This window comes from Erinaceus europaeus, chromosome 6 (genome assembly GCF_950295315.1).
Source record: "Erinaceus europaeus chromosome 6, mEriEur2.1, whole genome shotgun sequence".
Taxonomy (NCBI): Eukaryota; Metazoa; Chordata; class Mammalia; order Eulipotyphla; family Erinaceidae; genus Erinaceus; species Erinaceus europaeus.
In genome coordinates, this window is record NC_080167.1 from 50,457,240 (window position 1) to 50,559,612 (window position 102,373).

Here is a 102,373-nt window from a genome sequence, read left to right on the forward strand (position 1 = left end):
TAGAACATTAGATAAACAAACACTTGATCACTATGAATGTTAATTTTCTTAATTTATAGATATACTACTCAGATTAATCCCATTTAGAAGATAATTCAGTTAAGAGGGGTCAGGAAGTCCCTAGACTTTTTTTGTTGTTTTTAATTAAACACTAATGTAGTAAATAGCTATTGGCATACCTATCTACAGAACTGGAATGGGAACAGTCAACCCAATTTAAAATTCAGGTCTATTTCCTATGGAAATAGCCTTATTTCCAGGACTAAATAAAAAAAAAAAAGCAGTTAAAAAAATACAACTAAATTACACATGCGTGCTCTTTCACCCTGTGAATATTAGCTGGCATCTAGCACTGAGACACAGGTTCAGCCTACCTGTAATTAGAATTCCATACCATCACATGCACTCTGCTCCCTTTATTTTATGAAAAAAGTTATTAAATTCTACATTAAACCAAGATGAATACAAAGTTTTAGTGGAGGCAGAGTGGTGGTCTCATGTGCAGAAACACTGTCCTTTGGCCTCAGAACTTTAGGAAAGGCACTTCTACTGGCTTCGCATTGGCATGCTGCAGTGCCAAGGCATAGGAATAAACTCTGGCATCCACCGTCAAGTGTTCTTCAGCCACCAGTGCTAGAGGAGCAAAGAAGATAAGCCAGATAGCAATGTTAGTAAAGGTACCTCCACTCAGTGTCCAGTCACCACCTATTAAACAATCACTATGTGCTGTTTTCTCTGCTAGATGCTGGGGACACAGTGAGGAACAAGGCATGTTCTGCAGTCAGTGCTCTCACTCTGGTGGAACAATGGAAGATCTAGAAAGCAGAATGACACCTCTAACATGAGACAAAAATTAAAAAATGACGATTAGAGACATGAAAAAAAAAGTAGACATTTATTGAGAATAAATTCATTATTTTATTTATTTATTGCCTCCAGGGTTACTTCTGGGGCTTGGTACCTGCCCTACAGATCCACTGCTCCTGGAAGCTATTTTTCCTTTTATTTGTTGCTCTTGTTGTTCATAGTTGTTATTGCTATCATTGGATAGGACAGGGGGAGAGAAAGACCTACAGACCTGCTTCACTACCTGTGAAGCAAACCCCCCTCCCCCACAAGTGGGGAGCCAGGGGCTTGAACCAGGATACCTATGCTGGTCCATGCGCTTCTTGCCATGTATGCTTAACCCGCTGAGCTACCGCCTGCCCCCCCCCCCCAATCTGTGATTTAACAGTGAAGCTCATTTATAGGTCGGAGGCCTGTTTGAACCTGAAATGATATAGTGATGATTGCACTTTCACTAGGGATTCACATCTTTCCCACATGCAGGGTAAACTGTATATGACATGCCCTTGCCCTGCAACAGATTCAAAGTTTATGGTACAGAACTGTTTGGAAAAAAAACAAAAACTGTTTGATCCAGTCAGCAGGAACAGATCCTTGACTAATCTAGAGGAAAGTAAAATCCCTGGCCGAAAGCTGTCCCTTAGTATGGAATATTTTGCCCAATATCACACTCTATGCGAAAAAAAGGGAAAGGAATGGTCAAGCAGATTTACAACTACTCTTAGGTGTCTGACTTTAATGGGTAAGGTAGGTCAGGAAAAGTAGAGAAAGCTGGGGAATAATCTTAAGAAAGCTTACCATGGTGGTCAGGCGGTAGCACAGCAGCTTAAGCACACATAGCTCAAAGATCGGCAGTAAGGATCCTCGTTCAAGCCCCCGTCTCCCCACCTGCAGGGGGTGTGGCTTCACAAGCAGCGAAGCAGGTCTATAGGGGTCTATATTTCTCTCCCCTCTCTGGATTTCTCTCTGTCCTATCCAACATCAATGGCAACAACAACGACAAGGGCTGTAACAACAACGGCAACAAAAAAATGGGAAAAAAATGCCTTCCAGGAGCAGTGGATTCCTGGTGCAGGCACTGAGCCCCAGTGATAACCCTGAAGGCAAAAAAAAAAAAAAAGGCTTACCATTAAGTCTGTGCAGCAGGTCATTCTTTGGTAAGGAAATTACTTCCACAAATTCTAAACAAACAAAGTAGAAGTGAAAACAATGCTACAGAACCAGAATCTACCAAAAGCAACACTAAACGTATCCCCTCACCACCACACTGATCCTGGCACAGTCAGCACCGGGAGCTGAGTAACATACCTCCATCTCCTAAAAACAAACAGAAGGAGAAGATTTTAGCATGGCTGGAAAGTATAGTCATGAGACTTGTGTAAGGCATAGCAAAAAGGCCATATGAACCTGGATTTCTACAATTTAATTATGCACAATCAAGAGAATCCCAGTAGCAAATAAGTATTTCTGGAGCTCAAATCAAATGCTTAATAGTGAAATTTAATACTTATTTTGTTAGATGTTTATATATTTCACTTGTGTTTTAAAAAAGCTTACCATTTAAAAAAGTATGATTTGACTGCACCCATGCCACCACCAGTCATCTCAAACATTCAACAGTAACTCCCCATCTATTTGAGCCCCTGCTTTCAACTCTGCAGGCTGAACATACTAAGTCTACATTTAACTCTCTGAGGAGCTGCCAACTGGTTCATCCATGGGTAAAGTGGGCATTTGCTAGTTTAAAAATTGAGTATTTCAACTGACTGCAATCCTGAGAGATTTAGCAACTGAAGAGACAGAGGAATAGAAGGCGTACTGTGTGAGATTTACTGTGGTGTCTGCATTAACTCCCCCTTGAAGGGGCAGAGAGGATACAGGCTAGGTTAAAGCTCCTGAATCCAAACTTACTGGGACACACAAAAGGACATTTAAATTTTTTTTTTTTTTAAATATGTATTCCTTTTGTTGTCCTTGTTGTTTTATTGTTGTAGTTATTGTTGATGTCATTGTTGGATAGGACAGAGAGAAATGGAGAGGAGGGAAGACAAAGAGATGGAGAGAAAGATAGACACCTGCAGACCTGCTTCACCGCTTGTGAAGTGACTCCCCTGCAGGTAGGGAGCCAGGGGCTCGAACCAGGATCCTTACGCTGGTCCTTGTGCTTTGCGCCACCTGTGCTTAACCCACTACGCTACCGCCCGACTCCCAAGTGGACATTTCTTAAAAACTTCTCTAAATATTCAACTCAAGAAAAAAACACTTATTTAAAAAGTTGCTGTCCCATTAAAATTACTTGTAATTTTTTCTTTAATTTTTAAATTATCTTTATTTATTTGATAGAGATAGCCAGAAACTGAGGGGAAGGGGGACATAGACAGGGAGGTAGAGAGGTAGACAGAGAGAGAGAGAGAGAGAGAGAGAGACCTGCAACACTGCTTCACCACTTTTGAAGCTTTCCTCTTGCAGTTGGGGACCGTAGGCTTGAACCTGGGTCCTTGAACATTATAATATGTACACTCAACCAGATGTGCCACCTCCCGGCCTCATTTGTGCTGATTTGACAATAGCAATGAAGACAGAAGTCAGAGTGATTCTCCATTTCAGGTTGCTCACTGTAGTTCACATTACTAAGTGGGAATTAATCCTATATGGAGAGCTGGAAAGACAGGTTCCCCAGGGAGGGTGTTTGCTTTGCCATGTGTACAGTCCAGGCTTGAATCCCAGCATCACCTCATAAGCTATGGCACCAGGGAAAGATTCAATGCAGTGGTGTTTCTCTCTGAATGAAAATGTGGCCTGGGATAGTGAAACCATGTGTGTATAGGCAGGTCCACAGTGGAAGGAAAAAAAGAAGATATGAAAACAGGGCATTTAATATTTTATATAAGGAAAACATAAAAATCAAGGAAATGTTAAAAAAAAAACTTAGAAAAATAGCCAAGAGTACTGATTAAGCATACTTGAAAAACTTATTATTCCTTCAAGTTAAAATTTCAAACTATCGGGGATCAGGCAGCAGCGCAGTAGGTTAAGCGCACGTGGCGCTAAGCACAAGGACCGGCATAAGGATCCCGGTTCGAACCCGTCTCCCCACCTGCAGGGGAGTCGCTTCACAGGAGGTGAAGCAGGTCTGCAGGTGTCTATCTTTCTCTCGCCCTCTGTCTTCCCCATCTCTCTCTGTCCTAGCCAACAACAATGACATCAATAACAACAATAAAAACAACCACAACAACGATATAAAAAAGAAAAATAACAAGGGGAAAAAATAGCCTCTAGTAGCAGTGGATTCATGGTGCAGGCACCGAGCCCCAGCAATAACCCTGGAGGCCAAAAAAATAATAATAATTCAAACTAGCAGCATGATGTGAAGATGGCCTGGCTGTGATGTCCGTCACTCCTCAGTGGTGAAGCAGTGTTGCAGGTTTCTTTCTCTCTCTGTTTGCCTCCAAGGTTATTGCTGGGGCTCAGTGCCAGCACTACAAATCCACTTTTCCTGGAGGCCATTGTTTCCCCCTTTTATTAGATAAGATAGAAAGAAATTGAGGGGAAGATAGAGAGGGGGAGAGAAAGATAGACACCTGCAGACCTGCTTCACCACTTGTAATCGACCACGCTGCAGGTGGGGAGCTGGGGGCTTGAACCAGATACTTGCACCTCGTATTATGTGTGCTTAACATGGTGCGCCATTGCCAGACCCCGTCTCTCTCCCTATCACCCCTTTCCCTTTTGATTTTTGGTTGTCATTATGCAATAAATAAAAAAAAGTTTCATGAAGTATTGGGTTCTTTTTTTAATGTTTATTTTTATTTTTAAAAAGATCTTGTGAACTGTTAAATTTCAGATTAGGTTTATCACAACACTTTGTCCTCAAATAGCCCTTGTTTTCATGATGAAATTTGACAATCATCTGGAAAACACATGCTGCATCACAAGTAGCTGCTTGCAGAAAGTATTGGATTCTTAAGCATAAGGTCCTGAGTTCACATATACCGTATACCACATATACCAGAATGATACTGTGGTTCTCTCTTTCCTTCTCTTTCATAAATACATTAAAATATTTTAATTATTTGATAGGACAGAGAGAAACTGAAAGGGGAAGGGGAAGTAAAGGAGAAAGAGCTACAGCACTGCTTCACCACCTGCAAAGCTTTCCCTTGCAGGTAGATGGGGATTAGGGCCTTGAACCCTGGCTCATGATCACAGTAACATGCACACTCAATTAGTTATGCTACTGCCTGTCCCCACAAATATATATATATATTTAAAGATATTTAACACACCTCAACACCATACACGTGATTTACACACTTACCTGGCTTTGGCTTAGGTCTTGCATTCTCAGCATCGTCTCCATTGATGGTCACGGTCACAATGTGTGTGGTGCAGTTTGACAGACCTGGATCCATACACACAGCTGCAAGAGAAGCAACAGGTCACCTTTTCAGCCACTGGATGGCCACCCATTTCATGACTTAAATGTTTCTCTCTGCAAGAGGACAGGGCTCATAACTCAGCATCTACAAAGAACACCTGTAGAGAACAATCTGTCCTCAAACCGGGTTCCTTCAGCTGGTCCTTGTGCTTCGTACCATGTGTGATTAGCCAGCTGCGCTACTGCCCGACTCCCAACATGCCATTTTTTAAGTTAAAAAACCTGTTTTGGTTTTTTTTTTTGAAGTATTTATTTATTCCCTTTTGTTGCCCTTGTTGTTTTATTATTGTAATTATTACTGATGTCGCTGTTGGAGGACAGACAGAAATGGAGAGAGGAGGGAAAGACAGAGGGGGAGAGAAAGAGAGACATCTGCAGACCTGCTTCACCGCTTGGCTTGTGATGCGACTCCCCTGCAGGTGGGGAGCTGGTGGCTCGACTGGGATCCTTAGGCTGGTCTTTGTGCTTCGCGCCACGTGCATCTAACCTGTTGCCTGACTCTCAAAAACCATTTTTAAAATGCAGTTGTTTTTTTTTTTTGGGGGGGGGGGCTGGGCGGTGACACACCGGGTTAAGCATACATAGTAAGAAATGCAAGGACCTGCTCAAGGATCCTTGTTCGAGCCCCAGCTCCCCACCTGCAATGAGTTTGCTTCAGAAGCAGTGAAACAGGTCTGCAGGTGTCAATCATTTTCTCCCCCTCTCTTAATTTCTCTGTCTTATCCAACAACAACAAATATGGAAAAAGATGGTCACCAGGAGCAGTAGATTCGTGATGTAGACACTGAGCTCCAGCGATAACCCAGGAGGCAAAAATTAATTAATTAACTAATTAAATTTTTTTTAAAAAAGCAGTATTGTAAGATTTGAGAGAGAAAGAACCAGAGCATCACTCTGGCACATTCAATAATAGGGATGGAACTCAGGACGATGTGCTTGAGAGCCAATACTTCATCAATTGTGCCATCTCAGTGACATATGGCTGAGGTGAGTGATGAAGCTTAGAAAGTGGGAAACAAGGGGCTGGGCGGTGGCGAAACAAGTTAAGCGCACATGGCATGAATCCCAAGGACCCATGTAAGGATCCCAGTTAAAGGTTCTGGCTCCCCACCTGCAGGAGGGTGGCCTCACAATTGGTGAAGCAGGTCTGCAAGTGTCTTTCTCTTCCCGTCTTCCTGTCCTCTCTCAATTTCTCTCTGTTCTATCCAACAACAATAATAAGGGCAACAAAAATGGGAAAAAAATGGCCTCCAGGAGCAGTGGATTCATGGTGCACCGAGCCCCAGGAATAACCTTGGAGGCAAAAAAAAAAAAGGGAAACTCTGAAAAGCAAAAGTTTAACTTAACTTTGCTCTAACTTCAGGTTCTTCTTGCTCAAATTTGAGCTCATGGGGAATAGAGAGTTGCCTAGATGAATCCTAACCTATGATTCAGTGGATCAGCTGAATGAAAAAAGTATTTTACATAAAATCAAATGAAAATAATTGTATTAATTCTGACTATACTGGCCTGGAGGCGTCTGACTTGCATGCATGAGGTTCTGAATTTGATCCCTGGCATTACATATGCCAGAGTACTACTCTGGCCCTCCCTCACCCCTCTAACAAATACATTCTTAAAAGATTAAAAAAACATTTTGACCATAAGAAAAGTGCCCAAAGAATTAACCTTAACTCCCAGAAGGCTGTGCTGCTTGCCTAATTTTCATGAGTTGTGAAGTGCACCCTTGGAAGCAGCACCTACCTTGAGAGCACTCGGCAACGTCACCTTTGTAGCCTGTCTCTTCCTCCAGCTCCCGGAGAGCGGCTTCTTCTGGACTTTCATTATCATCAATGAGACCTGCAAGTCCCGTCATTTATGAGGTATGAAAGGGAGAGGGAAAGCCACATATCCTGAACCACTCCACCTTCCTACTTGCTGCTGAACTAGGTCAGAGAATTGGAGGGGCTGTGCAAAATGACTAGACAGAGAATATAGAGCTTTTTTAGTTCACTGTGGTGAGCCACACACATGCACAATATTACTGCAGCAATTCATCCCATGTTCCTTTAGTTACTCACCTGCAGGGAATTCTAGGCAGTAGCCTCCCATAGGTGGTCGGAATTGTTTCACCAGAACGATACACTCATAGTGAAGAGTTCTTTGCAGCAGTGGAATGATTGACACACCTGCCGTGAGGAAGAAAAACCAGGAGGGATCCCCAGTGAGGGTAAAGAGCAACAGCGATCTGTCCAGGGCAATCTCCCTAAAACCCCTTGGTGTAAGAAATGCCACATCCCAAATTTACTTGCTGTATAGCATCTCCAGGGAGCTAGCTTCAATTACAAGATGGTAGTTAACTTTGGACGTTATTCTCATTTCCACATACAGCTAGTGTAGTTGTGCTTCCATGTTGTTTAATTTTTACCTTTACCTAAAGCTTGTTTTTGTTGCCACAATTTCTTTTTTTATTCTTTATTTTTTTATATTTATTTATTTTCCCTTTTGTTGCCTTTTTTTATTGTTGTAGTTTTATAGTTGTTGTTACTGATGTCATTGTTGTTAGATAGGACAGAGAGAAACAGAGGAGGGGAAGACAGGGGGAGAGAAAGATAGACACCTGCAGACCTGCTTCACCGCCTGTGAAGTGACTCCCCTGCAGGTGGGGAGACGGGGGCTCGAACCGGGATCCTTATGCCGGTGCTTATGCTTCGCGCCACGTGCGCTTACCCACCACACTACCGCCAGACTCCTGCCACAATTTCTTTAAAATAAAATCAAAACTAAAATAAATGTTTAAGGGGTCAAGGACAAAGTTTACATTAAGCACTACAGATCACTTCTCCTACTGTAGCAGCCAGGCTGAAGTTGTATGGTTCTATATATTCTTAGGTTTCCTTTAAGCAATGGGTCAAATGTGCTTCAGTATTTGTAGTACATGTTAGCTAGATCAATTTTATTGTCTCAAAATTAAAGACCTTTTAATTTATTCTTTTTAAAATATTTATTCTCTTTTGTTGCCCTTGTTTTATTGTTGTTGTAGTTATTATTTTTGTTGTTATTGATGATGTCGTTGTTTTTGGATAGGACAGAGAGAAATGGAGAGAGGAGGGGGAAAGAAAGATGTCTGCAGACCTGCTTCACCGCTTGTGAAGCAACTCCCCTGCAGGTGGGGAGCCGGGGGCTTGAACCAGGGGATCCTTATGCCGGTCCTGCATTATTTGTTCTTAAAACAAAAGCCCACTGGGCTTGGGAAAACTACTGCCCAGAAGGAACACTAAAGGTCTCCACTTTTCCATCAGGAAGAAGCAGCAGATATGGCAGCTCCTTCCAGTAAAATCTCACAGAACAAAACAAAAGGAAAAAACAAGAATGACCTATTCCCAGTGTTCCTTAGACCAGAAGTGCTTTTCAGGACTTTTTCTGGGATCTTTGCAGCCAAAACATTCATGCCTGGGAGGGAAAGTGAACTCAATGAACAGTCTTTTTCTAATTCTATTTCCTTATCAATGTATAAAGCAAAGGCTCAAAAAGCATTTTAGTTGTGCCAACTTATTTTTTCAGACTGAAGGCTCTTACGTCAGTATATAACCTAGATAGTCTGTGGTTTCAAATTATCCTGGATTGTGTTTGGCTGTTCATGTTATTACCTCTTCCTCTTAAAACCTCTCAGGAAGGGGAGCCAGAAGTTATTTATAAAACTTGGTTTTCATTTATTTATTCCTTTTTGTTGCCCTTGTTTTATTGTTGTTGTAGTTATTATTTTTGTTGTTATTGATGATGTCGTTGTTGTTGGATAGGACAGAGAGAAATGGAGGAGGGGAAGACAGAGAGGGGGATAGAAAGACAGACACCTGCAGACCTGCTTCACCGCCTGTGAAGCGACTCCCATGCAGGTGCGGAGTCGGGGGCTTGAACCGGGATCTTTCCACTGGTCCTTGCGCTAAAGCTTGGTTTATTTGCAAAAGGAGGACTCCACTAAGTGATAGAAATCTACTGAAGATTACTTATCTAAGTCTTGGTCACAGCAGGAAAGCCTTCCACCACCCCTCTTTCCACCTCCCCCAAAGTCTGGGGGCTTCCTGTATGAAGAGTCACCATGAGTTTGCACTCCTACCATCAGCCGACTGTCCTTTCCTGGTTGTTCGTTTCACAGTTTCCCAAGTTCTGTTTAAGCAGAGGATAGATAACACAATTGTTAGTGTCGAGAGGAGAAAGGTTCAGGTTTTCTGTGTTCACTCAGAAATTTCACCAAAACAAATCATGGAAGCAGTTAAGACCACAATAAACATCTATACAAACTCTGCTTTCCATGAGCTCCCGAAAATCACCAAAAACACCACTGCCAGCCTGACCCTAAGCCTGCGGGTGCTCTGTAATTAGAAGGCCTGTTGATCACTTGTGTGCAGCTTTCAAATTATGTTCTTCCAACTTGGATCACACCGACAAGTGAACAGCACAGCTGGTGACTATAGCTTTAAAGGCTCTATAGCAGAACAAATCAAATCAAATTCCAGGGGGAAATCCAAACTTAATTCTAAGAACCAAAGATTTGCATAATAGGGGCCTCAGATATTCTTTAAAGGTTCTCAATCTCTTTTTAAGTATTTTATTTATTTATTAATTAGAGGGGTAGGAGAAGAGAGAAAGAACCAGACATTACTCTGGCACATGTGCTGCCATGGCTGAACCTAATGCTTGAGAGTCCAACACTTTATCCACTGAGCCACCACCCAGACCACTATTTAGAAGGTTCTCAAATTCATGACCTGAAATGCACATGCAATTTAGCAAAATAAGGCTTTCCTGTTCCTTAGATGAATATTATTAATTCACAGTTTAGGGGGGGAAAGGACTTCTGCATTTGTTAGCTGAGAATTATTATCTTTGGGTAACTGCATTACTTTGTGTGAGAGCTTTCAGAAGGGAACATGGTCTCCAGAGTGAAGTGGGAGGAGGGGGACAGCAGACCCTCTGCTCTAACTTACAGTTTTGCTTCTGACTCTTCTGGAAGAGTCATGCTAAAAGGGGGCAGAACATGTGAAGAAATTCTCCCTCTTCATGCTCTTATACTTTAAAGAGAAAAAAAAAAGTATTAAGGGCTGGGAGTGAAGTAAATACTGCCCTATACCTTATGACAATTACCTAAAAAAGTTTTGAGACCTAATCTAGTTGGAAAGAAACTTTGCCTAAACTACAGACTTTTGAGTGGTGTACCCAGATCCTAAAGAGCAAATGTGTCACAATGGACTTATGAGAACCAGACTGACTGACTACTCACAGCTGCCCAACGTGCCTGTTATTAGCAAGAAGCCAATGACAAGCACCTCTGTTCAGCAAATACTGACTACAAGAGGTAAATCACCTTTGGCCAGAATTTTCTCTGCTGCTTCTCAAGGTTAGTCCTAAAGACTGAAGACAGTACTGGGAGAAGAAGCACTGAGTGTCCCTAGCTCCCATACAACAGAAAACAGCAGCAGCTTTATGGTGATTAAAGAGGAGGAAATAAGAAGTGGTGAGCTGTCAATTGTGAGCAATATTGCTGCATTTATAATAAGTCTCAAAGCACAAACAAGCCACGAGACTCCAGTTCTTCCAGAAGGATTGAGATTGGCATTCAATTGAGTCAGAAAAATCTCTGGGATTGGGGTAACAGTATAGTGGCAGTACATAGGACTTGCCTGTGGAGGGGTCCCAGGTTCAATCCCCAACTTTATCAATAGCCAGAGTTGACTAGTGCTCTGATCAAGGGAAAAAAAAAAATCTCAGTCTCAACTTGTCTATTAGTTAAAGCCATAGCTACAACCTCCTTGAGACTGTGCTCTCATTAAACTAGGGATTAAGAGTATGCCTTCTTTTAGCTTAGGATGTGGCACAATGGTAGAGCACAGGACTTATAAGCATGAGGTCCTGAGTTTGATCCCTGGCACTGTATATGCCAGAGTGATGCTCTGGTCTGTTCTCATTAATAAAATAAATAAATAAATAAAAGAGGAAAAAGTGAGCAAATTATTCCATTCGGAGGTTAACATTACTCCACAATAACGTTATATTAATATTTGGAGGTTAAACTATGCCATATTTTAAGCTCCTTTGTAGTAGGAAAGTCCATTTTTACTTTTTTTTTCCTCATAAGAAGGATGACAAAGGAGCTGGGTGGTGGTGTACCTGGTAGAGTGAACATGCTACAATGAATAAGGACTGGGGTTCAAGCCCCTGATGTCTACTTACAGGGAGAAAGATTTGGAGTAGTGAAGTAGTGCCGCAGGTATCTCTCTTTGTCTCTGTCTCCCTCTTCTGTCTCAATTTCTCCATCTCCACCAAATAGTTAAAAGAAAAAAAAAAAGGAGGAGGATAACAAAGGGTGGCTCCAGCTCTATCCTCAATGTCACTGAAGGGCACAGTGCCAGCACACTGGGGCTGAGAGGGTTTGAGGAGCCCCAGGTCCTCACGTGTGAAGCACGCACTCTACCACTGAGCCACAGCCTCCAGACCCATCCAGTACATTCCACACTTTTTTTTCTTTTTTACATTCCACTTCTAAAACTAGTTTTACATCTGCTTCCATGAAGAGGACAGTGGATCAAAAAGATTCTCTAGCTGCTGTTTTATCCTTCTATGGTGTTTTTTGGATCAAGTGGCAGATTAAATCTTATAAATCTATAACTTACAACCACTAGAAGTATAACAATTCATGCTTTAAAGCTTGACATTCTTTTTTCTTTTTTTTCTTTTTTTTTTTTTTTGCCTCCAAGGTTATCGCTTGGACTCCACTGGCTCCTGGAGGCTGTTTTTCCCGTTTTGTTGCCCTTGTTATTATTATTATTATTGTTATTACTGTCATTATTATTGGATAGGACAGAGAGAAATGGAGAGAGAAGGGGAAGACAGAGAACAGGAGAGAAAGATAGACACCCTCAGACCTGCTTCACTGCTTGTGAAGCGACTCCCCTGCTGGTGGGGAGCTGGGGGCTCGAACTGTGATTCTTATGCTGGTCCCATAGCACTTAGCCTGCTGCGCTACCACCTGGCCCCCAAGCTTGATATTCTTGTGTGAACTTTAGTGCTGGAACCCAGCCTCCATTGCATTAAAGGAAGCTTTGGTGCTATGGTTTCTTTCCTTCTCTCTGCCTTCTCTATATCTATCAACTTACTCATTTTTTCCCATATTGTGAGATGTCTTCATAATTTATTTTGTGGATGGCTATTCAGAGCTTACTAAATTAATACACTATAACAATTATTCTTATTTTTAAGGTATTTAGACTGCTTTCAATTTTTAAAAATTTTTGATTAATAATTTTCTTGTGTAAATCTGATTCCAAGTAAGCAGTAATTTTCTTAGCAGTCTCAGATATGAAATATTATACAAAGAACACAATATCTTTCTGCTGCTGGTATACATTATGAAGCGCATTACAGAACTTTTTAAAATGCACATTTGTAGGAGCAAAGTATACGCAGATATACCTCAGACATAGCAATAGTCTTGACTTATTTCAATTAGAGATTGAAATTTATGCAGGGAGAACAAGTGTTCAAATAGTATCCTGATTCATCATGTAACAAATTTTATTTGCCACATAATTTTATTCTATGACTACAAGTGACCTGAATATTCTAACAAAAGGAAAAATTAAATTATGTCATTTAATGTAAGCATTTTTAAAAATTTTTAATTTTAATTTCTCTTCTTTCTTTCTTTCTTTTTTTTTTTTTTTTTTTTACCAGAGCACTGCTCAGCTCTGGCTTATGGTGGTATGGGGGATTGAACCTGGAACTTGAGAGCCTCAGGCATGAAAGTCTCTCTGCATAACCATTATGCTATACCCCCACCCTACTGTAAGCATTTACAGTGAAGAAAAAAGTGAAAGTTCATGTCAAACACTATGGAAATCCAAGTACTGAATAACTTACAAGAGAAAAACTTTACCTAATTTTGCCAGCAGGATCTTTGTAACTTGTCTTTTCAAACTTCACCCATTTTCCTTCTGAAATTAACTAAAAGAAGATCAGACAGTAAAATAAGTTGGGAAGCTGTCAGATTGAGTTGCTTTTTTATCTAGGTTTATTTTTAAACCAAGTCTTCTCTATGTGGCTATCTATCTCAATTATGTGTCCTTCCCAATTATTTGTATGTAAGTTTCTAGTTCAATGTTTTTCTGAAAGGGGTCCTGCATCTTTCTTTCTGTAATTTTGGAGATATTACTGAGAAGTGAGAAGAAATAAAACTTCTAGGGCTAAGGGGCTAGACAGTGGTATGCCTAGTGGAGCACATACATTACCATGCAGAAGGACCAGGGGCTCTAGTCCCCATTCCACAGTGTAGGGGTGAAACTAGTGATGGACAGTACTGCAGGTGTCACTCTCTCTTCTCTCTCTTTTTGCCTCCAGAATTATCACTGGGGCTCAATGCCTGCACTATGAATCCAGTATTCTTGCAGTCATTTTTTGATTTTTTTTTTTTTAATAGGACAGAGAGAAATTGAGAGGAGAGGGTAGGATAGAGAGGGAGACACCTGCTTCACTGCTTGTGAGGTGACCCCCCTGCAGGTGGGGAGCTGGGGGCTCCTTGTGTGAGCCCTTGTGCTTCATACCATGTGCGCTTAACCAGGTACACCATGGCCTGGCCTCTGGTATCACTCTTTATCTCCCTATTCCCTCTCAATTCTCTCTGGTCTGTCAAATAAAAAAGAAGAAAAAAGGGGTGGGGGCATGGTGCCTGGAACAGTGGATTTGTAATACAGGCCCTGAACTCCAGAGATAACGTTTAGTGGCAAAACAAAAAAGACCAACTTCTGAGGGGGGTGGGGATGGTGGAGGAAGGGACCAAGCCAGGGAGGACTTGAGTAATTACAGGAGGACACCCGGGAGGGAGGAGTGCTGGGATACTCAAATGTTCTGATTTTTTTTTTTAAGATTATTTACTTATTTATTCATGAGGAAGATAGGAGGAGAGAGAGAAAGAGAACCAGGCATCATTCTGGTACATGTGTTGCAGTGGACTGAACTCAGGACCTCATGCTTGAGAGTCCAGTGCTTTATCCACTGTGCCACCTCCCGGGCCACATGTTCTGATTTTTTTTTTTTTTTAAATTTATTTGTTCCATTTTGTTGCCCTTGTTTTATTGTTGTAGTTATTATTTTTGTCATTGTTGTTGGATAGGACAGAGAAAAATGGAGAGTGGAGGGGAATACAGAGAGGGAGAGAGAAAGATACCTGCAAACCTGCTTCACCACCTGTGAAGCAACCCTCTTGCAGGTGGGGAGCTGGGGGCTCAAATCAGGATCCTTATGCCGGTCCTTGCGCTTTGTGTCACCTGCACTTAACCTGCTGCGCTACCGCCCGACTTCCATGTTTTGACTTCTTATCTGTGTGCTGGTCAAACAGGTTTGTGAAGACTTATCAATGGTTCCTTCCTATCAGAGACTGTGCAGAAAGCTGGCTGTGGGGAACTATGTCCAGTGGCTGGATTTCCTACAGCACTTGGGTACTGCCTGGCTTGAGAGGTGCCCTAGGGCAGTTGTGCCTGGACACTGAAGAGTTAAGGCTCCAGGGTTAACTACAGCATGACACTGGGCCAGGTGGGAAATTCTGCTGTGTGTAAAAAGCAGGAGCCCTTTTTTCACTACACCATCCTTTGCTTGTTGGCATCAGTAATCTATCTATCAGCAAAAGTGCTCATGGGCAACACAACAAAAGGTGCTTAAGTCAAAGTTCCAAACCCGAAGGAACTAAAATGAGTTGACTACAGTTGTTCCTGCATTAAATCAAATAGCATTCAGGTCACACATTAGTTCTGGAATTGTAACACAACTAATAATTTTGGTTTCAAATGTTCTTAAGCATATTTTGAGACCACAGAAGCCTAAAATGTGATACTAAGCCCTAAAATTCACATAATTTATTCTTTTAAAATTTTAATTAATTATTTATTTATTCCCTTTTTGTTGCCCCTGTTTTATTGTTGTAGTTATTATTGTTATTGATGTAATTATTGTTGGATAGGACAAATAGAAATGGAGAGAAGAGGGGAAGACAGACAGGGGGAGAGAAAGATAGACGCCAGCAGACCTGCTTCACTGCCTGTGAAGCGACTCCCCTACAGGTGGGGGGGGGGCTTGAACCGGGATCCTTACGCCAATCTGTACACTGTGTGCCACATGTGCTTAACCTGCTGCGCCACCGCCCGACTCCCACATGATTTATTCTTTTATCCATTCATTGCACCAGTGAACAGAAATGAGAATTTTTGTATCAAGTCAAAATGCACTATAAAAATTTTCTATTTCATTAATGTGTATAAATCAAGAATTCATGACTGCTCCCACATAAGAGCCAAAATGTCCCTAGTTCTAAAAAGGGAGCAGACACAGTGTTTAAACTAAGCTAGGTAATTTGAAACAGCAAAGTCTATGTATTTCTTTGAAAATCAACTTTATCTGCTGACAGAGATGTAAAAATAGTCCATGCCAGATCGGCAAGACAGCTCATTTGGACAGTGCACTTGCTTTGTCATAAGAATGGCTCAGGCACAACAAAGGCAACAACAACAACAAAATATTTTTAAAAATTATTAAAAAAATAAATTTATTAAAAAAAAAAAAAAGAATGGCTCAGGCTTGACCCCAGCTTCCATTGCACTGAAGAAAGCTTTGGTGTTGTGCTATCACTTTCTCTATCTCTGTCGTTCTGTTTCAAAGAGTTGGCCTGGAGTGCTGAAGGCCCAGTAACAAACCTCCCCGCCCCCTTCCCCATACTGAGAAAGAGCAAGAGAAAAGCCATCCATACCTCCTCAGAAATAATAGATTGTTTGGAATTCTGACAATTCTTTGGTTCTTGGTTTTCCATTTTCAAACTAGTCCTCAGGTGGGTGGTTTCTACTGTAAGAAGACAAGATTTGTTTATATCACACTTATTCTTCTGAATTAAACATGTGTCCCTATACTGGTCAAAATACTTAAATGATAAAACACTTATGGTGTAAGCTATTCTTCTCAGGTGAAGATCTGTCCCAGGTGGAAAAGTAAAGCAAAGGTCCAGGCAATACCCAGGGAAGAACTTAAATCAACCCTCACTAGAACTAGCTTGTATTACCCGTTCCTGCCCTGCCTTCCTAAGCACGTAGATACATTATTAGATTTTCAGTGTCCAAGCTGAAAGAGCTGAAAAATGCCCACTCCCCATGCCACCCCTCAGTTAGTGCCTAGACCAATCCTTTATGACTAAACTTTAAAAAAAATTTTTTAAAAATATTTTATTTATTTATTCCCTTTTGTTGCCCTTGTTTTACTGTTGTAGTTATTATTGTTGTTGTCATCGTTGTTGGATAGGACAGAGAGAAACGGAGAGAGGAGGGGAAGACAGAGAGGGGGAGAGAAAGATAGACACCTGCAGACCTGCTTCACCGCCTGTGAAGCAACTCCCCTGCAGGTGGGGAGCTGGGGTTCAAACCGGGATCCTTATGCCGGTCCTTGTGCTTTGCGCCACCTGCGCTTAACCCGCTGTGCTACAGCCCGACTCCCCATGCTTTTAAGAGCTGGATGCACTGGCTGATTCTATCTCACATTTATCTTAAAAGCAATTGTGATAGGGTAGGTGAGATGGCATAATGGTTATTCAAGATTCTCATGTCTGAGGCTCTCAGTCTCTAGATTCAATCCCCCGCACCTTTAGCCAGAGCTGAGCAGTGTTCTGGTTTTTAAAAAAACGTGATGGAGGGCTGGGGAGACAGCGTAATGGTTAGGCAAAAGCCTGAGGCTCTGAGGTCCTAGGTTCAGTCCCCAGCACTACCATAAGCCAGAACTGAGCAGTATTTTGGTCTTTTTCTCCCTCTTGGCATCTTTCCCTCTGTCTACTCTTTATCATTAAATAACAAGAAAAAAAGAGAAAGTTTTATTAAATTAAAAATGTGATCGATTTGACATTTTAAAAGAACTTAAAAAATAAAATCTTTACCACTGGCTCACAATGAGTTTCAGAAGCACAGCTTCAAGTTTTGATATGTGGAGACAGCTCACTGTGCCTATCACCAAAGTCTGAGTGGCAGCACATTGTCAAAATGCCCCCCAAGCCCTTCTGTATCCACCACATCTTTTTTTTTTCTTTCTTAAATATTTTTATTATTTTTGATAGAGACAGTCAGAAATCAAGAGGGAAGGGGGAGATAGAGAGGAAGAGAGACAGAGAGACATCTGCAGTACTGTTTCACCACTTGCAAAGCTCTCCTTCTACAGGTGGGGACCAGGGGTTTGAACCTTGATCCTTGTGCATTGTAACATGTGCATTCAGCCAGGTGTGCTACCACCTGGCCCCTCTCTTTCTACCAGAGCACTGCTCAGCTCTGGTTTATGGTGGTGCAGGGGATTGAACCTGGGAATTTGCAGCCTCAGGCATGAGAGTCTCTCTGCATAACCATTATACTATCTACCCCTGCCCTACACAGCTTTTTCAAAGTACGAGAGTTATTATTTTTTGTCTTCTTGCTGTTTATATTCCACATAAATGAAACCATCTAGTATTAACTTTCATCTTATGACTTATTTATTTTTTAAAAATATTTATTTATTTATTCCCTTTTGTTGCTCTTGTTTTATTGTTGTAGTTGTTGTTATTGATGTCATCGTTGTTAGATAGGACAGAGAGAAATGGAGAGAGGAGGGGAAGACAGAGAAGGGGAGAGAAAGATAGACACCTGCAGACCTGCATCACCGCTTGTGAAGTGACTCCCCTGCAGGTGGAGAGACAGGGGCTCAAACCAGGATCCTTACACTGGTCCTTGCGCTTCGCGCCACGTGTGCTTAACCCACTGTTCTACCGCCCGACTCCCTGACATTTTTTTATAATAATCAATTCAAGCCCCATCCATATTGGTGCAAAAGTCAAGATTATGTTCGTTATAAATAGCTAAGAAGGTAGCCCAGAAGGTGGTTAGTAATGGGACTCTACACATGAGGTCACAAGTTCAATCCCGGGTATTGCATATGCCATATGTGATACAGTGGTTTTCGCCTCCTTTCACATATATATTATTTTTAAAATAGCATTACTTCATCCAGTATCTATACTCAAATTTCTTTAATAAGTTATGGGTATTTAAGTTGATTCCAGGTCTTGGCTACTGCTGTCTTAATGAAGGCTGTGGTGATGGTTCCCCACAATAGAGCAACAACTTGCAGGTATGAGGCTCAGAAGCTTTGGTTCAATCTTTGGCTCCAACTTCTCCCAGAGCTGAGCCATGTTCTGCTGGTGCCCTTTGCCCCTCCTCCCTTTCACTCTCCCCACCACCCCCTCAACAAGTAAATTCTTCTCCTTATCTATTGATGGCTGGCATTACATTCAATTAACGTGTTAACATGTACCAAAGTCACAGGAAGAAGTAAGCAGTAGTATCAGATCTGTTGGGAAAAACAGACAACTGTGCCTCCTACAAGCTACAACTTCCTCTAGCTTGGTCTAGTCCTTCACTGTGGGATCCTGCATGTCTAAAAATCTCTTTCCTATCACCAGTATTGATTCATGATCCAGTTGTATGTAGAATAATGCCCAACCAGAAATATGGAGGCATTGATCAGTTAAGCCTCTTGTTATGCTGTGGAGAAAGCTGAAGTGAATGTAATCCTGCTCCTTTTTTTTTTTAAATGGGAACTGTGGTTTCTATAAGTTTATAGTGACTCATGTCTCCATGTTAATGTTATTGTGCTGGGTACTCAGGAAACCTGACACTGTACTTTTTTTTCTTTTCCAAAAGCTGAGGCCTTGCACAATTTTCAGGTTCTAGACTGCTTTTCCTCCCATTCAGACAGACAGAGAGCTACCACAGTACCAGACCTGCTGTCAGTGCTGTGGGATGAAATTCATTCCAAAACAATCTGAGACACCAGACTTTTCTTTAAACTGCTTCTTCACATCCAACAGCGCTCACAGTTATGTAGCTGCAAAATCTCCCTTCAATCATTGCAAAATGAGTGAATGAAACTCTGCTGGGTTTAATCAGGACAGTCATTCTATTTCTAAGACTCAGTTTAGCGCTGGTCTGCTGAGACTTGTCATTATGTGACTAAGTTAAATTCAGGATTTTCAAACTTATCTTGATGCAAAGTTAAAAGATTCACACTTCCAGATTTCAAAACTTGCTATAAAAGCCAGTGAGGGCCCCCATAGGACCTTGCCCTCAATTTGGATCAACAATGGTAGAGTATGTTCCACCCTCCGAAGGGAGGCTGGACAATATACTCTATGCTACACCTGAGGAAAATGGGTCCTGATATGGAGGCAGCCTGGAACGTTCCTTCTTATGACCACAGAATGTGGGCTCAGGTCTACAGGGATGCAGAGATCACATAGGCTCCTAAGCTGAATATGGGCCCCAGATCACATCAAATTGATGGGGTTTACAGTCAACAATATTTATACAACTTTCCCATATTTGGGAGCTACTCTTTCCTGATCCAGCTTTCTGGTCCTTCTACCAGCCATGACATCACCTCCCCAGACAGTAATTAGGACCCACATGCATATCAGATTTCAGGCTCAGGCAAAATAAATAAAAACAAACAAACAAACAAAAAAACCCACATAGGCCCTTTGGAATATAACTAAAATATGCCTACTAGCTATCTACAAAATGGAGGACTCCCAAGTCTTCATCTGCACTATTCCAGCCTTTAGGTCCATGATTGTTTAACAATTTGTTTGGCTTTGTATGTTAACTCTCTCTTCAACCACCAGGTTCCAGATGCTAGTATGATGCCAACTAGACTTCCCTGGACAGACAGCCCCACCAATGTGTCCTGGAGCTCCGCTTCCCCAGAGCCCTTCCCCACTAGGGAAAGTGAAAGACAGGCTGGAAGTATGGATCGACCTGTCAAATGCCCATGTTCAGCAGGGAAGCATTTACAGAAGCCAGACCTTCAACCTTCTGCATCCCACAAGGACCTTGGGTCCATACTCCCAGAGGGTTAAAGAATAGGAAAGCTATCAGGGAAGGGGATAGGATACAGAGTTCTGGTGGTGGGAATTGTGTGAAGTTGTACCCTCTTATCCTATGGTTTAGTCAATGTTTCCTTTTTATAAACAAAAAATTAAAAAAAAAAAAGCCACAGTGAACAAGATGTTGTGGGTGCTGGTACAAAGGCAGGCAGTTCAAAGACTAGAATTTAGAGTCCACAGTGAAATCCAGAAATTTGTGGACAACTAATTTTCAACAAGAATGCTGAGACAAGCCAGTGAGGGAGAGAATAATCATTTCAAGCAGCAGAAGCAGATATACACATGCATGAGACAGAACTTCTATTTAACAATGTATATAAAAGTCAACTCAAAGTGGATTCAAGAACTAAATGTAAGAACTAAGAGTATAAAATCTCTTTGAAGAAAAACTCAGCATCAATCTTCATGAGCTTGGATTTGGTAATGATCTTTAGAACACTTACAGCTCAAGGGAAAAAAAGATAATTTGGACTTGATCAAAATGAAAGCTTTCTTTTTATTTTTTTTAAAACGTTTTATTTATTTATTAATGAGAAAGATCAGAGAGAGAGAAAGAACCAGACATCACTCTGGTACATGTGCTGCCGGGGATCAAACTCAGGACCTCATGCTTGAGAGTCCAGTGCCCTATCCACTTCGCCACCTCCTGGACCACAAAATGAGAACTTTCATGCTCTGAAAGATACCATCAAGATCTAGTGAAAAGGCAACTCAACATAGGGGGAAGACTGCAAATCAGTAGACTTGTAGCTGAAATCCACTAAAAGACTCATATAATGCAATAATTAAAAGACAATCTAATTAGTCAGCAATCTAATTTAAGTAAAGGCAAAGGATCTGAATAGAAATTTCATGGGCACCGCGTGGTAGCGTACCCTGTTAAGAGTATATAGTACCAAGCTTAAGGACCCACAAGGATCCCAGTTTGAGCCCCTGGTTCCCACCTGGAGGGGGGTCACCTCAAAGTGGTGAAGCAAGTCTGCGGGTGTCTATCTACCCTGCCCCTCTATTTCTCTCTGCCCTATCCAATAAAAATAAATAAATAAAAAAGAAATTTCTCCAATGAAGACATACAAAGACATAAAAACCTGCTTGACCAGCAGGAAAGGCAAATCAAAGGTGCCATAAGACAGGAAGAGACTGGTAGTAAGAAGTGTTGGTGAGCATGTTGAGATGGACAGGAAAGCAGAATGGTACAGCTGCTTTGGACACAATCTAGTAGTTTGTTAAACCTAGTTTTCGTATTACCTAGTACTTTCAATAAAACCTGTGTTCACAGACTGGTAGACAAACGGTCACATTCTTCTTCAAAAATATCTCCAGTGTGGGGTAACCTAAGTCTGTAAACTGATGGACAGATAATAAAGTGGTATTCCATAGTAAGAAATGTTATTCATCCACAGAAAGGAATGAACTATTAAGTGGATGAAGGTAAAAAACAGTGTCCTAATGAAAAGCAACCAAGAACAACAGGCCAGAGTTGTATGACTCCATTTATCAACATATGAAATATCCAAGATGGGTAGAGTCATAGAGATAGAAAACAGATTAGTGATTCCTAAGAGCTGGGGAGAAAGTGTAACTAGGAAATGAGTGCTTGTGGATATGAGATTTTTTTTTTTTGATGAAAATGTTCTGGAGTTTAATACTGATGATGGAATTACAACCTAGTAAATATACTAAAATCCAATGAATTTTATAACTAAAAAGGTGAATGTTATGGTTTGTGAATTGCATTTCATCTAACAACCACCTTTGCACCTTCGTACCACAGGAGTTGACTATCTGGTGTAGAGAAAGGGAGGAAAAAGTGATAAAAAGTATAGAAAAAAAAAATCTATGTCAAGTGACTCTTAAGTGCCTTTTAATTGTTATGAAGGAGGAAAAACAAAAAAAGAGAAGAGACCAAAGTATCACCCAGGTCTGACATGTGGTGGTGTGGATCAAATCTGGGACCTCATGCATGGAAGTCCTGCACCCCACAACTAAGCCCTCTCCTGGGCCCAACTAAGTTTTGTGGAGAGATTCCTAAAGGTCAGGAGAGTGGAAAAGATGGCGGGGGCTCTATTTATAGTATACAAAGTTATAATGGAACAAGCAGTTATCCCTTTGAAAATCTCAGGATGATAATTTATTAAGCTTTAACTGGTAGTGACTTACCTTGTTAAAGGAAATCAAAGAGGTATGTTGGTGGGAATAAAATCCAACCAGTGACTGAACCAACATGTAGCTACTTGTCTACATGTGTGCTCTACTTAAATCTTTATCTTCCAGAGTACTATTTCTTTCTATTAATAATACCTGCATCAGAGAAGAAAAATTTGCTATGCGTAAAAATTCTAACAGTTGAGAAAATAACTTAGGGAAGCAAGCTGCCTAATTTCATGTACAAAAGAATCTGTCTAGAATGGCTTAAAGTACTGAGATTCAGTTAAATTGCTATTTATTTATTTATTTTCCCTTTTGTTGCCCTTGTTTTAGTTATTATTGTTGTTGATGTCATCATTGTTGGATAGGACAGAGAGAAATGGAGAAAGGAGAAGACAGAGAGGGAGAGAAAGATAGACACCTGCAGACCTGCTTCACCGCCTGTGAAGTGACTCCCCTGCAGGTGGGGAGCCGAGCTCGAACCGGGATCCTTCTGCCAGTCCTTGCGCTTTGCGCCACGTGAGCTTCACCCCCTGCACTACTGCTGGACTCTCAGATTGCTACATCTTTAAAAAAAATGAATAAGTTCGAGCCCCTGGCTCTCCACCTGCAGGGGGGTAGCTTCACAAGTGGTGAATCAGGTCTGCAGGTGTCTATTTTTCTCTCCTCCTGTCTTCCTCTCCTCTCTCCATTCCTTTGTGCTATCCAACCACCACAACAATAATAACCAGAACAGCAATAACAAAAACAAAACAAAACACAAACAACAAGGGCAACAAAAGGGAAACAAAGAGCCTCCAGGAGAAGTGGATTTGTGATGCAGGCACCAAGCCCCAGCAATAACCCTGGAGGCAAAAAAAAAAGAGTATCTCTAAATACCTTTCCTCAACAAGCCTACACTTCAAAACAAGAGCTGTGCACTCTTTTTTTTTATGGTGTGTGTGTGTGGGGGGGAAGAGTACAGGTCCTGGATAAGGATGACAGAGGACCTAGTGGGGGTTGTAGTTATATGGAAAACTGAGAAATGTTATGCATGTATAAAATACTGTATTTACTGTAGAGTGTAAAACATTAATTATCCAATAAAGAAATAAAAAACAAAAAAATTAATCCCCCAATAAAAAATCCAACTAAATGTCAAAAAAAAAAAAAAAAAAAAAAGCTGTGTCCTCTCAGAACTCTGTGGTGGGAACATATGGAATCATACCTCTATTATCTTACAGTTTTGTAAATAAATATTAGATCACTAGCAAAAAATTAAAAAAAGGAAAAATAAAAAGGAGTGAAAAATAAAAAAACAAACTGTGTCCTCTTAAAAGTGCAAGAACCACCAGGAGAAACTAAAGAGACAGATAATCACTAATCTCTATGAAAAGGGTTCTTAATCTGGATTCTCAGTCTAAACAAAACAGTAATATTTAACATAGCAGAACAAAGAGGTTCCCCCCTTACCCATGTGGGCATCTTTAGGGGCAAAGGGGCAAGTAGTTCCTTCAGAATTCTAGGCTACTTCAAGGTATTTAAATTATCAGCTATGTTTATACCTTATATTCCAAGGTTTATTTATACCATCACATCTTCCTTCACATTTTCACCTTCAACATTACTGGATCTTTACTGCTCCAGTCTGACTTTTCCAGAAAGAGAGATAGAGATGGCAGAACAAAGAAAAGACACCACAGTATTGGAGCTTCCTTTGGTATGGTGGGAAGTTGGGCCATGCACATACAGATTTTCAAAATTGTTTTTGACTCAAATGGTGTATTATTATTATTATTTATTTATTTATTCCCTTTTGTAGCCCATGTTGCTTTTTTATTGATGTAGTTATTATTGTTGTTGTTATTGACGTTGTTCATTGTTAGATAGAACAGAGAGAAATGGAGAAAGGAGGGGGAGAGAAAGAGAGACACCTGCAGACCTGCTTCACCGCCTGTGAAGCGACTCCCCTGCAGGTGGGGAGCCAGGGGCTCGAACCAGGATCCTTATGCCGGTCCTTCCTTGCACTTTGCGCCACGTGCGCTTAACCCGCTGTGCTACCACCCGACTCCCGGTGGATTATTTTTTAATGTATTTATTAAATTATTTAATTTTACTGAGAGACAGAGGCACAGAGTGAATGATCAGAGCACATTTGAAAGGAAACAGCTTCTGGGAAAGAGTTGATTTTAATGGAGGTTGGGACATCAACAGAGGGCTGAGGTGTTCCATTAAATTGGCCATGTGGAGAAAACCAGTAGGTAGTTGGAAATAACACTCTTGAAGGATTATTTGTTTGTTTTCTGAAAAGGTTTTTTTTTTTTATTATTTAATTTGGAATTGTTTAACACCCTGCCTTCACATAACTTGGCTTAAAAACTTCAGCAAATATGAGGGGAAAAAAAGCCTGTTTCCATTGCACTACTGAAGAAATTAGATGAATGTAAACACTGTTGTGGCTGAATGAATTAAAGACAAACATAGTGGCTGAAAAAAATAACAAAAGCTAATTTAGTTGTATTCACTTAAAAGACCTGAGTATCAGTTTGCCCTGTCAGTTCACCTAGTATCCATCAATTGTGCAACAATTTACTTAAAAATCAACTATTAGTGGTTCAGTAGGTGGAGCTGTGGATAAAGCACTAGACTCTCAAATAAAGTCCTGAGTTCAATCCTTGGCAGCACATGTGCCAGAATGATGTCTGGTTCTTTCTCTCCTATACTTTTCATGAATGAATAAATAAAATCTTTTAAAAAATCAACTACTAAAATCAATCAGGTTGGTTGGGGAGACAGCGTAATAGTTATGCAAAATGACTTTCACGCTTGAGGCAAAACAGTAACCAGGTTCCATCCCAGTATCACCACAAACCAGAGCTAACCAGTGATCTGTTAAAGATTTTTTTTAAAAAGTCACTGAACACATTTATAAAGTATGTAACTTGAATAAAAGAGACATCTGTGGGAGTTGAGTAGTAGGCAGCGGGTTAAGCACATGTGGCATAAAGTGCAAGGACCACCATAAGGATCCTGGTTAGAGCTGGCTCCCCACCTGCAGGGGAGTGGTTTCACAGGTGGTGACGCAGGTCTGCAGATGTCTCTCTCTCTCTCTCTCTCTGTCTTCTCCTCCTGTCTCCACTTCTCTCTGTCTTGTCTAACAATGACATCAGCAACAACAACAATAATAAAGAAAAGGGCAACAAAAGGGAAAATAAATAAATTAAAAAGAGACATCTGTACCAAATTCCTACCTGGTATCTAAAGTCACATTATTTATTTATTATTGGATAGAGACAGAGATAAATTGAGAGGGGGGAGGTAGAGAGACAGAGACACCTACGGCATGCTTCACTACTTGTAAGGCTTTTCCCCTGCAGGTGGGGACCAGGAGCTTAAACACGTGTCCTTGTGCAGAATAAAGTAAGTGCTTAACCAGGTGTGCCACCACCTGCACCCCTACATTAAAAATCAACTTAGCTATTTCTCCACAAGCAGTTGCAATTCTGTATTCAATCTGCAGCTACCTCAAGCTCCATACTCAAGTTTCTTGGGTTAACAATTGATTTGCCCCAGAATGACCAACTTCTATTTTCTCCTATACATCTATAATGTTTATCTTCAACAGAAAAAAACAAAACAACAATAAAAACAAAGAAAACTTACCTTAATTCACCCCAACAGTACTAGCTAACATTTCCCAGACACGACTCAATTTCAGGTCCAAAACAAATATTTGGGTGGCAAGTCCCTTTATCTGGCAGTATGTCTCTAAGATATGACAAAATGGCAAGTTTTGCCCAGTATACTTGGAATATTGCTTAGTTTCCACTTGAAACAGAGGTAATATATAATCCTTTATCTCATAAGTACTTAAGACCTCCCTCCCCAACATTGTTTTTATAATTAAAAAAATTTATTATCTTTATTTTATTTATCGGAGACAGCCAGAAATCTAGAGGGAAAGGGGTAATAGGGAGGGGGAGACAGAGAGACACCTGCAACACTGCTTCACCACTTGCAAAGCATTCCCCCCTGCAGGTGGGGACAGGAGGCTCAAACCCGGGTCCTTGAGCATTATAACAAGTGCACTCAACCAGATGCGCCATCTAGCCACCCCCTGCCCCCAACAGTCTCTATATTCTATCTATCTCAGCTCTGGAAAAGTATATTTAAAAGTCGTGCTCTCAACTCAACCAATTAGCAAGTTTTTTTTTTTTTGTTTTTAGGAAACCATGAAAGCATACATATTCCTGCAGGGGAGAAGGGGGCATGTTTTACCTCCAAATAGGCAGAAGCTCTTACAGTTATCCTGACGGGCACTTTTCTAAGGAGACCTACAGCTGGTGTGGGTCTAATCTCTTCCTAATTGAAAGCTGCTCTGATAGTCCAGGAGGGGCGTGAAGACGTGAGCGGGAATCATCACAAAGCTCCAAGCAAGTGATGCCTGGGACTAGCGGCAGGAAGCAGCTTGCCCAGGCTTTAACAGCTGTTTCCTAATAGTCATTTTCTTTCATTCTTTCAGAGACAAAGATGAACTTATCTTAATCGTCCGCTTTCAGTTCGCCCTATCACACGTCATTAGGAAAGGAGTCGGTAAGGCAGATAATGGGATGGGGCGTAAGGAAGAATAGCACAAGTTCTACTAGACCGCATCCAGCACCCCGGTTCCAGGCGGCCCGCGCGCGGGTGCAGGCGGGCTGGTGCGGAGCTGACGCTGCGAGGAGACACCTTCCCTCCAATTCTCCAAGAACCTGCCCCCGCCCCCCCAACACACACCAAAGAAAGAAAGAAAGGGAAGGGAAGAACGGAGTCCCTAGGGTCGCAGACAGGGCAGCCCCGGTCTCAGAGCTCGATCCCGCGATTTGGGGGGGGGGGACAACCAGAATCCTCAGCTCCCACCACTGCACCGCCAGGGCTCACTGGAGGTGGAGTCGCGGCAGGCTCCGGCCCCCGCTCAGCCCTCCTCCCAGCGCCGCTGGGGTGCGTGCCCGCCACTCCAGAGGCGCCCCTCCCGTCTCCTAGAGCTCGAGCGTGATTGACCCGCACCCAACTACCTGCTCTGGGCCGTGGGGGTGCAGGGCAGTGACTCCTTTGGGACGCGGGGGGGACGTAAGGAATGAGCACGAGCCGAGGCAGCAGTCTCTGGAGATGCCGATGCTACTGCGGGACGCACAGCAGCTCCACGCGCTGGCAGGAGACAGAGCGCGCGGCCCTTCTCGGCACCCGTACCTGTCTCTAGCGCGCCGCGCCTGCAGGCTCCGGGTTACCTTCCGGGTCAGCGCCCGGGGTGAGGGGAAAGCGGGGAGTGCACGTCTACAGGTGTCAGCACTTCCGGGTTTCCTCTGCTAGGACCTGTGTGTCTGTGTGTTAGTGCTCGCGTGTCTGTACGCGTGTAACGTGTGTGTGTATAAACTAAAAGTACACCTCGCGCTTCTGGGTGTCCATTCTTCTCCTGCTACTACTGCTTCGTTCTAAAGACCAGAAGTGTCCCGAAACTAAAGGGGCTCGGCGGGCACTTCCGGGAGCTGGAGTGCAGGGTTCCGGAAGCGTGCCGGAGGCTGAGCGAACGGCGGCGGCTGCAGGATGAAGAAGGAGCAGGTGCTGCACTGTCAGTTCTCCTCGTGGTATCCGCTCTTCCGCAGTCTCACTATCAAGAGGTGAGGCGGGAGGGGACGCTGGGGCCCTAGACTAAGGGGGCTGTGACACGGCGGCGAACCTCCACACCGAGGCGAAACGCAGGCCAGGGCGCGAGTGGAGGGGCGCCCAGCTGCGGAGATCGGGGTTCCGGAGGTGGCCGCGGCGGCGGGTGTGGGCAGTGTGCCATGAGAGGGGGAGGGAGGCCGAGTTTCGGGGGACTTGGAGGCGGGCTGAGAAGTGAGTGTCGCCTCCGCCGGCTCAAGACCGCTCCTCCTTCCTCCTAGAGTGGCCAGGCGGGCGGGCGCAGGGACCGGAACTGGGCACTGGGGAACCCGCCGTTTCCCTGAGCAGAGGCCGCCCTTGCAGCCGCAGCCCCCAAGCTGCTGGGGTGGTGTCTGCGGAAAGCGTCGGTGTGGAAGGGGGGGAGATGTCGTCCCAACTGGCGAAGGGCTGCTGGAAGAAGCCAAGTGGAAAAGGGGCAACAGCGCTGGCTTTTCAGCCCCCGCCTCTGCCAGGGAGTAGTTCTGCCTTTGCAAATAGACGGGGTCCAACTCTCGTGCGGCCGTGGGGACGGAGGCTTGGCAGCTGGGTGACTGTCGCCAGCTGCCCACACGCAACGCTGGTATCTGGAGGCAAGAGCGGGCTTTCACACACTAAAGAGGCAGACCAAAAAGGGAGGAAACAAAGCAACTTTTCTGTATCCTGCCCGATTCCCCGAGGCCTAGGTTGTCGCTTGTTCGTATGTCAGCTGTTCTTTGCCTTTTCTTCTTGACAAGGCCTGTACAGACGGGGAAACTTTTTTATTTTTAATATTTATTTTCCCTCTTGTTGCCCTTTTTTTTATTGTTGTAGTTATTATTGTCGTTGTTATTGATGTCGTGGTTGTTGGATAGGACAGAGATAAATGGAGAGAGGAGGGGAAGACAGAGAGGGGGAGAGAAAGGACAGACACCTACAGACCTGCTTCACCACTTGTGAAGCGACTCCCCTGCAGCTGGGGAGCTGGGGGCTTGAACCTGGATCCTTGCTGGTCTTTGGGCTTTGCACCACATGCGCTTAAGCCGCTGTTCTCCTGCCCGACTCCATGGGGAAACTTTAAAAAGCTCCTGAAGGGGGCTGGGCGGTCAGTGGGTTAAGCGCACATGGCATCAAGCACAAGGACAACAGTAATAGTAACAACAATGTTAAACAAGGGCAACAAAAGGAAAAAATGGCCTCCATGAGCAGTGGGTTTGTAGCCCCAGGGCCTGGAGGCAAAAAAAAATTCTCCTGACAAGTTGGAAGTTGCACATAAAGGGAATTTCCACTCTTTGTCTCTCTCTTTTTTTTTTTTTACCTTCAGGGTTACTGCTGGGGTTCGGTGCCACCACTATGAATCCACTGCTCTTGTGGCCATTTTTTTTCCGTTTTATTGGGAAGGACGGAGAGAAATTAAGAGGGAGAGAAATATAGACACTTGTAGATCTGCTTTACAGCTTGTGAAACTTAAAACTGTTCCACTACTTGTGGAGCTTCCCTCTTGTGGGTGGGGACTTGAGCCTGTGTTCACAGCCAGGCCCCTGACAGTGACTCTTCCAGATGTGGTTCCACTTCCCTCCGAGTGTGATAGCACTTTCGTTGCTCTATGGTTGTTTCTGTATGTATCTTTTCCCATCATATACTTTGAGTTTATGTTTTCTTTTAAGATTTATCGTATTTGTGGTCTGGGAGGTGGTGCAGAGGATAAAGCATCGGATTCTCAAGCATGAGTCCTCAGTTCAATCCCTGGCAGCACATGTACCAGAGTGATGTCTGGTTCTTTCTCTCTCCTCCTATGTTTCTCATTAATAAATAAATAAAATCTAAAACAAATATATATTTATTTCACATGAGGAAGAGAAGCCAGAGCACCCCTCTGGTCTATGTGGTGCCTCAGACATGCAGATCCCATGGTCAACCAGTTATTTCCCCAGCTTCAACTGAGTTCTTGATGGAGTCACCTTGGTGTCCTCCTTGACTTACAATGCAAAGTAAGGACTTTAGGACTCAGTGACTCATGAAAACTCTACAGCATCCGGTTGGCAGCCAGCTTATATCTGGGAGAGTTCTGATCCTGCCAAGATAGGAAGATGGTGGAAAGAACACACAACAGAGCCAAATTGTGAAGAGAGTCTTTGAATCCAGTCAAGAGGTGATGCAGCCTGGAAGGCAAAGTTGAGATTCATATCAATTTGAGAATTAGTACAACTCAAAAACAAAAGAACATGAATTCTAATGTCATCCATTTGGGGATTTCATGTTATTGTTGGCCATAGAGGGGTCTCTATTTGTTCTCAATGTGGACAGGGAAGTCAGTCTAGATGGAAGGGAGGAGGGGGTTTAACATCCCTGCTAACATTTTTTTAGTCTCGGGACTCTGAAAGATAAAAATTATATATATTTAAAGATGCCTTCTGGCCCATGGGGCACCATCATCTTTTTTTAATTATTATTTATTTGATTTATTTTATTTTTTAGAGAGATGCAGAGAGACACAGAGAGAGAAACACCAGAGCACTGCTCAACTCTGGCTTGTGATGTTGGGGATTGAACCTGGGACTTTGGAGCCTCAGGCATGAGAGTCTCTTTGCATAGCCATTATGCTATCTCCCCCACCCCAAAATTATATTCTTTTGGGAAAGTCATCTTGGGGGTTGGTTGGTGGCGCATCTAGTTGAGTGCACACATTACTATGCACAAGGACCTGGGTTTGAGCCCACTGTTCCCCACTTGTGAGGGGAGGGGGAATGACCATGACACTTCCCTGTGTGGTGAAGTAAGTGCAGATATTTTTCTCTCTCCCTCTCTATCTCCCCTCCCCTCTCATTTTTTTTCTGTCCTAGCCAATGAAAATAGAAAGAAAGAAAGGAAAGGAAAAAATGGCTGCCAGTCCCCATTGATAACCCTGGTGGCAATTAAAATAAACAAAACAAAAAAACTTAATAAGGGCAGAGGTAGATAGCATAATGGTTATGCATAGAGACTCTCTCATGCCTGAGGCTCTAGTGCCCTATGTTCAATTCTCCCTCACCACCATAAGCCAGAGATAAGCAGTGCTCTGGTTAAAACAAAACAAAACACTTCACACAAGAAAAGGTCATACAAGAAAAGATTTTCTTGGGATGACATTATTACCTTGGTGGGTTAAGCACCTTTAACTCCAGGGAAAACTAGGTTTGAATGTAAAAGCAATGAAAGAATCCAAACATAGGAGTTTCATTAGTTTATCTAAATGTATTTACTGTATTTAAGATGCTGTCATTTTGATTTCGGTTAGAATACATATAAAAGAGTGACCCTGTGGTCCAGTTTGTATTGTGTAATTGCTTTTGATTTATGATACATTAAAATGTAGAGGAAAAAAGTTGTCAGTATTGGAATGCTAGCAAGAATATTAGGTTTGTGATTTGTTGAGCATAAGAGTTAAATATTTCAGAAAATTTATATAGTTAGAAAATTCTGTATTTCTGGAGGAAATCAAATAGATTATGCATTTAAAAACATTAATGAAGGGTGGGGGTATAGCATAATGGTTATGCAAAGAGACTTTCATGCCTGAGGCTCTCAAGTCCCAGGTTTAATCTCCCACACCACTATAAGCTAGAGCTGATCAGTGCTCTGGTAAAAAAAAAAAAAAAAAAAAGCAAAAAACATTAATGAAGAGAGAAAGTGAGGGGGATTAGAGCATGGTTCTAGCATATGTGGTGCTGTTGATCAAACTTGGCCTCATGCCTGAGAGCCTATCTCTTTACCCTTTGTACTTCTTCTTGGACCCAGAGTAAAACTTTGAAACCAACTTTCTTTTTCTTTTCAAAGTTGCAAGTGGAATTGGTAAAAATTTTGTTAAGTTTATAAATAGAATAACAAAATTTGTTACTTAAACCTTAAAGTCTAAAGAACTAGATTTTTAAATAAGAAATTTAACATTGGCAAATCAAGTACTAGTTTTTAAAAATGGAGGTAGTCCACCAGTACTCCTTTTTGCACACAAAAACCCTTTGCCATGTGCCCAGCCCCCCAGAAAAACCCATAAAACCTTGCTCAATAAAGAAAGATGTATATTTTTAAGTCTGATAGTTGACTCTAAAAGCAAACTATATAATCTCTTACATTTCAAAATATATGTCTCAAGACAGAAATAATCACATTAGTTTTACATAGCTGTCAGTTTTTTGGTTTTTTTTTTTTTGATGATTTATTGTAGAGTAAAAACCAGATTATTTTATAGGTCTTAAAATTTTTTTTTTTAATTATCTTTATCTGTTGGATAGAGACAGTCAGAAATTGAGAGGGGAAAGGGAGTTAGGGAAAGATTAGAGAGATACCTGCAGCACTAGTTCACCACTTGCAAAGCTTCCCCCCTGAGGGTGAGGACCAGGGTTCAAACCTGGGTCCTTGTGCATTGTAACATGTGTGCTCAACCAGGTGTGCTACCACCTGGCCCCTCCTTTAAGTCTTTAAATGCCTTTTAGGTTCCTGTACTTGCCCTCTTTTCTTTATTATTATTTTTTATTTCTTTATTATTGGATAGATAGAGACAGAGAGAAATTGAGAGAAGAAGGGGAGATAGAGAGGAAGGGAGACAGAGACACCTGCAGCCCTGCTTCACCACTTGTGAAACTTTGCCCCTGCAGGTGGGGACCAGAGGCTTGAACCTGGGTCCTTGCACACTGTAATGTGAGTGCTTAACCAGTTGCACCACTGCCTGGCCCCTGTGACTTTTCACCTATGGGTTTGTGATCCCTTAATAATGATCTGAATCAGCAGTGTCAAAGCATGACCAGTTAAGTGACATCTCCTCGCTGGTGATCTGTTGAATGGAATACCCTCCAAACACCTAAACATATCATGGATCACTAACTTTAATGTGCTCACTGCCAACCAAAGGCTGCTTTTCAGATCTTAACTGAAACCTTCTGCCATAGAAGGTGCATAGATGCTGTTAACCTTCAGGAATATTTGCTACATTTGCTGTGTTGCTGCAGATGTTTGTGGGTCTCTTGTTTGTTAAATACTCAGAATTCCTTTGAGCTTGTTGCTATCCTGCTTTTTCAGTGTGACTCCTTGCATCAGGCTGGTTTTGATTTCTTTATCATAGAGACAGTTATATGAATCTCATTTCATATCACTGTAATTTCTAGCTTATTACCATCAAATTTGTATTACTAACACTCCACTTCAGAGATAAAGGGAACACACAATTTCAAAATTAGGCTTGGAAATTTTTCTACTTACAGTTGTTCTTTTAAAGCGATACCATTTCACTTATGTGCATTTTTTTTTTGTGTGTGTGTGTGTATGTTTTTTAGTGTCATTCTTCCACTTCCTCAGAATGTGAAGGATTATTTACTTGATGATGGAACTCTGGTGGTTTCAGGAAGGTAAGGTATATCGGAAAAAAGTTCTTTAAATTTTATTATAAAAAAAATGTTGGGATGTGGGGCTGAATGGTGGCACCTCTGGTTGAGTGCACACATTACAGTTCATAAGAACCCAGGTTCAGGTCCCTGGTCTCCTCCTACAGAGGGGAAGCTTCAGAAGTAGTGAAGCAGTGTGGCAAGTGCCTCTCTCTTCCCCCTCCATCTGCTCCTTCCCTCTCAACTTCTCTCTGTCTCTATTCAAAATAAGTAATAATAAAATAATTTTAAATTTTCTTATACAAATATTGTAATGATTAAGACTCAATAATCACCATGTAAAATAAATACTTTTGGTGGTCCGAGAGATGGCACGGTGTTGTGATCTCAAGTATGAGGTCCTGAGTTCAATCCCTGGTAGCACATGTACCAAAGTGATGTCTGGCTCTTTCTCCTATCTTTCTCATTAATAAATAGATAAATAAATAAATAAATACTTTTGCACCATTCTCTGACTTTTTTTTCTAACCTAATTTATGTTCATTTTTGCCCCCCACTGTCCTTGTCAGTGCTTAGTCAAATTAGCATACTTCCTTCTTTAATGATGACTGATTATTATGTATGTATTTGTTTAACAAGAGACAGAGACCAGAGCACTGCTCAGCTCTGGCATGTGGCAGTACCGGGGCTTGAACCTGGGGACCTCTGACACTTCAGGCATAAAGACTGATTGCCTGGTTAAGCAAACATGTTCTTCTTTGCCTTTATAATGTACAGATTATGCTGTTTCTTCTGGATTTAGGCTGGGGCAGAGGAATAATAGGACAGGTTGTAACCTTTTGAGATCCTTCAGTAGTACCCTGTGTATCCTTCTACCCCCCAATCCCCCATTGTTTAGCTATGGTCTGTGGTGGTGCTGGAGATTTAACCTGGGAACTTGAGTGCATCAGGCAAGACAGGCTTTTTGTGTAACTATTATACTGTCTTCCCAGCCCAGTCTTTCAGTTCTTCAGATTAAAAAAAATTATCTTCTGTTGCAAAAGAAAAGCATTTCTAGGCTTTATCATTCCTTAACTTTTTGTTTCCTACAAGCTCATTAACTTGCAACAATTGCTGGATGAGGAATGAGTAACACAGGGAGGCATGTCTCAGTCTTGGGTTATTTACAGACATAATTACATAATCTTCAAATAATGGGCTTCTGTAAAAGGGAAAAATAAAGAAAATGGCTTCTAACATTAGAAAACAGTAAGCATATTGTAGAAGAGTCCTTTGTTCCTTTGCCACTGACCAGATCCATACCCGAGCTCCCACCATATATGGGCACTATGTTACATTATGTTACACAGCTCTGGGAATTTCACTCTGCTTCACTATAGTGCACAAATCAGGTAATGTCCCTGCCCTTTTGGAGTTAACAGTTCAGCTTCATGGTTATGGAGGTTGGTATGACTTGGTGCTAGCTCTGCAGTCAGATGGTCTTGGTAAAATCTCATTCTCCATATCTCAGTTTCCTTATCTGTAAACAGGGTGGGTGGAGTCATAGAACTTCATAGGGTTGTTGCAAGGATAAGAAGAGTTAATGTGTAAAATAATTAACACACTGCTCTTAAAAATATTGACTGTTCTCATCATTAATCTCAGTTGAATGTTAAACACACAGTGTATAAGTGAAAATTGTGGTAAGTATTATAAACAGAATGAGTGGTTGTTGATATACTATATTACCAGGTGGCAAAGAGCTGAGGTTTATAGGGATTTAGGCAATGCCTTGAAGTTGTGGAGGGTGCAGGAAAGAATATTCCAGACTGGAAGAACAGCTTTAAAGAAGACTGAGGTGATCTGGGAGTGGTGGATAAAATGTTGAAGAAGAAGAAAGAAAAAAAGCTAGGGAGGCGGGGCTATGGAACAGCAGCAGCTGTGTTTCTCTCCTCCTTTCCTGGGTCAACTAGGAATACCAAAGGAAACCCCCTGGGACTGCAACAAGACAGGACTAGAACGACTTTAGGAACCCACCAAGTCATCAGTGAGTGCAAACACATGTGGTGCGTGAACAGAGATGATCCTAGGGAGAGATTAAGTGGCTGGTAACAGTCCAGCAGTTTTCCAGTTGAGACACCACCTCCAGTCTGTTTCACCAACAAAAAGATGGCTGAAGGAAGGAGAGGACTCCTCTAAGACTTACCAAATGCAACTGTGAGTCTCCATTGCTACTGCCCTCAGAATCTGGAGCAGCGGCAGGGAGGCCAGGAAACTCAGGAGAAGATCTATACCTAGCAGTGGGGCTGTGAGAGTCTCTTTGCATAACCACTGGATTATCTCTGCCCTACCCTGCTGTATCTCTTGGCCAAGAGTCAGTGATTAAGCTTAGAAGCCTACTTATAGTTTAAAAGCCTTCAGCCTCTCATAGCCTACAGGGAAGAAAAAGAACAAAAGAGGCTTTTAAGCCACTGAGCTCCAACTCAGGGATTAAAATACTATTGAAACAACTGTCAATTTCCACAACTGTGAACCCTTTAATTATCTTACTTAGACACAAGTCAATCCAGGCAGAGTGATCAATAATTTGAAAAGTACTGAGAGAGGGACCTCATAACATACTATATAGAATGGTTAAGCCAACAAGAAGAAATATTGGAGAAATGAACCAGGACAAGAGTCCTGCTAAAAGCCCCCCAAAGGTTGAAGCACAAAATAATGAGGTCAACATCCAAACAGTAGTTACGGAAATAATAACAGGAGTGAGTAAAGAGTTTGAAAGAATTGTCATCAGAAATGCAAAAACAACAAATGAGACTCTGGAAGAAAACTCTATCTCAAGGTTATTAGAGAGCTGAAAGCTGAAATACCTGAGCTAAGAACACAATTAGCTGAACAAGCTAAAACAGTTATCAGAACAGGGTAACAAAATAGATGAGCTCCAGAAAACAGTATAGGGGAGAGAGAATAGAATAAATGAGACTGAAGACAGAATTAGCAAGATCCAGGATGAATTAGATACAACTAAAAAAAAAGTAAGAGGTCTCAAAAAGAGATTAAGAGATACTGAAAACAACAACAGAGACATATGGGATGACTTCAAAAGAAACAATAATGCATTATTGGCTTACCAGAGGACGAAAGAGGGAGGGGAAGAAAGCATTCTTCAGGACATAATAGCTAAGACTTCTCAAGTGTAGACAACATCAAAGACATAAAGGCTCAAGAAGCCCAGAGGTTCCCAAACAGAATTAACTCAGACTTAAAGACACCAAGACACATCATATTTAGAATGGAAAGGAATAAGGATAAAGAAAAGATTCTGAAGGCTGCAAGAGAAAGACAGTCATCTAGAGGAAACCCCATAAGATTAGCAGCAGACTTCTCCACATAAACACTACAGGCCAAAAGAGAATGGCAAGATATCTATCGAGTGCTCAATGAGAAAGGCTTTCAACCAAGACTACAGTATCCTGCTAGACTGTCATTCAGACTAGTTGGAGGCATAAAAACCTTCTCAGAAAGCAACAGTTGAAAGAATCAACTATCACCAAGCCTACCCTGAAAGAAGTTCTGAAAGGTCTCCTATAAACAGTCAGACCACCATAAACTATATGCCACCAAGCTAGAGAACCTGGAAGGAATGGACAATTTCCTAGATACCTACGAACTTCCAAAATTAGTAAAGAGGAACTAGATAGCATGAACAGGCCCATCGCAGCTAATGAAATTGAAACAGTTATCAATAACCTTCCCAAGAATAAAAGTCCTGGACCAGGTGGTTTTATAAATGAATTCTACAAAATCTTCAAAGAAGAAGTAATACCTGGGTTCAAGAAAACCCTCATTTTCCACCTGTGAGGATGGGGGAGGATGCTCTTAATGAGTGTTGAAGCAGTGCTGCAGGTATTTCTTTCTCCGTTTCCCCCTTCCCTCTCAATTTCCTTGCCTCCATCAACAAAAGAAAAGGAAAAGAAATGTTTCTGGGGCAGTGGATTCATCATGCATGCACCAAACCCCAACAGTAATCTTGGTAGCAATAGGGAAAATGTTCTTTTTTAATGTAGTGTTGGGAAATGAAGCCAGGGTCTCATACCTGTGCTAACCACAAACTTCTCAGCCCAACTTTTTTACCCTTTATTTAGAGAGGAGACATAGCAGGCAGAGAGGAGACAACACAGTGCCATTCCATAATGGAATGCTGACCATCGTGTTCCTGTGTCATTCCAGGGCTTGAACCTTGAGCCTCACATACAGCAAAGTGTATGCTGTGCTGGGTGAGCTCTCCTAACCCCTAGGTATCATTATATATGAAATGTATTTGCAACAAGATAAATAGATTTTGGGTGTACAATTTGATGAGTTTTGATGAACAAATACACCTGTTTTTTTTTTTTTTTTTTTTACTTGCATTGGAAAATATCGAGCATTTCTATTCCCCAGAAAGGTTCCTTTCAAAAAGGTTCCTTTCAAAAAGTTCCTGAGCAAATCTCTTGCTTTCTCTCTCCCTACCCCACCTGAACTGGTCTTTTTTTCTCCCCCCATAAATTAGTTCTGTCAGTTCTGGAACTTAAGTGAAATCAGTATGTACTCTTTTGTGTCTGACTTCTTTAACTCAGCACAATGCCATTGACATTCATTTGTGTTGTTGCTCTTATGTTGAGAAGTAGTTTTCTTTAAACAAGTTTTTCTAAAACTCACTGTGAGTGGTCTGGGGGGTGGCACAGTGGATAAAAGCATTGGACTCTCAAGCATGAGGTCCTGAGTTCAATCCCCAGCAGCACTAGGGTGATGCCTAGTTCTTTCTCCTCCTGTGTTTCTCATTAATAAATAAATAAAATCTTTAAAAAAAATTTAAAAGCTCACTGTGCTTTGAGTGTGGGCTTGGATGTGTTTCCCTTTTAGCCTATTTATATTTTTTACTATACTAACCTTTTTTTTTTTTCCTCCTTGAGTTTACATGGTAGCAGTCAAGTGTATGCTTTAAACATCTCTGTAGGATACCTAGATGTATTTATGTGGACAATTTAGCTCTTATATTTGAATGTATTGCTGCATCAAGAGTTGTGAAGCAGTGGTTACAAATATTGAATATTCCTTTCACTGAGAGTAGGCCAGCAGTAAACTGCTATAGGCTATTTTTTAGATATGGACATGTGTCAATAAGGTTTTTTTTTTTTTTTTTTTTTTTAGCATAGAAGATGGGCATCTGTTATCTTTTTTTTTTTTTTTTTTTTATAAATTCGAAGTGGTACCTTGTCAGGTGAGCTCTCTCTCAACCTTTTTTATTCCTTTCCATCTGGTGATTTCCTCTAGTCTTGGGGGCTAGAGGAGGAGGAGTTGCTGGGGAAGGGGTCTTGCTACCCTTTTGTGGACTTTCCATGAATGCCCCTATAGCCAGCCGAGTATTTCTCTCCCATCATCTCTGCTCCTCCATGGGTCTTAATGCTGCCCACCTTTTTGTTGTTGTCATCATCACCAGAGCTTCCCACTCGGGGCCAACTTTTTCACATAGAGAAAGTAAGAGAAAGACACCACAGCATCATAACATTACCATGTGGCGTGCCAGGCTCTTGAACCTGTCCATGGTATGTGCATGACAAAGCAGGTGACCCCCCCATGTGAGTTATCTCACTGCCTTCAAAGATTAATTTTATTTCTGAGAGAGACATCAAAGCACATTTTTCTCTTATATATGTAGAGTTGGGTATTGAGTTTGGGGTCTTGTGCATGCAAAGAATGCATCTATTGACTGATCCATTTCCCTGTGCCTCTTGTCTCTCTGCACTTGTCTTCTTTTTGGCCATCTTTATGCTGCGATCTTTGTGGTCCTTTTAGTGAATCTCAAGAAGCGATATAGGGATAGATATAAACACTTTGGTCAACCAGAAGCCTCTGTTTCCTTTTCCTTGGAGTTTCTTAGTATAGATGCAGATGTCATTCTAATTATTATTTGTTCTCAGTGATATGAGTTCTTTCCAGTCAGTGGTTTCTAGTGGACTGTTGAGGGGGAAGGTCAGAGCCAAACCTCCAGCGCTCAATCAGCTGTGCTCACCCTAGGAATCAGGATGGGCTACCAGATGGCTCTTTTCAACATGTGCTCATTAGCCTGCTGCTGATGCTGCTTATTCTTCTCCTTTTCCTCTGCCTCCTCCTCTTCATCCCCTTCTCTTCCTCCTCCTCCTTCTTTTCTCATTATCTTTATTTATTGGATAGAAACAGCCAGAAGTCAAGAGGGAAAGGGTTGATAGGGAGAGAGACAGAGAGATACCTGCAACACTGCTTTACCACTTAGAAAGCTTTTCCCCGGGCGGGCAGTGGCTCAGCGGGTTAAGCGCAAGCACAAAGCGCAAGGACTGGCATAAGGATCCCGGTTTGAGCTCCTGGCTCCCCACCTGCAGGGGAGTCACTTCACAAGCAGTGAAGCAGGTCTGCAGGTGTCTGTCTTTCTCTCCCCCTCTCTGTCTTCCCCTCCTCTCTCCATTTCTCTCTGTCCTATCCAATAATGATGACATCAATAACAATAACAACAATAATGAAAAACAACAAGGGCAACAAATGGGAAAATAAATATATATAAAAAAAAAAAGAAAGCTTTTCCCCTACTGTTTCTTCAGAGTGTGTCTGAGTTGTTCTTTCATCCCATCCCACCTCACCCCACTGCGCCCCCTTCCATTTTCCTGGTGTGGCAGGAAGATCCAATGTAATATCCAGGTACCTTCCCACAGATTTCGAACAAAAGATTCCTAGCCACCCTGCAGGTGTTTTGTCAGCTGTATAGGGAAGCTCTCCTTAGTTCATCAGTCAGAGTGATAGATGGTTCTTAATGTTGACAGAGATTGGGGTTGATTTTTTTTCTTTTCATAATTTCTAGTCATTTCTGAGAAGATGGCAATAAAAAGCTCTTTGTCATCTCTTATTTCATATTGCACTTTGATTTTTTTTTTCAGCACTTGAGCTTCACTGCTTCAAGCAGACTTTTTCAAATAGAAAGAGACAGAGGGAAAGATATCACAGCACTGAAGCTGTGTCATTCACATGGCAAAGTAGGCATGCTCCCAGGTGAGCTATCTTGCCAACCCTTGTATTGCTTTTTTGTTTTGTTTTAGTTTCCACTTCAGAGTGAGCTTTTTGTAACTCGCCCTTCCAATTTCTGACTGTGTCTGTACTCAGCATACCTGAACTTATGACTCCATGATGCCAAAGACTTCTTGTTGCTTACATGCTGTTTTATGTTCTTCTAGGGAAGATCCACCAACACAAGCTCAGCCAGACAGTGATGATGAAGCAGAAGAAATACAGGTTGGCTCAAAATAAAATACTCTCTTCAGTAGACTTTTCTAACTTCAGTGGGCTGGTAGGGATATCCATACTGAGATCCTATCACATATTCAGTGATGAAAGACAGGACGGGAAGAATCTCAGTTTTGATAGTTCCTTCATGTTCCCTGCTGATGTATCAAGTTTAGCTGGAGCATTGATCTTTGGAAGCCCTGTACACTGTCTGAATATAATGTGTTGTTTCTATCCTCTTCTTCTTCATACAGTGGTCAGATGACGAGAATACAGCCACACTGACGGTAAGAGTAGTGCTGAGTGGGGCAACCCATGCTGTCACACAGAGCACCTCCAAGTTCAGGGCTTAGCACCCCAAACTCCTACTTCACTACTTCAGATATTGTCTTCTCTGTTACTGCTTCTGAGAAACTTCCTGAATTATAACACACACGGATATGGCTTGCTTTTTCTTTCCTTTTGATGAAAAGGAAATGTTCTCAGTGTATATTTGATTTTATGACTTGTTTCTGTTAGTCTCTGAAAGAAGGAATTAAGCTTAACACTGAACTCTGAGGTTCCTTAAGCTGTGGAACTTGTATTAAAGTGAGAAATCTATGTTCACTTACCCAAGTGTATGTAAGCAGTATAAAACTTGTAATTGAAGTGGAAATAGAGAAGTATATTATTTTATCCCAGAAAGAAAGTGGAGGGAGTCGGGTGGTAGTGCAACAGGTTAAGCACAGTGGTGTAAATCGCAAGGACTGGTGTAAGGATCCTGGTTTGAGCCCCCGGCTCCCCACCTGCAGGGGAGTTGTTTCACAGGCGGTGAAGCAGATCTGCAGGTGTCTGTCTTTCTCTCCCCTCTGTCTTCCCCATCTCTCTCCATTTCTCTCTGTCGTATCTAACAATGATATCAATAATAAGAACAATAATAACTACAACAACAATAAAAAAACAAAAACAAGGGCAACAAAAGGGAAAATAAATATAAAAAAATTAAAAAAAAAAGTGGAGATGCCTAAACTACTAGATCTGCTTAGGCATAGAAAGTATACTGCTACATGTGGAAAAGAAGTGCTTTTTTTTAAAGATTTATTTTTTTATTTTTTAAAAAGGGTTATGTTACTTGATAAGACAGAAATTGAGAGAGGAAAGAGAGATAGAGATAGAAACAGAGAGACCTGCAGCACTGCTTCCTCCCTGCCTCCCCCCAGCCCTCCTTCAACCAGGTACTTGGGTACATGTACACCAGTGCCTGGAAAAGGGTAGGTTTGTGTCAGGGAGGTCAGTCATTTTCTTTTTATGAAAACTCTTTACAGTTCAATGTTCATGTTACTTATCTACTGTCAGAGCTCTAGGCTGGGGTTCTCTTAAGTATAAAAAATGAACATGATTGGATTCTTACTGTCGGAGTTTATAAGGCAGAGAGGAAATATGATAAAAGATTGGGGGCAGAACTCAAAGTGCTATTAAAACAGAGGCAATAGTTACTACAGTAAGCGTCTTCGAGTGCCTACATCTAGGGTGGGCTGCTAAGTTCACCCAGCTTCTAAAAGAAGTAAAGTCCACTAATAGCAGCTCTATTATTATTATTATTGGATTGAGACAGCCAGAAATCAAGAGGGTAGGAGGAGATAGAAAGGAAGAGAGAAAGACACCTGCAGACCTGTGTCATTGCTTGCAAAAATCTTCCCCCCTGCAGGTGGGGGCTAAGGGCTAGATCTGGATCCTCGTGCACTATAACATGCGCTCAACCAGGTGGTCCACCACCCAGCCCCTCTTTTTTTTTTTTAAAGCTATTTTATTTTTATTTATTTTGCATAGAGACAGAAACTGATAGGGGGTGGGAAAGAGAGAGAAAGAGGGCTTTTCCCCTTTCAGCTAGGGTTGTGGGCTTGAACCTGGTTCCTTATGCATTGTAATTTGTGCTCTACCAGGTGTGCTGATATCCACCCCCCCTTTTTTTTTATTACAGAGGTATAAGTATAGATAAATTAAGTACACATATAAGTGTACATATTGCCCAAGTGTTCACTAAAGTCTAGAAGCAGTGACATGTCATCATGACAGCAGTGAGCTAAAGCTCTGATCTTGGTTCCTAAGTAGCATTCTCCACAAAAAGGAATTGAAGCTCCATAGAGAAATTCAAGACATGCTTGTGAAAGTAAAGAGGAACCTACAATAACTTGTTGCATCAGGATGTAAGGAAATGCTTAAGTTATGATAGGCATGTACCAAAAAGGAACCACAAGCCAGCTTGAATGGACCCCACTGGCAAAACATTTTAGCATCATAAACAGAGTAACGGAGGATAGCCATTGACTAAGAGTAGAATCCATGATCTAACTAGTATAAGTTAATACAATTGAATAAGTGAAGTAGCAGGGGATGTCGTTCTAAAAGTAACCAACTTTTTTTTTTTCCTTCCTTAGGGGAAGTAATAGGATTAGAAATGAGGGCTGGTTGATGGCACATCTGGTAGAGTATGCACATTACAGTGTGCAAGGACCTGGGCTTAAGCCCCCAGTCCCCACCTGCAAGGGGGAAACTTCACAAGAGGTGAAACAGTGCTGCAGGTGTCTCTCTAACCCCCCCCCCAATTTCTGTTTATCCAAAATAAATAAATATTAAAAAAAAAACACCTAGAAATCACTGGCAACCATCACAGTAATAATTAGTGGAATAGGTGTTAAAACTGGTAGGTATATCTGATGAGAAAGTGGGTACTTGACTATTCTTAGATACTTCCGAGTTGGCCTTGTCTTTGAGAGGACAGGCCTCATGGTGTGCTTTCTGAGCTGCTGCACCTAGGGCATACAGTACCTGCCAAAACTGTAGCCTAGAGCGAAGCAGGAGCAAGCTGCCAAGAGACTCAACATATGAGAAGTCATACAGACAGTTGTCCTGTACTCTTAGAAAATGTCAAGGTTGGGGCCAGGCAGTGGTGCACCTGGTTAAGTGCACATGGATCTGGGTTCAGGTCCCTGGCCCATACCTGCAAGGGGAAGCTTCACGAGTGGTGAAGCAGGGCTGTAGGTATCTCTCTGTCTCCTCTGTCTCTTCCCCTCTCAATTTCTCTCTGTCTCTATCCAGTAATAAATTTTAAAAAAGACCTTTTTATAAATAAAAAAAATGTCAAGGTCATGAATGATATAGACAAAAAGGAGATATTAGAGGTAAAGGAGATTAAAGAGACAGGACATGATTGAGGAGACATGCATATGTAGAACATGATTCCAGACTATCCCAGGACAGAGAAAAGGTTTTATTTTTCTATTAAAAAAAAAAGACATTGTGGTCCGGGAAGTGGCGCAGTGGTAAAGCTTTGGACTCCCAAGCATGAGGTACGGAGTTTGATCCCCGGCAGCACATGTGCCAGAGTGATGTCTGGTTCTTTCTCTCTCCTCCTATCTTTCTCATAAATGAATAAAAAAATCTTTAAAAAAAAAAAAAGACATTAGGAGAACTGGTAAACCTTAGTAAGATCTGTTGATGAGATAATGGTATCAGTGTTAGCTCCTTGATTTTGATTACTTTGCAAGACTAAAATAATTTCACTGCTTAGGAAATGTACACTAACGTATTTAGGAGTTGGGCAATAGTAGGTAGCATAATGGTTATGCAAAGAGATTCTCATGATTGAGGCTCCAAAGTACCAGATTCAGTCCCCCAGCACCACCATAAGCCAGAGGTAATCAGTGATCTGGTTTAAAAAAAAAAAGTATTTAGGGGTAAAGGACATTATGACTACAACTTAAAAAAAGTAGAGGAAGAATATTTGTTTCATACATGTGTATATAAATTATCAGTAAATTAAATCAGCACAGACATGGGAGGAAAGTTGAGAGGATGAATAAGAAAATGTGGTAAAATGGGTAAAAACTATATGGAAGATCTTGTTTTCTCTTTAATAAAAAGTTATTTTTTTTTTTGCCTCCAGGGTTATTGCTGGGGCTCAGTGCCTGCACTATGAATCCACTGCTCCTGGAGGCCATTTTTTCCCTTTTGTTGCCCTTGTTGTATATCGTTGTTGTTATTAACATTATTGTTGTCGTTGTTGTTGGATAGGACAGAGAAAAATGGAGAGAGGAGGGGAAGACAGAGAGGGAGAGAGAAAGATAAGACAGCTGCAGATCTGCTTTACCACCTGTGAAGCGACTCCCCTGCAGGTGGAGAGCCAGGGGCTCGAGAACCAGGATCCTTCTGCCAGTCCTTGAGCTTTGTGCCATGTGTGCTTAACCCACTGCATTACCTCCTGTCCCCCAAAAAGTTACTTCTAGTGAAGCCTGGGAGGTGGCACAGTGGATAAGGTGTTGGACTTTCAAGTCTGAGGTTATGGCTTTGGCTTTTGGCATTGCATGTATCAGAGTGATGCTTTGGTTCTTCTCTTCTCCTCTCATCTCTCCTCTGTCTTCCCTCTTCTCTCTGTCCCCTCCTCTTTCTCTCCTCATAAATAAATCTTAACAAATTTTTAAACTTTATTTTATTTGTTAGGACAGAGAAATTGAAAGGGAAGGGGATTGGGGGGAGAGAGAAATAGAAACCTGCAGCACTGCTTCACTACTTGTGAAGCTTTCCCCCTGTAGGTTGGGACTGGGAACTTGAACCCAGGTCCTTGTACCTGGGTCCTTGCATGTGGTAACACATACACTTAACCAGATGCACCACTACCTAGATTTGTAAAAGAATTTTGTAAAATGTTACTTTTGAAAGGTGATACTGGTGGTCCAGGAGGTGGCGCAGCGGTAAAGTTTTGGACTCTTAAGCATGAGGTCCAGTGTTCGATCCCCAGCAGCACATGTGCCAGAGTGATGTCTGGTTCTTTCTCTCTCCTATCTTTCTCATAAATAAATAAAATCTTTTTTTAAAAAGGTGGTAGGTACTGTTTTACTGGGTAGAAATGAAAGTTAGGTCAGAGAACATAAGAACTCCATCTTGCTTGCTTGTTTGTTTGCTTTGCTGTTGTAGCACGGCAAAGGAGAGGGGGCCCTGGAGAGAGTGGTAGCAGTTGAGAAAGAGAAAAAGACCAAGATACAAAAGGAGAGTGTAATCAGGGATGCAGGAGTCCACAACCTCCTGGTGAGGTGGTGGCCCAGTAGACTCATCAGCACATATTTATTGAGTATACAGTGAAGCACTAGTGACTGGCATCATGGTTGTGTGAAGGTTCAAATGTGTCTATTCCGAGAATATACTGTTTTACCCAGGGACACAGGAAGTAGATGTTTTTGTGACCATAGTTTAGGGGATGTTCAGGAACAACACAAAAACAAGAGTGGGTTGAATTCAGGTTCCCTGTTTGCTGTTTTCTTCATCCTAGTTCTTTGTACTCATGCCAAGCTTGACATTGATATTTCTCCAACATGTTGTTGCTTAGGCTTCACTGCTCCAGGCTGACATTTTCAGATAGATAGGTAGGTGGGTGGGTAGGTAGGTAGGTAGATAGATAGATAGATAGATAGATAGATAGATAGATAGATAGATACCACAGCACTAAAACTTCCTACAGTGAAGTAGTACTTCTATGAAATGCACCAGGGGCTTGAACCTGGGTCATGGGCATGGCAAAGCAGGTGCCATCGTGGGTAAATTATATACCAGCCCTTAGAAGAAAAAAACTATTTTCTTTTCCTTTTTTAAAATTCTTTCTTATATTTGATAGGACAGAGAGTTATTGAGAGGGGAGGGAAAGATAGACACCTGCAGCACTGCTTTATTTCTCATGAAGTACCCCCCTCCCCCCCCCGCACGCGCAGGTGAGGATGGTGGTGAGCAGTGGGGTGGGTTTGAACCCTAATCCTTGTGCCTGGGAACGTGTACTCAACTAGATACACCAACACCCAGGCTCCCCCCCACCTTGCAATTTTATTTTCCTTAGCGAAGAGCAGGAGCCTGAGGCAGGGTGAGGTGGTGAATGCCTGGTGTAAGCAAATGGTCTACTGCTATAAGCACAGAGACACTGAATTAGAAATGGCCAGATAAAAATAATAGAGATAAATCTCAAAACCAGAAAGGAAGTTTCAAAAGATCAAGTTGCCAAAAGGACACATATTAAATGACAGCAGTTGCTAAATGTGTGGACAGACACATGAGTGCAAAGTCATGATATGGAATTGTTCTCCTGTCATCTTGTAATTTTGTAAACCAACACTAAATCACTAATTAAAAAAAGTTTAGTTTATTTTTATTTTTTTAATATTTATTCATTCCCTTTTGTTGCCCTAATATTTATTTATTCCTTTTGTTGCCCTTGTTGTTTTATTGTTGTAGTCGTTGTTGAATAGGACAGAGAGAAACGGAGAGAAGGGGAAGACAGGGGGAGAGAAAGATAGATACCTGCAGACCTGCTTCACCACTTGTGAAGTGACCCCCTGCAGGTGGGTAGCCGGGGGCTTGAACCGGGTCCTTGTACTTTGCACCACGTGCGCTTAACTTGCTGCGCTGCCGCCCAACTCACAAAAAGTTTAAATACCTACTTTTTTCTTTTTCCTTTTTTGCAGTTGATCAAAATTTCTTTTTCTTCTATTTTTATTGCCACCGGGGTTATTGCTGGGTCTTGGTGCCTGCATTATAAATCCATGGCTCCTGTGTCCATTTTTTTTTTCTACTTTATTGTTATTTGACAGGTCACAGAGAAATTGAGAGAGAAGGGGAGATAGCAAGGGAGAAAAAGAAACACCTGCAGACCTGCTTCACTGCTCGTGAAATGTCCTCCCTGCAAATGGGGAGTGGGGGCTCGAACCTGGATCCTTGGGCATAGTGATCTATGTGTTTAACCAAGTGCACCACTGCTGGGCCCCCAGACCTAATTTTTTCTTTTATGGACCTTCCATTACTAGACTTTTCCAGAATCTATAATTGTCCAGTAGGGGGCAGCAAGTATCTAGGGTTATGTGATGAAAGGACTGCAGGCTCACCTCCAACCTTTTACTCATTCCCCTTTTGTCTAGTTTATGTCTTTTTTTTTTTTCTTAAATGAAGCTGGAGGGCAGTAGTAGTCACATTGTAGTTTCCTCACAGACAGTATGTTTACTTCCTGCTTGAAAAGGCACTTGGAATGTTTTGAACACTTGCTCCTATAAAATACATTTTTTTAAAGCCAACCAGAAAGGAAAGCACATTTTCACTTAACCAGGTTCCTATTTTTTGCATTCTGTTTATATTAAAACTTGTCTGGAAATAGCAGTGTTTAAATAGTTTGCCACATAATTTATTTCTCATTCTCACGAAGCCTTTTGGGGAAATGTCTTAAAGAGCTTTTTCCTGCAAATGGAAAGGCTTCTGACTCTTTTGCATGAGGTGTTATTTCTAAGAACTGGAGTGTATGTGCATGTGATTTTCTGTTGTCCTTTTTGCAGTTGATAATTTTTTTTTTTTTTAAGCGCTAAGAAAGTCATTGCTCCATTTCTCATAGTCTCAGCTGCCTAGCGACATCTGACTCTGCAGCTGTGTGGGTTTTGATTGTCATTTGAACTTGTTTTCTCCTCCTCTTTCTGGTAAATGTTTGATCACTGGTTGTATTCAGCTGACTTCAGAAATTCTGAGATACTTTATATTCCAATTTTGAACCACCCTAAGGGGTTTAAGATTTCAGTACTGTTTTCTCTGTGTATTATGTTGGTACTGGCTTGCCTAACTGACTTTTTTTCTTTCTCTTTTTAGGCACCAGAATTTCCTGAATTCAGCACAGAAGTCCAAGAAGCCATCAATTCCCTGGGGGGCAGTGTATTTCCTAAGCTTAACTGGAGTGCCCCAAGGGTAGGAACATAACATTCAATCTCATTGTTTGAATATACTTTGTTGTACTATTCATTTCACTTTAGAGCCCCACAGAAGCTCTAATTATGTTTCTCATGGTAGGAAAGGTAGCATGGAATTTGTTTATTTTTTCCTTTTTATTTTTTAATATTTATTTTATTTATTTATTCCCTTTTGTTGCCCTTGTTTTATTGTTGTAGTTATTATTGTTGTTGTCGTTGTTGGATAGGACAGAGAGAAATGGAGAGAGGAGGGGAAGACAGAGAGGAGGAGAGAGAGATAGACACCTGCAGACCTGCTTCACCGCCTGTGAAGCGACTCCCTTGCAGGTGGGGAGCCGGGGTTCGAACCGGGATCCTTATGCCGGTCCTTGTGCTTTGCACCACCTGTGCTACAGCCCGACTGCCGGAATTTATTTTTATTTTTATTTTTCTCCTATAATCATATTTTCCTTATTTTGTAATACCTTTTCCTATTTCTGGAACTGACTTTATATTTTGCCAAAAGACAATGTCAGACTCATGTGCTGCTGATTGCATTAAAAATTGAAGGCAGTCTTTCTCTGCTCTGTTCAACTATTCAACGTAACATGGAAATTTTTCTCTGCTGAAAAAATAATACAACTTAAAAATGCCCTAGAATCTAGAAATAGGGACATTTAAGAGTCAACTGACATGTCCTTAAACTGTATTTTATTATTTTAATGTTGAAACAGGATTTTTCTTAATTAAGGTCTGCAGAAAAAGTTCACTATTTTTGTATTCCATTAGAAAAAATAATGGGATATCGCACCAAAGTAAAAGACTCTGGGGTGGATGGGTGGGGAGAATACAGGTCCATGAAGGATGATAAATGACATAGTGGGGGTTGTATTGTTAAATGGGAAACTGGGGAATGTTATGCATGTACAAACTATTATATTTACTGTTGAATGTAAAACATTAACTCCCCAATAAAGAAATAAATTTAAAAAAAAAAGAGAAAAAAATGGGGACAAAGCTCATTTAAGAAATCAGAAACTTATTTGCATTTTTAGAAATACACATACTTACCTTTTTTATCCTGATTTTTATGTTTACTTATTAAAATTCATCACACAAGAACTTATCTAAATTTGCAAAAGATCTGAAAGCTTGCCACAAAAATCACCTGATTGTGATACTTGTTCTACTTCACCATTTCTCACTTGTCATAGACAGCTGCTTTCAAATACTTTAGGTCATTCTTTTGTTATTTTATTTTCATTTATTTTCCAGTGGTAGACCTTTATCACAGGCTTCTTACTAAAAGACAAAGTCAGGCAGGGATAAATAGCATAATGGTAATACAAAGAGACTCTCATGCTTGAGGCTTCAAAGTCCAGTTTCAAAGCCCCCACACCACCTTAAGCCAGAGCAGTGCAGTGCTCTGGTTAAAAAAAAAGGGGAGTCATTGGTAGCACAGAGGGTTAAACGCATGTGGCGCAAAGTGCAAGAAAGGGCAGAAGGATCCCAGTTCCAAGCCCCTGTCTCCCCACTTGCAGGGGAGTCGCTTCTCAGGTGGTGAAGCAGGTCTGAGATGTCTGTCTTTCTCTCTCCCTCTCTGTCTTCCCTTCCTCTCCATTTCTCTCCTATCTAACAGAAAGATGACATCAATAAAAATAATAAAAAAACAAAGGCAACAAAAGGGAAAATAAGTATTTAAAAGAACATTAAAAAAAAGTCAGCCCTCTTTCATCTTGGTTCCATCTGCATTCTGTTACATTATTGCCATAACATACTTTTAATTACATCAACTTTCAGTGCTTCCTGTTTAAAAGGTTATCCAAGTACTGGGTACATCTCTGATACCTATCATACTATGACTACTTATGTGTTCCTATTGAGCATTCTGTTTTCCATGGAGTAAGTCATTATCTTATTTGTTCAGATGCATTGTATTCTAATGGTGTCAGGATGGCCAAGTGGTCCAAGGCGCTGCGTTCAGATGCATTGTAATCTATGTATATGTTGCTATTTCAGTGGCCTACCTCTCTGTCCACTTTGTCATACTTTTCATTGGCAGAGATTGTGAAAAAGTCACTAAAACACACTTCTAGTTTTCATGAGTTGGAATCATTCCTTACTACTGAACTGGATTGAGGTTTTCTACTTAAGATAGGCAGACTTTGTTTGTTTTTGCCTCCAGGGTTATTGCTAGGGCTCAGTGCCTGCAGAGTGAATCCACTGCTCCTGGAGGCCATCCCCCCCCCCCCACCTTTTGTTGCCCTTGTTGTTGTAGCCTTGTTGTGGTCATTATTGTTGTTGATGTCGTTCGTTGTTGGATAGGACAGAGAAGTGGAGAGAGGAGGGGAAGGCAGAGGGGGAGAGAAAGATAGACACCTGCAGACCTGCATCACTGCTTGTGAAGCGACTCCCCTGCAGGTGGGGAGCTGGGAGTGCGAACTGGGATCCTTATGCCGGTCCTTGCACTTTGCGCCACGTGCTCTTACCGGTCTCCTGTGTTATTATTATTATTATTTTAAAATATTTGTGGTGGGTGGATGGTAGGTAGCATAATGGTTATGCAAATAAACACTCATGCCTGAGGCTCCAGAGTCTCAGGTTCAAGCCCCTGTACTACCATAAGCCAGAGCTGAACAATGCTCTGGTTAAAAAATAAGTAAATAAAAATATTAGTGGTTTTAAATTATTTATTTACTTTTTGCAACACTGGGACCTCGCACATGTAAGATTCCACTGCTCCTGTGCTGATTTCTTTCATTTCTTTAATATAGATAGAAACAGACAGGGAGAAACAGTAGAAGAGGCATTTTTCCACTGTCAGTGGGCCTTCCACTGGTGCCATGGTCCTCTTGTGTAGTGCTGAGGACTGAACCTGGGGCTTTGTACATAATGAAATGTGTGTCTCTATCAGCCAACTGTCTTCTGACCCTGATTCATTTATTCTTTATTGAGTACCTACTATTGGGTTGTCAGAAAAGTTATGACACATTTTTATGTTTTCCTATGCAAAAATGTGTCATGGCTTTTCTGATAATCCATTATATACCAGTGTAGACTATTGGGCCTTTTGGTAGTCATTAGTTTTTTCAAAATTATATTTCTGTCCTATGTCTTATTTATCCACAAGAAAAGTGTGTGTGTGTGTGTGTGTGTGTGTGTGTGTGTGTGTGTGTGTGTGTTTTATTCTATCATTTTAGGCATGTTCCACTCAACTTAGTCCCTTCTGTGCTTGCTACTCTTGCTTCCCCCTCTTTATTTTTTATCATATTCACCTTTAACATTGTGATGGTTTAGAATATCTCATCTCCTCTCTTCCAGATATGATACGTGTTGCATTTAATTGCCTCAAAAATTATTAATGATTTAAAAATTACAAGATAATAAAGGTATAATTCCACACTGTTCCTACCACCAGAGTTCCCTTTCCAGCAGAAACTGCAATAGCTTTCCCAAGGTGACAGATATGGGTTGACTTTATAACTATAACTATCTATTTATATATATTTTTAAGTTTATTTATTCATTTATTTTCTGCAGTGTTGCCTTCAATTCCTTTCTAAGTCACACCTATACCTATTACTACTTCAGAGTGTCCTTCCTTGTTCCTCTTTCCTCTCAGATAAGCAAAACAGTGCCTGGCTTATTCTGGTGATTTCCAGATTTGCTTCCTTTCAGTGATATAAAAGCAAAGATTTCTAGTGACAAACAATTTGAGTCTTGGTGGAATTGGAATCTGGAGCCCTGTAGTCATCTTCTGTCTTTTTTGGGGTGGGCATAGGGGTGGGAGGGCAATCTAGTCCAAGTTCTGCTTTCTGTTTTTTGCTCTTATTTTTCAACTTCTGTCTATGAATGGGATCATCCCATATTTATCCTTCTCTTTCTGGCTTATCTCATTTAACATGATTCCTTCAAACTTCATCCAAGATGAGGTGAAGATGACTGACTTCATTATTCTTAATAGCTGAGTAGTAATTTCATTATATATATACCACTATCTTAGGTACTCATCTCTTGTTGGATACCTAGGTTGCTTCCAGGTTTTGGCTATTACAAAATGTGCTGGATCTTTTTGGATGGGTGTTGTTGGTTCCTTTGGATATATCCCCAGGAGAGCAATTGCAGGGTCATAGGCTAGGTCCATTTCTGGCCTTCTGAGAGTTCTCCAGTTTGCTCTCCACAGGGGTTGGACCAATTGACATTCCCACCAGCAGTGCAGGAGGGTTCTTTTGCCCCCACAAACTCCAGCATTTGTTGTTACTATTGTTTCTGATGTATGACATTCTCACAAGAGGTGAAATGGTATCTCATTGTTGTCTTTATTTGCATTTCTCTGACAATCGATGCCTTGGAGCATCGATGCCTTTTTTTCATGATTTTTGACTTACTGGATCTCTTCTTTAGTAATAATCTGTTACATCCTCTCCTCAGTTTTGGATGGGTTCACTTTTAATTTGGTGAGCTCTTTATATATTTTGGTTATTAGCCTCTTGCCTGATGTATGGCATGTAAAATTCTCCCATTTTGTAAGAAATCTCTTTGTTTGGGTGGTGGTTTCTCTTTGCTATACAGAAGCTTTTTAATTTGACATAGTCCCATTGTTTTATTTTTGTTCCAGTCTTCCATTCTGTCTTTTACCCCTTTAGGGTGTGGACCAAAATTCTTTTAAAGGTGCAGAAGAAAGGAGTTCTGTCTTCTGTAATGACTGCCCCAACCTTTATACTCAAGGCATCTAGCTGTGACTCTCCAGAAACAGGAATAACTTCCCTTTTCATGAAAAGTACCTGGTCAGGTTATTTCTTTATACCTCAGTCTTTAAGTGTTAGCATTTCTGATGCTACTTTGTTCCCTTTTTTATCATCAGTAAAGAAAAATAGGGAAGCACTTGGGTTTGGGCTTGAGCTAAAAGGTAGAACCCCAACATCTCAGGATTAAATAGGGGAATATCCCTGTATGCATTGCTGCTGCTGTTCTGGTTATTTGGAAATCTAATATGACCTTTGATATATGGCAAAAATTTCTTTTTTCCCTTTAGGTCCTTGAGGTCATGTACATTACTAGTTTTGTATATAGACCATAATCTCACTGGTGGCAACTAAGATGGATATAATCCAAGTGACATGTGCTTTCTTACTTAGGATGCCTACTGGATAGCAATGAACAGCTCTCTGAAATGTAACACCCTCAGCGATATCTTCCTCCTGTTTAAGAGTTCTGACTTCATCACACGGGACTTTACTCAGCCGTAAGTGTGACTCTCGTTCTCATTAGTAGTTTCCATGTTTGTGAGAGCTTCCCTCCCTCCCTCCCTCCCTTCCTTCCTTCCTTCCTTCCTTCCTTCCTTCCTTCCTTCCTTCCTTCCTTCTTTCCTCCCTTTCTCCCTTTCTTCCTTTAATATTTTATCATCTTTATTTATTTATTGAATAGAGACAGCCAGAAATTGAGAGGAAGAGGGATGTAGAGAGGAAGAAAGACAGAGAAACATCTGCAGCACTGTTTCACCACTTGTGAAGCTTTCCCCCTGCAGGTGGGGACCAGGGGCTTGAACCTGAGTCCTTGTGCACTGTAATGTGTGCGCTTAACCAGGTGTACCACTTCCTGGCCCCCTTGTGAGAGTTTTTCTATAGGAACAGTTCCTAATTATGTTCTACAAAGCAAGGTTATTTCCATCTCCTCCCCCCCCAAAAAAAATATAAAAGCAAACTTTTCTTTCTCTTTAATAGTATACTATACAACAAGTAGCTGTAAACATAAAGACTCTTTATAGATCTGCATACTAACTATTTCGGTAATATCTTTATAAGTTAGAAGCTAATGTATACTTATACTAGAAAAACAGAACTAGGAACCATAGATAACTAAAAAAGAAAATGGAATAGCCTGTGATCTCTCCACAGTTGGTTTTTTATATACCCAGAATTCTATCTCTGTGTAGGAATAGTATAGATGTATCTGTCTCTAACAATATTTTTACTTTTTAAGACAGTGAAGTGGGGCTATTGCTTAGGAGACAATTTCTGTGAGTTTAGTTGTAAGTGATCCTCCTTATGCTTCTCCTGTTCTCCCATCAAGCTGCAATTTCTCTTCTAGATTTTTCATCCTTCTCCATCTTAAACAAGTCACTTGTCTCAAATATAGCCTGCCTTTACCCTGACCTTTAAGTAAAGTTTATTATAAGATCTAGAAACCAGCAGGGTTTCTGGTTTCTGAATGAAATGAACGCATTGTTCATGTGTGCCACTTTGTTTTCTTTATTGGAGAATTAATGTTTTACATTCAACAGTAAATACAATAGTTTGTACATGCATAACATTTCCCAGTTTTCAATACAACTTCCACTAGGTCCTCTGTCATCCTTTTTGGACCTGTACTCTTCCCCCCACCCACCCCAGTCTTTTACTTTGGTGCAGCATGCCAATTCCAGTTCAGGTTGTACTTGTATTTTCTCTTCTGATCTTGTTTTTCAATTTCTGCCTGAGAGTGAGATCATTCCATATTTATCCTTCTGTTTCTGACTTATTTCACTTAACATGAATTTTTCAAGGTCCATCCAAGATCGCCTGAAAATAGTGAAGTCACCATTTTTAATAGCTGAGTAGTATTCCATTGTGTATACATACCACAACTTGCGCAGACACTCATCTTGTTGAACACCTGATGTGTGCCATTTTTTCCCCATCTATCCAGTGTAGTTCCCTTACTTACCCACCCCATTTCAATCTTAGAGATTTTTAGTTTGCTTGCTTTTTATCAGAACACTGCTCAGTTCTGGCTTACGGTGGTCCTGGGCATTGAACCTGTGACTTTTGGTGTCTCAGGAATGGAAAGCTTTTTGCATACCCATTGCGCTACCTCTAGACCCTCCTCAAACTCTTTTTGAAGAGGAGACTGACATAACAAACACATTTATTATATGTCAGTTTTACATCAACTTGTTTGCATCTTGAGTTTTGCAGCTTGGAAATTACCACTAGGTTAAAGAAAATGAACTTTAACATTTGAGTGTGGTTCTGTTATAAATTTATTCTAAAAAGAACTTAACCAGGAGTTGGGCGGTAGCGCAGCAAGTTAAGCGCATGTGGCTCGAAGTGCAAGGACTGGCAGAAGGATCCCAGTTTGAGCCCCTGGCTCCCCACCTGCAGGGGGGTTGCTTCACAAGAAGTGAAGCAGGTCTGCAGGTGTCTTATCTTTCCCCCTCTGTCTCCCCTCCTCTCTCCAACAACAGCATCAACAACAATAATAATAACCACAACAAGGCTAAAACAATAAGGGTAACAAAAGAGGAAAAAATATAGCCTCCAGGAGCAGTGGATTCACGTTGCAGGCACTGAGCCCCAGCAATAACCCTGAGGCAAAAAAAAAAAAAAGACTTAACCTGTATTGGTACTTCTAATTCTTTTAAAGAAAAATAGCTTTAGTTTGTTTTTAAAATTAGCTATCAATCTTGTTTTTGTTTTTTTTTTAAACTTCTGACACCCTACTTTTTAAATAAAGAGGACTGGAAAATGTATTACATTAGAGATACTCTGTGTCTTAATTATTTAGCGTAGATTTTGTGTGTGTGCTTGCTTTATTTTTATTTATAAAATGGAAATATTGAAAAGACCATAGAATAAGAGTACCATTCCACACAATTCCCACCACCAGAACTCCGTACTCAATCCCCTCCCCTGATAGCTTTCCTTTTCTTTATCCCTTTGGGAGTATGGACCCAGGGTCATTTTGGGGTGCAGAAGGTAGGAGGTCTGGCTTCTGTAATTGCTTCCCCACTGAACATGAGCATTGGCAGGTCAGTCCATACTCCCAGCCTGTCTCTCTTCCTAGTGGGGCAGGAATCTGGGGAGGTAGGGCTCCAGGACATATTGGTGGGGCTGTCTGCCCAGGAAAGTCAGGTTGGCAACATGATAGCATCTGGAACCTGCTGGATGACTCTGAGGTTCAGGATCTGGTATGTGTGTTGTCCTTTCTGTAGCCTGATCCAGCCTATATGTGATCTGTGGCTTTCCCCCTTGGTTCTGATTTGACCTCTCCTGTATGCTTCCTCAGCCACTAGCCTGGAAATTCTGCCCTCACTCTATTTCCAGGATTTAAGCAGCTAGTTTGCAGAGAAAGTCAAGAGATGTCGTCAGGCCGCCATCTTGGCTCCTCCCCAGCACAGATTTTTATCTGCCCTAAGTAGTAGTTGCAGTGAAGTGTATGAGGATACCTTTTCTTTTCCAAAGATAATTATACATTTGTTTTAATTCTCTGTCGCTGATAGATTTTTAGATCATTTTTGCAGTTTAACTGTTTGCTGCTTCCTCTTAGCCCATCTTTTCCTCTCCCCCTTAAGAAACTTATTTGCAATTTTAATAAAAGGTAGATTCTAGTGGAAGTCACTTGTTCTGCATTTTGTATGTTTTGATGTTTGCTTGGGGGGGGAATTAAATCAGCAAGTAAATTTGATGCTTTGGATTACAAACCGTGGAATACATTCCATCTCCTAGTTTAAACAAATGGGAGTTGGCAGGAGCAAGCACCAAGCTTTCTGTCCAAAAGTGAAAGCTGGCCTGTGTGGGAAGGTGCCTGCTTTGCCATGTGTGCCACCCAGCTTTGAGCCAGGCCTCCATCACATTGGAGGAATTGCACATGGTAATGTGTGCTCTTAACCAGGTGTGCCACCACCTGGCCCGTTTCTCTTTTAGTGTGTCACCCTTCTCTAGAAATGCTTCTCAGTGGTCAATTGTATAACACTTAGTCTTGATACCACATAACAGGAATTCATTGAAGTCAACCTTTTGTAATAGAGGCCTTCTGAACCCCTTAAGTGATTAAGAATGTAAAATTGGACTGGTGAGCTTGCCCATGTGGGAAGGTGCCTGCTTTGTCATGTGTGCCACCTAGCTTTGAGTCAGGCCTCCGTCACATTGGAGAAAGGTTTGTTGCTATGATATCTTTACCTCTCTCACTTCCTCTCCCTCTCTTCTTCCTCTCTTTCTTCCTTGCTTTCTCTTTAGATTTATGTATTTATGAGAGAGAGAGATATTCAGAGAGAACCAGAACATCTATCTAGTTTATGAAATACTAGGGATTGAACTTGGGATCTCATGCTTGAGACTTTAATGCTTTATCTACTGTTCTACCTCCCTGGCCACTGTTTTCTTTCTTTTCTTTTCTTTTTCTTTTCTTTTCTTTCCTTTCCTTTTCTTTTCTTTTCTTTTCTTTTCTTTTCTTTTCTTTTCTTTTCTTTTCTTTTCTTTTCTGCCTCCAGGGTTTTTGCTAGTTATTGCTGGGGCTTGGTGCCAGCACTATGAATTCACTGCTCCTGGCCATTTTTTTCCATTTTACTGGATAGGACAGAGATAAATTGAGAGGGGAGGAGGACGAGGACGAGGAGGAGGAGGAGGAGAAGGAGAGAGAGAGAGAGAGAGAGAGACCTTCAGACCTGCTTCACTGCTTGTTGAAGCATCCACTGCAGGTGGAAAGCTGGTGGCTCGAACCTGTATCCTTGAGCTGATCCTTGTGCTTAGTAATATGAGCGCTTAACCCACTGCCTGGACCCCCTTTCTTCTCCTCCTCTCTCCTCTCTCCTCTGTCCTCTCTCCTCCCCTCCCCTCCCCTCCCCTCCCCTCCCCTCCCCTCCCCTCCCCTCCTCTCTCCTTTCCTCTCCTCTCTTTTCCCCTCCCTTCCCCTCCCTCCCTTCCTCTCTTTATTTTTCCTTATAAGATAGGAGTTAGAACAGAGAGAAATTGAGATGGGAGGGGAAGACAGATGGAGAGAGACACCTGCAGTACTTGCTTCCACTTACGAAGCTTCTTTCCTGTAGGTGGGACTGGGGACTTGAACATGGTAACTATACTCTTTTTTTTAAGTGTACATAAACACCATTCCCACCACCAAAAGACTGTGTCCCATCCCTTCCCCCCGCCCCCCCGTGAAGCTGAACATCCACCCTCACTTTCAACCCAGGGTTTTTACTTTGGTGCCCTACTCCAAATTTAGTCAAATCCTGCTTTTAGTTTTCCTTTCTGTTATTCTTTCTCAACTTCTATGTGTGAGTGGGATCATCCCATACTCGTCTTTGTCTTTCTGACTTAGCTCACTTAACATATTCCTTCTAGCTCCATCCAAGATGGGTCAGAGAAGGTGGGTTCATTGTTCTTAATAGCTGCGTAGTAGTCCATTGTGTATATATACTACAACTTTCTCAGCCACTCGTCCGTTGTTTGGCAACTGGGTTGCTTCCAGGTTTTAGTTATTACGAATTGTGCTGCTATGAACTTAGGTGTATACAGATTTTTCAGTGGAACAGCCAGAGGCAGTGGGAGCAGAGAAGCTTATAAATTTAGGACCTATAATAATTTTGGTTGTAACTTTAGGAACTGTCTTTGTAGTTGCCCAAATGCTGATTTCAAGCCAATACTATTTCACAAACAAGACAACATTTCCAATTGAAATTAAAATTTGCATGCTGTTAGGCAAGTTAGGTATTATTACTTTTTTTTCTTTGCTTATTATAACCTGATAATGATTTTATATCATATGCTGATTTTAGAGTTGAATTTTTTTCACTTGGTTATCTACTTCCATTTTATTTCTATTCATTTACAGCGTGTTCATGTCTTTTTTAATATCAATATATATATATTTATTTATAAAAAGGAAACATTGACAAAATCATAGGATAAGAGGGGTACAACTCCACACAATTCATTGACAAAATCATAGGATAAGAGGGGTACAACTCCACACAATTCCCACCATCAGAATTCTCTGTCCCATCTCCTCCCCTGATAGCTTTCTTATTCTTTATCCCTCTGGGAGTATGGACCCAGGGTCATTATGGGGTGCAGAAGGTGGAAGGTCTGGCTTCTATAATTGCTTCCCTGCTGAACATGGGCGTTGGCAGGTCAATCCATACTCCTAGCCTGTCTCTTTTCTTAGTGGGGTGGCGCTCTGGGGAAGCAAGGCTCCAGGACATATTGGTGGGGTTGTCTGTCCAGAGAAGTCTGATTGGCATCATGATAGCATCTGAAACCTGGTGACTGAAAAGAGAGTTAACATATATAGCCAAACAAGTTGTTGACTAATCATGAACCTAAACGCTAGAATAGTGCAGGGATTTGAAATTGTATGCTCTTTTTATGACTATATGTTCACAAAAAAAGAAGCCAAAGTAAGATTTAAAAACTCAGGATTCTTTGTAAATTGCTTTTCTTGGTCAGTAATCTCTCTCTCTCTCTTTTTTCTTTTTTTTTTTTTTGCTGTAATCTCTCTGACTTACTGTTTCTTTTAATAACTATGAAAGTATTATTTTTGGGAATGATAGGAATAGTTTAATTTTTTTCCCCATTGCAAATGCAAGGTTTTGTTTTGTTTTGTTTTGTTTTTCTTTTTTTTACTTAGTATTCTTGTCTCAGCTAGTGAAAGTAATGATACAATGTTTTAAAATTTTGTGTGACTGAAGATACTTGGTTTCTGTTAGGATTCTCATATTTTTTGTTAACATTGCTTTTACCAGTATTCTCAGTGTAGTAAATAGAACTGGTTTAAGTATTTCGATTATCTCTACTTCCTTAACCTGGAATTTAAAAAAATTCAACTATTATTGGTACTGTAATTATGTTATTTTGCTTTTTAGGCCTAACTTCATAGACATATACATATTTTATTTACTTATTTTACCAAAGTACTGCTCAGATCTGGTTTATGGGATTTAGAGGATTAAGCCTGGGACTTTGAAGTCTCAGGCATGAAAGTCTTTTTTTTTTTTAAGTCATCTTCCCCCACTTATTCTTGACTTCTTTAAATATAAATGAATATATATATTTTTTAATTTAATAATGATCGACAAGACTATAGGATAAGAGGGGTACTATTCCACACAGTTCCCACCACGAGTTCAGCATCCCATACCCTCCATTGGAAGCTTTCCTATTCTTTATCCCTTTGGGAGTATGGTCCCAGGATCATTATGAGGTGTAGAAAGTGGAAAGTCTGGCTTCTGTAATTGCTTCTCCACTGGACATGGGCATTGGCAGGTCCATCCATACTCCCAGGTTATTTCTATCTTTCCCTAGTGGGGCAGGGATCTGGATAGGTGGGGTTCCAAGACATGTTGGTGAGATTGTCTGCTAGAGAAGTCAGGTTGATGTAATGGTAGCATCTGCAGTTTGGTGACTGAACAGCATTAGGGTATAAAGCAGAATAAAATCAGGAACCTATCTGTAAGAATATAGTATATGAGAATTGGGGTCTTCATGTTGGAGGGATTTAGGAAATCTATTTTAGATATATTCCAAGGGGCTCATGACTTTATTAATTTTTTCCTGAGCCCAACAGCCAACATGCAGGTGGGCTAAAGGTATTGTCTGGGGAGATGGTGTCATAGTTGGAAAAAGGACTATAGTCGAAAGCTGGATCAGCAAAGAGAGTAGCTCCAAAATATATGAATTCTTAAGTATTCACATACAACATTCTTAACAGTATTTCTGAGGAGTTCCTGAAAATGTTATCACTTTAAAAAAAATATATATATATATATATATTTACTATTAATGGATAGGGGCAGCCAGAAATTGAGGGGGAAGGAGGAGATAGAGAGGGAGAGAGACACACACACACTTGCAGACCTGCTTCACCACTTTTGAAGCTTTCCCCCTGCAGGTGGGAACCAGGGGCTTGAACCTAGGTCTTTGTGCAATATAATCTGAGTGCTTAGCCAGGCACGCTACCACTTGGCCCTTCTTTTTGTTGATTTATATAGTACTTTTTGACAAGGTGACTCAACACTTTCCTTAGATACTTGGCCATCTGCCTAATGAACCTAATAAAAAAGCTTTGTGTGCTAATCTCACCACATATATTCTCACTACTACCTTCTGAAACTAATCAAATTTTAAAATAGCATTAAACTAGTCAATACTTAAATTGTAATGCCAAGAGATTAAAAAGTTCATATGTGCAATAAAATATACCTATTTTAGAGTAGTACCAAAAGAATTAACCCAGGGTTAAAATAATTATTTGTAAGAATACAGAAACGTTAAATATGTAATGAAGATCTTTGCTTTTGGGGGACCAGGTGGTGGCGCACTGGGTTAAGTGCACATGGATTATGGTTCAAGCCCCTAGCTCCTCGCCTTTGGTGGGGGTGGGCTCTCCTCACAAGTGGTGAAGCAGGTCTGCAGGTGTCAGTCTTTCTCTCTCTCTCTCTCTTCCCTACCCCTCTCAATTTCTCTTTCCTATCCAAAAAAATATATATATATTTGAAATTGAAAAAATGGCCACAGGAGCAGTGGATTCATAGTGCAGGCACTGAGCCACAGCAATAACACTGGAGGCAAAAAAAAAAAAAAAAGTGTATATATATATATATATATATATATATATATATCTTTGCTTTGTAATTGTTCTTTTTGTTTTTCAATAGTGTTTTTTAAATAGGTAGATATTTAAAACTACCATGCTTTAAGAAAATGTTAAGATAGATATACAGCAGAATATGGTAGTCACATAGTTAAAATCACACTTTAAAAATTTTAAATGCTAGTAGTTTAATTATTACATTAACCATTTATTTATTTATTTATTTATTTATTTACATTAACCTTTAAAGGAATGCCAACTAATTTAATTTATTCATTCACATTCTTTTTTTTTTCATTCACATTCTTTTGTCTCCATCTCCCTTAAATCTTTTAGACAGACGTTAAATTAAGAAAACATAAGCTATTGTTAGTATTATTGTGAGGATGATTAATCGGAAGTTAAAATCTTACCTTTCAAAGTAAACTTGAGGGGGCTGGCAGGAGACTCACCTGTGAGTCACACACATCACCATGCACAAGTACTTAGTAGCTCCAACCCCTGGTAAACACATATGAGTACCTACAGGGAAGTAGTGGAGCAGTGCTGCAGTATCTCTCTCTATATCTCTGTCAATTACACGCTATCAAAAAAAAATGGCTGCTGGGAGTGGTAGAGTCAAGCAGGCACTGAGCTTCCACAATAACTAACACCAGCAGAAAAAGAAAAAGAAAAAAAGAACCTCTATGGTGAGATTTTTTTTTTCCCCATATGAGAAATTCTTTATCACATTTTTTATATCTCTTATAATACTGTATGGATTTTTAACATGTTTTTCATTTAGAACTGAAAAAGAGTTGTATGTGATGTTTTCTGGGTAAAATAAATTTTTGTGATAATAAATGATAAAGTGTGTTGTTACTCAATAAAATGTTCAGATGTGCAGACTAAGTTTATAGATATTCTGTATTAAAATAGAAGGCAAGGACATCTTTTGAAATGATCAAGAACATATATGCTTCTCTGCATCCTTCTTACTTAGTATAGTCCCAGAGGTTTTGTGCAAAATGGCCCCTGTGTAGCCCCTATAAATCTGGTGACTCCTGTGGTGACTTAGAGATCGCAGGCAAGCACGAGTAGCTCTTCCCTATCTGCAGCCTGTGGTTTGAAGGCCCATGCTGATTTCCTCGATGCTCTGGTTTGGCGCTTCCTCCCCTTTCCTGCTTCTTCATTTCCCATGGAATCTTACAGGTGGCCAGTGGGACGGAGGGGGGGCCGGGTGGAGGGAGAGACATGACCCTCTTGGAATTACATACTCACATACTTCCACATCCCTTGGAATTTTAGAGCTGGGGTATGGGGTACTCCTCAGTCACTTTTTTTGAGGTAGGCTTGTTTGGTCTCTGGGTGGAGTCCACAGGTTGTTATCTTTTGGGATGCATTTTGAGAAAAGCAGTCCACCTCATTCTAACATACACTTAGCATTTTCAAACCTGTGTTCTAGAAGGTCTGACATATATGCTGTTCAAGGTGTGGGTTATGTGGTTAACTGAAAAACAAAACAAAAAAGTAAACGCAATTAAATGCAAGAAATGTGGGTACATAAACTGACACCATGTGGATTCAATTGTCTTTTTGTTCTTTAAAGATTCATTCACTGTACTGATGACTCCCCAGATCCTTGTATGGAGTATGAGGTAAGAAATAGCTTTTTTTTCCTTCTTAGATGAAGATGTGTTGAGAATTACTATTTATTTTTTATTTTTATTTGTCATTAATAGTTTGTTACATACTGTTCTTAAATGAACAAAAGTTTTTGGGTCAACTTCTCTTGGAATCTACAGCCATTGATTTTTTTGTTTTGTTTTGTTTGGAGCATATCAAATATGTTATTTCATGCTTGTAGAGTATATATATAAAGATTATATGTACTGTGGAAAATACATATTTTGTAATAAAACACATCTTTATTTTCAGCACCCAGTTTAATGTGGTCATATGGTTGTCACTGTTTGACCATTTAGGCCGGTGGGCTTTCTTTTTTACTTTTTTGTGTGTATGTTTTTTTCCCTTAAAGTTATTCTCTCAGGTAGGGGATATAGCATAATGGTTATGCAAAGAGACTTTCATGCCTGAGGCTCTCAAGTCCCAGGTTCAATCCCCCACACCACCATAAGCTAGAGCTGAGCAGTGCTCTAATTAAAAAAAAAAAGAAAAAGAAAAAAAATTCTCTCATTTGACTAATTACATGTGATAGTAAGAATGAGGAGCCAGTAGGTATCACCTAGCAGATTGCATATTTTACCATGCTCAAGAACACTGGTTTAAGCCCCAGCAACCCCATGGGAGTATCATTCAAAGGGGGAACTTCTTGAGCAGAGAGATAGTGTTGTGTAACTCTCCCTTTCTCTTTCATCCTCTGTCTGGGGAAAAAAAATTAAGAAAAGAGTAATAAGAGTCTGATAGGAGCATTAGGACCATGTAGTCTAAAACTCCCATGGCAAGAAGGAAAAGAGGAAGGGCGGGGGGAGAATAGTGAAAAACAACTTCATTAGAAGTAACAGCAAGAAGTTAAACCCTTGGGAGTCGGGGGTGGTAGCGCAGCGGGTTAAGCGCACGCACATGGCGCAAAGCACAAGAACCAGCATAAGGATCCCGGTTCGCCACCTGCAGGGAAGTTGCTTCACAAGCGGTAAAGCAGGTCTACAGGTGTCTTATCTTTCTCTCCCCTCTCTGTCTTCCCCTCCTCTCTCTATTTTTCTCTGGCCTATCCAACAACAATGACATCACTAATAACAGTAATAACTACAACAATAAAAAACCAAGGGCATCAAAAGGGAATAAATAAATATAAATAATGAAAGTAGTTAAATCCTCAACATACTATCTTCCTAATTTTGGAGGAATATGTGTATCATACAGGTGCACAAACCCCACTCTGAACTGGGCAGGGATGCAGCTAACTGCTTAAGTGTTAGGAAGAATCTGGACCATAGGTTTTTATTTATTTATTAACTAAGGTGATAGCTGGGGCTTGGTTCCTGCTTAATGAATCTACTATCCATCTTTGGTCATCCCCCCTTATTTATTTTTTCTTTCTCTTTTGTCTAATAGAGACAAATAGGGAGGGACACCTGTAGCTCTGAACACTTATGAATTGTCCTCCCCTTGCAGGTGCAGACCAGGGACTAGAACTCAGGTTCTAGATGGTAATATGTGTGCTCCACCAGGTGTATACCACTACCCAGCCTCCATAGGTTTCTTTTTAATGCTGATTGCAGGTTCCAACAACATCCCTGATATAATCTTACTTTTCACAATACCTGGCTTTCTTGCAGTTATTTTCAAATATAATACCTTTGAGATCTTTTTCTTCAAGATTTATGTATTTATTTATTAGTGAGAAAGAGAACCAGACTTTCACTCTGGTCTATATCATGTTGGCAATCAAACTCTGGCCCTTATGCTTTAAATTTCTGCACTCTTATCATTACACTACCTCCCATGCCACTAATAATTTCAGCTTAGTTTGTTGGAGAGAATAACTGTACTTACCCCACTGTTGGAAACATTTCATTCTTGGATCTAGAACACTAATTGGAATTAGTCCAGTGTTTTTAAGAAAGTGCCTTTATTGTCTGTTAGTAATCACATTTGCATCTATATATACTTTTAACATTTATTCACCAACTTAATGAGGTAGTTTTTAAATGGTTGAATGTATATACTGGCATATCTTCTATGACTGTGCTGTATTCAGAACAGTTAATTTGTTGTTTTAGTGCAGCAGTGGGGAGTGAAATGACTCTTGTTGACACATGATACCTCTCAGTATCTTCCCTGGATCTTTTTTTTTTTTTTAAAGTGCTCCACATATTTACTTTACCATGTGCAAAGACCCAGTTTCAAGCCTCTAGCCACAACATGGGAGGGCCATGCTAAGGAGAATCTTCATATTTTCATGAGCAGCAAGGCAGTGCCATGTTTTCTCTTTCTTCTCTTTGTCTCTCTCTTTTAGTCTATCTGAAGAAAAAAAGAAGAAAAGAACAAATAGCCTTTCCATAGGGGGGTGGAATTGAAATTGGGGCAGGCACAAAGCTTTAGTGAAGCCCTACTTGGCAAAAATGGTGACAACCCCACAGATTCTGAAATTCTGTATGTTTAAAAAGGGAGAGGAGAAATACCACAACACTACTTCACCATCCATGAAGTTCAGTTAATTTACTTAGTGGCTACTAGAGCTTTTAGTACTTGTTACTGAGATTATTATATACCATTTATGAAGGCTGACCTTTTGTAAGCTTCACAGCATCATATGAGCATTTTCATTATACAGTCCTTCATAATATCTTAGTAAGTTTTCTACTTATTATAGAATGGTGCTTAATGTAGATAACTTAGAAATTATTTATTTCTTGAAAATTTTAAAGTGGTGAAGAACATAAATTACAGGATAGTTTGTGACATAGTGTTAAGATTTGACTATCACTTTTGGACTTGTGTTTGCTAGTACTTTGAAAATGATAACTGATAAGTACGCATTTTGTCAAAGAAGTTTAACACAGTCCCCTTGGCTTATTAGATTACTAGGTTCAGTATATCAGAAATGTTTTATGATACCTTTATTGAAATGTGATAAAGGCAATTGTTAAGATATAGTCTTGACATAAAGTTGTCCATTAGACTAGTAAACGCTCCCTGTTGTGTTACACTTTCCCCCCCTTGTCTGCAGCTTGTTCTTCGGAAATGGTGTGAATTAATTCCTGGGGCTGAGTTCCGATGTTTTGTCAAAGAAAACAAGCTTATTGGTGAGGTGGTTTTTGTTTGTTTTGTCCTTGAAAGTAATCACTGAAAGAAGATAAGTTTTAAATGGAAGTAAATATCTAGTAGTTATTAGGACAGGGAAAACAGTTTGTTTTTAGCTTAAATGGACTCTGGAATGTGATGTTGGCATGGATCCTAAGGCCTTATTCCATTTCTACAGAAAATAGTCTTGCCAGTTAATTGAATCTGTCTGGATTCCAGACAGTGCTTCCAAATTGATTTGCCATTCCCAATTTAGGGTACATACATACCTGATTTCTCTTTGGTACTTGCCCAAGTACTACTAGCAATACACAGTTTATTTAAGTCTCATAAAATTCCAAGCTTTTATAAGTTTATTTTTATTACTAGGGCACTGTTCATTACCCTAGCAAGATAAAATAAATAAGTGTGTTACTTTAGAAATCACTCTTTTTTTCTCAGATTATTGTCTCATTTACTTTTTTTGCTTAACTCAGATATTAGAGATAATTAACTTTGGCTTTTTGTATTGTTTTGTTTAGTTTCTTCATGTTTTTCATGAAGTAACATTTATTTTCAACAAGAATAACTATGATCTAAACAGAATCAAGTCAACACTTTTAATTTATTGAATTTACTGCTGATATATTTTAATTTGCCTAAATGAAATTTAGGATGTTTGAACTTGTTGTGTGTTATTAGGTATTCCCTAAAAAGAAAAAAAGGAAACTCTGTACCATAGTACATCTAAGAAGGGAGCTTTATTGGCATGTGATGAGGAAGTTGAAACCTTTCTGAGCACGGACCAATTTCAGCAAGTCATTTTGAAGAAAGGAATGTTAAATTTTCCATGGCTTGAAACATAAGGTTTATGTAGGCAGGGTATTATGTATGTACAAAAAAACCTGATTGTTTTCATGAAATGCAGTATGTGAGAGACATGAGGAGTAGCTCTGTGTTTCTCAAAGACAGTGGGAAAGTATACTTACCAATTTGTAGAGGGTTCATTGGAAAAAATCAGAGAAGATGCATGACTGTGTGCAGGTTTAAAATTGCTTCTTCCACGGTTTTTAATGAAATAAGCAATTTTATAGCTTTGGCTTCTTTCCATTATATTCAGTAGAAATAACTACTATGTCTAACATAAGAATGCATAGCTATTGAAACTGTAGGATTTAGCTATCCATGTAAACCTTTTCACCAGGTAAGGTATATTTCTCTATAAAATACCCCATAATGCACAATAACGGTATTCATTTGATTGACTGTTAAGTTTATTTAAATGATTCTCTCAAAAACTTCTTAAATTGCACTTAAGGGTTTTAAAAAGAATATTCTATAGTAACAGAATATAAAATATTTTTTGTCAGGTGTTTCTCAAAGAGACTACACACAATACTATGATCATATTTCTAAACAGAAGGAAGAAATTTGCAGATGCATACAAGACTTTTTCAAGAAACATATACAGTATAAGTTTTTAGATGAAGACTGTGAGTATTTTTTATTGAGTTAATGAAATGAAGTACATGTTACTGAACCTTATTTCACCTTGGGGTATTTTAACACTGGGTTTGAAAGCATATATGTAACATTTAATAACTATTTGGTGTTGCTGAAGGTTTGCTGTTAATTTTGCCTTTAGTCATATTTTTTATTATTATTATTACTGTTATTACTAATAGAGTTCACTTTTTTACTTGGGTACAAATAAGTTTTGCCCCCCACACCCCCATTTGATAGGACAGAGAGAATTTGAGGTGGAAAGAGGAGACAGAGACACCTGCAGTACTCTCTTCACTGCTGGTGAAGCTTTCCCCTTGCAGGTGGGGAACAGGGGCACAAATTCAATAACTGCACATAGTAACACATGCTTAACTAGGTGTACCACTTGCTTGGCCCCCAGCAGTAATATGTCTTAAAGGTCCTGTTTAAAGTTAACACAGTGTTTCTAGTATTATGACTGTATTAACCAGGTTACTGTGCTTCCTTTGTAACTTCTTATTTTGAATAACCAGATAGCAGCTTTATGAAACATATATTTGTGACTTGATTTAAGAACTCAAAAGTTTTTGATATAAAAGTATAGAGGATTTTGTGCATCTTAACATTATTTCTGTCATGATTGATGTTTCTTGTACTAGCCAAGTCCAGGTTCTATGATAAATTTGATTAAAAAAAAAATTAACTATGTCCAGGGGCTGGGTGATGATGCACCCAGTTGAGGTCACATGGCATCAATGTCAAGGATCTGAGTTTGAGTCCCCTGTCTCCCTCCCCTTTTCTATATCACCCTTTCCTCCCAATTCTCTTTATCCTATCCAAATTAAAGAGAAAAAAATAAAGAGGGTGGAGGGTAGATAGTATAATGGTTATGCAAACACTCTCATGCCTGAGGCTCCAAAGTCCCAGGTTCAGTTCCCCCACACCACTGCGAAGTGCTCTGGTGTTTCTCTCTGTGTCCCTGCTCTCTCTGCATCTCAAAAATAAATAAATAAATAAATAAATAAGTAGCTTTAAAAAAAAAAAAGAAAGAATTATGCCCTAGCATAGCTAGATTTTATTCTTTTCTATTATAAATTTTACTCATTTCATTCCCCATGAAGTAAGGAAGTAGTTGATGCTGCTTTCATTACCAGTGAGGCCTATAACTTATTCACAATAAGAAACTAGGTAGAGGGAGTCTACCTGCTGCGATAGCGCAGTAGGTTAAGCGCAGGTGGTGCAAAACACAAGGGCCAGCATAAGGATCCAGATTCGAGTCCCCGGCTCCCCACTTGCAGGGGGAAGTCGCTTCACAAGCGGTGAAACAGGTCTGCAGGTGTCTGTCATTCTCTCCCCCTCTCTGTCTTCCCCTCCTCTCTCCATTTCTCTCTGTCCTATCTAACAGTGATGAGAAAAATAATAACTACAACAATAAAACAACAAGGGCAACAAAAGGGAATAAATAAATATTTAAAAATTTTAAAAAAAGAAACTAGGTAGGATAATGTGTTAGGCTTGAATTTTTGAAGTTTTAAATATTATGGCTGATGGTAGAGTATGAGTAAAACATTACAGGATGCCTTTTTTATGTTCAAATTTTTGTGATCATGAAGTCAATAAGGTTGAGTAACTAATGAAAAGATATATTTACTTTTTTTATATACACTTTTCAAAAATAGACTTGGATCATGAAAATATCACTTCATCATTAACTGAAGTTTTTTCTCCTTTACAGTTGTATTTGACATATATAGAGACAGTAGGGTAAGTAAAAACTTTATACTATGTATTTTAAAATCATATGTCTTATAAGCAAGTAAGAGCACACAGCCACTCTGTGTGTGGAGAGCTCACTAAACATTTCCTCAAACTATGTAAGATATTTGAAATTCACAATGGTCAAGAATCTCCTGAAAAATGTACTTATCAGAAGACAGTATCAACAATAATTACATGTCACAAATTTAGGAATTACTAATTTAAGAAATGGCCACTTAAAATCTCATCTACTTAAAGAAGTTAAGCTTACATAGTTAAATGTAACCAGCAATTTGCTGTTTACTATTTAGATAATCATTTTTAGTTAACCAAAAAAAAAAAAAAATCCCTGAGTCCTTTTGACTTTAGAGTGAAGCTGAAGATTAGTTTGCATTTCTTCTTTTTTTAAATTTATTTTTGCCTGTAGTGCCAAAGTCTCATACAAGTGTGATTTCACTGCTCATGAGCTGGCTGGCTTTCTAGGGTGAGCTGTTCTTCTGAACTTGCTTGGTGCTTCCCTTGACATTCCTATGTACCAAGGCTCAAACCTGGGCTGCACTCATGGCAAGGCAGGTACCTTAGTAGGTGAGCTGTCTTCCAGACTCTTACTCTTTTTTTCCTACCTCTAGGGTTATCACTGGGGCTCAGTGCCTGCACTACAAATCCACTGCACCTGGGACTTTTTTTTTTTTTGATAAAACATAGAGAACTTGAAGGAGAGAGGAGATAGGGAGGGAGACAGACAGATACCTGCTTCACTGATTTTGAGATGACCCCCCCTGTAGATGGGGAGCTGGGGGCTCCAACTGGGATCTTTGCATGGGTCCTTGCACTTTATACTGTATGCTTAACCCCGTACACCAACACCTGTCCCCCCAGACTCTTATTCTTGAAATATTTTTTTTAATGTTTACTTTTTATTTCTTATTGTATAGAGACTGAGAGAAATCATTGGGAAGAGAGAGGGGGTGAAAGAGAGAGAGACCTGCAGACATGCTTCACTGCTTGTGAAGAAGATTCCCCCACCCCCCACAGATGGGGATTCTTGAAATTTTTAATTAATTAGTTAAATAAATGAATTAATACAGGGCCCAACTTAGTAACTAACTCCTGTAGCAGAGATTTCTCTGTTGGACATGCAATCTTTTCAAAATTTGCTTTTTTAAAAAAATTCATATGATGGCCTGTGATAGCTTTAATTGATTTAGCTCTTAAAAAGGCAGAAAGTATGCTTTTCCAATTTGTGACTCTTGTTTTCCAAATGGTACCCATGTAAAGTTCTCACCTCTTTCCATGCTTTTTTTTTTTCCTCCAGGGTTATTGCTGGGCTCGGTGCCTGCACCATGAATCTACCGCTCCTGGAGGCCATTTTCCCCCCTTTTGTTGCCCTTGTTGTTGTAGCCTCGTTGTGGTCATTATTATTACCATTGTTGATGTTGTTTGTTGTTGGATAGGACAGAGAGAAATGGAGAGAGGAGGGGAAGACAGAGGGGGAGAGATAGACACCTGCAGATCTGCTTCACCGCCTGTGAAGCGACTCCCTTGCAGGTGGGGAGCCGGGGGCTCCAACCGGGATCCTTATGCTAGTGTGCTTTGCACCATGTGCGCTTAACCCACTGCACCACCGCCCGACCCCCTTTCCGTGCTTTTATCAGCCACATCGTCATTATAGTGGGATGCCTTTGAGTCATTTTTTTTTGGACAAAATTAGATGACCCATATGGTCACATCCCAAAATAGCTGCTATTTACTTATTTATCTCTATTAAGACAAAAGACACCAGTTACTCCGTTTTCACTTCTGTCTTCAAGTGTGATAGTATCTATACAAACTTTGAAAGAGAAGTATTTGTTGCAGAATATTTGGCAAAGTTTTCAGATAGGAAAAGGGAGGAAGCTTGTGTGGTGGAGTGGGTAGAAAATTGAGCTGGTGGCCAGGCTAAGGCTCTAGTTCTACCTATGCTCCTTACTGATAGACAGATGTTGCCTGTGTCACTCCCTCCACAGCCCATATCTGTTGAGAGCTCATGATGTGTGAGAGGCTGTGCCTCAAATAAGTATCCAACAACGTCTGATCCTGCTCTTTAAGGAGCTCATATTCAAGACTTGAACATTGGCCTGGTGGTATAGTAGCACACAGAATCAAATCAGTGATTAAAATGATCCCATCCCTAAAGATACAGCTTGGGAGAGCCTGACTCTCCTCTAGTTTAATGTCACTTATTCCATGTAACCCTGTGAACCATGCATAACTCATTCTCAATCTACAAATATTAAATGTGAAACAGTAGAACTTTATAATGGTACTTGAAAACAGGAAGTTGACCCAAGTCTCCCAGTATTTCCCTGGCTGATATCCAGATCTGCTGTGACTCAGCAGGTCTGGCAGGTAGGTGCAGATATGCAGTGCAGTAAATGTCGCAAGTGAAGTTGGATACATACGTAAGCTTACATGAATGATTGCTTCTGTGACCTTACAGAGCTGAAGTGAGTTGCATGTTTTAAAAGCCAGAATAATGCCAACATAAACATTTAGACAGTTACTAAATAGAGATTTAACCCATGATGTGAAACGCATTTGTATTTAGTCAAGGACACTTGTATCAGTTTGTTGGGCACTTTCTAGGGTATATAATTTTCATGATGATTCTTATAGAAAACAAGTGGTTATTTTTTAATGGTCTGCTGGGGGCTTCAAGTCTGCACAGTTCCACTGCTTCTGGCAGACTTTTTTTTTTTTTTTAATCTCTAAGAGAGGGAGAGACACCATACCATATATGATACTTCCCTGTGGTGCTTGGGGGCCTGAATCCAGGTCCTCACCCTTGGTAAAGTGTATATTTCCTCACATGAACTGTCTTCTGACACTGAAAATAAGTTTCTTTATTTTATATTTTTGTTGTTACTGGGGCTTCACTACTCTAGACCAGCTTTCTCAGAGAGACAGAGAGAAAGATATCACAGCATCAAAATTTCCCTCATTGCACTGGGACCAGGCTTGAATCTGAGTAGCACACCCAATAGAACACACCAATACCATGTGCAAGGACCTGGGTTCAACCCCCAGATCTCCATCTTTGGGGGTAGGGGGGAGCTTCAGAAGCAATGGAGCAGTGTTTCAGGTGTCTTTCTCCTTCTCTTTCCCTTTCTTGGCTCTCTGCTTCTCTAAGAAAAAGGAAAAAAAAATTAGCCACCCCAAGTGGTGGAGCCATCATGCATCTTGTAGGCACCAAGCCTCAATAGTAACTCTTGATGGGTGGCAAAAAGAAAAAGATACCTTTCCAAGTAAGCTATCTTTATTTTCTTTTTTAAAATTTCTTTATTGGGATATTAATGTTTTACATTACACAGGAAATACAATAGTTTGTACTTGCATAACATTTCTCAGTTTTCCATATAACAATACAATCCCCACTAGGTCTTCTGTCATCCTTTTTGGACTTGTATTCTCCCCCCCCCCCCCCCTAGAGTCTTACTTTGGTGCAACATGCCAATTCCAGTTCAGGTTCTACCAAGTAAGCTATCTTTCTATCCACAAGTACACTATTTTTCATGGTGCTCATTTGTTTTTTGGTTTTTATTTTATTTTATTATTTATTTTCCCTTTTGTTGCCCTTGTTTTATTGTTGTTGTACTTGTTGATGGCGTTGTTGGATAGGTCAGAGAGAAATGGAGAGAGGAGGGTAAAGACAGAGGGGGAGAGAAAGATTAGACACCTACAGACCCGCTTCACCACTTGTGAAGCGACCCCACTGCAGGTGGGGAGCCGGAGGCTTGAACCGGGATCCTTATGCGGGTCCTTGTGCCTCACACCACGTGCGCTACCGCCTGACCCCTCATGATGCTCATTTGTATAAATTATAACTGAAGTGTGTTTGGGGTCAGCAACACTTTGACATGTCTTTTCTTTGTGCCTAGGGAAGCTGACTTTGTGGTAGAGGTTCTAACTCTCATATACATACCCATGTAATATGTCTGGGACAGGGTCTTGGAATGTGTCCTTTGAGAAGCTTTTTAAGTGCTGCTAATGCACAGCTAGGATATGGAATAACTACCTTATTTGACAAATGATTCTGGTTCCCCCAAGTATTCTTCTCAGCTATGTTTTTCATGATTAATCTCTTAGAGACCTAGAAGATTAGGCCTAGAAGATTGCTCACTCCATAAAGTACACGCTTTGCCTGGGTTTGAGCCATAGCACTATAGAACGGGAGCACTATAGAAGGCACTGAGGAAGCTCCATGAATGGTAAAATGATGCTTTGGTATTTCTCCCTCTCTTTAACAACAACAACAACAACAACAAAAAATATCCCTGGGCTGGAAACATTCACAAGTGGTATTGTGCATGTATAAGTTAAAAAATTAATGTTAGTATTGCACCAAAGTTAAAGACTCTGGGATGTAGGGAAGGCTCATGTCCTGGAACGTGATAGCAGAGGAAGATCTAGTGGGGGTTGAATTGTTATGTGGAAAACAGAAATGTTACACATGTACAAACTGTTCTACTTTTCTGTCAACTATAAACCATTAATCCCCCAGTAAAGAATTTTTTAAAAAGTTAGTTAGCGGTGCTTCACAAACAAACAAAAATATTACAAAACAAACAAAAACACTTGTTTTATGCCTAAACATGTCTGACCTCAAGTCTTCAACAATGCTGACATTGCTTTGTAACTTGGTCACTTTCTTGTAATTCTTTTGTATGGGAATGGAAAAGGAAATACAGTTTCTAATGTGTGAAGGACCCTATGGGATACTTTATCTGTAGCAGTTACTGAATTTGGTATGTTAAGATAGCTCCTGCCTTTGATAACTGCTAGCTCATAATAGTTTCATTTTCTTAGTGAAATTCTCATCCTTTGACAACTTGTGCTTTTTGTATTGTAGTATGTTTTACCGAAATTGATGGTGGTGTTACCTCCATCTTTTGGCCGGTTTTTGTTTGTTGGTTGGTTTTGGTCACCAGGCTTACTGCTGAGACTCAGTGCCTGAACCATGAATTCACCACTTCTAGTGACTTTTTTTTATAGAGATAGAGAGAAATTGAGAGGGAGAAAGAATAGAGACATCTGCAGCATTGCTTAGGCACATGTGAAACTTCCCCCATGCAGGTAGGGGCCTAGGCCTTAAGTAAGCTATTTTTCATGGTGCTCATTTATATGATCTATGTCTTTTAGTCTTAGAATTGACTTTCTGGCCTTTTAAAAAATACTAATCACTTATGAGAAAGAAAGAGAATCAGAGCATCACTCTGGGACATGTAATGTCTGTGGTTGAACTCAGGAATTCATTCCCTAGAGTCCAAGTCTGTATCAGCTGTACTGCCACCTGGGCCATCATTTTTCAGTCTATTTTTAATTGTTAGCTTTTTAGGCATGTGGATATAATTTACAAATTGCTTCATTTATTTTCATTGCTTTGTAACTCTCTGGTTTTAGATGTCAGGTATAGTTTAAGTTTACTATATTTTTTTATGTTCTCCATCATATGAGTTTTTCGATTTTTTTCTGTTTGTTCATTTTTTTGTTTATTTATTTTACTTATTTCTTCCACCAGGGTTATTGATTGGGCTAGGTGCCAGCTGTATGAATCTACTGCTCCTGGTGGTCATTTTTTCCCTCTCCCTTTTCCCCCTTTTCTTGATATAACAGAGAGAAATTGAGAGGGGAGGGAAGATGGAGGGAGAGAGAGAGATAGCTGCAGGCCTGCTTCACCACTCTTGCAGTGCCCCCTCCTGCAGGTGGTGAGCAGGAGCTTGAACCCAGGTCCTTGTACATGGTAAAATGTGTACTTAACCAGTACATCTCTGCCCACCCCATTTCTTTTTACTTATTTGCTGTTCATTTTTTTCTCCCATGATTTTGAAATTTCTTTTTTTTTTTTGTAATTTTTTTGTTGTTAACTCTTACTATTATTTTAAAACAGCAATTAATTTCACTTAACACTCTCAGCCTTTAAGAGCTTTATAATACTTTATTTCCCGGAGCCCTTTTACCTCATGTGTGTTTTCTTTTTTAATTTTTCTTTTAACTATTTTATTTGATAGTATGGATAGAAATTGAGAGAGGAGGAGGATAAAGAAGGAGAGAAACATATCTGCAGCATTGCATGAAGCTTCCCTTCTGCAGGTGGGGACCAGGAACTTGAACCTGGATCCATGTACTTGGTGACACATGCACTTAACCAGGTGCACCACTGCCCAGTCCCCTTATGTGTGATTTCCTAATTTGGGTTCCACCTTAGATTTATAGCCTCAAATAGGTCTGATCATTACTGCCAGCTTCTTTGCTCACTGGCACTTCTTGTCTCTTGCAGCTTTTGGGCCAGATTCTGTCTGGCAGTGCATACTCTGGTAGTGAATATCCTCAATATTGGCTGAGAACTTTTGGTTAAGCCTTCCTGTATCAGTGACAGACTTCTTGGGGTATATAATTTTCAGTTAATGAGTTCTGTTGCCACAGCGCTTTGAAACATTATTCCATTATTATCTGACTTCTTTTTTTGCTGTGCTATCTACATCTAGACATTATTTGTCAGTTGTAGTGAATTGGCAGCTCTCTCTTTTTTTTTTGCCCCAGGGTTATTTCTGGGGCTCGTTGCCTGCACCACGAATCCACTGTTACTGGAGACCATTTTTTCCCCTTTTGTTGCCCTTGTTATTCCATCATTGTTGTGGTTATTATTCTTGTTGTTATTGCTGTTTTTGGATAGGACAGAGAGAAATGGAGAGAGGAGGGGAAGAGAAAGATAGACATCTGCAGACCTGCTTCACTGCCTGTTAAGCAACTCCCCTGCAGGTGGGGAGCCAGGGGCTGGAACCGGGATCCTTCTGCTGGTCCTTGTGCTTTGTGCCACATGCGCCTAACCTATTGTGCTACCACCTGACTCCTGGAAGCTCTCTTTTCAATTAATCTCTCTTCCTTTCCTGTCTTCTGGCCTCTGGACCTCTGGGAGCCTCTTGCTTCATCCTCGTGCTGCCTCACTTATTGTCCCCCTCTTCTCTGCCATGCTATGTCACTTTCTCACATTTCTTTTCTGGATTCCTAGTTCTCTCCATACTCCCTTCACTTTCTCTGGCTCTTCATTTCTGATTCCTAGGACGACCCCCCTCCCTTCTGTGTAACCTGATGTATACATACATGTCAAGGGATTGCTTAGAGCTGAGTTTCATCTTGTTTAGAACAGAAGACTTCTGAGACTGCCTTAGCCTGCCACATTTGGAAGTCTGTTCTGTTATTTGCATTGTGCCTCCAGAATCCTGCACCCACAATGGCCTTTCTACTCATAGCCTTTGCACCAGATAGTCTTGGTGGTGTTTCTGTTATTTGTGGTATTTGTGGTAGTTTCCTCTGAAATCACCCACCCACTCACCCTCTTCCTACATCATTCTGGTCACTAAATTCCAGGTTAATTGGTGAAACTTTTTTTTTTTAAATTAAGTTTATTTATTTTCCTTTTTGTTGCTGTTGTTGTTGGATAGGACAGAGAGAAATGGAGAGAGGAGGGGAAGACAGAGAGGGGGAGAGAAAGATAGACACCTGCAGACCTGCTTCACCGCTTGTGAAGCGACTCCCCTGCAGGTGGGGAGCCGGGGGCTCGAACTGGGATCCTCATGCAGGTCCTGGCGATTTGCGCCACGTGCGCTTAACCCGCTGCACCACCGCCCGACTCCCGGTGAAACTTTTAAGTCTTGCTAATTTGCCATGTTGGTCACTGTGATCTCATAATAGCATGATGTCACTTCTTCTCAGTCTATACCCCTTTGTATTGTCATTGTTGGATGGCTTTCTTTTGTCTTCAATTTTTTAATGAGAGACCAGACTGTGACTTGACTGTGACTTGTGATGATGCTGGGTATTGAATCAGGAACCTTTGGTGCTTCAGGCATGAAGTCTGGTACTGTGCTTTCTCCCTAGTCCTAAATTTTCTTTTTTTTTCATTTTATTGGGGAAATACTGGTTTACAGGATAGTGGTTGACACATGAGTACAGTCTCATATCCTTGTGATGTTTCTGTACCTTAAGTCTTTTCTTCACTGTTGTGCACTTGGGTTCCCAACATCCTCTTTATCCCTTCCCATCTCCCTATCCCCAGAGCCTTTTGCTCTGCTCCAGTATGCCACACCTAGTCCCAAGTTTGTTTGATTCCCCTCCCCTCCTGTCCCACTCCGTCCCCTCCCCTGCTCTTTTCTCTCTTTCTCTCTCTTTTCGTCACCACCAGGGTTATAGTTGGGGCTTGGTGCCTATAAAATGAACCCACAGTTCTCAGTGGCCCTCCCTCCTTTCCCTTCCTCCCTCCCTCCCTTCCTTTATTTCTCTCTTTCCCTTTTGTTTCTCATAGACACAGAAATTGAGAGGGATGGGCCTGCCATCCTACTTCACTGCTCTTGAAGATTTCCCCCTGAAGGGTTGGGAGGGGGGCAGAGTCTTGAACCCAGGTCTTTGCTCGTGGTAATATATGTGCTCTACTGGGTACAACACTAATGGATCTCTCTTTCCTTGTTTCTTAAGTTCCACCTATAAGTGAGATCATGTAGTGTTTTACTTCCTACTTCTGGCTTAGGACCCCTTAATGTTTCACTGAAGATGAGGCAAAAAGAGATAGTTGAATTATTTCTCAGTAGTACAGGGGATTGAACATGAAGCTTCTGAGCCCTTAAGCATGTTGATTTGTACTCTGACAAGCTAAGCTATCTTCCTGGCCCTGTTTTACTTTATTTTATACTTCACGAGAGGTCAGAACACTCACTCTGGCAAATACAGTGCCAGAGATTGAACTCATGAGCCCCATGACTAGAAGTCCTACACTCTACCTACTGAACCATCCCCACAGCTACTGCTGCTGCTATGTTTCTGTCTTTGTATCTGTGTGTCTCTGTTCTGGCCTTAGCTCTGAACAAATAGAATCCACATTACCAATCTTTATACTCAATACCTAGCACCTTGTGTGATGCTCGAAAATTTATTTAGAAAGTTGGGGAATCTCATTAGGTGTGAGGGAGGTCAGCATGGCTGCTCTTACCTGGTAGGCTGTTTAAAAATGGAGATTATCAGGGGTCGGGCGGTAGTGCAGCGGGTTAAGTACATATGGCACAAAGCACAAGGACTGACGTAAGGAGCCTGGTTGGAGCCCCTGGCTCCCCACCTGTAGGAGGGCCACTTCACAAGTGGTGAAGCAGGTCTGCAGGTGTCTTGTCTTTTTCTTCCCTTCTCTGTCTTCCCCATCTCTCTTGATTTCTCTCTGTCTTATCCAACAACAATATCAACGGCAACAATAATGACAACAACAGCAACAAAAATAGGAAAAATGGCCTCCAGGAGCAGTGGACTCATAGTGCTGGCACTGAGCCCCAGCAAATAACTGTAGAGGCAAAAAAATTTAAAAAATTAAAAAAAAAAAGAATATCTCAGAATGTCTTGTGCCTGAGACATCATGGGAAAATAAGCTGTAAAGCCCTCATCTTGATAGCATTATACCCGATTATGACTTTTTTTTCCTTTGAAGTAGAGAATGGCTTCTGAACTATGGAACAAACTGCCAGTTACCTGTCCTAATAGTGATGAATTGTGTTTGTCCTTTAATGTGTTCAGTTTATTTTTTTATAGTATGACCTTTTTAGCTTCTAGAGCTTGATACTTCTATCTAAACTGGTACAAAAAGTCCCCCCTCCCTTATTTTTAAATGATAAGATGGTTTTAGAGCTTGGAAGAGAAAAGACATCCATTTTGTTAAAATAACGGAGTGTTAGCAACATCTTAGCATTTGTCACCATAGCACAGCTGATGTCATTGACATATCAAGAAGCTGGTTGCTGGCTGACATTATTTCACAGAGAGAATGTAGTAAGGTGGCTGAATTCATGTAAGGAGACTACTCAAATTATGAGAGGTTTGCTGAGTTCCTCTGGGGATTGTATAAAATAATCAACTTAGATGGTATGTGCTGCAGACTTCCTGTCATGGTCTTTGCCACTAAATAGGGACTTAACGGGGCTGAAAGCCAACCCGTTTAGAATGTCTCATTTTTCTTTAAATTGTGCTTTAACCCAGATTAGAAACAGCAACATACTTGTGAGACTGGCTCAGCTATCGATTGTAGTTCCTTAGATATATGTAGTTTTATACATGCACAACTGATCAAATAATCAACATGGATACTCCATGTTCCAGAAAAAAAGCAATTCCTTATCAGTAACAAAACTATGACTGCTTCAGCCAGAAAAACCAAAAGGTATTCAAGGGGTAATATATCTATCAAATGTCACATATCTCTCTATGGTCAAATGTGTTGACTTTAATTTCTTGGCAGGATTTCACAGGTTCCCCAGCCCTGTCATGTCAGCACCTGTCATTGTACACTGAGATGCAGCAGATGCTCCCTAGCTCAGTCTCACCAGGTCAGAATTCTTTCCTCAGGACTAGGACCTGTGAGCTTGCCTGCCACTACAGTTAGAAGGAAATAGGAATTTCTTTTAAAGACTGACATAACTTTTTGCTATTGTTTTGCTTGGCTTTACCATTCTAGGCCAACATGTTTGGAATATTCTTTGTTTATTATTTCTAGGTAGAGAGAGATAGGGAGAGACTACAGCACTGAAGCTTCTTTTAGTGCTGAAATACTGTGGGGTTCTGGGGCCTGTTCCTTCCCTTAAGTTATAAGTCTCAAGCAGCTAGCCCTTGAGAGCTTGACTATGTGGTGAGATATGTGGCACTTCTCAAATAGCACCTAGAAGAGCTAACTTTTGAAATAAATTAGAAGATTGGTAGGATTATCTTGTGGGTAAAGTAATAACAGGGTCTGGAAATGGAAGATAGCTCAGCAGGTAGAGTGAACACCTTACCATGTGTAACACTCTGGGTTTAACCCATGGAGGACACCAAGGGAGCTCCATGAATGGTGGAGTGGTGCTTTGTTATTTCTACTCTCTTTCTTTCTCAAGAAGCTTAGAATAAAAATAGTGCTGATGAGGAGTATGCTATAGGACATGGATTTATTCCCCAGGATGACATTAACAGAAATAATAATGGTATGGGGCTGATAACACAATGGTTACACAAAAGACTTTCATGTCTGAGACTCAGAGGTCCCAGGTCCATTTTCTAGCACCACCAGAACTAAGATTAGTGTTGGTGAAGAAATAATAATAATAATAAACTCTGTGATCTGAGTGATGAGAGACTTTCAGTACTTGTTTTAATTTTATACACATTTCTCTCCATACAACAGGGGAAGGTGTGGCTCATTGATTTTAATCCCTTTGGTGAAGTCACAGATTCACTACTGTTCACTTGGGAAGAGCTGATATCTGGGCGAAACTTGAAAGGTGACTTCTCTGAAGGCGAGGCTCTGGAACAGGTGAGGCTGAGAGACATAAAGAAAGCTTTTCAGGTCTCAAGTTATCACTTGCTATTCTATGGCACTTGGGTGACCGTCTTTTAGGTGTGACTAAGTTCTCCTCATAGTCCATGGAGGTGATGAAATGATTCGGTCATTTAACTTCAGATAATGAAATGGCTGTCTGATAGGCTTTTTAAAAATGTAAGTAAAGACTTTGAAGAGACATTAGGTGATACTTGAATTTAGAGTTTATAATTGGTGAGAGAGATAACCAAGAAGTAAATTAAGTGATCTAGAAGTACAGAAGTGTTCCAAAGTTCAAAACAGTCATTCTGCCTTACTGTTGAGGTAATGCTTACTATTTTTATATAAAGTCATCACACACATTTTTTTTCTTTTCTTTACACACATTTTTTTTTCTTTATTGGGGTGGGGTTAATGGTTTACAGTCAACAGTAAAATGCAGTAGTTTGTACATGTGTAACATGTCTCAGTTTCCCACATAACAGTTCAACCCTGTTTAGGTCCTCCTGCCATCATGTTCCAGGACCTGAACCCTCTCACCACACTAGAGTCTTTTACTTTGGTGTAATATACCACTTTTTTTTCTCTTTTTTAATTGACATCAGGATTATCACTGGGGCTCGGTGCCTGCATGACAAGTCCACTGCTCTTGACAGCCTCTTTCTCTTTTTTAATTTATAGTACAGAGAAATTGAGAAGGGAGGGGAGAGACAATAGAGATACCTGTAGACATGCTTCACTGCTTGTGAAGCTTCCCCCCTGCAGGTGGGCAGCAGGGACTTGATTCTGGATCCTTGCACATGACAACACGTGCACTTAACCAGGTACTTCACTGCCCAGCCCCAGGCGATCACTTCTATAAAGCATACTGGCACCTTTGAGATCACTGGAGCCCAGGAGGACTAGCCTGAGGCTGCTGGCCCATTCAGTAGCTAAAGAGCTCTTTAACCTTTCTTTAGTACATAGCTGATCCCTGGAGCATACAAGGTCATCCAACTCTACTTAAGAGCACTGTATTCAGATACCTTATCGTTTTCTAGCAAATAAGCAGAAGTTTTTTCAAGTGCCTACTTTTACTTCAGACTGATTTTCTTCCGTACAGAAGAGAACATGGAGTTGAAATCATGCTAAAATGTTCTAAAAAAATATATTCATATATTAAGGAGAGAGAAAAATAATCAGAGCAGTGCTGTGGCATATGCAGTGCTAGGGATTAAGCTTAGGACATCAAGCTTCAAGCTGGGCATTCTGCCCACTGTGCAGCTTCTCAGGCCACATGAGATTTTTTTTTTCAGTATGGAAAATCAACTTGCAAAGAGCATTTCTCAGTGACTATTTTACTTTCTTCAAGGATTCTCCTACGTTCCGTTGCACCGACAGTGAGGTGACTGTTCAGCCCAGCCCCTACCTTAGTTACCGCCTGCCCAAAGACTTCGTTGACCTCTCTACGGGGGAGGACGCCCACAAACTCATAGATTTCCTCAAGCTGGTAAGGTGCAGATAGACTCAGTACACTGGTGTGGTCATTTCCAAACTGGCTTTCTAGTCTTGGCATTTTAGCCAAATACTCCCTGCACTTCTATTTGATGATTATGAATTACAGGGACAGGCTTGAGTCAGGCCAATTGTTTTATAATGAAAAGTTGTAATGTAAGCTGAAGGAATGGTTTATTGATTAGAATAATAGAAAGTGTTGGGGGTTGGTCAATAGCGCAGCAGGTTAAGCACAGGTGGTGCAAAGCGCAAAGACCAGTGCAAGTTTCCAGGTTCAAGCCGCCGGCTCCCCACCTGCAGGGGGTTTGCTTCACAGGTGGTGAAGCAGGTCTGCAGGTGTCTGCCTTTCTGTCTCCATCTCTGTCTTCCCCTACTCTCCCCACCTCTGTCTTCCCCTCCTCTCTCCTTTTCTTTCTGTCCTATCCAACAACATCAACATCACTAACAACAACAATAATAATAACCACAACAACAATAAAACAACAAGGGCAACAAAGGGGAAAAAGAAAGTGTTGTCTGTTGTGCATATTTTCTGAATACTTTTCTTAAGACTTATGATTTTGAAGAAAGTTTGTAGTCTGCTACAGAGCTAGAGAAGACCCACTCTCCTATGGTTACTGTGGGAGGAGGGGAAAGAGAGAGAGAGAGTGTGTGTGTTTCTGGGTGAGAGTGCTGGCTGTATGAGAGGAAGAAGAAATGAAGCATGTTTTTCCACAGAAATTTTCAACCACAGTGTTTACCAAGGCCTATGGAAAAGTATATTTGCTGACAGAAAGAGTGTTCTTAGCTAGACAAACATCAGTTAGAATGTGTTATTTTAATGCAATCTTGGTTTCCTTTGTCAGAAGAGAAGTCAGCAAGAGGATGACTGATCAGCATGCTCGAGTTCAAGACTGAGCTAACGAGGAAACCAGCGCTACTTCAGGAGGAATTTCATAGGTTTACAGTTTCCTATTAACCCAGTCAGATGGGGATTGGGGATGGTTGGCTAGGGGGTAAGGGTAGAAATCACTAGCCTTTTATATTTCTGTATATTGAGTTGGAAATGAAGTGGAGGGGCTTTGCTACTTTGAAAGATAACACAATAAATAGATTTTAAACATATGAAACCATACTGTTCCAATGGTATAGTACCTCCTATGAAATACTTTGTTCTCTTGGCTCAATTTAGACTAATATGTTTCTTGTACTAATATATTTATAACCCTCAGTCAATGGGCATATAAATATTTGCTACACAGAGAAGAATTTTCTTAAACTATCATTGTAATGATTCTTTGATGCCCAGACTGTTTGTGGCATCAGTGATGACTGACATTTCAGCCATGCCTATGTGCCAAGACCCTCTGCTGGTGCTCTTACATGTTTCACATCACAGAGAACCTGAAGGAGATTGACATTACAATTTCTCAGGATGTCTCTAAAGTGGCATTAAAATAAATAGTTCAATATGAGAGAGCACATGAGATGAGTGCAGCCCACAGGAAGAGAATATAATGATGAACTCACCATTCCTAGGCAGTGTGGGTATATTGCATTCATACATTAAGGAGAGGCTTAAAAAGTAGAAAACTTCATTCATAACAAAAAAGTAGCTGAAGAACTAGCTAAAAGCTCCGTTAGGGATTTCTACATTAGTGACTGACATTCATAATGAAAGAATGCATTCAATCTCTCTCTAACTAAGACCTAAATTAAAACCCCTTTCTAAGTGTATCGATATAGGCTGTTTGAAAAGCTTGTACTGGAGTATATAGCTCCATCTGCATGAAAGAGTGCTTGGTCAGTGACTACGTGCACTAAGCAGATACTTGTAGATTCAGGACAGCACTGGATCCCATATATACCTGCTGAATGTTCCTCTCTTCACAGACCTGACAGTATAGTATACAACAATGAACAAACCGAGAAAGAAGTAGGTATTATGAGGAGCAGGGTGCAGTAAAGAATAGCAGAATGTGACACAGATCCACTGATGACAGAAGGAATGTTGGAGGTGACTGTTCAGCTGAGACTTGAAGAGGAAAGACCAGCCATGTAAAAAGGGGCAAGTATTTCAGGGCAGGAGTCGGGGGTAGAGGGTGTATACACAAACATACACACACACACACACACACCCTCTGAGGTGGGAAAGGCCTATGGTAGAGTTGCAAGGGGCAAGCATTTCAGAAGTATTTCAGGGCAGGAGTTGGGGGTAGAGGGTGCACACACATACACACACACACACACACACACACACACACACACACCTACCTCTTGAGGTGGGAAAGGCCTGTGGTAGAGTTGCAACAATTCAGAGACCAGTAGAGTGGAGGACTTGCAGGTGTGAGGTTCTGGGTTTGATCTCTCATACTGCACATGCCAGAGTGATGCTCTCATGAAAAAATCTCTTTTAAAAAAAATTACGCTGGGCAAGGGAAGGGATGAGAAGGTCTAGGTCATGCCAGAGCCTTTTGCCCATCTTGCAATGTTGGAATTTCTCTCTCTTGTGAGGTAAGAAAACATTGGAGGATTTAAGCACATGGAAGACAACCTAGTAGAGGGGCTCGAATTGTTACTCTGATTTCTGTATGGAAAGCACTTGGGCTAGGAAAATGTTGCCTAATGATGATTACTTCCAGGACACTAGGATGGAGGGAAGTATTGCCCATAGGGGTTTCAACTGAGAGGAAACAGTGATAGGAAGTAGGGGAATCTGGACCATTGCCTGAGGCTTCTGATCTCGGCATTAGAGTGGAAGGAGAGGCCATGTTTCTAAGACTGGCCAAGACTCAAAAAGGAAGCAGCATAAAAATAAATTTAAAAGAAATAAAGGAAGCAGTTTGGGAGGGAAATGGTTTTCATTCTTGGGCAATGAAGAGTTTGAGATTCTGGTGACTGAGCCAGATAAACATGTCAAAAGGCAATTGGAGAGACTGGTATATAGCTCACCTGGTAGGGTGCATATTTTTACCACCCATTGGACCTAGGTTTGAACCTTCGCACCACATGGGAGCACAGTGGCACCAAAGGAAGCTCCAGTGCTGTCTTGTCTTTTTGGAAATGAGAAAAGGTAAAGAAATTGTCCCAGAAGCGGTGATTTTCAAATAAGTGAAGCTTTAGCACCAAAACAAAACAGTTAAGTGGAGTTGAAAGGTGGTTAGGAATGGAAATAAAAGTTGGAGTTAGCATATGCTAGCATCTAAAACCATTGGAATGGATGCACTTCCCTAGTGAGGAAGAGTCAACAGCGTTCCTAGAGCAAATTCTGCAGCTACCCATACAATAGAGAAGGGCTCAATTATAAAGCATGGCAGATAGGGAAAGATAACCAAGAGTTGGCTTTATATTCAACCATGTGGGTTACTGTTCATGCACTGAATAAGATTATAAAAAAAAAAAAATTACTTTTACATGCTGAGTAGCAATCTTTTAATTAAAAATACCTACTGTGGTATAAAATATAAATTTAGACTGGTCTTTCAGATTTTATGTATAAAGTTCAAGTCTCTTTACATAATACAATATTGCTAAGCAGTATACTTTTGGCATGTTCTAACTGAACTATTCATTTATTAGAAACCTCAGTGTGAACTAATATTTCCCATGTTATATTTCCATGTTATATTTCCCATGTTATATTTTCCCATTATATTTCCCATGTTACCAGTTTTCTCAGCAATTCAAGACTCAGGCACAATGTATAAGGCTCCTGGGAGGATTATCTCACCACTTACTTGTGAGTTTTTAACCAAGCAGAGACTTACAGAGTTCCTCTCACTGATTCCAGTGAACTGCTCCACATTTGCAAGGAGAGTAACCAGGAAGCCAGTCCTATTCATCACAGATAGGCAGCCCTGAGAGGGAAGCTGAGATTAGTAACCACAGCCTGCAGAACAAACTACAGCAATTCCTCATTTGAGAAATGGATTTCTTTGGGAACCTGGTAAGTTTTATGAACTCCCCTGGGGTGGGGGGATTACGATTTTGGCAGCTTCCTAGACTTAAATTTATGAACCCTTGGACCACTGGGATCAGACTAGGAGCCACAATCTTGGCAGTGGTGAGAACAAAGTCATTTCCTAGTGGACAATGCACCTTAAATGGCCCAGTGACTGGGCAAATGGCTCAACCAGTAGAGTTTGTACATCTGAGGTTCCCAGCTCAATCCCCAGCACCACATATATCAGAGTGATGCTCTGACTTCTTTCACTCTCTGTCTCATGTGAAGATCTCTCTCTCTCTGTGTAAATATTAAAAAAAAAAAAAAAAAAACTTAAAAGATTCAGCATAGGGTGGCCAGGTAGTAGCACAGTCCATTAATCACATGTATTACCATTCGCGAAGATCTAAATTTAAACCCTTGCTCTCTGAGGTCCAGGGGGTGGCGCAATGGTTAAAGCAGACTCTCAAGCATGAGGTGTTGGGTTCTATCCCCGGCAGCACATGTACTAGAATGATGTCTAGTTCTTTCTATCTCTTTTATCTTTCTCATCAATCAAATAAAATCTGAAAAAAAAAAAAAAAAAACCAGCTCCCCATGTGCAGGGATGACACTTTATGAGTGGTGAAGCAGAGCTACTGCTTCTGCTTTTCTCTCTTCCTCTCTATCTCCCCTCTCAGTTTCTCTCTGTTCTGCCATTAAGTAGAAATAAAAAGGAAAAAATGACTGTCAGGAGCAGTGGATTTATAGTGCCAGCAGTAACCTAGTGAGAAAAAAAAAAAAAAGCTTCAACGTGGAGCTTGGCTTTGAACTTCATATGCTCATGTGACTCTTGAGATGGAGAAGAAGGGGCTTGCTGTTGGAGGTGATCTCTATATATTAGTTTCCCAGACTTGGACATAAATGGCAACTGGCTGTGATGGGGAGAATTGGGGCACAGAGAACAATTTGCAGGTGAATGAAATCTGACACTCAGCCGTCTTGCAGGGAGACCTGTGTGTAAAGTTGCAGAAAGGCTTTGATTCCTGGCCCACACCCTCCAACTTTTTTGCAGTTCAGAGCATCTCACTTTGAAATTCAGTCAACTGTCTCTGAACAGGCAAAGGCTCGTCTCGTCTCTGCTTTGATGGGATGATTTCTCAAGAAGTAAGCCAGTCCTTAATCTCACTGAGCTCTTCCCAGTCACATTATTGCAAAACACTGGGCTAACTGGCTTGGTTCTCTGTATACCTCTTGCCCAGCCCCCAATGAGAAAGGTGAAGGTCTTTCTTACATGTGCAAGAAAAAGTACAGATGTTATATATAAATGTGTGTGCATGCACACACAAATGTTAGCTTACAGTTGATGTATACTATGTTAGGAAACATCTGAATTTGGGAAAAGGACATTTTCCAGTAGCATAAAAGGAAGAATAATCAAAAGATGTCATAACTTGAAGGGTGAAGGGGCATGACCTCATCTCTGGAAACTTCTCAGTGGTTTCCACAGGTAGGAAACATGGAAGATGGGAGCCAGTTCACACCAGAAATGAGTGTTTTTCTCCCAAACTGTTACCCCAGGCTCATGATAATTACTGTTGATAGATAAATGTAAGCCATTTAAAAATAAAACAAAAACACCTTTTTGTTTCCTACCTTTCGCTCATCTTTTTTCTTAAGATAACATCTTGCTCTGTTTATGAGAGGGATTCATTTGTTTAGCTTTAAAGAGTGAAATAGGATACTACGCAGCACTACATATTTATGGGAGAGCCAACATCTTATTCCTTAAGTTGTGCAAACTGTCATGAAGATGCAAAGTGCTGCCTAGGGGCTAGGTGGTGGTGCACCCAGGTAAGCACTGTAGTACTAAGCGTAAGGTTTGAACTCCCTCTCGCAAATGATAAAGCAGGGCTGCAGGTGTCTTTCTCCCTTTCTATCTTCCTCACCTCTCAATTTCTCTCCTATCCAATAAAATGGAAAAAATGGCCAATAGGAGCAGTGAGTTCATAGTGCCGGCACCGAGCCCCAGTGACTGGAGGAAACAAACGAAAACTGTCTAAATGCCAAATATATGACTAGAAAGGTTGCTCGGTGGGACTTGGATGCTTGAGGTCCTGAGTTTGATGCCTGGCACCTATTATGCCAGAGTGATACTTTGCTTCTCTGCCTCTGTCTCTTATTAAATAAATAAATGTTTAAATAAATACATGCCAGGTAATATCACTTCTAGAGGTGTTTGCATAAAGGGTGGCTAAGAGTTGTTTTCTCTGCAAACAGTGGAGTCCCAAATTTCCACAGCTAGATTCATGACCAGTTCTGCTCCTACCCAGGAGAAGCAGAAACTTCTCCATGTCTACTGATGATGCTGAGGACATTGTTCTTAGTTACTAAAATTAAAAACAATAAAAACAGTTGCCCAAAGAAGACACCAGTGACCTCTAGCACCACAGGAACAAAGAATTGAAGAGATCCTTAAGCCAGTACTGTGCTTCACACCATGTGCGCTTGCTGCATTACCGCCCGGCCCCTGATTTAAGAATTTTGAATGTAAATATTGCTGTGGTAAAATCTGAAAAGTGACCAGCCTACAAGATACTTTACTTTCAAGCAACAGAAGCTAAATCTGATTAATTGTGGGAAAAGGAAAATGTCAGAAGGCCCTTGCAGTGCTTCCAAAAATAAACAGATAGGGCCTGGGGTGATAGCACAATAATTATGCAAAAGATTTTGGTGCCTAATGTTACAGATTCAGTCCCCATCATAAGCCAGAGCTGAGCAGTTTCTGTTAAACACTATAATAGACAAACTATAGCAAGGACAGGGACCAAGCAAGAAGTCCAGAGAATGATGTCACCAGGACTTGCCCACAAAAGAGATTCTGGGATGGATTGCTGAAATTGATCAAGACTTGAAGCCAAGTTTAGTTCAAGAAGCAGCTGTTAGTGGTTTGAGTAATATGAACCACACACAGTTCAAGGTAAAGTAACCAGAAAAGGACCCAAGGAAGACCAGAAGTTTAATGTAATAAAACAGGCCAAAGGTTTTTTGTTTTAATGGTGGGATTAATGTTTTACACTCAACAGTAAATACAATAGTTTGTACATGCATAACATTTCTCAGTTTTCCACATAACAAAAAAACCCCAAAACGGCAGAATCTAACAAGGGTCTTGTATCCCAGGTGTTCCCTGTATTTGTGAAAGCCATGGAGACAAAGAATGCCAAGCAGAGATTGATTGTTCCTAGCCCATGTGAGATCCAGGATGTCACTGAGGACTCAACCATGCTCCAAGCCCTTACCTTTCCAGTGTTAGGTCTCTTTCTTGTCATGTGCAGTTTAATACCTGATTGTCTTCCAAGGTGCTCCAATTTCACCTCATTTACTTCTCAAAAGAAACATGTATTCAGGTACTCAGAACTCAGGACCTCATGCTTGAGAATTCAATGCTTTATCCACTGTGCCATCTCCTAGACTACTCAATCTAATGCTCATAAGTGAGATGCTCTTACTGATAAGATCTCAGACAGACAGGAGAGGGCCAAGTGGTGGTGCACCCAGTTAAGTGCACATAGTAAGAAGCGCAGGGAACTACATAAGGATCCAGGTTTGAGCCCCTGGGTCCCCACCTGCAAGGTGAAGCAGTAAAACAGGTTTGCAGGTGTCTGTCTTTTTTTTTTTTCCCCTCCAGGTTTATTGCTGGGGCTTGTTGCCTGCACTATGAATTCACTGCTCCTGGTAGCCATTTTTTTCCATTTTTTTTTTTATTGACTAGGACAGAAAAATTGAGGGGAAGGATAGGGAGAAAGAGATCTGTAGACCTGCTGTACCGCTTGTAAAGTGACAACACCTGTAGGTGAGGAACCAGAATCTGCCTAGGTCCTTGGTTAACCCAGTGTGCCACTGTCTGACCCCTCAAATTCATGCTCTTTTTTTTTTTTTTGGCTGGGGCTTTGCCTGCACTACAAAATCCTCTGCTGGAGGCCATTTTTCCCATTTTGTTGCTCTTGTTATTGTTACCATTGCTATTACTGTTGTTAGATAGGACAGAGAAAAATTGAGAGAGGAGGGAAAGACGGGCTTTACCCCTTGTGAAGGGACCACCCTACAGGTGGGCAGCCGGGAGCTTGAACCAGGATCCTTACACTGGTCCTTGGGCTTCATGCCATGTACACTTAACCTGATGCTCTCCTGCCCAGCCCCCAGTTTTTTTTTTTTTCTTTTTTTCCTTTTTTTACCAGAGCTAAGCCTTGGTTTATGGTGGTGTGGGGGATTGACTCTGGGACTTTGGAGCCTCAGGCTTCAGAATCTGTCTGCATAACCATTATGCTATCTACCCCGCCCAAATTCACTACAGCAATCTTTTTTTTTTTGGAAGGCGGGCACTGGCATATCCTCAACCATTTAAACCTGAGTTCAAATAACTCAATTAATCTCTCCTGTTGGTGTCACTTACATGCCGAGCAAATCTACACATCTTTCCTTCTGAAGCTCTCTGTGATACCATCACTTGGCAAAGCTACTGTGATATTTTTGTTTTGTTATTATTGGATGAAGACTGTTAGAAATTGAGAGGGAAGGGGTAGATAGAGAGGGAAAGAGACCAAGAGACATCAGCAGCCCTGCTTCACTCATCAAGCTTCCCCCCTGCAGGTGGGGACTAGGGGCTCGAACCCAGGTCTTTATGCACTATGATGTGTGTGCTTAACCAGGTGCGCTACCGCCACTGATTTTTATTTATTTTGCCTCTAGGGTTATTGCTGGGGCTCGGTGCCTGCACTACAAATCCACTGCTCCTGGAGGCTATTTTTTCCCTTTTTGTTACCATTATTTATCGCTGTTGGATAGGACAGAGGGAAATCGAGAGAGAAGGGGCGACAAAGACGCTTCACCGCTCATGAAGCAACCCCCCCTGCAAGTGGGGAGCCAGGAGCTTGAACCAGGATCCTTACACCGGTTCTTGCACTTCACACCATGTGCACTTAGCCTGCTGTGCTATCTCTCGGCTCTCCCAAAAATTTTTATGGGAGTTGGGTAATGGTTTACAGTGCAGTTGTTGACACATGGGTACAATACCTCCTTGTGAAAGTTCTCTGCAGAAAACACACCCACAACTTAGGTCCTTTCTGTCATCATGCAACAGGACTCCAAGGTTCTCTTCACTTCCATTCCACTCCTTCCCCAGAGTCCTTTGCTTTGGTGCAATGTACCACATTCAGTCCCAAGTTCTGCCATGTGTTTTCCTTCTCTGTCCTTGCTTTTCATGGTCTTAAACCCATTTTTTTCTATAATGAATACACCCACTAGCTGAACTTGCTCACTTGGTTTCTACATTTCTCCTTTTTCCTGTGTCCAAGCACCAATTTTACTTGGACCAATGTGAAGTACATTCATATTCCACTTCTCTTAAGACAATTCTTGGAAGGTCAGCCTTCTGGTAATCTTTGAGACATGTTATTCATTCTCACACCCTTCCTACTACCCTTCTCACTGGCACCACACAGCTTTATCTAATCCAAGCATGAAATCCCAAGTTTTTCAACCCTGGTAACAAGATTTCAGCACTCAGGGCCCTGAAAAAACAAAGCTGTATTATCCCCTAGATAATTTGAATGCCAATTATACATTGGAATGACCAAGAATTCTAAATATTCTATGTAATTCTCATTCTAGAAGACGCTTAAAAGCATTGGGCTCTATATGAGTATCCATAAACTAAGCCTACTCCTGGACCACTGTGGCCATTGCACTTTCCAGCCTGCCCTGTCAATTTCTGTTAAATAGAATGCAGCAAGACACACAGTCTGGGGGTCGGGCGGTGGCGCAGTGGGTTTAGCGCACGTGGCGCAAAGCGCAGGGACCAGCGTAAGGATCCCGGTTCGAGCCCCCGGCTCCCCACCTGCAGGGGAGTCGCTTCACAGGCGGTCTGTTGCCTCATGGAAAGTTCTGTTCTGAGCAACACGTTAGCCTGGCTTCTGATTTTCCTTTTCCTTCTCCCTTGGGTGTTGTTACTCAAGATAGTCCCCGAACAGTGGAGTTGTCCTTGGGGAGCTGAGTGGGGAGAGAGCAGCATACTTACGTAGCTCTTTTACCCAGTGTCATCTGTTCTAACTGCAGTTATTCTACCAGAAATGGGGTTTCTTAATCATTGGCCTGATGAGAAGAGCAGATGCAGGGCCCAGCTTGCATGTGGGGGTGGGGGCCAGCTGGAGGGGGGATCCTCAGAGGATCTGGACTCACTCAGGGTGCTATGATGCCCTCCCACCAAAAGCTTGCTGCCTGCTTGTCCTCCCCCACTCCCTGTTCCCTTCTTCCCTGCTCTTGGCAGGGCTGCCTCCCGTCTCCCCATGACTTCCTAAGTGCTACTTTCAACTCCTCTCCAGGGCCCTGCAAGTATTTCCACTGCTCCCCCAAGGCTTGTTTCTTGTAAGATTATTAAAGAGAACTAGAGCATCACTCTGGCATATGTGGTGCTGGGGATCCAACTCAGGACCTCATACTTGCAAACCCTATGCTCTGCTGCTGTGTCACCTCCCCAGCTGTCCACATCAGTTTTCTTTTTTTGTTGTAACTTAAAAAAAAAACAAACTGTGTGTATGTGAGAGAGGGAGAGGGGTGGGGGTTGGGGGGGTAGGGGGAGGCTGAGACCAGAGCATATGGTGGGATTTGAGTATTGAACCTGGGGCTGCAAGGCACGCAAGTCTTGTGCTCAGCCACACTAAGCTGCCTCCCACCTGTATCTGTTTTCATCTATCTCCAACCTGCCCCATTCTGTACTGGATGCTTCTTCCATCTGCATCTGGGTCTTCCCAGGCCTCGATCCTTCCTCCTGGGTTAACACATAATAGACATGTCCTTAGCATATTTGGGTGACAGAAGAAGGATGTGAACCCCCCCTTCTGATCCATGCTGGGTCACATCCACCACCCTTAGTCACTTGTGTCTGTCAAACTGTTTTCCTTCAAACATTGTGTGTTGGCTGTTAGGACCCAGCACAGCAAAGGCTGCTGTTGTCAACCCTTCTTGTTCCCTCTGTAAAATGCCTGGGGGTGGGGGGTGGGGAGGGAGGGGAGCAGCAGCACCTCAGCCTCCTTCTCCTGGTTGAGCTCTCCTTAGTGTGTATCCTCCTGCATTCCACTTTAAGATTAAAATGAGTCTCTGCTCCAGGGCTGCACTCACTGCCTTTGATGGGCCTCCGCCCCCAGAAGCAGATGGCTCCCTTCCAAGCAGCCTGTCTTTGATCTCGCTTTCTCTCCCACCACATCCTCCTCCTGCCTCTCACCTGGCCCTGGCTGGCTTCTCTGCTCTCTCCCACCTCTGAAGCTGTACCCAACTCCTGGCTTCCAGAGAACTGAAGGCCAGTGTCTTCCTCATGTTCCAGATCCTTTCCTGACACTTTGCTGATCATTCTCCAGACAGCCCAGTGGATGCATCTGCCTGTCACCGCAGCTTTCTTCCATAAAGGGCTTCCTTCTGCAAACACCATGTTCACCAAAGGAAGGCCTGGCTGGCTTTGCTGCACTTGACCCCACCAGTGGACATTTGGTCTGTGCTTCCTTCACTCAAGTCTGAACTAAAGAGTTCAGGGTTTACACAAGAGTGAAAGCCTATTTACAGGTCTTTTTTCCTTTTGTGTTTGCAGAGCCAAGGTATCTTCCTTATTTATTATTATTATTGATAGGACATAGAGAAAATGAGAAGGGAGGAGGGGAGAGAAAGGGAGACACCTGTATCCCTGCTTCACAGCTTGTGAATTGTCCCCCTTCAGGTGGGGGCCAGGGGCTGGAACCCAGGTCCTTATGCATGGCAACGTGTACACTTACCTGAATGTGCCACCACCTGCCTCCTGGGTTGCTTTCTCATTCAGATAAATATAGAGAGAAACACACTGAGAGAGGGAGAGACATCACAATACCAGAGCTGTTTCTGGTGCCATGACACTTCTCATGAGATGCTGTGACTTCAGCCTGGGCCACGGGTGCATGGCAAGGCACATAACTCTACCTACCCAGTGAGCTCTCTCTAGTCCTAGGGGGGACTGCAGGCTGACTTTTTATCTTCCAAATAGAAAGACAGGCAGAGACAGAAAGACACCACAGCATCAAAGCTTCCCTCATTATACAGGCGCTGGGCATAAACCTGGTTTGTGTTCAGGACAAAGCAGGCACATCATCCAAAGAAGCTATCTTGCTGGCCCTACAGTTTATTTCTCAAATGCCCTCAGCCAGGTACTTATGCTAGTTACGCTATTCCAGGCATTGGGGCCTGATGGTGGTCAGTGGGAGGCCGGCTCATTAATTAGAAGTCAAGCAGCCACTGAGCACAGCTGTGAACTTGGCACCATGGTGTCCCCCTGAAATGAGCGGTCTGGGGAAGCTTTATGGGGCTGAGGTGTGTTAGAGGTTGGCAGACCTGGCCACTTATTGAAGACTTCTGAGAGTCACCTGGGGCTTCTCCAGTCCTATCATGGTAGATCTGGGCTCATGCACAGCATCTCTTTGGGGCTTTCCAGTTACAGATCTGTAGAATTCAGGACACAGCAGGGCCACCTACCACACACTCCTCAGCAGTGCAAACTTACTTATTTACTTACTCTCTCAGCTAAGCACCAAGCTCTCCAGTGAGGTCCAAGGGCCTGGTCTCTACCTGCTTCACTGGTGTGGTGTTTGCATGAGTGAACAAAATGTCCCACATCCTGTATGTGTTAAGACTTCAGGGAGATATCTCTAGGTAACCCTTTCTCAAGATAAACACACACAGAAAAAACAAACAAAAATCAGCAAAAAAGCTCACCAAACCCAGATGCTACATAGGAATATTGTGGACAGTACCAGGGATGCCCATGGATGATGTAGTGGTGCTGTGGTGTCGCCCCCACCTCTAAATAAATAGTGAAAAACAAGATCCCAGGAGTCTGCTGAGCAGTACCATGCATGTTTGAAACTCTGAGTTTATTTCCTAGCTCTACTAGAGAGAGTGAGAGAGGAAGGAAAGAAGGAAGGAAGGATGGACAGACCAGAATGTATATGTACAGCTCTTATTATTTATCTCTGGTTATTTCAAACAAATCTATCAGTGACCATGTCTGGGAAAAAACTCCTTAATATTTTAATTTGTTTAGACTTATTTAATAGAACATAATCTAGAACCTCTGAATGAACTTCTTTTTCTCAAACAAAAGTAGTTGTAATTGAAATGTAGGAGAGAGGATTAAAAAAAGAAAAACAAATTCCCTATAAATTCTTGTGAATTTTATAGTTGCTGACTTGTGGTGGGGAATCTCAATCAGCATTCATTCTCTCTTCCATCCCAAGGAAAACAACAGGGTCTCTCTCTGTCTTCCTCCCTCCCTCCCTCCCTTCCTTCGTTCCATGCCCCTCCCTCCCACCCTCTTAGTTAAGGAAGTGACAGTTCAAGCTGTTTTCTCAGATTAGTTGAAAATAGTCTAAACATTTCACTTCACAAAATCCAAATGGTGGGAAAAAAATGGCCATTGCTTTCAAGTTGCTAAAGAATTCACCACAAGGAGGCTGGGCAGTGGCACAGTGGGTTAAGCGCACATGGTGCAAAGTGCAAGGACCGATAAAAGGATCCTGGTTCAAGCCTCCTCCCCACCTGCAGGGGGGGTCTCTTCACAGGTGGTGAGCAGGTCTGCAGGTGTCTTATCTTTCTCTCCCCAGTTCTGTCTTCCTGTCCTCTCTTGATTTCTCTCTGTCCTATCCAACAGCAACAACAGCAATAACAACATTAATAATAACAGTGATAAACAATAAGGGCAACAAAAGGAAAAATCGCCTTCAGGAGCAGTGGATTCATAGTGCAGGCACTGAGTCCCAGCGATAACCCTGGAGGCAAAAAAATAAAATAAGATAAAATAAAATGAATTCACCACAAGATGGCACCACACAAGTGATAGTTAATGAAACTTCCAATCTCATCTTCCATTAGGCCTTCATACTTGACCATGCACAGCTGACAGTGTCATGTATTTGGAGATAAATGTCTGTCCTGCTGTGTGGCATTTTTGTGAATAAGATTCTCTTCTTGTATTCTTTGTATGTAATTTTGCCTTGCAATTTTGCAAGTCTTTCTGCTAGTCTATCCTCAACACTAAACCCCTAATTACTTAAATATTTTGAGGAGCCAGTAGCTTACTTAACTTGGTCCCTGAAGGCATTTGTTAAGTTTTCCCGTCAGCAGTGTGGTCTGGGAGATGGTGCAGTGGCTAAGGCACTAGAGGTCCTGAGTTCGATCCCCAGCCGCACATGTACCAGAGTGATGGCTGGTTCTTTCTCTCCTTCTATCTTTCTCATGAATAAATAAATTATTTTTAAAAAAGTTTTCCTATCAGCAACTGATGGAATGTGTGGGAAGGTTACATTTTGGTCTGCTTTCTATTGTGTTTTGTTGTTATGGATTTGCTAGGCATCAAACTTTTGGTTTCCTTTTCTTTGTGGAAGGTCAGCAGCAGAACTAGAAAAATCTGTGGTGTTTGTGATTGTCACTTCTAAAAAGGAACAGATGACTGGACTAAGGCCCCTTGCCCTCACACATGAAAGCAAACCTTCACTCTGTTGAGTGTCCAAATCCTGGATAACGGAATGATTTGGAAATTATAGGGGTCCAACATTCTCATGAGTGTTAATCTTTGGAAAGATAGCCACAAGAAAATATTTAACCCTTTTTAATGTGTGGGGAGAATAGAGTGTAGGGTGTGTGTTCTTGAAGTCAAATGCAATTTAACTAGTCCATGCCCTGTTGCCATGTAGCGAGGTAAATATTTGCAGAGCGTCTACTGTGTCTGGATTTGGGGCATGTGTCTGCTGGGCATGAAACATTCTCTTTTGGGAAATGAGCCTACCAGTTCTTATCTCCCTCTTTTGGGAGAGCTTACCCAATATGTCACAACCCCCAGAGGGGGAGGAAGCCTACCACTTCTTATCACTATCCCTCAGCTGGCACTGAGATGTGTTGGTGGCCACTTCTGGCTCATTTGCAGGAACTAGAGATGAGAGGTGGGCCCAGGGGTTCCTTTTTTGAATATATAGACCTGGAGTGGCCATATTTCCTAAGGGCCCCTGATAGTGATCACAGTATACTAAGAGATACACTAGTTAGGTCTGTGATTAGAAGGGGCGCCAACCTATAAGAAATACTGAAGTATTTGGGGGCCAGGTGGTGGCGCATCTGGTTAAGCACACACATTACAGTGCACAAAGCCCCTGGTCCCCACCTACAGAGGGGAAGCTTCATGAATTGTGAAGCAGGGCTGCAGGTGTCTCTCTGTCTCTTTCCTCTCTACCTCCCCTTTCCCTCTTGATTTCTGGCTGTCTCTATCAAATAAATAAAGATGATAAGTAAAAAATATTTTTTAAAAAAGAAATACTAAAGTATTATGGCAATATAATGAGATGAGACATTATATTTTTCCAGAACTCCTCTGAGTTAGAACATTGTAAGGACAGGAAGAAATGTTTGACAAGTGGCACTCTCTCCCCAAGGGCTTGCTATAGTAATAATAACAAGCTGCCCAGTTGACTTCAAATTGAACAACTTGTTTGCTAAACAGGATGCACATTCTGGTGCCTGAGCTAAGATGTTAAGGGACAGAAAAAGAGACAAAAAAGAGGTTATCAAACCTCCTCTGTGTCCACCCCCACCTCCCCAGCATGCACTCATATACCAGGTTCTCATTACATAATCACCAAACGCCTCGCTAAAGACTATGGATTTTAAGGCACATGTGGTCATAAATCTGTCAGAGCACTATGTGAATATTTTTACTCTACCTACCTATCTGAGGGAGAGCCACTGGGAAAACTCAGAGAAGTACTATGAAAAGAAATTCATATGAAAGGTTCATCATCATTTTACTATGAAGGGTGGACAGGGAAAGACCAGAGCACTACTCCACCATTTACAATATTCTATTTTTTTTTGTCTTATTATGTGATAGTGAGATTCAAACCCATGGCTTCATGCATGTAAGGCATGTACTCTATAGCTAAACCACTTGCCCAACCCCTGAGAGGATCAGATCACTGTTTGAATGTCCAGTGGACAAGAAGGTTAGCTTCTTGTGCCTGCCCTGGTATGTCTCTTCCCCCAGACATCTTGAAACATCATAGTCATATATCCTGGTTGTCAAGAGCTGTCTGGTTGTAAATATTCTATTCACCTTGTTTAGATAAGTGAACCCCAGTTTGACAGATCTCCTGTTATGACTTTTGGCTCAGAAAATTAGCCCTTCTGGATTTTGAATGATTGAGTTTAAGAGTTGTCCCTTTAGGGGGCTGGATGGTGGAGCACCCAGTTAAGTGCACATAGTACTAAGTACAAGGACCCATGTAAGGATCCTGGTTCCAGCCCCTGGCTCCCCACCTGTAGGGGGATTGCTTCACAAGTAGTGAAGCAGGTCTGCAGGTGTCTTTCTTTGTTTCCCTCCCCTCTCAATTTCTCTCTGTCCTATCAAATGAAAAGTAAAAAAAAAAAAAAAAGAGGCCACCAGAAGCAATAGATTTGTAGTGCTGGCACTAAGCCCCAGTGAATGGAGGTGTCTATTTGTCTCTCTCCTTCTCTATCTCCCCATGTCCTCTCAGTTTTTCTCTGTAGATTCGTAGTGTGGGCATCAAGCCTCAGTGATAACCCTGGGGACAAAAAAAAAAAAAAAGAATGTCCCTTTCTTGCAGTGGGCTCTTTATACCAGGACAGTCAGAGATGGGTCATTTTGATAGCCACTGGGCCAGAAGCTGGAGATGCCTGTATCTATGTCAGTGGAACACTCTTATTCATGTTCAAATATTGATAAACTAGCCACATGGAAGGAGGTAAGCTCGATCAAAGACTGGGGTCAGTGGAGAGAAACTGACTCTGAGTTTTGAGATCTTAAATAAGCCCTCACAAGTGTGAATGGACTTCCTGAGTCAGAAACTTATTTAGTTCTGGAACTCAGCTGTTTGAAAGAGATTTGTCTGGATTTCCCAGCCTAATCAGCATGTCTTCTGGGTCATGTTTAGCATTTCCTCTCTTCCATTTCTCCTCCTCCTTCTCTTCCTCCAACTTCTCTCCTCCTCTTTTTTTTTTTTTTTTTTTTGCCTCCAGGGTTATCGCTGGGGCTCAGTATCTGCACCACGAATCCACTGCTTCTGGAGGCTATTTTTTCCCCTTTTATTGCCCTTGTTTATCATTGCTATTATCATTATTGTTGTTAGAAGTATTGTTGTTGTTGTTGGATAGGACAGCGAGAAATGGAGGGGGGGTCAGAAAGGGGTAGAGAAAGACAGACCTGCTTCACTGACTGTGAAGCGACCCCCCAGCAGGTGGGGAGCCAGGGGCTTGAACTGGGATCCTTACGCCAGTCCTTTCGCTTCACGCCATATGCTTAACCCGCGGCACCACTGCCTGGCGCTTTTTTTTTTTTTTTTTTACCAGAGCACTGTTAAGTTCTAATTTATAGTGGTGCTGGGGATTGAACCTGGGAGCTCAGAGCTTCAGACATAAAAGCCTTTTGCATGACAATTCTGCCATCCCCCAACTTTCTCCCATTTAAGTTCCTTTTATTTTGCCAACAGAGTTTCTGGAGTTGGTTTTTCATGGTGGGGACATGGGCAGAAAACCTACATTCTTCTATGAACATGTCCTGCAGCGTCCTTCCCTTCTCATTTGATTGATCTTTTGAATGGGCAGAGACCTCCAAATTCAAAGCCATTCCCTATAAAAAATTTTCTTGAATACATTGCCTCATCATCTTCTAGCAGAATTTTTTCAAGTTTTAAACAATTGAGGCATTTCCTTTTGGGCCAACATTTCTGAAAGCCACCAAGCTTCTCTGCCCCTATTTGCTTCTGCTTCTTAGGCAAAACATTTCCTCATAACCAGGGTGGGGTAATCACTTTTGGTCAGAGCTCCCTCTAAGAGTCAGCCTGTCTTGAGGATCATACACACTCGGTGAAAAGCCATTAATCTTCAGAGAGAGGGGGGCCTGGAAGTTGGACCTTTGATGGAATTTGTGACTCATCTTTCTAAGAACCTGAAAGATTAATTTGCCCCTGTTGGGCTCCTAATTGCCTTGAGCTGCATGGCAGTAAGACATCTGCAATCTCACACTTAGCCCTCACGTGGATTCACCTGGGCAGTGCTTATTTCTGACTGGGAGCCAGGGCACAGTACACCTGTTTGGTATATTGTCATCTCCCAGCTCTAAACAGCATCTGCAGCTTTTGCTGAGTCACAGAGGGAGAGATAGCTGGGTTATTGGGTGCCAGCCAAGGGATGGGACAATCGTAACTCATCTTCTTATCAAGAGGTGATGTCTGTTTGTGGTTCTTAGCATACCTCCTGAGGGAGAGTTTCAAGTTAACCCAACAATGAGTTTGCTAGCAGTCAGAGCTGACAATAATGGGCTGGGCTGCCTTGGGAATTGAGTTCTTCATCATGAGTTATTTTTGGTGGGAGCATTTATTTATTTATTTTAGAGGTTTGTTTCATTTTTTATTTGTGATTAATAGAATGCTACAAGATTGTAAGAATTCAGTGTCTAGTTCCACACTACACCCACTAAAATTCTATATCCCCATCCTCAGTGGAAGCATTTTTAAAAGTTACTTATTGGGGGCCAGGCAGTAGTGCAACGGGTTAAGTGCACATGGTACAAAGCACTGGGACTGGCGTAAGGATCCCGGTTTGAGCCCCCGGGGATCCCCACCTGCAGGGGGGTCACTTCACAGGAGGGGAAGCAGGTCTTTAGGTATCTTTCTCTCCCCCTCTCAGTCTTCCCCTCCTCTCAATTTCTCTCTCTTCTATCCAACAATAACAACAGCAATGGCAACAATAAAAATAATAACAACAATTAGGGCAACAACAAGGCCAACAAAATGGGAAAAAATAGCTTCCAAGAGCAGCAGATTCATAGTGTAGGCACAGAGCCCCAGCAATAACCCTGGAGGCAAAAAATCCAAAAAGTTACTTATTTATGTGGTGCTGGGAAACAAACCCAGCATCTCCCACATGCACTTCCCCCCCCCATATCATTGCCTCTGTGGGTCCACTTTTGTATTCTTTATTTTTTAGAGAGAGACAGACAGCTATAGAGAGAGGAGAGTCACCACAGCACTACTCCATATTCATGGAGCTCCCCCAGTGCTGGTCATGTTGCATGTTCCATGTGGTCTGGCCTCAAAGCCAGGGCCTCACACACTACTTGAGTAATCTCCCATCCTAGTAGGAATATTTTGAACCAGATCTAAGAACCCACTGAATGGTAGAAACATAAGACTTTTGTTTTCAGCCAGGAGAATTCATATACTTAAAAATTTTTTAAATTATCTTTATTTATTAGAGACAGAAAGTGAGAAGGGGGAGATAGAGAGAAAGAGAGACAGAGATACACCTGCAGCACTACTTCACCACTCGCAAAGCTTTCCCCCTGCAGGTGGGGACCAGGGGCTCAAACCCAGGTGCTTGTGCGTTGTAACATGTGCTCTCAATCAGGTGCGCTACCCCCCAGCCCCAAGAAGTTGTATTTATGACATTCAGTTTAATGCCTGGTACACAGTACATGGTTATTATGTGCTCAGTAAAATGTTATTTAGTTCATTATTATTTTAATTACCAGAGTTAGCTATGTAAAATGAGAGTTGACCTTGTAGAGCACATGCCTCACTGTGCATGAGTCCTGGGATTGATTCCTGCCACCATGTGTGATACCAGGGAGGAGTTCCATGGAAGCTGAGGCAGTGCTGTGGTATCTCTCTCTCCCTATCTCTGTGTGTGTGTCTGTCTGTCTGTCTTCCCTCTCACTCAGAAAGGGATGAAAGACAAGAAATTGTGTAGGGCAACTGCTCAGAGGTAATGCACATGTGTCGGATTAGCCTCGCGGGCAGGAGAGAGGGATGACCAGGGACTCATGGCTG

General features: G+C 41.3%; 2 protein-coding genes across 8 annotated transcripts; one reads left to right on the top strand and one right to left on the bottom strand.

Moving 5' to 3' along the window:
- Positions 1-401: 401 nt before the first annotated feature.
- On the bottom strand, positions 402-27,742 carry NUDT5 (nudix hydrolase 5). 5 transcript variants are annotated; one of them, XR_009550249.1, is made up of 10 exons: positions 27,437-27,561; positions 16,056-16,147; positions 13,197-13,264; positions 9,381-9,430; positions 7,345-7,452; positions 7,028-7,123; positions 5,165-5,266; positions 2,107-2,163; positions 1,974-2,027; positions 550-633 (listed from the first exon to the last, which is right to left on the bottom strand). XR_009550249.1 is itself a non-coding variant. In XM_060192167.1 (9 exons), the coding sequence occupies exons 2-9, from the start codon at positions 16,113-16,115 to the stop codon at positions 524-526; spliced, it is 648 nt and encodes a 215-aa protein (XP_060048150.1). In that variant the 5' UTR covers positions 16,116-16,147; positions 27,612-27,742; the 3' UTR covers positions 402-523. The 5 variants fall into 5 exon arrangements, 4 of the variants coding, with proteins under 4 accessions (XP_060048150.1, XP_060048148.1, XP_060048149.1 ...); XM_060192167.1 differs by lacking the exons at positions 2,107-2,163; positions 27,437-27,561 and adding an exon at positions 27,612-27,742 and having other exon boundaries at positions 402-633; XM_060192165.1 differs by lacking the exon at positions 2,107-2,163 and having other exon boundaries at positions 402-633; positions 27,437-27,574.
- Positions 27,743-27,792: 50 nt separating this feature from the next.
- On the top strand, positions 27,793-83,673 carry CDC123 (cell division cycle 123). 3 transcript variants are annotated; one of them, XM_060192163.1, is made up of 14 exons: positions 27,805-28,039; positions 33,347-33,418; positions 40,324-40,435; positions 40,618-40,675; positions 40,921-40,953; positions 48,314-48,409; positions 53,529-53,635; positions 63,326-63,374; positions 66,410-66,485; positions 67,833-67,955; positions 69,683-69,711; positions 80,933-81,061; positions 82,419-82,556; positions 83,407-83,673. In XM_060192163.1, the coding sequence occupies exons 2-14, from the start codon at positions 33,391-33,393 to the stop codon at positions 83,431-83,433; spliced, it is 1,005 nt and encodes a 334-aa protein (XP_060048146.1). In that variant the 5' UTR covers positions 27,805-28,039; positions 33,347-33,390; the 3' UTR covers positions 83,434-83,673. The 3 variants fall into 3 exon arrangements, with proteins under 3 accessions (XP_007524686.1, XP_060048147.1, XP_060048146.1); XM_007524624.3 differs by lacking the exon at positions 40,324-40,435 and having other exon boundaries at positions 27,793-28,039; XM_060192164.1 differs by lacking the exons at positions 33,347-33,418; positions 40,324-40,435 and having other exon boundaries at positions 27,793-28,039.
- Positions 83,674-102,373: the final 18,700 nt, after the last annotated feature.

Coding starts and splice junctions, on each gene's coding strand:
- NUDT5 (XM_060192167.1), bottom strand. CDS start 16,115: ATGGAAAACCAAGAACCAAAGAATTGTCAGAATTCCAAACAATCTATT. Junction 9,431..13,196: donor GATCCTGCTGGCAAAATTAG/GTAAAGTTTTTC, acceptor CTGCTTAAACAG/AACTTGGGAAACTGTGAAAC. Junction 634..1,973: donor CCTGCTGCACAGACTTAATG/GTAAGCCTTTTT, acceptor TTGCTCCTCTAG/CACTGGTGGCTGAAGAACAC.
- CDC123 (XM_007524624.3), top strand. CDS start 27,966: ATGAAGAAGGAGCAGGTGCTGCACTGTCAGTTCTCCTCGTGGTATCCG. Junction 33,419..40,617: donor ACTCTGGTGGTTTCAGGAAG/GTAAGGTATATC, acceptor ATGTTCTTCTAG/GGAAGATCCACCAACACAAG. Junction 82,557..83,406: donor TCATAGATTTCCTCAAGCTG/GTAAGGTGCAGA, acceptor TTCCTTTGTCAG/AAGAGAAGTCAGCAAGAGGA.